The sequence below is a fragment of the Daucus carota genome, chromosome 8, assembly GCF_001625215.2.
Source record: "Daucus carota subsp. sativus chromosome 8, DH1 v3.0, whole genome shotgun sequence".
Lineage (NCBI taxonomy): Eukaryota > Viridiplantae > Streptophyta > Magnoliopsida > Apiales > Apiaceae > Daucus > Daucus carota.
The window spans coordinates 25103913-25220110 of record NC_030388.2 but is presented as its reverse complement, the minus strand read 5'-3'; the positions used below and the strand labels follow the sequence as shown (position 1 = coordinate 25220110).

General features: G+C 35.6%; 16 protein-coding genes and 1 long non-coding RNA gene across 55 annotated transcripts; 8 read left to right on the top strand and 9 right to left on the bottom strand.

Moving 5' to 3' along the window:
- Positions 1–308: 308 nt before the first annotated feature.
- Positions 309–5612, bottom strand: LOC108200126 (2-oxoadipate dioxygenase/decarboxylase, chloroplastic). The gene is made up of 7 exons (XM_017368205.2): positions 5162–5612; positions 3564–3713; positions 3096–3311; positions 2134–2255; positions 1754–1917; positions 1480–1634; positions 309–626 (listed from the first exon to the last, which is right to left on the bottom strand). Exons 1-7 carry the CDS (start codon positions 5390–5392, stop codon positions 528–530), a joined length of 1137 nt encoding a protein of 378 aa, XP_017223694.1. The 5' UTR covers positions 5393–5612; the 3' UTR covers positions 309–527.
- A 1385-nt stretch (positions 5613–6997) lies between these two features.
- LOC108198647 (mitochondrial outer membrane protein porin of 36 kDa) lies at positions 6998–9642 on the bottom strand. Its single transcript, XM_017366421.2, has 6 exons — positions 9491–9642; positions 9321–9388; positions 8914–9024; positions 8345–8431; positions 7937–8145; positions 6998–7496 (listed from the first exon to the last, which is right to left on the bottom strand). The coding sequence occupies exons 1-6, from the start codon at positions 9537–9539 to the stop codon at positions 7190–7192; spliced, it is 831 nt and encodes a 276-aa protein (XP_017221910.1). The 5' UTR covers positions 9540–9642; the 3' UTR covers positions 6998–7189.
- Positions 9643–10893: 1251 nt separating this feature from the next.
- On the top strand, positions 10894–19955 carry LOC108199437 (alpha-amylase 3, chloroplastic). 3 transcript variants are annotated; one of them, XM_017367244.2, is made up of 13 exons: positions 10894–11224; positions 12016–12146; positions 12466–12520; positions 12593–12715; positions 12825–12897; positions 13448–13800; positions 13881–14572; positions 15465–15654; positions 15847–15953; positions 16594–16843; positions 17463–17585; positions 18446–18613; positions 19370–19955. In XM_017367244.2, exons 1-13 carry the CDS (start codon positions 10952–10954, stop codon positions 19532–19534), a joined length of 2703 nt encoding a protein of 900 aa, XP_017222733.1. In that variant the 5' UTR covers positions 10894–10951; the 3' UTR covers positions 19535–19955. The 3 variants fall into 3 exon arrangements, with proteins under 3 accessions (XP_017222733.1, XP_017222732.1, XP_017222730.1); XM_017367243.2 differs by having other exon boundaries at positions 12825–12927; XM_017367241.2 differs by having other exon boundaries at positions 12825–12945.
- A 280-nt stretch (positions 19956–20235) lies between these two features.
- Positions 20236–21136, bottom strand: LOC108198421 (uncharacterized). Its single transcript, XM_017366176.2, has 3 exons — positions 20746–21136; positions 20589–20659; positions 20236–20513 (listed from the first exon to the last, which is right to left on the bottom strand). The coding sequence occupies exons 1-3, from the start codon at positions 21005–21007 to the stop codon at positions 20361–20363; spliced, it is 486 nt and encodes a 161-aa protein (XP_017221665.1). The 5' UTR covers positions 21008–21136; the 3' UTR covers positions 20236–20360.
- A 2408-nt stretch (positions 21137–23544) lies between these two features.
- On the top strand, positions 23545–25502 carry LOC108198420 (pectate lyase). The gene is made up of 4 exons (XM_017366174.2): positions 23545–23796; positions 23889–24534; positions 24614–24856; positions 25021–25502. Exons 1-4 carry the CDS (start codon positions 23594–23596, stop codon positions 25237–25239), a joined length of 1311 nt encoding a protein of 436 aa, XP_017221663.1. The 5' UTR covers positions 23545–23593; the 3' UTR covers positions 25240–25502.
- Positions 25503–26292: 790 nt separating this feature from the next.
- LOC108198803 (SNF1-related protein kinase regulatory subunit gamma-1-like) lies at positions 26293–30257 on the top strand. Its single transcript, XM_017366580.2, has 6 exons — positions 26293–26403; positions 26687–26895; positions 27531–27973; positions 28995–29261; positions 29371–29543; positions 29829–30257. Exons 2-6 carry the CDS (start codon positions 26703–26705, stop codon positions 30112–30114), a joined length of 1362 nt encoding a protein of 453 aa, XP_017222069.1. The 5' UTR covers positions 26293–26403; positions 26687–26702; the 3' UTR covers positions 30115–30257.
- Positions 30258–31921: 1664 nt separating this feature from the next.
- LOC108199902 (ubiquitin-conjugating enzyme E2 2) lies at positions 31922–36755 on the top strand. The gene is made up of 6 exons (XM_017367927.2): positions 31922–32063; positions 32709–32842; positions 32952–32977; positions 34351–34440; positions 35931–36019; positions 36460–36755. The coding sequence occupies exons 2-6, from the start codon at positions 32718–32720 to the stop codon at positions 36586–36588; spliced, it is 459 nt and encodes a 152-aa protein (XP_017223416.1). The 5' UTR covers positions 31922–32063; positions 32709–32717; the 3' UTR covers positions 36589–36755.
- Positions 36756–38605: 1850 nt separating this feature from the next.
- Positions 38606–43098, bottom strand: LOC108197847 (thymidylate kinase). 2 transcript variants are annotated; one of them, XM_017365564.2, is made up of 6 exons: positions 42943–43098; positions 42470–42802; positions 41381–41492; positions 41219–41278; positions 39138–39242; positions 38606–38852 (listed from the first exon to the last, which is right to left on the bottom strand). In XM_017365564.2, the coding sequence occupies exons 1-6, from the start codon at positions 42972–42974 to the stop codon at positions 38736–38738; spliced, it is 759 nt and encodes a 252-aa protein (XP_017221053.1). In that variant the 5' UTR covers positions 42975–43098; the 3' UTR covers positions 38606–38735. The 2 variants fall into 2 exon arrangements, with proteins under 2 accessions (XP_017221053.1, XP_017221055.1); XM_017365566.2 differs by lacking the exon at positions 38606–38852 and adding an exon at positions 38882–39027.
- A 423-nt stretch (positions 43099–43521) lies between these two features.
- LOC108197435 (probable LRR receptor-like serine/threonine-protein kinase At1g14390) lies at positions 43522–46853 on the bottom strand. The gene is made up of 6 exons (XM_017365054.2): positions 45355–46853; positions 45123–45259; positions 44757–44997; positions 44483–44676; positions 43999–44205; positions 43522–43912 (listed from the first exon to the last, which is right to left on the bottom strand). Exons 1-6 carry the CDS (start codon positions 46592–46594, stop codon positions 43667–43669), a joined length of 2265 nt encoding a protein of 754 aa, XP_017220543.1. The 5' UTR covers positions 46595–46853; the 3' UTR covers positions 43522–43666.
- Positions 46854–63311: 16458 nt separating this feature from the next.
- Positions 63312–67409, bottom strand: LOC108200046 (probable serine/threonine-protein kinase PBL3). Its single transcript, XM_017368105.2, has 6 exons — positions 67212–67409; positions 65493–65836; positions 65270–65405; positions 64348–64484; positions 64119–64242; positions 63312–64019 (listed from the first exon to the last, which is right to left on the bottom strand). Exons 1-6 carry the CDS (start codon positions 67279–67281, stop codon positions 63559–63561), a joined length of 1272 nt encoding a protein of 423 aa, XP_017223594.1. The 5' UTR covers positions 67282–67409; the 3' UTR covers positions 63312–63558.
- An 8860-nt stretch (positions 67410–76269) lies between these two features.
- Positions 76270–84125, top strand: LOC108199605 (hypothetical protein). Of its 33 annotated transcripts, none has more exons than XR_010286299.1 (11): positions 76270–76532; positions 78683–78774; positions 78865–79020; positions 79124–79966; positions 80231–80796; positions 80872–80997; positions 81292–81351; positions 82135–82196; positions 82505–82579; positions 82684–82756; positions 83544–84125. XR_010286299.1 is itself a non-coding variant. In XM_064082796.1 (10 exons), exons 5-9 carry the CDS (start codon positions 80784–80786, stop codon positions 82729–82731), a joined length of 309 nt encoding a protein of 102 aa, XP_063938866.1. In that variant the 5' UTR covers positions 76270–76532; positions 78683–78774; positions 78865–79020; positions 79124–79966; positions 80231–80783; the 3' UTR covers positions 82732–82756; positions 82843–83537. The 33 variants fall into 33 exon arrangements, 22 of the variants coding, with proteins under 22 accessions (XP_063938866.1, XP_063938865.1, XP_063938852.1 ...); XR_010286300.1 differs by having other exon boundaries at positions 82496–82579; XR_010286307.1 differs by lacking the exon at positions 82505–82579 and adding an exon at positions 81710–81787 and having other exon boundaries at positions 76273–76532; positions 80231–80373.
- Positions 76532–78003, top strand: LOC108199604 (F-box protein At5g07610-like). Its single transcript, XM_017367505.2, has one exon. The coding sequence runs from the start codon at positions 76605–76607 to the stop codon at positions 77877–77879; it is 1275 nt and encodes a 424-aa protein (XP_017222994.1). The 5' UTR covers positions 76532–76604; the 3' UTR covers positions 77880–78003.
- A 1003-nt stretch (positions 84126–85128) lies between the features above and the next one.
- On the top strand, positions 85129–87873 carry LOC108197238 (UDP-galactose/UDP-glucose transporter 3). The gene is made up of 7 exons (XM_017364798.2): positions 85129–85413; positions 85556–85653; positions 85744–85874; positions 86538–86568; positions 86757–86860; positions 86945–87066; positions 87237–87873. Exons 1-7 carry the CDS (start codon positions 85310–85312, stop codon positions 87643–87645), a joined length of 999 nt encoding a protein of 332 aa, XP_017220287.1. The 5' UTR covers positions 85129–85309; the 3' UTR covers positions 87646–87873.
- A 2809-nt stretch (positions 87874–90682) lies between these two features.
- LOC108199931 (transcription factor MYB124) lies at positions 90683–96668 on the bottom strand. Of its 2 annotated transcripts, none has more exons than XM_017367957.2 (13): positions 96509–96668; positions 95901–96172; positions 95758–95804; positions 95570–95626; positions 95368–95440; positions 95011–95066; positions 94745–94924; positions 94470–94648; positions 94189–94340; positions 93711–93853; positions 93408–93631; positions 93159–93307; positions 90683–91371 (listed from the first exon to the last, which is right to left on the bottom strand). In XM_017367957.2, exons 2-13 carry the CDS (start codon positions 95982–95984, stop codon positions 91261–91263), a joined length of 1455 nt encoding a protein of 484 aa, XP_017223446.1. In that variant the 5' UTR covers positions 95985–96172; positions 96509–96668; the 3' UTR covers positions 90683–91260. The 2 variants fall into 2 exon arrangements, with proteins under 2 accessions (XP_017223446.1, XP_017223447.1); XM_017367958.2 differs by having other exon boundaries at positions 95901–96187; positions 96509–96644.
- Positions 91370–93716, top strand: LOC135148343 (uncharacterized). 2 transcript variants are annotated; one of them, XR_010286417.1, is made up of 5 exons: positions 91370–91562; positions 91734–93079; positions 93182–93295; positions 93438–93492; positions 93574–93716. It is a non-coding gene; the product is annotated as an uncharacterized LOC135148343 (long non-coding RNA). The 2 variants fall into 2 exon arrangements; XR_010286416.1 differs by lacking the exon at positions 91734–93079.
- A 10758-nt stretch (positions 96669–107426) lies between the features above and the next one.
- Positions 107427–108863, bottom strand: LOC108197582 (homeobox-leucine zipper protein ATHB-13). Of its 2 annotated transcripts, XM_017365235.2 has the most exons (3): positions 108630–108800; positions 108118–108551; positions 107427–108034 (listed from the first exon to the last, which is right to left on the bottom strand). In XM_017365235.2, the coding sequence occupies exons 1-3, from the start codon at positions 108778–108780 to the stop codon at positions 107771–107773; spliced, it is 849 nt and encodes a 282-aa protein (XP_017220724.1). In that variant the 5' UTR covers positions 108781–108800; the 3' UTR covers positions 107427–107770. The 2 variants fall into 2 exon arrangements, with proteins under 2 accessions (XP_017220724.1, XP_017220723.1); XM_017365234.2 differs by having other exon boundaries at positions 107558–108034; positions 108118–108863.
- Positions 108864–114708: 5845 nt separating this feature from the next.
- LOC108198950 (transcription factor PRE6) lies at positions 114709–115689 on the bottom strand. Its single transcript, XM_017366724.2, has 2 exons — positions 115283–115689; positions 114709–115174 (listed from the first exon to the last, which is right to left on the bottom strand). Exons 1-2 carry the CDS (start codon positions 115409–115411, stop codon positions 115022–115024), a joined length of 282 nt encoding a protein of 93 aa, XP_017222213.1. The 5' UTR covers positions 115412–115689; the 3' UTR covers positions 114709–115021.
- Positions 115690–116198: the final 509 nt, after the last annotated feature.

Sequence of the window (116198 nt, the reverse complement as noted above, 5' to 3'; positions counted from 1 at the left end):
ATATTGTAGATGATTTGTGAGTTACTAAAATAATAATATAATAGATTATTTATTTTAGTATTGAAATTGATTTTTCTTATAAAAATCATAAAATAAATTGATCAAAAAAGTGCATCCCAGATAATTTTTGGATTTAAATTAGTTTGCGGTTTATTTCTAATTTTTTCCCAAATTTTTGCTGGTTTTTGACTTCATACAATTTTTTTCTAACTTTTTACCAATCTTTTGCCAATTTTTGATGTATCACTAAAAGATAATTTTTAATTTAAATGAAAATGGTTCCATAAAACCCCGGACAAACACACCCATAGTCTTTGTAACCATTCTGATTAAAAACTGAGACATATATTCAACTGTTTACACCAAATGCTCATAGATAGAGAAACACTGTAATGACAAGAAACAACTAGGCGCACACAGCCCTCTGGTTCAAGGCATATTAATTCACCAGCACAGAAAGCACTTCATGGATATACATCCTTGAAAAGTCGAATATGATGGAATGCAGAAGCTGATGCTTCTATCCCTCATCCAGTTCTCCTTGTTAATTGATCCATAGATGTGCTCTCGAAAATCTTGTCAGCATTACCAACTTCGAATCCCTCACGCCTGTGATACTCCTTGATCTTTGCATGTTCACCGCATAAATTGTTAGTAACAAAGCAACTTTGCAAAAACATGCAATACATGACTCTGATAGCAATGTATAGAATTAGGGCTGAGCATTCGGTTCGGTTAACCGAATAGCGAACCGAAATTACCGAAATATTTCGGTTCGGTTAACCGAACCGAAATATTTCGGTTCTTAATTCGGTTATGGTTTTCTGGCTATTTCGGTATTTCGGTTTTTTCGGTTTTTTTACCGAATTAACCGAAAAAACCGAATAACCAAAATATTTAAAATAAAAAATATTTATATTATATTATATACATAAAAGTTTGTTTTTTTAATAAATCTTGACATCTTATATGATATATATATCATATTATGTGCTCATTAACTCAGTATTTTACATCAAAGATGCATCGACTCTAACTGGAAGTCTGTTTTCAGATCTTCTTGCTCGTAATCTCTGATTTTTGCTGATCAGTTTTACAATCTGTCTTCCATGTTCCATTACAGGGGATTCAAGTAATACGGAGCTAAGCTTAAGCTTTTTTCCCGATGTTTTTTTCATTATTTTTGTGAATTTTTTTCATTATTTTTGTGATTTTTGTTCACTATTATAAAATTTCGGTTTTTTATTTCGGTATTCGGTTTTAACCGAAATAAAAAGTTCGGTTCGGTAAAATAACCGAATTAAATTCGGTTTACTATTCGGTTATGGTTTTCGAGCTTATTCGGTATTTCGGTTATTTCGGTATTCGGTAATTCGGTTCGGTTTTTACCGAATACTCAGCCCTATATAGAATTACAAACAAACAACAAACAATTTTTTTCAGAAAGAAGATGCGGGGAAGAAGAAATAAATTTCTAACCTCTTTTTCAGGCATATCTTTGTATTGTGGCAAAACAGTGCGTTCAGCAAATTCTATGTAGGAGCAAGGTACTGAATCTGTGACACCATCAGAGAACTCAAACGAGAATGAGTCTGCCACAGTTGAACTTTGTAGCAGAAGACCATCAGGGCTTACTGAAATTGTTAGAAACAGTTACAACCATCTTTTCCAATAATAATGAGATAACTGGACACTTAGAAGCATAGAAATACAAATAAATTAACTGCATGCCAGGAAGTTATTTAATTCAAACCTTTCAGAACTCCCCCTTCAGAGTTCAACTTGAAACTATTTTCCTCGATGAATCGATTGAAGCTTTCGATATTCTTTAACTGTGATGTTAGACGGTGAACAGATATTGTGACATGATTTAATGCATATCCATTAACTAGAGTCCAAGCAGCATATTCGCTCTCTCTGAAATGCATTGAATTATCATAAGAGACGAATACTCGACGAACACTGAGATATGACAACTAACAATTTGTAGAACTAATAAACTTCTTACTAATATAATAAATCAATATATTGCCAAGAAAATAAGCTCATCAAGTTAATAAAACATAGAAGATATGATGAGCAATGATCTGCAGATTTCCTACTATATCGTTGCACTAAACTAAACATTCATACCTAGCCAATCTCTGGAATTCAGAATGCAATGGCTTCTCCCATGTTAAGGATCCGAGTGCACTCGCAAGTGCTGCGTGATTACAAGCCCTATCTGATATGTTGGTATACTTTCTAATTATATCCTGCATGGAAGAAGGAACCCTCTTGAACACATGGAGATATTTTCGGTGCAAGCAGATAAATATAACTGAAATCAATCAGTATTAGAGCATAAAAAGAAAAAGAAAAAGAAACAGGTTAAAGAAGGCAGCAAGACGAAATCAAAGTTTCTTCTGATTTCCCCACAAGCTGACAAGTATGACAGCATAGATTAGGACCAAAAACATTTGAGACAGGTTAGAATTGAACAAATGTCAAGAAAATGTTGTCCTCTGAAACCTAACATGCACAACTGCCTTTGTTGAAACAAAAGCCTGTCAAGGGTTTCGGCAAAATTTCAACCTAAGCGAGCTTGTCTCATACTACAACTCGATAAGAGAAATACTGAAGAATATATGCATTTTCGTTTTTGTCTACCCTATATTGAAGAAAATCGTTCTTTTACAGCACGTCCAAAGGTAGTTTTGAAATCACAATAACTACAGCTAGTCAGCTATCTTTAATACCAAAAAGTGACTAAGTGCTAAAACAGAACTTCATCTCCAATTCTTGATTCTAGAACCAGATTTATGTCCGACTATTTTTTCCCACCTTTGTCTCTCAATTTTCAGTATATGGATGTTCTGCAGATATTGCTAGAGCTATCCGTGACGCTCTTTCCCATTCAATTATAGCTATGCACTTGATTGATCAGTTTTTAAACATAGATCTGTATTCTAGCAATTGCACAAATTATAGATGCACACCGGACTTGCTCTTATGCAAGGAAATCAGACAAACATCCTCTCTGTCTTTGTTATGATCCCGTAAAATGGCTTTAGTTCTACAGAGCTTGACATCAATTATATAACAAATTAACAAACCTGAGCTTGTGAACTCATTTGATCCACAAGAAGTTCTGATATAAATACTCTGGGCAAGGGACCATTAATACCACTCCCGCCTTCAGGAATTGGAAGACTAGGCGGAGAAAACCAGAAAGCTTTTAACTTTTTTGCTGGAAAGCATAATTCATCTCTTTGAGAATAACCGAAGTCTAGGAAAAATTTAGCCAAAGCATCGATTCCATGACCGTTTACCTGAATAGTAAACCAAAAGTAAGATGTTGAATCAACCGAATGTTTCTTCACATGTCAAAAACTTTGAAACATTAATATAAAAGGCACTAAATTGCGTAGATCTTAAAGGTAAAAAGTTTTATACTTGTCTCGTTATGTAATATGCTCTGGTAAGAAGAATTAATAACATTAACACAAAAAGGAATCTGTCTTTAGCAAAATAATGATCACTTCGAAAGGAACCAATAAACTTAAGCAATAACAAGATTATACCCCAAATGTCCGAAAAGCAATATGATCATAGCATATATGATCATTGTCAGTTGAATGAACAAGCTCCAAAATGGCTTTGGCAGTGGGGTTCCTATTCAGATAAACAGCCTCCATACTTCCCAGTACACTTCTAAGGAATGATACACCTCCCTGCTTTTAACATCAACATCAGCCACAAGACAAAGATATCACATTAAAAAGAAAATTTCATGTCACACACACGCGATACTTTTACTTGAAACACCTTATAATTTTAAAGAGGAAAAAAACCTTAAAACTTAGACATCTTATATTCTACTAAAAGAACATGGACTCCTTGTAATGATGCATAGTTGTGTGTAACTGAGGTCAAGCTTTCCTTTTCTTCAACTTGACACATCAAATTTCTTAATATTGCATTTGGGAACATGTATTTCATTTCAAATGACATAATTTGAGGTGTTATTTCAAATTCTCAAATTTATATTTAGTATTTGAATGTCATGGATTTCAATGAAATCCAAATCCAACTTATTTTATGATCCAAACATGTCATCTGGTCAAATCCAGAATTTCAAATTAGATTCATGTTCCCAAACACCGCATAAATATTACTTGACCAGTTTGCACAACTCGAATACACTTTATATGGCTGTTAACGTATTTGAGGTTTGAAATCATGAACCAACTCCACAAAACTATGATATTATATTTCATCCTCTCTTTCTTGATAAAGATCCACAAGACTGGACCACAATAAAGAAATTTCAGCCTCCCCCTTCAACCACAAATTCTAGCTCAATTATGGAAGGTCATACAACTATTCTACTATCTACTTATAATTTCTGAAATTGAGTTTGCCAGTTTGATCTCTCGTACTATTTTTAGTCCAACAAAAAGTGTCACCTCACAGGAGCTTTGTAGCTGATCCTAGATATACTTGCAATCATTAAGCTGTCATTCTCATATACAGCCAATACTCTTAATATATCAATTAACTTGAAAGCAAGATACATATACAAAATGAATCAGCATAATCACTTAATCCGTTAAACTAAGCAAGCGACTCATGACTGCGAGGAGTTTTATATTTCATTCTTAATTTGAATATTGTCCAAGTTCATGTAAAAAAGTTATTTTGTTGATCCTAAAGAAACGAACGAAATATGTCCAAACCTCTTTCACAGAACTGAGTTGTTTAAAGGGCTTTTTTCAAAAATACTCAAGTTGCAAAAAATATGTTAAAAACTATGGTGCAACCTCATCCTCATTTGCACCGCCAATAACCTGAAAATCAACCGTGTTGCAACCTCGACCTAATTTTGAAAATAAGTTAAGAAACATGGCTATTTTTACAAATTTCCCTTGTTTTTTGGGCAAATTCCTAGTTTGATTCAAAAAGCAGATGATCATCTCCACCAAAATTGATTGTTTTGCGATGACTTTCTCTTTTTTCATTTCTCATATAAAACTTTATACAATCAAACCACACACCTATGCAATCATATATACATGCCTAAGCAGTGCAACAAATAATCACAATAACTTTCAAAACTTTAAAAAAATAAAAAATTGCAGCGATATAAAAGAAGAAAAAAGAAAAAAAAAAAAAAAGGTACCTTGTAATCAGAATCATGAGTCCCATTTCCGTTGTTTGAGTAAGCAGCAGAAACGCCAGCCATAGAGAAACTCCGACAGCCCCCGGGGATCGATTTTGCAGAAAAAACAAGTTTGGTGGGAGAAAAATTATTATGATGATTGTACTTGGGGAAAGAAGAAGAAGAGTTTGGCAAGTAATTAAAATTAGCAGTGTTTGAGATAGAAGAGAGTCTCATCATCATCTTTTTCATCTGAATGATCAGTTTTGTATGTTATTCGAAACTAGTCCACAGCATGGAGGGTTTACGTAACGTCCACTGAGACCAAAAACCCTGTTCAAAAACGACGATACGATTCCTTGCAATCCTATTCTCCTCGAATTTATAAATGGAAAACACTGATTATCATGATATTGTTACCAATTTTTTTTCCCAAATCCTACATGGCAATAGTCGTTGACGTAGTCCGTTCAATTAAAATTATCTATTGAATGAAAACTTTTGAAATAAAATTTGGGAAATATGTTCCAATACTCATCTGAGCAAAATGAGGATGGGATCCTTTATCAAATTTTCAATAATAATATTTTTAAAACTAACTTTGAAAAATGTGAATATAATTTCAAATATTATTTTATAATATTATATTGTTGAGTGTTTAAAATATTTCTTAAGAAACGAAAATTTTATATCATGAAACATTTATCATTTATTTTAAAAAAAATATCTGCAAATCCTAAAAGGTTGTAACATTATGAATTAACGTTATTTTATGTGACGCCGAAAATTGCATCTCACAAAAATATTTCTTAAATGCCGTTACATCGTGTGGTATTTCATCGTTATAAATCTAACAATACATGTTCGATGTTTTAATGCGGTACGGATATTTATATATTTAGGATATAATATAAAAGGATATTTCACCTCTAAATTGTAATACTATATTGACTTCTTCTCACAAAATAATAATAGATATACTATTAATTTATAGCAAGTTTTATTCTACTAGACCCCACAAGCACAAGTTTTAGGTATGACAGCAACAATAGAGTTTTGATTCTTTAGCTAACCTTTGTTCCTTGTCAGTTCCTAAAATTCTCATCTTCTTCGGCCAGCTGAGCTGTGGTGCATGCACTCTCCTGATGCTTATCTGAATCATCCATTTAAGAAATGGAAGATAACTTTGAATTGGAGGAGATATATATATTATCGATAATCTTATCTGAATTAATAAATGAATATATATCGTATCTTTCACGCGTAAATTGGAGTATTTCGCAAGCAATAATCGGTTGGAGTCGAATCAAGTTGGAATATTGAAAAAATAAATTTTTGCGTTAAATTAACTAAAAAATTTGTGTCAACATTTGAGTAAGAAACAATTGAAGCTACAGATGTGCTATGAAATCACGAAAATGACACCCCTGATTCGACAACCAAGTGCAGAGTATGTTTTATCCAATATATTTAGATAAATATCCCGCAATCAGGAATATTTTTTTACCGGCAGACAATATATATCCGGTGTTTTTTAATTGTTTACCGGATAAAATATTCATTTCAATCATCTAGCTATAATAAAAAATAATCACTGAACTGATAAATAATCATCTTACTCGACGGTTAAAAAAAATATTAGAATCTCACCGGGAATATTCTAATTTTGTCCTAATACTTTTTCTTGACAACTGACAAATGATTTATTTTAATTTGTTACGGGTTTCATGTTATTAAAAGTGTTACCGTCTATCCGATCACAAGGAGTGTTTGGGACAACTCTGGGGAAATTTTTCTGGGTAGATCATAAGTAATGGGTGAGGTATCTGCTTATGAAGCTTTAAACACATGGAAATTATGAATCTGGCTCCTGCCTACAACTGTAATTTATCATTAACATTGACGCCAAGGTACTTGAAAACACAATGCCATCAAACTAACAAAACAAAAGTTCTCTTGACAGATGACTTATCCTGTACTATGAATGCCATTTAAGCTACTTATTTTTCTGCACCATACAAGAATTAAGGTGAAACCTCAGCACCGATTTCATGGCATCAGGATCAAACAGAGTCCTACTTTAGCACTCTTGTCAATTGCCATGACATCCACTTCACCTGAAATTGTAACAATGGCCTTTTGACGCCATATATGCTGGATTGCACCGCTTGCTTTTCCATAGTTGTTCACTTTGGCCTTCACGGTGGTGAGTGGATCTAATGCATGCTGCGTGCCAATGGTGAGAGTGTTTTCGTTGCTTGAGAAGCAATGGCTGAATTCTGCCCCGGCAGCTGTGTTGGTCAATGGGCTTACTGTGTGGATGTAGGAACCGGTGAGAGTGTCACCTTTGTCGTTCCTGCAATATTCAGTAACAATAGGATTCAATGCTCACTCCAATACTGGAAAGCAATTAGAATTCAATGAGATTAAAAGAAAGTTTTCGGGTACTCTGTATTGCAATGAAATGTTATATATATTGTCAAACTTTACTGGATCCTCTCAAGCTACCAAAACTGAATAAGATATGCAATATGATCAAAAGAGAGAAGCTAATATATAGTAAAAAAGAAAATGCTTTGCTTGAGAGATGCTCAGTATAATGCCTCAAGTGTTTGTGTATTCCAGTGTTAGAAGGTTCATTAATAGAAGGGAAGTTGAGATTTCCTTGCTTCGTATATCACAATTTAGTTACAATTGCTAGTTTTATCTTTGCCCTCCTAAGTCCTAACTGAAGGGGCTTATGCACTGTACTCATTGTCTACGGGTAAAGCCTGATTATACAAATAATTTACTTACAGTGACAAAGAAGCAATGAGGTCGGATGAGGAGAAATTTAATCCGGCATTGCATTTGACAAATTTTCTCGTGGCAGTGTCAAATGAAATATCAGTTCCAAGTGTAAGTCTGTCGTCCCCGGCTACACCAGAAAAACTGATAACTGGAACAGCTTTCAGCCCAATGCTGGTACTTATTCCAGCATTCTCATGGAAATACTGGAGTTCCACCTGTTAAAAATTCTTCTGAAGTCAGAAATTCAAAGATGTCAAATTTGCAGACTGCTTGATGTGCTCGGAAACGAAAAAAAATGAATTTACTAACTTTGACACCATGTTGTCTAGTGATACACATCCCTGGAAAACATTGCTATTACTGGATTAGTCATGGATGATGGAACACATATTATGATGGACATAATGGCATTACCTTTCCAGAACTTTGATCAGGAACTGCAAAAGTGAATATTGACTTGATTCCAGGAGCAGGTTCATCAATAGTAATGGTTGTCATTATCTGCATACAAGGAGATTCATTATCAGGAAATCGATCAATTCAAATATGTAGTGGAGCTTTTGGTCTTAAGAACGAGGAAAATTCAGATTCTGCTCCATAAAATAGCAACAAAGTATATTAAATTGCAGCTGATATCTTCAACATTAAGTAGTTAAGTAAATTATAAGTGAGCCAATTATCTTCTGTCATTTCCTTTTAAGTTTTATTCAAGTTAGTAGTAGTAGTATAACCACCAGAGTAGTTTAGAATTATTAAGTTAGCATAATCATTCATGTTTCAGTACTTGACACCTTGAGCCTTGAGGTTTCATGAGAGGTTAATTCACATGGAACATAGCAATTGTCAAAGAGAGGCTACAGGTTTGAGCCTTATAATTTGGTTCAACCTAGAGTTCACTAATAGGTAAGATTATTGACCGCAAAGATGCCCAGACAGAACATTGTAACATGTTGCAGGAAATCAAATTAGGCTCCCCGACTTACATTAGAGGCGGTGTCCACTTTTAAATCAGTTAAAACATTTTTGCTCTTTATCTGGGTACTCAAGTCCGCCAGAAGCAAGTCACCTGTTTTCAGTGCTGATGGAGTGATTATCTGAAAACACAAATTCCAAGACACAAAGTTTAGAACAAAGCAAAACAATCAATTGATTGTGTTCCACACCCGCGCTTCCCAGAAATTATCAGAACAACATATGACATTACAACAACTATCACCTGCTAAATTCATAAAGGCATAGAAATTCTTCCTGCTTAATTGGAAGGACCATAGTTATTATTAATTCATCAGCAATGCAAACAGTACTAATTGAACAAATCTAACCAAATTTTATCATCGAATAATGATTCAATAATTAAATCTTTATATATATATATATAGATGATGCTAACCATTCCATTTTGAGTGCTGGTAGTGAGAGCGAACATATGATCACTCTGGAAATCCCTATACAGAAGATCTGCATTATCACAATCCACACAAAAATTATAATAATAATAATAATAATGAGCATGCATGTTTGACATGCAAATGCGTAGAGACATATATGGATGGGAATTACCTCTGGCCTTCTTGCCGATATCTGAGTAGAGACCAGGGCCTTTTGCCATCTTCGATTATCTTTTTTCCCCTACTGGTGCAAGTATAGACTGAAAATGAATGAAATCAAAAATGTGATGCCAGACCATTTTAAGATCCGTTGTTGTAGTTTATAGTCAGTGTTGTATTTTATTTAAATGTTTTTTAAAACAATATTTCAGACTAGTTCTAAAATTTATCAAGTATGTAGGGACATGTATTCTTCCGTCCCACCCGATTCGATCCTGGTTTCACTCGGATTCCAAATCTGAAAATCGAGAAAATTTTCATGATATGAGATGAGAAACAGGAAAAGTTCTATAATAAAATTCCGAAATTGGTCGGGTTTAGAGAATAGTGTCTCCCCATTCTCTCGCTGAACTCCCCAATTCATAATAAACCACGATTTTTATTTGTAGATTATTTTGATTTTATAACCTTTGACCAGAAAACTGATCACTGAAAAAAGTTTGATCATATTCAGTAAAAAAGATTGATCACATTCTAAGTGATTAATATAAATTATAAATATTTAAAAAATAATTTTAAATTATACATAAATATAACTTAGCTATTAATTTAATATATAAAATATTAAACATGTGATTTAACTTAGAAAAATTTGACCGACCACCATATAAATTATGAACGATTTAAATGTATGATTACTGTAAAAATATGAATATGATATATTTGAATAATACTTAAATTTATATTCTAAAATATTTTTAAAAATTAATGAAAGATTTTTTAATAAATTGAGAAATTTTAAAACACAAATCTTAAGACATAAAACGAATTTTGAATTTGAAAATAAAAACGCCCTGTTTGGGAATTAGCCGTTAACGGTTAGTTGTTAGCGGATTGAATGTGATGTTTTGACTAGTTGTTTGGGAATTAGCTGTTAGCGGTTAGCTGTTAGCGGATTGAATTGGATGTTTTGACTAGCTGATTGATGTTTTGATTAGCGAATTGAATTAGCGGTTTCTCGTAAAACTGTTTGATTAGTTTTTCATGACACATACCAAAACCTCTAACCCAAAAAACTATTCAAACTAGCTTTTTGATTTGAAAATTAGCTTTTTGATCTCAAACCTCTATTTCAATCCGCTAACTACCAAACACTAACATTACCAAACACTAACATTAGCGGATTGAAATAATCAAACCTCTTAAACATCCCAAACCTCTAATTTTAGCTCAAACTTCTAACTTTCAAACACCGATTGAAACTATCGTGTATTTTTGTGTATACTATACGGTATAAATATCACGTGAGATAGCGTAGCACAACAAAATGTTTCGATGGACGCGGGAGGCCATGTGTGGGGTTAACTGCTGTCCTCCAATCAAAAACTCGAAAATATAAATAAATAAAAAATATAAAAAAAATCAAACTTCTTCTCCTTCACCACTCCTCTGGTCCAGAGAAATAAATAAACACATGTCGACCATGGTCGCTCTCGGACCTCTCGTCCACCATCAAATCCCCAGCCTCCCTACATTATTTACCAAAACGCCCCTCACATCTTCTCTGAATTACCCTCACAGGGCCCCGCTCTCCGTTCCCACCACTTCCGTTAGTTTCAAATCTTCTTCTTACAGGCCTGTCGTAACCGCACGAGCTACGGAAACCGATGCAACAACACGAACTCAAACTGATCAGCTTGCTGACGTTGTTTTTACGGATACTTTTCCGGTTAGGCGAGCTCAAAAGGTGACACTCTCGTAATCTCGGCGTGTTAAAATGAGAACAGAGAACCGGTGGATTCTTTATAGTTGGAACTCACTTTATTTAAGTGATGATTTGGATGCGAATCATTAATTTGATGATTCGCATCCAAATCACCGGTTCTCGTTCTCATTTTATATGTTTTTTAAGTAGTTTTGATTAAGCAGAAAGTTATTTATTATGCTTGTTGTCAACAGATCAAGTAGTTAATATTTGTTTATATGAAGTAGTTACTTGTAAACACACTCTAAACGGGAAGATTATGATAGTTTTTTAGGAAAGAATTTTGTTAGAATATAATATGATCTTGGTAAGCCCTCCTCCTAGCACCTCGAGGTTTTAGGAGAACTGGTCACTTAAAATGGTATCGGAGCTCAGTCTTGATAATATATAGATGTTATAGTGGGAGAGCGTTAGCTTCGTTGAATTAGGTTTAATCTACAGTTCTCTGACATTCTTTTGTTTTCTATATGTTCTCTGGATCAGTTGCCTATATATGTTTATGTATGTGTTTGAAATGAGACCAAGTAGGAAGTTGGTATTTATCATAGAGTGATATTTAGTTGGTAACTATCATAATGTTATAAAGTATTAAAGATAGAAAGTTGAATATTTGTCATTTGTATTGAAAGTAGATTACTAGCTGTCTACAAGTTATTAACTGTTAAGATCGAGTTACAGATAGTTTTGATTTTAAATCTGGTTGATGTCCAAAGAGCAGTATTGTACCCTTGAAATGGTAGTGTTTTGCTAATGATACGGTATTGGAGTGGCAGGTAGAAGGAAAGTTAATAATCAAACTAGATAAAGGCAACAGTGAAGGGAAATGGGAGCTTATGGTAGGATGTACTCTTCCAGGAAAATGGATTCTTCATTGGGGAGTTAATTATGTGGATGACACGGGCAGGTTTGCCGTTTTGACCTTATTGATTAAGTTTGTTAGTTATTTTTATTCGATTCAACTTAAGAAATGATAATTATAGAATGATGGATCTGAGTTTGATTAGTATGAGAGACTTTTTTTTAGGTATATTGTTTTAGAAAACGTATTTGATCGTGTGGTTTCTATTACTATTTACGAATTTTTTTATGCGAAATTCTCTGTAAATCTTTCACTTTCACTATGAGGAATTGTAATATTAATTATTTGCTGATATAGTCTGATTAACTGTGATTCTTTACAGTTTTTTATTAAATTTTCTTTAATCTATTCATTGTTATTGCAGTGAGTGGGATCAACCTCCCATTGAGATGAGACCCCCGGATTCCATTCCTGTCAAGGTACCTATTATGGTATATTTAGAGTTTCGTAGTACTTTGTATCATTACAAATGATGGCGTATATGTTATCAGGACTATGCCATTGAGACACCTTTGAAGATATCGTCCAAGGAAAAGGAAGTAGAAAATCTACAAACGGTGAAGATTGGATTTGATAGTAAGAGTTTAATTGCAGCTATAAATTTTGTGCTAAAGGTATAAGTTTTACTGCTTAGTTTGCCCAAAATTTTGAATTCCATGCTGGTATCGTCCTATTTAAGGAAATTTTTAGCATTATTTTTTCTTTCTTTGACGCATATTGCAGGATGAGGAAACTGGAGCTTGGTATCAGCACAAAGGAAGAGACTTTAAGATCTCTGTTATTGACTGCCTTCCGGGTAACAGAGAAACTATAGGATCTAAAAAAGGTTCCAAAAAATGGCCAGGTTATTTATTATATCTGTATTGTGGCTTGTGCGGTGTTTTGGTATCTGAAATCTTGTACCTCTGTGGCTCTGTGTTAGTCAGATTCACTTCTTCTCATCAGTCACGAATTGGTGACATTTGTAGGCATGATATTCTACAATTTTGATAGGTTATATAGTTAGCTTTACAATAGATTGGAGTGTCAATAACTTTATAATGTGCCCATTGTGTTGACATTAACGTTGCTGATGCACCCATTATCATGGTTGTTGGTAAAAGACTGTTGACTTGTTTTTTTGTTGCTATATTCAATCAAATTTCACCAATTTTGGATAATGTCAGGGAAAGCTCTGTTTGTTTGTGTATATTCTAAGCATTTTGTAATTATAATTTTTTGGAGTTCCTTTTTTAGATAATTAAAGTTATGCAGTTTTAAATAAATTGTTCCAATGTTCACGATTTCATCTGAATAGGTTGTAACATATCTGATGAAGAGGCATAATGTGTTCAATATAATTTTAGGGGCATTGGGCCAGCTCTCTAGCATGATCCTACAATCGGAAGGAGTTGATTCCGATGGTGTAAAGAGCTCTAATGACCCGAAGGGAACTAGTCCGAGGAGTTCCCTTAAAAGTTTCTGCGAAGAACATCCAATTGTTAAAGAAACATTATTTGATAATGCGGTGAAAGTTTCTGTCAGTACATGTCCAGAGACAGCCAAGAAACTTCTTTACATGGAAACGGATCTCCCAGGTGATATTGTTGTTCACTGGGGAGTTTGCAAAGATGAGAGTAAAAAATGGGAAATCCCAGCTGAGCCACATCCAGTCAAAACAACAAATTTCAAGAACAAGGCCCTTCGGACTATCTTGCAGGTATATTGAAGTGTTCTTATTTCTCTTAGAGTCTACATTAACTTGCCTGGAAGTTATTCTGTATATTGTCTGCATTACAGCGAAAAGGCGAGGAAGGTGCTGGCGGCTTATTTACTATGGAACAAGGATTAGTAGGATTTCTTTTTGTCTTGAAGTTAAATGATGACACATGGTTAAACTGTATGGGAAACGACTTCTATGTACCCCTTTCAACTTCAAGTGACCTGGAGAAACTCTCTGTAAAGAATCAATCCGAAGATTCAATCCAAAAGGTTTTAACTGAAACTGTAGAATCAGACTCTTCACCCATATCTAAAAAAGATGGATTGTCTGATCCGACAATCTCAGAATACACTGATGAAATCATAAATGAAATCAGAAGTTTGGTTACTGGAATTTCTTCCGAAAAGAAACGGAAAACTAAAAGCAAAGAAACTCAAGAAACCATTCTTCAAGAAATCGAAAAGCTGGCTGCAGAAGCTTACAGTATATTCAGAAGTCCTATTCCAGCTTTTACAGAGAGTGATGTCATCGAGAAAATAGAACCAGAAGCACCTGTAAAAATATGTTCAGGAACTGGTTCAGGTTTCGAAATTTTATGTCAGGGATTCAACTGGGAGTCCAACAAATCTGGAAGATGGTACATGGAACTACAAGAAAAAGCTGCCGAATTAGCATCCCTCGGCTTTACAGTTGTTTGGTTACCACCGCCAACAGAGTCCATCTCACCTGAAGGCTACATGCCGAAAGATTTATACAACTTAAATTCCAGGTATAATCTTACTATATTGGCTTTTTGATCGATATTTATTGACATATTTGAGGTACATGGTTATTTAAGTCATATAATCAGGAAGCATGTGGAAAATACTAATACTATATCTAGTGATCCACATATTTTATTGTTATATTGCCAATAATTGGACTTAAGTTCACCATGCATAATTTATAATGACTTTCTGTCTTCTGAATCATATTTTTTTATGCTATTATTTGAGGTACATGGTTATTTGACATATTTGAGGTACATGGTTATTTAAGTCATATAATCAGGAAGCATGTGGAAAATACTAATACTATATCTAGTGATCCACATATTTTATTGTTATATTGCCAATAATTGGACTTAAGTTCACCATGCATAATTTATAATGATTGTGCTAAACTTTCAGCTTTTCCCCGTGATACTGTTTCCAGCCTTGTTTTCTAATAGGTGAACATATATGTTCTCTCTAATTAAGTAATCATTTGACCTGCATTTGGTAGAACTTTGCTTTGTGGTATTAATCTACTTTTTATGTAATGCATAATATACTAATTACAATTTACAGCGGTTGGTGGCAGATTCATTTCTGATGCTCTTTTAGTGTTTCTTTCAAAAAAGATAGTTATGCCTTTGCAATCCCTTCTCTCCATTGCTGATATCTTGACTGAAATTTTTGGACTGCTTTGATATTCTTACTTTCCTCTACTTATACTTTCACTTTTCATTTATCTGATCTGAAATTTTTACCGTGCTTTAGTTGTTGGATTTCTTCAACCATAACTTGGCTATATCACCTATTTCAAATATTGAATTTTTCTCTTATATGTTAAAAGAACTGTCCTCCAAGGTATTAAATGTATTTATGGATTTTGCTAAACAAGTGATATATTTGTAATAGGTATGGTACTGTTGATGAATTGAAGATTCTTATTGAAAAATTTCATGAATTTGACATCAAAGTTCTTGGGGACGCTGTTTTAAATCACCGTTGTGCACATCATCAGAATCAGAATGGAGTTTGGAATATATTTGGTGGGCGTTTAAATTGGGATGATCGGGCTGTTGTTGCTGATGATCCACATTTCCAGGTATAAGGTTTATAGAATCTCTTTCATCATAAGGCTTTAGAAAGGTGCTGTACGATTTTGGACTATCTTACAACATTATAGGATATGGTAATATTGTTACCCAGGATAGACACTAAATAATTCAAGATATCATTATATATTAACCACTCTGCTATAAGTATAAGCAATGTATTTTCTTCTTTTTTTATGCAGGGAAGGGGAAACAAAAGTAGTGGGGATAACTTCCACGCTGCTCCAAATATCGACCACTCACAAGATTTTGTGAGAAAGGATCTCAAAGAGTGGTTGTGTTGGCTCAGGTTACATTATATGAACCTTCTACAAAGTTTCTATTAATTTCTTATAGTTAAAGCAAGTTTTTAAGCAATTTCTCCATCTCATCTGCTTGGGTAAAAGTTCTTTGCTTTCTTGTAAACTAATCGGGGGTTTGTTATTTGTCCAGAGGAACACAAACCATGAGAATTTTTTGTTTGAATAGGATAACACGGGCTTGAATGCATTCTGAAGTTGTTACTTTTTAACATCTCTGTTAATCTTTTTCCTCTGACTACAATATAATCGAATCATGGTAATTATAATGGCAACAGGGTTGTGTAAATTATCAGGTCAATTGCATATGTTGTTTATTGTGGATTCTATCTATTATTTCGTATAAGTTTCAAACAATCACAAGCTATAGTTAATTTTTTATATGAATTTCACTGTCAATAGTCATATAAAGGTGATAATAGTGAACCATCAGTGAGCAATAAAGTTTTAAACTCACTTTCAGAAGTGATAAAAACCAATTATCTTGGAAGGGATGGACTAGGTTAGTTGACATTTAGCTTAAGTGTTTGATTGCACCTTAATTTTTGGTAGATGCTTTATTTTCTGGAATATATATACTCATATTTGCTCAAATGGTAACTGTTTTGATCAGGTTATATTTACTTGCAGGAAAGACATAGGATATGATGGATGGAGACTTGACTATGTTAGGGGATTTTGGGGTGGATATGTGAAAGACTACATGGAGGTTACTGAGCCATACTTTGCTGTAGGTGAGTATTGGGATTCACTAAGTTACTCATATGGTGAGATGGATCACAACCAAGATGCACACCGGCAGAGAATTATTGACTGGATTAATGCTACAAGTGGGACTGCTGGTGCATTTGATGTTACGACAAAAGGAATTCTTCATGCTGTAAGTTTACTTTAGAACTATTCCCTTTTAGATTTATATGATTGTCAAATTATTTGAAGCTTAAAAATGAATATCCTCAACTACTTATCATTCTGTTCTACTACTTCCGTGTCTGGAGCCAGTTTATGGTTAACTTGTTAAACTATGATATTATACAAGTGCATAATATTCTGATTGCTTGTTCTTTACTGAAATTGAGCAACACTCCACGTTTTAAAATTTGCTTTAGCATTCAATTTTCTTTCAATAAAAATGTGAACTCGAGTTTTTCTTTAGGCAACTAGGAGCTTGATTTCTAGGTGCCACATTTAAATCCATAAAATGTGGCCTGTGGATGTGATATATTTGACTTAATGTGTTTTGGTATGTACTCCGTGAAGGAAAAATTATTCTTTGTATCATCTTATTCAACAATCAATTCATCAGTCTCTATTTTTCTGCTTATTATTTTTTTTTTTAAATCACTGTACTTGAGGGTCCTTTTGGTAGCTGTATTATGTCATTGTTTGTGGTTGATTCTTCCTTGCATCAGACTACCAGAGAATACATATAGAGAAAGTTCAGTATAACTGTCAATATTGTAATCTACTCATATATGCCATTTTATCCTTCAAAACAGGCACTTGAAAGATGTGAGTACTGGCGGTTATCTGACGAGAAGGGAAAACCTCCAGGGGTTGTTGGCTGGTGGCCTTCTCGTGCAGTTACTTTTATAGAGAATCATGATACTGGTTCCACACAGGTATGCACTTATATTAATTTATCTCTGAATATACTTTATGACACTTAAGCAATGCAAGATTTCTCTATTCCTAAATCCTAATTCTGGTGGCATGGAAAATACTGAAAGGAAAAAAGTAAAGTCACATGCTGTGATGAAGTCAAGAGGGGACATATATAGATGTATTTCATGCTACAGTATTATCACTCAAGTCCATGGTAGGTAGATGCATAATTGTGGGGGTTGGGTTCAGCTTTAATTTGGTTTGGCAGAGGTCAAAACGGACACATTTCTTCAGTTATTTGGTTTCCCCGTTGACTTCTTGGTCATTCATCACTTTCTTCCAAGGTCTCTCATTGCTGGAATTTTGATGCATGTGTGTCAAGTGTCTAACTTCAAATCTTTTTTTACCACGAGCTGCTGCAATTTCGTACGTACTATACGAATCATTTATGGGACAAGATATTGAACGGAGAATTACCTCGGAGCCCCTTGGTTGCAATAAACTCTTTCCAAGTCACGAATATGCTCTGAATTAGAATTTGATAAGTCTTTGTGTGGTCTAAAACGTTCTTATCACTATGATGTTGCTGATAGAAAGTCACCATCCTCATTTTTGTTATAGTTTGTTAAATTATTCTTTCAAGCTTTTGTTATGTTTATTTTCTTTGGAAGTGCTTTCGTGTACTTATTGCTCCCTGTTAATAAGAACGTTATTAATAAGAACGTTATTTGTTGATTAGATGAACTTAATAAGCAAACTAGAAAGTGTATTTTCTCTTTGAAACAATATATTTCCTCTTCTTGCATCGACTATGGTAGTTATCCTTCTTGCCCCATATCTTGACAGTAAATTGAATTCTTTCCTTTATGTTATGAAGGGTCATTGGAGATTTCCAGGTGGAAGAGAGATGCAAGGTTACGCTTACATATTGACTCACCCTGGGACACCATCAGTTTTCTATGATCACATTTTTTCTCACCTTAACTCGGAAATATCAGCACTCATTTCGATCAGAACTAGAAATAAGATCAACTGCCGAAGTACAGTAAGTATTGCAAAATGTTAACTGTAGCACTTTCAGAAGTCTTACTTGAGCACTTGTAACTGTAGTAGTTAACATTTGTTGTTATAATTACATTTTTCCTGAATAAATAATAAGTTGAAAGTTGTGTAGGCAAATGATATAAGATAATGTCTTGATTGTTCACTAGAGTATGGGCTAAAAATTAGCTAGTTTTCTGAGGTATAATGGGCAGATCCATGTGTGCAAGAGTAGGTGAATGGCCTGCCCTTAATATTTTTGGGATCCACTACTGGTGGTACACATAAATGTTCTTTATGCATCACACCATAGACTTGCATCATATCTCTATATGGTAAATGTTTTGCCTAACTTACTGGCTAGCTGCATGTTATTTGTGATCATCCACTACTAGTATATTATAGTGCCATATCTGCAGTTAATTGCTCATATGTATTGTACTGTGGGATATTTGTATGTCACATGAAATGTTTAATTGAAAAACGGGAAGTATCTTCTGATTCTGTCTACATGTTTGTATAGGTCCATTTGAAGTCATTGCCTTCTTTCCTAATTGACTAGTATCATTCTGCAGATCACGTCATGTTATATTACAAACAATTTCAAAGTTGTGGTTATATATTTATATTTATACAAGTAAAAATCAACTCACAGAGTATCCAGGACCAATATGTTTCCCAGTGATTTTGTCCTCCCAGTCTATAAACTCTGTCTTAACCTCACTGGCTTCCTCACTCGCACATGTTGTATATGGTTCAGGTTAACATCACCAAAGCAGAAAGGGATGTTTATGCAGCAATAATTGATGAGAAAGTGGCCGTGAAGATTGGACCAGGTCATTATGAGCCTCAACATCAACATGGGAACCAGAACTGGTCTTTAGCCAGGGAAGGAAGAGATTACAAGGTCTGGGAAGCATCATAAACTATATACAGCATTATTTTGCCTTTGAACCATATAAAGTTTATGGATGACAATTTGCATTTGGAGATACCAAATTATCAACAATACTGAATATAAATTCTTGAAGAGGAATTCAAGAATTTACTTCAAGAATTTAGCGCAACTTATTTCAAGCCTTGCCAGCTACTGGTGCTCGTATTATATAGCCACTGAGGAGTCAATCAAAATTTTCTTTAATTAAGATAGAGTTGATGAATATAAATAAAACACAGGTCTTGTATTGTGTGAACTTGCGTCCGTGCATCTATGTAGAACTTGTATTCTTGTTACACATAGAAGTACAGTTTACGAAAAGACATGTAAACCTAGAAATAATTCCTGCTAGTCCAGTGCATCAAGCAATGTAAAACTGTAAATTACTAAAGGCGAGGCTTTCATTTTACCTGTCTTGTTGGTTTCTGGTACAGTTAATAGATTTATGGTCATTTTAGGATAATTGAGGTCCTTTGGTGTCAATTTCTTCCCTGCAGGACATCTAGCATCACCTCCAGCTATAATTCTAATTTTAGATTTATCATAGCACATACCACACCATAACAGTAGTCATAGAGATGGAATGGCTTAATCATAACTTCAAAATTCATTCCTGTTTTCAGCATACAAACAGAAAAAAATTATTTGTAGTCACTTTATTTAGACACTACATAATTTAATTCATGTACTGCATGTACATTACCTTCACGTCTTGGAGGAACTACTTCAACATGATTAGTATCAAATAAGGATACATATATTTTACGCCTACCATCATAGGTTAGTACCATCATGTCAAAATAAGAAAGATCAACTACGCCATATCTTTTGCAAATTTCACCAAATCCTCTAAGCTTATTTTGTTAAAATCATAGAAACCATGGACCTCATCTCCATTGATCAGACAGTATGTAAGATCATGTCTTAGTACAGAACCAAAGGCATCCGCAAATGTTTCAGGAGGCTCCTGTGATTAACCCAAATCCGTTAGACTTACTTTATATATACGAGGTTCCTAAATATATTACTTAAGAATACGTACAATTGTGTCCACCACTTTCTTCATGCAGGTCATGAATTTAACAAACTTCAAACCCCATTTACAAGCACGATCTGTAAATTACAAAATTCGAAGTACAATGTCAACACTCTATCATAATAGTCATGTCAAGACAAATGGAACCCAACAAATTTCATACCTAAAGGACACAGAACAGAACCATTGGGAAAAATCAGTTTGGGGTAAAATACTTCCATTTCATTTGTGTCGATGATATATATGAAAGAAGAGAAGTCGAAAATCAGAGTTTCTCCGCCTTTAAGCTTGAATGTCTCATACACTCTCTTCATTCCAAGCAACACCTCCGACTGCCGATTGAACTTGATACTCGCCTCAAAGATATCACCCACACTCAATTTCAAACCTTCATACAGCTTATGCCCGTACTCTGTACAGAACATTGGAGGAATTTCCTGTGAAACAAGGTTAAAATTACAGGCGATTCGGACATCAGTTTATACATGCAAAATCGAAATTGTGGATGACTTGCCAGCGAGTCCAGAACACTTTCACCCCGACTCAGCACTTTGATAAATTTCATTTGGGAAGCAGAGAATCGAGCCATTCGTGGTGAAGAAGAATATTCAGAGATAAACTGTAGATGAACTCTCCCTTTCAGTTTTGGTTTTTCAAGCTGGGAGCAAATAGCACTTAGGTACAATAACCTTTATTACAGACAGTAAGTGATGACAGAAAGAAGGAATTAACTCTCTTCTTTTTAACTGCCCAAGGAGTTGACTCCCATCTCAACATTAACTCTTAATTTTATCAGTAAAATACGTTAGAAAAGGTTGCTGTGAAAAAAAGTTTTATTGGTAAAATAAAAAATGTATTTTTATACTACTCTATTTTTAATAAGTATTAAAATTGTGGATGGTGCTACATGCACCTCCTACATTTTTAAATGAATTTTGTAATCATAAAAAAGAAATGTCTTTAGAAAAGAGACATAAAGATAAAAATTAAATTTATTAATTTTAAATAAAAGATTTTATTATTATTTACTATATGTTTTTTTTTCATACTAATATATCTTTAATACATATTAATATTAGGATGCTGCTACATGCACATTTTAAATTTATTTATTCACTGAAGTTGTAGAATAACTCTCCCTTTCAGTTTTGCAATTTTAACATGGGGCAAATAGCAATTAACTGCAATAGCATTTATTAGAGACAACAAGGGAGCAGAAACGGAGTTTACTCCATCTCAAATCAACTCTAAACCTTTTATAAAAAAAAAGTTTTAGTAGTAAAATAAAAAATTTAAATCAAACAATTAATTCGATAATTTAGTCACAATTAATTTTGCGAAAAAATTCATCTCTCTAACCATGCGTAGCGGGCAAAAAATCCTAGTTTTGATATAGTCATCTTCAGATGTCTCATATACTAAACCAGGATTGCAGCATGTACTGGTACAAGATACCCTGCTCCATAAACAAATTTCGTGTCTGGATTCTTGAAAGCATCCATTTTCCTAGCTACAAATGCAGAATCCACATCAGAACAACTTTATTGATGATTTCTCGATCAGTGGTGCTGGCTGCAACAGCAAATATCCAAGGGGCAACACCTTCTACAGTTCCTGCTGCATTACCATCATTTCCTGCAGAGTTAACAGTTAGAATGTTCCTTTCCTTTGCATGAAAAGCTCCTATTGCAATCGAGTCGTTTACAAGGTTTATAAGGTCCTATCGAAATTGTAATCGACTATTGCATCATCAAAAGCTGCCAATATAGCTTCATCAGTGCATCCAAAGATGGGCATGCAGACGCTGTATGCAGCAATAGTAGCGTCGCCACCTCTTGCCGTTCCTTGTGCCAAACCATAAAAACTAGCACTTTAACTTGGTTCCCACCTGCAATCGAGGCTGTATGGCTTACATGGCCAACATAGTCTCTCGAAGAGTAAATTAGATAATATCGAGCTCCGAATAACTTGTTGTACAGAAACACCAAGATATTAGCCTAATAAATTTAACATAATCAAACATGTCTTCGTTAATTACTTGTAAATAAACCATATATGCATAAGACAGAGAAAACACCTCTAAAATCAGCCGTTGTTGATCAGTGGCAAAATACACAGCAGAGTTCATATATATGTATTTGCATTCTAAATAACTTGCTAATCATTAATCATTATTGAAAGTTTATTACTCCCTCTGTCCCATTTAATTTTATACGTTTCTTTTTCACTGCTCGACACGCATTTCAATGCTCTTATAAAATATAGTTCTATAACTTATTTTTGAAATTTTCTTTTTCTAAATAAAAATATAACATTCAATTTTTTATTCAGAAAAGAAAAATCTTAAAAATAAGTTACAAAACTATACTTTACAGGAGCATTAAAGTCCGTGCCGCGTCTCCGTCCCCCAATATATATATAACTCAGGGGACGGAGGGAGTATCAGTCATTTGTATGTGTAGTTAACTTAAATGACGCGCGTATCAATTTTTATCTGGTTTTTGAAGAAGACCTGCATCTTTTCTCGTCTGCCGTTATATATTGTGGTCCGACGGAAAATTGCTTTATTCTAAGATTTTTATCTTTCAGAGTTTTTTTCCAGTCGGATGTATGTTAGTAACAAAAAACATTGTAATAGTATTCTGGTCAGCGGAAAAATATTTATCCATTACAGGTAAATGGAAAAGAATAGAGAGTGACTAACAGATTCTATTAGCAGTAAGGTTAAATCTCAAGTTAAGAGATGCATGGATGAGTGGCCTAGCAGCTTTCTCGCTTTCATCCTGTGGCTTCACCTTTTGCTGTGACATTCTAATTTTGCCATCTATATCTCATGTATCCAAATTTTTCCTAACCTTCCATTATATCAAACTCTGTTTTTGTTATATTAGCAAATAACAAGTGAATCACCGCGAATAGCTTAGGCTATATGAATACAGGTTGGCAGTAATATTCGAAGAATGCAGCTACTAAGTACCTAACAATAACAAAATAAGACATAATCAACAACAATGCCAATTCTTCGACGCAAAAAATTGGCCTTCTTCGTTTTTTTCTTTTCTTTAGCAATTGTTCTCCCCTGTATGCATGCTGGTATTGCAGAAGTTGATGATTTTCTGCTCGCTCGTGCCAAGAAAGCTAAGGAAAATGCAGAAAAGTCATATGATCCTCATCCTGAGGAAACTACTGATAACGTGAACAAGCAAGTTGGCGAGTGAGTACTTGTTCTGAATTTTTTTAAACCTTGATTTTGATTTTAGTATACTATTTTTCAGTACCTACGTGTTCTTATATTAATGTTGGCAGAATCCTAAAACGAAACAAGACAAGGAGACTATTAGGAGAATCAGATGACTGCACAGCGACAAATCCAATTGACAGATGCTGGAGGTGTCGAGCTGACTGGGAAACTGACAGAAAGAGACTGGCAGAATGTGCCAGGGGGTTCGGAAGCAGAACAACTGGGGGAAAAGACGGAGAATTCTATGTTGTAACTGATGAATCTGACAATGATGTTGAGAATCCAGCACCAGGAACACTTCGACATGCAGTGATTCAAGAAGTACCATTGTGGATTATATTTTCAAAATCTATGGTCATTAGGCTGCAGCAAGAACTTATAATAACGAGTAACAAGACAATTGATGGCAGAGGAAAAACTGTACATATTGCTTATGGAGCCGGGCTTACATTACAGTTTGTCGAAAATGTGATTGTACATGGGATTAGGATTCATCACATTATAGTCACCCCAGGAGGAATTGTGAGGGATTCTGTTTTTCACCTAGGACTTAGAACAATAAGTGATGGTGATGGGATTAATATTTATGGTTCAAGTAACATTTGGGTTGATCATAATTCTTTCGGAAAATGTTCTGATGGCCAGGTTGATGCCATCCAGGGATCAACAGCCATTACAATCTCAAATAACAAGTTCAATAATCATGATCATGTATGTAATAACAAGTAACATTTGGATTGATCATGATTCTTTCGGAAAATGCTGGTTTACTCAAGTTGTTGCATTGCAGGTTATGTTGTTAGGTGGAAGTGATTCATGTGAGGCCGATAAGATAATGCAAGTGACTGTTGCGTTTAACAGATTTGGCAAGGGACTGGTGCAGAGAATGCCTAGGGTTCGTTTCGGGTTTGTTCACGTAATAAACAATGATTACAATCGATGGGAAATGTATGCCATCGGTGGGAGCTCTGCTCCAACCATCATTTGCCAGGGCAACCGATTCAAGGGCCCTGATAACGGCCATGCAAAGGAGGTACTTGCTCAAATCTCATGATTCTGCATGATTTTATTATTACCGCTTTGTTTTTGTTCTGGTGAAAAGACGTATTACAAGACACCCTAGCCTGCCTAGGATCGCTTTGTTTTTGCTTTCACTAGTAGGTGTCAAGTTTTAGTTTTTTTTTTATTGTTGTCAAGGTGACAAAGAGGGAGGCGACGCCAGAGGTATGGAAGCATTGGCAGTGGAGATCCGAAGGCGATAAGTTCACTAACGGAGCATATTTCGTGGAGTCCGGGCCGCCATTTTCTAGTGAGGCTGTTAAGATGAATCTGATCAAAGCAAAGCCTGGTAGTTTTGCAGGGAGGCTGACAAGATATGCAGGTGCTCTCAAATGCAAACCAGGCCACCCTTGTTAGTGAAAGCATGCATGAATAATCAAGCAAAGCTTCAAGTTGTGATATGTGCATTAACAACCTCTTGTTGATTTGTTTTTCTCGAGTTTGTGAAATTTTTCATGCTAAAGTGTGTAAATACTCACATTTAACTAGATGCTCTTAGATACATGCTTAGATTAGCTCTCTGGTCTCATATTTGGAACCCAACTCGGATTGTTATACTACTTGTATCACTCAAATTAACTTTTAACACAGAATTGTCTTATACTTATATTTACATATGCACTTATCATGTTATCAGGAAGATATTTAGCTCCACAATCTTAAAAGAAACCTAACATTGATATATTTTACTTTCATAATCAAACATCAACTGGGAAGACTTTAGTTACAGAGTGATCTACATAGTGTACAATATGAAATACTCTCCCTCTGTCCCGGTATCCCCTTGTCATTCCTTCTTAAAAGAGTTTGATATTTAAAAAATAAATTTTCATAAATTTTATAAAAATATTTAGAAAAAAATTCATATTTAATTTTTTTTTAAGAAAAGAAAGCTTTCTTTTTTAGAAAATTTTTAAAACATGAATAGGAGAAGATTTTATAAATTTCTCTCTTTTCTTCCAAATTTCCTAATTGAGTTCACAATATTATTAATCCCATTTAATAAATGCTTTTTTAAAATATCATTCAGTTAATCTAAATATTTTCTTTTCAGAGAAAAGAGAAAAATTATTCACTTTTTAGTTAAAATTTTATGGATCTTTGGTATGTGCCCATGAGCATATATTAATAATTATTTTTTTTAGAAGAAGATTTTGATAGATTATTATAATCAGTGAAACTGAAGCCAATACAATTCTTATCACCTACCTGAAAAAATGGTTGGCAGGATATGCAGATCATTGTTGCTATATGCAGATGACATACTAGAAAAACTAATTTTTAATTTACTGCTATCTGAATTAAGTCCCGCTTTCCATAAAAGGAAAAATTTAAGTGCCCCTGAGAAAAGAATAAAAAAAAAAGTTTACCTCTTTTGGGTCAATTTTATGTTTACACCTGTCTCACACGTGTCAGGTCTTCACCCCTCACACAAAACAAGTACTACTACCCAGTTGTTGTTTCCCAATCTTCTAATCTCATCTTCCTGCAGGGACACATTAATCCAAAGGTCCCCCAGAGGTATTTATTAACACCATTGTCTTCTACAATATTCCTTAAATCTATTGCATGTTTTTTATAAGCCCTTGTTTTGTTACAATATTAAACTGATTAAGATTTTAATTCATCACATGATTCTGTTAAAATGTTTTTGTTCATATTAACAAGTGATGTGTGTATGCTTATATCTGAGAATGTCTAGGTGTGATATGTGATTGTATTCTTGATCAAAGTTCTTGTTGTTAAAAAGGGTGGCAGTAATAATGTCAAGGTGTAAGCTATTATTTGTTTAATTTATGATCAGGGCAGAACATTTGGATATGGCAGAGACAGAAGATTTGGATATGGCAGGGCCAGAAGGGCCAAAAGATATACTAATGGATCCAAGCTATAGTTCTTACTTTGATATGGTTCAGAGCAGAAAGAAATTGCCAATGTCATTGCAGGAGACCTTAACCGATGCCTTCGCAAGAATACCTGTTTCCTCATTCCCGCAAGTCCCTAGAGGCAAAGGTCATAACTTGTTTACCTTTCTTTTTTTTTCTAATTTTGTTTCACCACTCGTATATGTGCATTGTGAAGGACTAGCGAGAATATAAGAAGAGGTAGGTTTTAGCTAAAATTTTATGATTCTCGGAAGAAGAATGTAACTTGAGCAAGATTTTAGATCAAACCTGTACACTGATTTTTCTGATTGAGTTAAGGTATAACATTGAATGTCAAAGAGTTACAATATTAGGGAAGACACAAATTTAGCAGAATGTGTAGAATTCCGATGTCGACCAACCTTATATTTGACTTTTTTGGAACTGTAAGCTAGATATGGAATTGTTAGAGACTGTATTGTGAAATTTATTTGGGTCTTATAGTCCACGAGTAGTGCTAGGTGCACATAATTGTGTACAGAAAATTTGTACATAATGATGTGGCAAGTGATGTGGCGGGTTTTAATTGGGGTGGTTGGTGTAAATGCAGGGGGGGCATCCAATTAAAATCCACCACATGTCATTATGTACATGTTTTTGTACACAGTTATGTGCACCAAGCATTTTCCTATAGTCCACTTACGTTATAAACTTGGTCCGCCTCTGCACATAGATATCGAAATTATTTAGTTGTGTGAGTTTGCATTTTTTTTTTTTTTGTAGTGATTGAAATTCAAGCAGACCAATCTGTTGGTGAGGCAATTAAGATTCTATCAGATGCCAATATCTTGTCAGCACCTGTAAAAGTGACTGATGAAGTTAAAACCGTAGACTGGAGAGAGAGGTATTTGGGAATTTTAGATTACTCTGCAATTGTTCTGTGGGTATTAGAGGGTGCGGAATTTGCTGCAGCTGTCTTAGCAACCGGTTCGGCCACAGCTGCTGGAGTAGGTGCAGGTGCTGCTGGTGCTCTTGGAGCATTAGCAGTGGGTGCAACAGGTCCTGTGGCAGCTGCAGGAATAACTGCTGCTGCAGTTGGAGCTGCTGTCGTTAGTGGAGTTGCTGCGGGCAAGGGGATGTCAAAAGATGCTGCCTCTGCTGCTGATAAAATGGGCGAGGATTTCTACAAAGTCCTTCTTGAAGAAGAGCCTTTTACATCTACCACGGTAAGCATATTTGTGATCTATGATGCTTTATAAACAAGATAATGGCACTGTCAAATGTGATACCACTTTCCAATGTTGTATCCAACTGGATGAAAGGAATGTGGCAAGTGAATGGAATTGGAACTACATTTGTGAACATATATGCATTAAGTCATTCCCTCCATCATATTTCCCACTTTACAATTGAATGCTCATTCGTATCTCTGAGTATATCCTTCATAAAACTCATCATAACAGAAAGTTTTCGCACTATCATATTTTTCACTCGCGCCTAATCTATCCTCATCTTCCACCTCTAAATTTTCTCACACTTGACTCACCTCATTAGATTCATCCTACCAAACAAAACATAAAATTAGGTGCGGTAATCTCTGTGAATTTTAAAAGGAAACTTATACAAGGACATCATTTTTCTTCACTATAGATATTGCTAGAAAAAATTATCTATCTAACAATGATGTAAGACGTCAATTTATCCCGAGTAGTAGATATACTTGGGCCATGTTTGTTTGAAGGGATTAAAATCCCCAAACAACTACAATAATCTCTTTAAATTTAAAGTATTATAATCTCATGGTATTGATTGCAATCACCTTTTTGGTTCATTTTTGTCGATTATAATACCTTTTCTCACAAGGTAGATAGTCCTATGGAAATGAACTAAAACAATGATTAAAATATGAATCCTTTACAATTGAGATAAGTAAGGTAGTAATCCGAGGATTATAATCCCTTCAAACAAACATGGCCATGGATTTATGCCAATTTGCTCCACTTCAAACTTTTAATAGAGCAAATTTCTAACATTACTTGCTGTGTTTTGCTCCCCATCATAAATATGAAATGATGAGCTTCATTTTACGTGTATGTATACATTGAGGGGTGTGACAAAGAGTGAGATATAATTTAGCTTACAAGCTTGGGTACATAATTTTAATAAGCGGCCAGAGAAGTTCCCTCAATTTTTTTGCTTGTTGAGAAACAATATAAGTTTGATGTAGTTATTATTTACACTTTACAGGTGAGATCTGTCGTGAAATCTTATCGTTGGGCACCATTTATTCCAGTATCAGCAGATAGCTCGATGTTGTGTGTGTTATTGCTGCTTTCCAAGTACAGGTTGAGGAATGTACCTGTAGTTGAAAGAGGAGAACCATGCATAACAAACTACATAACTCAGTCTGCAGTTATAAAGGGTCTTGAGAGATGCAAAGGAAGAGACTGGTTTGATAGTATTTCTGCTCATCCAATTACTGAACTAGGTCTTCCGTTTATGTCAAGTGATGAGGTGACATATCCCTGGAAACTTCAGATTTATGTTTTGATTGCAACTTCATATTTATGTTTTGATTGCTTAAGATGGGAGTTTTGAATATTTTTCCTCTAACTTTGTTCAGGTTATTTCCATCGAAAATACTGAACTAGTATTAGAAGCTTTCAAGAAAATGAAGGATAACCAAATTGGGGGTCTACCTGTAGTCGGGGGACCAGAGAAGAAAATTGTGGGCAGCTTAAGCATACGAGATATTAGATACTTGTTACTCAACCACGACCTTTTCTCCAACTTCAGGTACTTAATTAGATGTGACAATTCTAAATTTGTTTAGCAGACTGAAGATAGGTCTTATTAACAACATTTTGGGTCACATTGTCTAATATATCAATGCTTATTTAATCGATGAACACCGTTCTAGTTGAGGACAACATAGAGGTGCTGCTTTTTTTTTTGGAAAATGAGAAGCTCATTAATCGAGAACTAATAACTACTCAAGGTTTATATACTATTAATTAGTATCTTACCCTGTTAATCAATGATCAATGATCGATGATCCACACTTCCAATTCATCCTTTCAGGCAAGTTACTGTTGGTGATTTCATCAATACCGTTGCTGGGGGACTTCATACTACCCAGAAGGTAGGTGTGGCAGTCACATGTAGTCTTGATTCAACTCTCGAGGAGGTCATACATATTCTTGCTTCAAAGTCGGTTCATAGGATTTACGTGGTAGCAGGCGATGGTAAAGAAATAGTTGGTGTAATTACACTCCGTGACGTTATATCTTGCTTCATATACGAACCCGCCAACTTCTTTGACAACTACTTTGCGGCAGATTCCGCCGAAGTAGTGGTGAGCAACTGATTTAAATTTTGTAGTAACTAGCACCAGATGTTATTAGTGGGAAAACCACCAGTTTCATTTTTCTTGTTGGGATGGAGTGCTATTCATCTCACTCGCTCACTCTTGTAAACAATGATGTTGCATAGTATTCTCCATTTCTGCTTAGTCTGTGGTTATCTAGTATATTACTCCCACTGTCCCATTTTAACTGATGTTTGACTTTTTAACACGTACATTGAGGTGTAAAAAAACAATATCTACACTCAATAAAATAATTCAATACTTATATCAAATAAAAGTTTAGATTCTGAACTTTTATTTGATATAAATTTTATAAAAAAATATTATGTTTAGATGTGATTTTTTTAACATCTTAAAATACGTATAAAAAAGTCAAAAGCAGTTAAAATGGGACGAGAGTAGTATATTGAGGGAGTATATTAGAGGTGTATTGGAATATTGCCTTTAATATGTGAGTAGTGGTGCAACTATAACAACTTAATCGTGTGGTCATATAAATATTCTTCAGTATTGTGACATATGCTGAGGTATCCTTTTAATGTTGGAAAATGGGGGTTTTAAATCCGTATTTTTTTGAGGTTTGATTTGAATAGGTTTTGGCCACATTTTGTTAACAAGTTGTGATTAAGTTTGTAACAAATTAGGTTTGGAGTCCTTAGAAGTTAAGTTAGGTTGTATGACATATGATGATCAAAGGTAGTTTTGTGTTCTGAAAATTGGTCCATGCAACTCCCTAAACATCACCGAACCCGAAACGATCTTGCTCAGTTTAAGATTCTTTTTATACATAAATCGTCGTTTGGTTCATGCTTTTCCGTATTAGGTATGGGTTGTGTTTGGTTGAATTTTTTTTCAAGGGAGGAGGTGGGTATGAAACATGGGTTTGAGGGATCAACTTTTTTCTTTTATTTTCACTTTTATTTATATCTTTAAATTCAAATTATTGGTAACAGATGAAATTGAGGACTCAAAAATATATAAAAAAATTATTTCAAAATTTTTTAAATTAATTATAGTTAATCACTTAAAAATATTTCAAATCAGATATGTTTATTCCAGAACTCAACCAAACATATGATATCAAAAATGACACCTCAATCCCATACCATCTCAACCCGATTCCTTATTCCAACCCTATATCCTGATTTCTTAACCCTGTACCCTTTCTTCAATCAAATGACCACTTAAAACGATCTTGCTCATTTTAAGATATTTTTATACATAGATCGGTTAAAATAAGTTTACATGATTACTGGGGAATATCGCGGAAAGGTTCTTATTTTGTTTAGAGTTTTTTATACATATATCAGTCGATCTTACTCAATTTAAAATTTTTTATAAATGAAATAAGTTTGACGTGGTTACTATCCCACCTAAACTCGTCTAGACGGTTATAATAAAATATATTTAATAAATAAATTTTAAGATAATAATAATAATTAGGAAAAAAAATTAAATGATTATTTGTACTTAATTTAATGACCTATATTTAAAATAAAATAATTATTTTTTTATTTTTTTTCTTTACATTTTGTGTAAGATACGTCTATTTAATCATTAATCTTGCATTAAATGTATTAAGTATTTATTTAATATAAGATAAGATATTATATAATATTTACTAGTTAAATACTCTATTAAAATGAAATATAGAAAAAGTAAACCATACCGACAAAGAAAACATGGAAAATCGACAAAAAAGAAAGTCATGATTCATGAATATTTTTATTCTCTCCGAATAAAAATAATTTAGTTTCTCCACCCCACTTGATGAAAATCCTAGCCCTCTGATCCATTTTATTATATTCATAACCATGGATGTTATATTTGTGTGATACATAAAATACACACAATATTTATATCTATTGATTCTCTTCTTTTCACTTTTACTTGTCGCATCACCTCAATTATCATCACTATTTTCCGATCTTCTCCGGTGCTCCTTACGAGTAAGACTGCTTTTCTTTACATATATTAATGGGTTTGTTTTATTTATGCTGGAGCTTCTTTGTTTTTGGATCTAGGGTTTCTTGTTTTCTTGTGAAAGTTTTGATTTTTGAGCTGTGGGTTACTTAAAGTTTCGATCTTTAGGGTTTTTATTACTCTTTTTTGTTGTTTAATCTTGTAATCTGATGCTAGTGTTAGCTGATTAAATAAATTAGGGTTCACTTGGAAAAATTTAATTTTGTTTATTTAGGGTTTTTTAAGTGATGGTTGAAGCTTTATTTGGCTTTTTTAAGAATAAATACTAACATGTTAGGTGAATCGATTTAGTTCAGCCCGAAATTCGAGATTTTTTTAGTGGAATTTGTGATGGAGATCAATTAAAATTTGGTTTATGATATTTGATGCTTGAAATTAGGTATCGTTATGTTTCTGATGAAATTTGTCAAAGGCTTATAGTCTTGTGGATTGATTGCAAACCCTGGATTATGTGTATACTTTTGGGCTTGACGGGTTTTTAATTATGTCGTGCAATTGCATATTTGTATGTGAGGGAGTAAGGTCTCTTTATGAGCATGGTTCTTATGTGTAATAAGTCTTTATGAAATTCTGGAGTTAGTGGTGTTATGTGTCTTCAATATGATTATTAGGGGGGAAGGATGTCAACACCTTCGAGGAAAAGACTTATGAGGGATTTCAAGAGGCTGCAACAAGATCCACCTGCGGGCATCAGTGGCGCTCCTCAAGACAACAATATCATGTTGTGGAATGCTGTTATATTTGGGTAGGTCATGCTCATTATAGTTAATTTCTGTGTATTAGTTACTGTTTACTTTGATGAATTACAAAATATTTTTCATTTTAAGTAACTAATCCATTATATTGGCTTGCAGTCCTGATGACACTCCATGGGACGGAGGTACGTAAAGACGACATTGTTTCTTATATTGCATGGCAGTTTAGGTTTCATTTATCTGGATTATATTTCTCAAAGGATTTTGCAAAGATATTGAGTTTTTTATGTATAAAAAGTCGTCCCCAGCATGGTTAAAAAGAGTGCTTATGTGTGAAGCAACGACAAAGCGCATCGTTATGGTGAATCAATGTAATACTACTTGAATTGCATAAGCACTGTGTGTTGTGCACACGTGTGCGTCATTGGTAATTGGATGATTTTGAAAAAGCAAAACGGCCAGCAATCAGAATTAGATCTTAAAGTCGGAACTCGGATGACCCCAAATGTCTGTGTAATGCAAATAAACTCAAGCAGCTAATAGAAAAGAAAAGATCGGTATAATGAAATAGACATATGCACTAACAAATAAGATTAAATTTAAAAAAGAAGAATTAAGGGTGTTGAAAACCCTAATGATGATCTTGATGAGGTTTTAAGAATCTTGATAAATTATTAAAGTCGATTTGTTTGTCGTAAGTATTAAAACATTTTAGTCACTAGTGAAATCAGTTATTAATATCTTTTGTTACTATAATAGCAAGATGTATATCGATTATTGTCATGTAAATATTAATGTGACCTGTTTTTTAATTTTATTGTTATTATTGTCTGTCCTTGGTATGTTTTAGCATCTACATATGTGTGTGTGTATATGGAGTTTTTATGTGTTGTGAGCTTTAAGTGTGGATTGCGCTTAAAGAGGATCCCATCTGATGCAACCCTTACCTTATTTTTCTTAAAGAGGATGTTTTAGGGTAATATAACGTTTGTGGTGTGTAAAGGATATTTTATCTTTGTTGGTGATGAGATATCCTTCATACGTGTCATTACAATATTGGTTTATAATGTGTAATCCTGTCGGCATAAGCTTATCCTTTGTTTTAAATTATCCTCACACGTGTCTTGATTATATTGGTCTGTGATCTATCACCCTATCTAATTGTGCGGAAATAGCATTTGAAGCAATGACCTAGCAGTATCAGATATCAACTTGACACTCGACTGTCGTGCCAAGCTGACCATCATCTATGGTGCACTTTAATTAATTTTAGTCTGATTCTTGCAATATGCAAATTAAGTACAGAGAAAGAGAATTAGTTATTATCTATGGGACACATTTCCTTAAAAAAAATATGGGACACATTGCAGAATTGTTGGTGTAGTATTTTAATGTTCTGTTGCACATAAAGGAATATAAGATGCTAAGCAAGTCATATCATCATTTACTCCATATTTCTTTTTTTACGTCAAGCTAATGAATGATCTGCTCCGATGTTAGAATCTGTTTTATCAACCATCCTAAATTTATTTTATTTGTTTTTTTCTTTATTCATCAGGTACGTTTAAGTTGACACTTCAATTCTCGGAGGATTATCCAAATAAGCCACCAACTGTGCGTTTTGTTTCTCGGATGTTCCATCCAAACAGTAAGTTGGAACTTTAACATAGGACATACATAAAGTTCGTATCTGCAGCTTTGAGCGCTTTTAATTATTGGAGTTGTGCCCTTTAAATACAACTTACTTTTGCCAACAGTTGGCCTTGTCATATAATAAAGTTAAGTAATGAAACTTGGTCTTATTGGTTCTTTGTTTGGTTTCTGCGGCTTTTATCAAACTCTTGTCCAGTGGTATACTTGATTAACTCTGCATATACCTGTGTCTTCATTTTACTTGAGGAACTTTTAGCTACCTACTATATTTTAGCTAGATTTGCTTTTGCTCTTTGAGCTGGTCTGCTCAGCCAATTTATGATTTGAATTAAATATTTGAACAACAGTAATATGATAATTAAGTTTGTTTTGGAAATGATAATCCAGTACAGATTTTATGGAGATAGGACTAATAAGCCATCTGGGCTAAACTGATAGATGAAGCTCGATTCTCATTTCCAGCAAATTTGTTTGATTATTTATATCATTAATGTACTTTTTCCTTTGGGTCAGAAGTTGCGGCATCTTGTCTAGCTTTTCTCCATGCTCCTGTACCAAGTCTTGTCAACCAAATTCAGTATTAAGATTACAAACACTACTTTTGGTAGTTGACCTCTGTTTGACAGTAATTACTCTATATATGATCGAGAAAGGACTATAAACAGTAGCTATCTGAGACAAATTTATAATTGGATGTAGTTATCTCGAGTCACGTAGTTTTTTTGATCATTTCATGCCACCTAAATGGATGTCATCAAGTGTCAAAGATGGAGTTTTGGATGGTACCTGGTGGATTTTCAATGTATGGAACTTAGAATTGGTGTTGAGCTAGAAGCACAGCTGTATCATGTATGATGTATGCAAAGATGAATCTGAGATTTTTTTTTGAATTTGAGTTTCTAGAATTTTTGTTTACCATATAAACCTAGAGCCTCTTTGTGTGGGTTTTAAGTCTGGGCTTTAAGCTGGAAAATGTCTATTTGTCTAATAAGTCAGAAACCGGCTTAAAGTTGAAATTATTACATTTTTAATAACCCACAAGTATTAAGTCGAAATTACCCCAATAGACATTTTAAAATCTTTGCTTATCACATAAAGTCATGTTAAGTCATAAGTCACAATTTTAAGCCCAACCAAATGGGCTCCTAATGGTTCTTCATGTGTAATGCCTTTGCATACCCACTTATCAGAGTCACCACTTGTCAGAAAATATTAAGAGGCTAAAGTTGTACTTCTTGGACCCGTTTCCTCTTCTCTTTGAAGATTTGAGTAGTTTGTAGATATTTTGTTCTTCCATTTAACTTAGTATTTTTTGTTTGACTTTGAGAACAAAAGCTACCTTCACCACAACAAAGCTAGTAACATTTATACTCTTGAATCTGAACATAGCTTAAATGATGGTTTCGGATTAAAATTGAGAAGAGGTTATCAACTTGCTTACATTTGTTATATGGGGCCTAACTTTCTGTCTTATATTTTGCCCAGTTTACGCTGATGGAAGCATATGCTTGGACATTCTGCAAAATCAGTGGAGTCCTATTTATGATGTGGCTGCTATTCTTACCTCCATTCAGGTATCCATCTGCCCACTACATTGTGCCTCTGTTTTGGTCTTCTAAGCATGACCTGTCAATCTAGTTGACATATGATTATGTACAGTCCAGATTATGGCTGGATGTTAAATTTTTTACTTATAAGTTGCAATTTTTCTTGTATCCCAAGATGATTAAGCTAGTTGTCACCTCTTGTAACAATTGTTACTGTGGCTGCATTCATATATGTGTTATGGGTGCTCACAGATTTAGATGAGATGAATTATATAGTTTTGTTCTATTCATGGCAATTACCCTGAAGTAGTTGTTATAGGTTCTTCGTCTGTCTGACTTGTTATCTATTCTTAGATCATCAATATAATTATTTCCTTTGCTTTTAAAATAAAAAGTTTAAAAATAACAAGTTTTGTTTGTGATGTGGTGCTGACCCACACTTGCTTTTGTAAATATATCTCTTGCAGTCATTGCTCTGTGACCCAAATCCAAATTCACCCGCTAATTCGGAAGCTGCAAGAATGTTCAGCGAGAACAAACGCGAGTACAACAGAAGAGTGAGAGAGGTTGTAGAGCAGAGTTGGACAGCTGATTAATATGGCCAAATGGCAAGCTCTGGAATTCAAAAGTTGTTCAATGGCGTGTTGGAAATTGGAATAATATTAGTGGTTTGAAACTATTATGTTGCAAAACTCTTGAATTTCTGCTTGTACAACATATCTGATTACATTTTGCAGTTGTATCTTAAAACTCGTTTATCATATTACTTGCTGTCTTGTTTGTTTTTAAGGACCATATGACTTGTCTATATGGTCTCTGAGGAAGTTGAAAGAGGTGGGGAAATTTATGTGCTGTGTAGCCCTAAAAATGTGTGTGTGGGTAACAAGCCAGTGTCAATTAAACCTGCTTATGAGTCTCAAGAATGTTTCGGGGTTAACAAGGGACAGCCAGATACTTGTCACATTCATTGTTGGAGTTCAAACTATAAATGCCCTTTAAAGGATATTTGACAGTAATATCAAGTCAAATTATCATGTACTCTTAGAATGGTTGGTTGGACACCAAACAAATAAATTTATGTTACGTTTAGTCAAGGAATTCGGAAGGAATGAAATAAAATTTGAACTATATTATGAATAATTGTTTTAATATGTCATTTGTTCCCCCGTTCCATTTCTTATCCCTATACTAGAATTCAAACCCCTCTCATTTCTCCACAGTCAATTTTCTCTCAAATTACATCACAATTTTACACTTATTTATTTATTCTCAAAACTCTTTCAAACCTCTTTTATTTTCTTTTATATTTGCTCATTTCATCCCATTGTCTCTAACCAAATACAACATCAGAGATCGGAAATTTAACCCATGTATGGTAGTACACAATGCAGCCTATGCCCCGGTAACAAGACCACGAAGAAAACAAGTAGAGAAGCTATAGAATGCTGAGAAAATCTAAAAGTTCAGAGTCCATCACTGCAAATGTTTAAATGTGTAACCAACCCGTGCTAAGCTATGGGCGTGAGCAGATTTAACACTTGACGAGTTAAAATGAGCAGTGTATTTAATAGTGGTTCACCATCAACTGGTTGTAGGCAGCGTCACTTTTCATATACAGCTTCAACACACCTCATGACTTCTCTCGTTCTTTTGGCAACGGTTCTTCAGGTTTGACTTGTACGAACTGAGCCTGCTGATGTTCCTTAGCATCCTCGCATGGTTTTGCTTATTGTGGCTGCAGTTCCTTTCCAAGATAATGAGTAAAGAAACATGAATGATGAAACACATCATTGCCAATTTTAGCTACCTAATCAATTTTAGCCACAATTTGGAAAGGACAATATAATTTCATTGCCAACTTCTGGGTCCTTCGCAATTGCACATAAGCTTGCCTATAGGGATGTAACTTCAGCCAGACCCAAGCACCAATGTCAAAGCTTCCGCCAGACCCAAGCACCAATGCCCTTAACAAATGACCTTTGGAAGTTGGAATCATCTGTTCTCTTCTAACTTCTAAGTATACTTCTATCTACATCCACATTTGCTGATTCTTTCGCCAAACAAGGGAGCAAGGGAAATGCAGAGGTGGAGACTGATTACAGACTAGAGACTACCACATAAGGAGTCATTTGATTTGTAAAGTGAAAGTGTATGTTGTACCAACACTCTGTAGGTGGTAACTATTTACACCAGTCTTTTTCATTTCCCCCACGCATACATCTCAAATAGGTCTCAGGACACTTGTTAACAATCTCTGTTTAGCCATCTGTCTCAAGATGATATACTTATGATAGTAACAAATGCGTGCCATGCAAATAAACTAAACCTTGCAAGAAAGAACTTAGAAAAAAAAACTGTCACTAACAACACTTCTGGGCCATTCATGTAGCTTAAACACAACATTCAGGTAAGGTAAAGCCACAATAATAGCAGTGGAAGGATGAAGGATGGAATTCGTAAAGGCTGTAAGTTCAGCCACAGTTTCAGATTTTGCAGCTTGACAAACTTTACACTCTCTAACATACCTTCTCACATCTTAATTCAAAAGAGAAGAATGTTGTCGATGCAGAAACCATTAGGATTAGCCAATTAATTAGGATATCTAACCAAAAACATTCAGTAATGCAACTCGAATCCTCGAAAAGTATAGAGTGTATTGCAGGTAAAAATCGAATCCTCGAGAAGTATGGAGTGTATCACAGGTGGAAATCGATTTTATGCGTATCTGAGCTTCCCAGTGGATTTACTTTAACCAAAGTTGGGATAGAGATTTTCCATTTCTGCATGTCTTCACATAATCCAATACAATGTCCCTTATCTGCTCCTGGACATCTTCTACAGTACGGTTAGCATCTATAATCTGCAGTAATTAAACATGATGTCATTGCAAATTGTAACGAAGGGCTTGTACTTTTAATGTCATATGCCAAACACCAAATTAACTTAGATCCTTCCTGTGGGTTTTGTAGTCATATCAGAGAGGAAATGGTCTTTACTTCTCACAAATTATCAAAAATAACTTCTAGTATATAGTACTGCAGGAAATAGAGTATGTTCAATAATAAGATAAAGTTGTATATTACAGGAAAACAGAAGACACGATACAATGAACATAAGAACCACAGCTTTTGATCCAACTAATTACCTTCCACGAGGCATCACGAAGAATCTCGTATGACTTGGCAACTTTCTTCTGGAACTCAAGCTGTTCATATCGCTCACCACCATAGCCTCCTCTTTCAGAAGCTTTCTGATTATTTCAATAAGCTTTTACTAGTCAGCCAACAGATTGAACTATGGGATAAGATCAAGGAGATGCAAAAGCAGGCTAAACACAGTAAACTATAATCTACTATAATGCTAAATGTTGTGCCAACAATTTTGTCCTAGAATACTTAACCTTGGATCAGTCTATAGTTTCCTGCATATCACATCTCTGAAAATTGGTTATTTCTTACAGAATCCCATTACAACTTTTCCCCATGCCGGTAAGGTTCATAACTAAGCAAAGCCCTTCTGAACCATACAAGTATAATGCAAGCTCGTTTTTTGTGACTAGTAAATTCACTTATCTATACTTAATTTATAAAGGCAAACAAACTATGATAAGGAAACATGGTTACAATTTGTAGTTTGGTTAACCCTTTGTTTTTGGTTATCCCTTTTAAGTTAACCCTAAGATCTTCCAAAACAAACTAATAAGAACATCTATATTCAATAACAAAAATTTATTTAACATGAAGGTCTAAGATTTCTCATGAACAAAAATTCAAATTAAACATTTTTTTTATTAATTTAAAGATATAAACATGAGTTTGGTCAACCACATATTATTACATTCAATTTTATTTTAACTAGAGACTGAATACTCTCAAAATAAAATTATAACTGTATCCGAACAATTTTTTTTTTTTAATTTCAGTACCTATTGAAATTAAAATCTATTATTTACATTTAAATTTTGACTTGAATTAAAATTTATTATTTACAGCAGAATATTATTAAAAAGTTACATCTATACTACACTATTAAAGACAAAACATTAAAAGCTTGGTCAGTTGTTGATATTTGGGCCTCCTCAATTTTTAACATGTTCAAATAGATCCTTTTATTAGTTATTAAAACCAAAACTTTAAGAGTTTGGTTTGTATTTGGGCCTAACAGGCCTCTTTAATTTCCAAAATGTTCTAATAAACCTTTTTACTATAATTAAAACATATTTAAACATTCTCCTTGAAACATATCTCTTCGGACCAATTCTTAATTAGTTTTTTGGTGGACTAAAATATTAAAAACTTATTCAACATCCTTAAATAAAAACTTATTTCACACACCCAATAAAAAATATATTAACTCGGACACATTTATTAATAATTTAAAAATCTATTTTAATTAATACACATATTATTCTAACATAATTTTATCTTCGCAGTGAAATTAAATATTAAAATACATACGATAAAATAACAAATTTGTAAGTCTCCCGTGCAGGGCACAGGATAAGCTAGTATAATCATAGAAACATTAATAAAATAATAGAGCATGCTCGCGCAACACATTGTTTATAAGCTAGTTTGAAATAATAAACAAACTTGCTAATGAATCATTATTTGGTATATTCAGTTACCGCTTTAAAGGGTCCCAAACTCTCAATAAATGTAAATCAATAAGTAAAACAACCTCCTAGCCACAATTATTAAACGGAAAAGAAAATGGTAATATATAGAAAGTTAGAATGCAAGACACGTCTACATCCATTGAGGTTGCAATTTGATAGCTCTACATGCAAAGGGTAGACAAAAAGTAATACGGTTCTTTCCAGAACATCTGAATCTGGGTATTCCCACCTAAGATTCTATTTTCTACACCCCAGTTCATGTTTTGAAAAAAAACTTCAGCCAAAGCTCAATGACCATAGTCATTGAGACATCTCAGAAATAAGCTACAGTTAAAGCATCTATCACCGGCTTGCCCTATAGTAAAGTAAGAGCACCTGGCTCTGCTTAAACACAAGGACTCAATTCTATGTCCAATCCCTACACATTAGCAAATGTGATGACCATAGTAAGTACTCAAGAGATATGTATGGAGAGGTGGACAGATAGTACTGCTGGTGCTAACTAAAATAGAACTTCTAAGCACACTAGAGAAACAAGCAAGCAGCAATAATTTATAAAAATTACATCCTAAAATCTCCCAATTTAGGCAGAGACATTGCAGTAGTACCTCTGGAGATATGTCAAGGTACAACACCAAATCAGGAGCCAACAACCCCATGTCTGGAGCCTGAACAAAGACATTTGGGTTTTATCATACACAAAAAAGAAAAAAAAAAAGGAAAAGAAATTTAAACCCCATATCAACAAAATAAAAAATAAAAAATTTCACCTTGCACCATTCAATATCAAGTCCTTTGGCTGATGAAAATGCCACCCCTGAATATGCATACCGATCAACGATAAGAGTTATTCCATTCCGCAACTTAGATTCCATGAGCGATCTGCAAAATTTCCCCTTAATAAAGTACTCTTCTGGCCTACAAAACTAAGAGTTCAGATGAACTCTTATTCTAGCAAAGCATCATCTAAGCAGAACATCGAATGTGTCCAAATGCAAGGTATGGTGATAAATATATTATTGCATAAGTTACAAGAGTTGTGTAGTAAACATTTGGGAATCACATAAGGCAGGCCAATTTGATCAGTCAAATCAACAATCAGTAAACAAATTAGACAACAAATGTTTACTAGGTGATTTTTTTTTCATGATAATGGCATTAATTTATTCCGCCTTTTCTATTAATTGTGATAAATGTCTTTAATAGATAACTACGCAGTAATTAGTAGGAACAACCTTGAACCAGAAAATATCGCAATCATAAATCACTTAAAACATACTCCCTCCGTCCCCCTGAGTAGTATACATTGGGGGACGGGGACGCGGCACGGACTTTAATGCTCTTGTAAAGTGTAGTTGTGTAATTTATTTTTAAAATTTTCTTTTTTTGAATTAAAATTTGGATGTTCTATTTTTATTCAGAAAAAGAAAATCACAAAAATAAGTTACAGAACTATATTTTATAAGAGCATTGAAATGCGTGTCGAGCAGTTGAAAAGAAACGTATACAATTAAATGGGACAGAGGGAGTATAAACTAAACTTCCAATTTCTGGTCATATAATTAACAACAAAACTATAGTCCTAACCATATTCTAAGAATCCCTAATATATTAAAAATCCCTAATTAATCCTTAAAAAAACGTTCACCAATTTATCAATTACAATCCAATTTAACTAAAAATCTCCGATTTATCCAAAAAAACAACAACAAATCTCCTGTAAATCCTGAATCGGTAGGTCAACTGATTAGTTTTGATTCCCGATTTCTACAACCATGGTCCTAACATGTAATATTAGACAATAAGAAGACTATTTAAAAATATCCGAAAATAACACGAGACAAGACACCGAAACAAACCTCTTCTCCCAACGGTTTGCACTAAAAAGCAGGTGAATCGTTCGATCATCCAGCTGCGAATCAGAATTGAGATACGACGAAATCATTTGTCCAATAACAGTATTTCTATCGGGGAACCTGAACAATTCAGCCGGGTAGCCTAACTCATCTAGATTCTTAACAAGTCTAGCCGACTGTGAAGTCTTACCACATCGATCCAAGCCTTCTAAAACAACCAAAGCACCTCTACAACCGCTTTTACAATTATCGTCCATGTGAATATGACTTATTGAGCACCGTAATTTCGAACTCAAATACGAACTAAATGAGCGGCGTGCTATTGTGCCGAAGTTACTAGAAATACAATCAGAAAAATAGATCAGGTTAATGGCGGGAAAAATGAAAAAAATTGAATTACTGGCGCGCGAATTGAAGTAATTGAATTGTTATAAAATATATAAAAAATTAAATCAACGAGGGAAAGAAAAACTGACATGGACTTGCAGAGCGAGGAGGCGCTAAGCATTTGAATTTGGGAATGACGAAGTGTTCTCCGCACTATTCGCCTTTTGTTTTATGGGCCAGAAGGCCCAGAACGTAAACCATATATACAGCCTTGTATCGGTGATTTTCGATGGATTATGATTGTCAAATACTACTCGAATTGATGATTTAAATGGGCTCTTTGTGGAAAACACAAACTTGTTTATGTCGTACCATCTCGACAACCGAAAACCTCTAGCTAAAATTTTTTTGACATATTAAAAATAAAACAATTTAATTAATAATTTGAAAAACTCATACTCCAATCATACTTTGTCCCTCTTATGGATGGCTAAATTTGTCGAATCTCTACGGGTCTGTAAGAAATCTGTAGAGAGATTGCACATCATTTATTCCAGAAAAGTATAAAAAATTGATGTGTATCAAAAGAATCGTATATCAAGGTTTAAAAATATCGAAATTTATTAAAGAAATTTTATAAATTTATTTTTTTGAGCAAATTTTATAAATTTATTAAACAGAGTTTCACATACTGCATCATTCCATGGAAACTTTTTCTCCCCCAAAAATCTAACAAAAGAACCGAGCACATTTTTAGTTATTTAGCTGTTCCACTTTGTTGCCCAATTAGGCAAGTTCAGTGTTATGAAATGTCACTAATTATAAAAACAATCTTGTTACACTCAAAATCATTCCAAAGATTTTATATACACATCATACTCTGGTGTCCAGGTTTCCACTACTGTTCCATCCTTCTTGAACCTGGATTGAATACTGCAGGTGCCAAACAACATCATCTATCGATGGTCTTGAGCTCGAATCGTCCTCGAGACAATGGACAGTAATCTCAACCGCAGCTTTTAACGATCCGTATGCAAATGTTCCTCGTAGAGAAGGATCTGCTAAGTCACTCATTTTTGGTGATGAGTCTGGCATGACATCTGTTAAGTTTGTCTCCAGCTGCAAAAGATGTTTATTGTGCTTGTTTAAGTACAACTGGGAGATGTAACATAGTGAATAAAAGAAAATGAGATCATTACATGTACCTGTAGCTTCATTTCAGCTATTTCAGACCTGGAGTTGAATAGTTTGCCAGTAATAACTTGTAGGAGAATTACACCGAGTTGGTAAATATCATCTTTTTCGGGATTTTCACAGGCGTATAATGAGCTTTCACGGGCCGTCTCAGAATTCTTTACATCCCTGTTAAGAGGGCTCCTTACATCCCTGTTAAGAGGGCTTTCAAGACCAACCTGAAACATGGAACAATTGAATATTGAATAAGTAGTTCGACGCTATATATAAAAGGGTCTTTCTGCTGTGTGCTCATGACACACACTAACTACTTTTTACTTAGGCAGAAGATTTTGATTGGTGGACATTTTTGTGCATACAGGGAGCCATCATTACTAATAGAATTGGAGCCAATAAAAATCTGTCACCTAACCAGAAAGTGGTTGTTAGTGTGTGCCCATGGGCACACATTAGAAAATCCGCTTATTAAAATCTACTTTTGTTGTGTTAACAGACCTTAGAAGGAACAGGCAATGTGTAACTACTGATTTTTGGATTGAGATTTTCGTCCAACATTATGTTCTTCATCTTGATATTGTTCCCAAAATGTCCCGGGGCTACCCCTCTGTGCAGGAATTCGATGCCCTTTGCAACACCAATTATGATGCCCATTCTCTGTGGCCACTTGAGAACTTCTCGCTTTCTCCAGTCTACATAGAGGATGCATCATAAACAGATTCAAATTTAGAAAAATCTTAACTTAAAAGGAATACATGGTGATAACTGATACCTTTGAAATGATCCCTCAGTGATCCATTGATACTGAATTCTTGAACAACATAAATAGTGGTCAAATTGGGATTGCCTACGTTATTAGCAATGCAGTGTCCAAGAACACTGACTAGATTCTGGTGCCTTAGCTTCGATAGACTTTCTTTATACTGTTTCATTATCTGAGGTGAATGCTTATGTTTCACGTTCATACGTTTCAGCAGTACTGGAGATCCGTCCCTAAGCCAAGCATTATAGACCTGTGAAAATTCTATAAATTAAGCAAGTCTGTGCAACAAGAATAGAATTAACGGATACAGAATCTCCAAAATACTAAAATTGCAGGAAGAAACAAGGTACGGAACCGAGGTTGAAAAGTTTTTACCTGCCCTTGAGAGTCTTCCCCTACTAAGTTCGAATAGTCAAAGTTGTTGCTTGCATCATGTATTTCCTCCCAAGTAAAGATTTGATAAGGCGGGAGACCAAAGGTTGCCATTCTTCTCATTGTTTGTGGTCTATGCCCTTTGCAAACGCGTAAAATTAAGCCAGATCAGAAAGTATGATGTTTGAACAAGCTAAGAATTAAGTTTATATCATATAAAAAGGAAATGCCTTACTGCTATCCACAATAGGAGAGCCCCGGGCTGGGTTTTGGTCGAAGATAAAGCCATTATCTTTGTGATGTCTAGCTTTTGCAGCTGCTTTTCTTCTGTAAATGATGAAAACAAGTATCCCAATTGTGCACACAATTCCCACAGTTGCTCCAATAATACCAAGAACAATCCCAAGTTTCATGGTTGTTCGCTTCTTTTGATTCATAGCTGGAGGCTTGACAGCCAAGGCCTCTTTCTGGCAAAATGAGTATCTGTGCTGATATTTTGAGCTTGAATTAGACAGGCAATTCCACCAACTAATTACTGTCCGGTTCTGAGAATTTGATTGGATGCAAACAGGCAACTTTCCGATCAAAAAATTATTAGAAATGTCCACGTACTTAAGATTTTTGTTGCAGGATACATTTTTGGCAAGTTCACCACTGAGATGATTCCTGGACAGACTGAGGTACTGAATTGATTGAAGAGAAAACAGAAAGGAAGGAATCGGACCACTTAGTTTGTTGGCAGAGAGATCAAGTCTTTCAAGTCTGTCATAACTTTGAAGAGCAGAAGGAATTTCAAATTTCAGAGAATTGTTTTTTAAAGTGACACTAACCACATTGCCACTTAAAGATGGTAATCTAGGCCCCAAGTGATTGTTACTCAAGTCAAGTTCTTCAAGATTTTGTAAACCTTTTAGATTCGGAATTCTCCCATACAAGACATTATCAGCCAAAACAAGATTTTTAAGATTCTTGATTGTGGCAATGGATGCAGGAATGTTTCCATAGATTTGATTTGAACTAATGTTCAATACTTCAAGAGACCCTAAAAGATCGATGTCACGAGGTAATGGACCCCATAGTCCTAACGAAACAAGTGACAGAACTTTCAAATTTGAAAGGTTTGTTAGTGTAGAGAAGAATGAATGAATAGAGAAATTTTTGGACAGACTTCGCGGATTTGTGATATTTCCAACGACACTCAATTCTGTTATATGATTACCTGAGCAAACGACAGCTAGAGATTGCGAGGGAGGAAGACTGCAAAAATTTGTCCAGTTATTCCAACCTTGGAGCACTTGTGGATATTCAAGAAGTTGTTGGACTTGGAGAAGAACATTTGTCTCCGAAGCAGCTATCTGTGCATTAGAGGACCGAAGAAACAGAAGAGAAAGTAAACCAAGAAACAATGCTTTCATCATTCCGGTTGACATTAAAATGGATTCAGAGTGTAAATTCTGTGTAAAACAAGGCTGCATTCGCTAAGGCATGACTTTGAACTCAGAAAATATGGTTTGGAACAATGTCGGGTTTTGATTATTCAAGTATCAGACACGGGTACAATTACGGTTGTTCTAGGTAGTGAAGAGCACAGAGTACGACCTTGTTGACGAATATAAGAATTGAATCCTTGAAGATTATTAGGATCCATAATTTCAAAATCCACGGCTCCTAGTAAAGTAACCAATGATAAAAGTAACAATGATGAACAGATGAAGCACAAGTTTGGCCTGTTTTAAGTTGCATCCAGCAGTTTTGAGTTATACAAAGAGTGCTGCAGTCTTTATTGTTTTTGGCGTTTTTAATGACTTTGGTTTTTTTCACCCTGTGACATTAAGATATTTATAAGTGGAAGTATGAACTATTTTAGAGACGAGTTCTGAATTATTTATATAGCCAGATTTATATTATTTATCTACTGTCTTTCAGCATGTTTATACAAACTGCAATAACCTGAATGCAGATCTACAGAGTATTCCGTTATTGTAGCTGATTTGCGTTTTCATTTAATTAACACACTCAGCTTATTTTTGACAAGATTCAAACCCGCACAGAATGTCTTCAACGAATTCGAACTCGTGACCTACTCTGATACCACTTTTTAGGATCAAGCGCGTATTAGTATACCAAAAAAGCTACTATAACCTTTATAATGTAGAAGTCGGAGCCAACATTTCGATTTAAGAAGATGCTGGACAACTCCAACAGTATGTTGATTAAGAAAGAGTGTTATCTTATGATTCTGTATCTAGTCGTCGATATGAGCAGAAGATGATTTGTACTGATATACAATAGTACTGAACCTAGTCACAAATATGACTAGATTAACTTTGGAGAATCATTGTAAAGCTGTTGGCATTATGGTATATCCTCTCCTACTACTACTTGTACTTTGTTCTTTGATCCTCTGTTCTCAATCTTTTCTCATCGTCCGAATCTATCACAGTACATTAGAGTCTGGTCCTGACCTTTTCGCCTTTACATTCATGCAGTGGCACTTTCTAGAATTGCATTTTCATTTTAGTAACAAATATGTAAGTCTTCAACATTTTGCTAATAAGCTGCTTAAGTCGGAGACTAGTTAATAATCACTCCTTAAAGCCACTGTTCTCCCCTACATAAATGTTGTCCTTTTGCTTAGGCCTGGCTAATAAATTTAGGATAACAAGATCGTGTCAGACCTAATGAAGTGTGATAACGCCAGTCTCCGATCCCGGTCCTTCCTCCGCCGTGACTGGTGGTTCCGTGGTGTAGCTACTGGATGGGAGCCTACAAAACAACGCCGGCGGGGGGGTTTGGCCCCAAAGCGCCTCCGGCGTGAGAGTAAGCGTAGGTTTCGGAAGGATAAAGATAAGAGAAAGTGTTATCTATGTGTGGTGGGTGAAGGTGTTTGGCTGGAGGTTGCTGGTGGCTGAGAGTGTTTGAGTATATGCTGAGTGTAAGTGTGTGAGAGAATGAGTGTAAAGAGAAGTTACCCTTGAACTCCTGATCTTGGTCCTATTTATAGGCCAAGGATTAGGGTTCAAGGGTGCGTACCTGGATCCTGGTCCTACACGTGTAGGGGTTTGATCCCCTACACGTGTCCAGGTGTCAGCGTAGGAGTAGTATTTTGGAATGTTCCTTGGCTTGTCTCTATCGCCAGTAGTTGACCGTTATGTTTGTCTTTATCGTGTCAGTCTGCGCCTTGTGCAGCAAGTGTCGGCTGGTACATGTGTATCCGGGTGAGTAGTAAGTTTCATGTGCCCGGGTAAGCAATCATGTCCGGGTTGTTTTCACCTGTCAAGGCTGGGGGTGCCCTGTGGTGTTGGTGGCTACCCGGGGTGGAGGTTCCTCTGAAGGACCCGGGTGCTGCTTCTGAAGGACCCGGGTGTTGGTTAACCGGGTTATACCCTATCATTTGCCCCCCACTCCCTTATATAGATTTTCTATGTGAGGGAGTAAAGTGTAGTTTCAGTGCTGATTCCCCGGTCGAGTGGATCCGGATGAGAGTACAAGCTTATTGTTGCCCCCCGGCCCGGGTAGATATATGAGTTGTTCGCTTTTCATTCTGAGTAGATCCGGGTGGGGGTAGGGGTGTTGCGCTTTCGCCATCCTGCCCGGGTTGAGTGGGCCTCATCGGTCAGCTGTTCTTCCGCGTTTCTGGATCCGGGTAAGGCTATAGCCCGGGTCAAGGGATGGTGAAACGGTCGAGATGTGCGGAATTCAGACGGGTGGCGTGTCTTGGGAGTTGCACCGACGCGTCTTTTGAGGAGAAGTAAATTAGAAACGGCTGTAATAATTGCTATGTGGCCAATGGGGAATTGCCACGTGGCCTATCAGTACGTTTATGTATATAAATACACGCATCTCTGCTTCACTTCTCCATTTTCACTTCAGTTTTTACTTGTTTTCTCTGCCCTTTCTTCAAAAACCGCTCGTTCGTGCACTTCTTTTCGTCGGAGTTTTTGCCGATTGTTGCCTGCGGCTTCGCTCTTTTTCCTCGTCTTTGTACCAAGTAAGTGATTCACTTCGCTTCTTCCTTTTATATTGTTTCGTCTGATATGTGCTTGATGCTGTCTTGGTAATCTTTGAATGTTGCTGGTGCCCTGTTTGCATTTTTGTTTTGATATTGCATGTGTTCGTCGCGGGTTTGCAAGACTAGTTTGTGGTTTCGTGTTTTGATTTGAGATGGCTTGATGTTTGGGGTTTTGGTTTTTGAAAATCTGGGTTTTGGTTTGGAATTTCTCGAGTGTATATGTATGTATATGTGTATAGTGAGTGTATAACGGCTGGGGGTTTGAGTTTTGATTCTTGATTTTGTTTTGAAATTTCTGTGGAAATGTTTGTGGCGTTTGGGATTCTTCGGTGATTTGAACTGGACCCGGGTTATATAGTTATACCCGGGTTGGGTAGATTTAGGAAATGGTTGTTTTAGGTGTTTGTAAGTCGTGAGAGTATTTGCCCGGTTATGTATTTTAGGTCCGGGTAGGGGTTTCGGGTTGCTTTGTTTTCGTACTTGGAGGAATTTTGTTGCGTTGTAGTGTGTATGCGGGACCCGGGTAGCTTTCTTGTATGTAGTACTCTTCTCCCAACGAAAACCCGGGGAAAGGAGAGGACCCGGGTAGAGTAGGGTGAGTTGTTGTAGTTGGTATCCGGGTAGTGTTGCTTGTACTTGGTCGTTTCTCTTTTCTTGATGTTTTTCTACATAGGATTAGGATGGGATCCGGACCCAACTAAAATCTGTAAACCATATGTGAATTCTAAAACTGACCCGGGTTGCCTTTTTTATTTAGGTTTATGGTCCGGATCCCTAGGCCGCCAAGGAAAGAGATCGTTGCTTACTCAGCTGTACCCGGGGAGTTTTCTAGTGACACCGAGTGCGACGAGGTCCATACTCTGGCTCACCGTGCTCGGGTAAAGATGGCTGAAAGAGAAGTTTCTTCCTCGGGAGTGGTGTCCGAGTTCCAAAAAGTGACAAAGACGATCGGGAAGCAGGTTATTATGTCCCCGGAAGGTATCTGGTGTGACTCTAAGTCTTACTTTGTTACCAAGGCTCCCCTGGTCGAGGAGAAGGGGTTTTACACCAACATGTCCGGATTCTACAGGCGTAAGCACCCAAACGGGATGTTGGGACCTTACAGTAAGGAGGAGTTTGATGAAAAGTTCCGGGAGCTGATTGGGATCCGGGCTCCGTTCCCGCTGAAGAGCCATATCAGGGAAATGTCTCCGGACGCGGCCGATCGAATGATCCGGGCCGCTTTCCAATTGCCTCCGGAAGTCGAGTGGAGGTGGCCTGTGCCCGGGGAAATGATTTACCACCGGCCCGCAGATGGTTTCGTCCCGGTGTGGATGGAACATCTTCGATCCGGGTGGAATCCCCGATGGCATATTTTCTTCAAGCACCTATGTAAATATGAGTGGAAGGTGTCTCCGATGCAGCTGACTCCGAACGCGGTCAAGTGGATGACCTGGTTTCTGTGGGCTTGCAATAAGATGAATTGCTATCCCACTTTGAGGCTGTTCCGCATGCTGTTTCAGTTTAAGAAGTCCGGGGTGAAGCCCCTATATGAACTGCGCTTTCGCTCAAAGGAGTGTGGTCTGGGAACCGGGTTTGTGAGCCCGGTTATGCATCAAAGTTCACTGAAGGGCTGGAACGGCGAGGTCCTCATGCTGAAGGGCCTAGACCTGGGTTTCATGCCTTATATAGAGGTAGATGATAAGGAGGTGAAGACGGACTCTGGGGCGCCCGGAGCTACTGGGGAGTTCCGGGCTCAGTTGGTCGAGTTTTGTAATTGTCTCGGGTTTCAGCTGACCCGGGATACGTTTATGCAGCACAACAAATTGCATGAGGGCGGTTGTGAGTTGCATCTCTTCCTTAGTCTTTTATTTCACTTTTGTAGTCTTGTCCGGGTCTTCTTCGTCTTACGTCTGCTCCTGTTTTGTCCGGGTCTTCTAGTTGGTAATCTTGTGTTGCTGTATTGTCCGGGTCTCTTTGTTTGTGATGTGTATGTCCCTTAGATAATTTTTGTTGCCATATTTCTTTGTATTGACCCGGGTTCTTTGGTTCTTTGGCAGGTCTTCCCTACTTCGACCCGGATCTCTGGAAAGATATGTCTGCTAACGACTCCTTTGCTGCCGCTTTGAGGAACTTGGGGGGAGTTCATACCCTTCCCAAGCCTCAGCCGAAGGATAAGTCGGCAAAAAAGAAGAAGAGGGCTGTGAAGAGGGGGGAGTCCGGGTCCTCTCGTCAGGAGACGGAGGGGACTGGCAACTCGAGTGCAACTCCGGATCCAGAGCTGCAGGTGAGGGACCCGGAGTTGGATTCTGAAGCCCTGGAGGTGGAGAGTCCGGTCCTGGAGCCAAAGAGGAAGAAGAAGAAGATTGATTCTTCTCAGAAGCAAGTGATTGATATGACGGGAGGGGATCCGGGAAAGTCTGCGATGGAGGTGGTGGACTTGGGGGTCGAACTCGAGGGTGGTTCCCGCCCTGCGCCCAAGTTTGGGAAATATCCGGTCAAGAAAGTGATTGGATTGATGTCCGAGCTCCCCTCTGACCAGGATTGGGAGATGATGGAAGATCAGGGTCTGGTCGAGAATTTCAAGGAAATCGGGGACCTGTGGGGCCAGGTAATTTTCCTATCCGGGTTCAGTTTCCTTTCGTACTTTGCTTTGTCTTCCTTGTTTTTTATAATTCTGGTTTTGCTGACCCGGGTCCGATGTTTCTCTGCTAGCTCGGTGGTCGCTTGGCCGGGTTTAACACCCATGCTTTGGCAAACTTGAAGAAGGAGAGAGATTTCTCTATTGCTAACCACGCCAAAGCAGTGAAGTTGGAGAAAGACCTTGACATTGAGAGGTCGGCCCGGGAGGCGTTGGAATCGAGTTTGGCTACCAAAGTCAAGGAGGCTGAAGTTCGTAAGGAAGCTGAGCTCGGGCAGAGAGTCAAAGACGCTGAGACCCGGGCGGATGCGGCTGACAAAAAGGTGTCCGGGTTGGAGAAGGAGATTGCGGATCTGAAGTTGCAGCTGGAGACCCGGAAGGCTCCTGAAGAGGTCATTGCCGAGTTTCAGGAATCCACAGCCTATGCAGATGCTTTGGCGAAGGCTGCAGCCGCCGAAGTCATGCGCTGTTGGACTGTGGCTGAAAAGCATATCAAGACCGACCCGGGTGCCAATGCCCAGAGTTTCATCGACCTTTACATCGCTGCGAAGAATAAGATTTCTGCAGGCGGGGGGGAGCCCGAACCCTATGTGGACCCGGATCAGGAGGTGGACTCTGATTCCTCTGCCGACTCGGAACCCCTGGCCGATGAGACTCCTGCCAATGACCCTCCTGCTGATGATGTTCCTTCGGCTTAATTTCTTTTTTCTTGTTTTGAAGTACAATCATTTGTAAGGCTGAATTTGTTTCTGTTTGGATTTGGATATTTGTCCGGGGCCTATGTAGACCCGGGTTTATGGATGGTTGCTTTTGCTGTTTCCTAACAAATATTTCCTCGTCATATTTGTTTATGGATGGTTGCTTTTGCTGTTTCCTAACAAATATTTCCTCGTCATATTTGCCTGTGAATGCTTTCGTTTGCTTTACATGATTGCTGGGATATGTTTGCACTTAGAAAATTTCTCTAAGTAAATAAAAGTGGGTGGACCCGGGTAGCATCTATCCGGGTTGACTGCTTTAACATGTTTGCAGTTAGGAATTTTTTCTAAGTAAATAAAAGTGGTTGGACTCGGGTAGCTTCTACCCGGGTTGAGTGCCTAGATGTGTTTGCACTTAGAAAATTTTCCAAGTAAATAAAAATAGATGGACCCGGGCAACATCTACCCGGGTTGATTGCTTTAACATGTTTGCACTTGAAAATTTTCTAAGTGAAATGAAATGGATGGACCCGGGCTATATTTACCCGGGTTGACTGCTTTATACATGTTTGCACTTAGGAATTTTTCTAAGTGAAATGTAATGGGTGGACCCGGGCAATGTTTACCCGGGTTGACTGCTTTATACATGTTTGCACTTAGAATTTTTTCCAAGTGAAATGAAATGGATGGACCCGGGTAGACTTTTCCCGGGGTGATTGCTTGAATATGTTTGTACTTAGAAAATTTTTCCAAGTAAATGAAATAGATAGACCCGGGTAGATCTTCCCCGGGTTGATTGCTTTCTTTAGCTTTTATACTTGGAAATTTTCCAAGTTAGATTGTTGCATGGATGGATCCGGGTAGATCCTTCCTGGGTTGGTTATTGATATTGTTTGGTTGCCTTAGAAATTTTCTAAGTAAATAACAATATGGATTCATAAGTAGCAAAAGACTTCATTGATATTCAGATGATTACACAGCTTTGATAATCAAAAATACATGGTTGCTTTTTAGGAATATGTAGCTGTCTTCTGAGGTCTTTTCTTCCTGTTGGCTTTACTGATAGAATTTCCTTAACCTGAGGCCGTGCCAGGTGTTAGATACCTCTGACCCGTCCATGTGTTCTAGTTTGTAGGTACCCGGCCTTAGGACTTCTTTCACTTTATAAGGGCCTTCCCACTTAGGCATTAGCTTGCCAGTGTTTGTGGGATCAGAGGCCTCGGTGTCTCGTAGGACCAGGTCTCCTGCTTGGAAATTTCTGACCCGGGATTTTTTGCTGAAGTGATCCCGGGTCTTTTCCTTGTATTTTTCCATTTTCGCGATTGCCTGATCTCGAACTTCATCTACCAAGTCCAAGTTGACCCGGAGTCCTTCTTCATTGGCGATTTCATCAAAGTTGATTGCTCTATAGGAGGGTGACCCGACTTCTATTGGAAGCATTGCTTCGGTTCCATAGGCTAACTTGAACGGGGTTTCGCCGGTGCTTGTCCGGGGACTGGTTCGGTATGACCAGAGAACATGGGGTAGTTCTTCCGGCCATTTGCTCTTGCTTTCTTCTAGCCTTTTTTCAATTCCTCTCAGGAGGATCCGGTTGGTGACCTCTACCTGGCCATTTCCTTGAGGATAGGCGACTGAAGACTTCTTGTGCTTGATGCCACTTTCAGCCAGGTAGCTTTCAAAATCCGACCCTATGAATTGGGGTCCATTGTCTGATACCAGGACTCTTGGTAGCCCGAATCTCATTAAGATGTTATCCATGAACCGGATGACATCTTGTTGATTGATTGTTCTCATTGCCTTGGCCTCGACCCACTTGGTCATATAATCAATGGAGACAAGCAGGTATCTGAGGTCTCCTTTAGTCCGGGGAAAAGGTCCCATGATGTCTATCCCCCATACGGCAAACGGGATTGGGGATAAAACTGAAGAAGGTAGGACAGGGCTTACCCGGGGCACGTTGCTGAACAGTTGACAGTTCTTGCATCTTTTCACAAATTCCATTGCATCCTGGTGGATAGTCGGCCAGTAGTACCCCTGTCTGATGATTTTGTAGGCTAAGCTTTTGGCCGACATGTGGTCTCCACATATTCCTTCGTGGACTTCTCTTAGACAGTACTCGGATTCTTCTGGACCGATACATTTCAGGATCGGGGCTGAGTAAGTTCGTCGGAATAGGATCCCGCCCTCAACAAAAAATTTGGCTGCCTTGGCCTTCAGTCTTTGAGCTTTTCCTTTGTCTCCGGGTAACTCTCCCTTTTCTATGTAGTTGATCAGGGGAGTCATCCAGGTAGGGTCGTTGTTGATTTCAAAGATTTCTTCATGATCTATTGTTGGCTTGTGCAATTCCTCGAAATAGACTGAGCTATCCAGGTCTGCTGAATTTTGGACCAACCTGGAGAGGTTGTCTGCTTCAGCATTTTCTTCCCTGTTTACTTGCAAGATCTTGCACCCGGGGATCAGGGTAAGGTAGCTTTTCACCAAGGCTTGATACTTGGTCAGGATCGGGTCTTTGGCGAGGTATTCCCCATTTGTCTGCCTGACCACGATTTGTGAGTCGCTGTAGATGATAAGGTTCCGGATTGACAGTGTCCGGACCAACTTTAACCCCGCCAACAGGGCTTCGTACTCCGCTTGGTTGTTGGTTGCTGCGAAGTTGAAAGAGATTGCTGTCTTGATTACGAACCCATCCGGGCTTTTCAGGATTATCCCGGCTCCTGATCTTTCGGTTGTTGAGGAACCGTCGACATGAAGTATCCAAGCCTCCGGGTTGAGTTCTCCCGGGGCTTCCGGGTCAGTTTCCATGGGGGTTGTCTGGTTCTCTGGAAAGTTGCATTCCACTACGAAGTCTGCTAGGACCTGGGCTTTGACTGCTGTCCGTGGTAGGAATGTTAGGCTGAATTGGCTAAGTTCGATTGCCCAATTCACTAGTCTCCCGGAGATGTCAGGCTTGTGAATGATTTTCCTTAGAGGTTGGTCTGTGACGATCCTGATCTCTCTTCCCTGAAAGTAGTGTCTGAGTTTCCTGGAGGCGGTGATCAGCGCGAAAGCAAATTTTTCTAAGTTAGGGTATCTGGTCTCTGCATCTTTGAGGACCTGGCTGACATAGTAGACAGGCTTCTGCTGCCCGGCTTCTTCCCTGATCAGGGCTGCCCCAACGGCCAAAGGTCCGGCTGACAGGTATAGATAGAGAGGTTCTCCGGGTAGGGCTTTTGTCAGGATCGGGGGTTTGGACAAGTATGCTTTTATTTCGTCAAGAGCTTTTTGGCAATCCGGGCTCCATTCTACCAACTTCTGATTTTTCGCCCCTTTTAACAACTCAAAGAACGGTAGACATCTTTCAGCGAGTTTGGAGACAAACCTTCGAAGCGCTGCTAAGGACCCTGCTAGCTTTTGGACTTCTCTCTGAGTCCGAGGTGGTTGCATCTCTTGTACAGCTTTGATCTTCTCCGGGTTAGCCTCGATACCCCGGTTGCTTACCATGAAACCCAAAAACTTTCCAGCCTCTACCCCGAATGTGCACTTGTCTGGATTGAGCTTTAGCTTAGTTCTTCTCATGTTCTCAAAACATTCTCTGAGATCTGAAATGTGACCCGGGACTGATGTAGATTTGGAGATGATGTCGTCGACGTAGCATTCCAAATTTCTTCCAAGTTGGTCTTTGAAAATTTCATTCATTGCCTTCTGGTATGTAGACCCGGCGTTCCTTAACCCGAAAGGCATCAGTTTGTAGGCATATACTGCTCTGTGGGTTATGAAGGCTGTTTTGGCTATGTCTGCTGGGTTCATCTTAACCTGGTTGTACCCGGAGAAGGCATCCATAAAGCTTAACATCAGGTGTCCTGATGTGGCATCAATAAGCTGGTCTATGCTTGGTAAAGGATAAGGGTCCTTCGGGCATGCCGCATTCAGATCTGTGTAGTCAACACACATCCTCCACTTTCCGTTTGCTTTCTTTACCATGACTACATTAGCTAGCCACTCCGGGTATTTGATCTCGCAGATGATATCCGCCTTCATCAATTTGCCAACTTCCTCATCTATTGCTTTCTGCCTTTCTGGTGCGAAATTTCTTCGTTTTTGTTTAACAGGCTTCTTTTTGGGATCGACGTCGAGGCTGTGCATTGCCAATGATTCATCCAACCCGGGCATGTCGTCCGGGCTCCAGGCAAAGACATCTGCATAGCTCCGGAGTAGTTGGATGAGTTCCTCTTTAAAAACGGTATTCAGGCCTTTTCCAATTTTGACTTTCCTTGCCGGGTTGTCTTTCTCGATCAGGACAGACTCGGTTTCGACCGCAGCTTCGACCTTAGTCAATTCTTGTGCCGAGATCATTTGTTGGATCCGGGCATCGGTGTTCTTTTCAACAAAATTTTGAGCTGGGCTCATGGTTGCTTTCTGGTTGCTTTGTCCAGGACCAGGGTTGGTTGCTCCCGGGTTCTGACTGCCCGGGTCTAGGTCGATGACCTGGACTTCACCCTTAGGGTTTGTTCTCGGGTAAGGCCGATGCTTCTTGTTACTTCTCTGTTTTTGGAAGACGGTAGCCTTTCTCTTATTGTCCAGGTGCGTTTCTGCCATGATCAAGGCTTGGCTATAACACATCCCGGCTGTCGCCGAATCTCCTCTGACTTCCCCTACCCCGAACGGGGTTGGGAACTTGAACTTTAGGTGTGGGATGGAAGTAATAGCTTCGATCTTGTTCAGACCTGGGCGGCCGATGATCACGTTGTAAGGGGAGGGTGTATCCGTCACATAGAATTTGATGGTATGAGTGACTTGGTTCGGAAGAGTTCCGAATCGGACTGGGAGATAAAGTGTGCCAAGGACCGGGACAATGCTGTTCCCGAATCCATATAAAGGATCCTCCCTGTAGTCGTTCATCCGGATGCTTCCTAGTTCCATTCGATCCATGGTGTGTTTGAACAGAATGTTGGCTGAAGAGCCGTTGTCCACCAGGATCCTCCTCACTTCATTTTCGGCCATGTCAAGGGTTACCACTAGGGCTTGATTGTGACCCCGGGTAACACCCTCGAAGTCCTTGCTGCTGAAGGAAATGACTTGTTCAGGGAAGGCTTGGATGGACATGACTTCTTGACAGGAGTCCGGGCTGGGAGGAGGGGAACAGGATCCCCCCAAGACCACATTGACTATGTTTTTTTGTTTCCCCGAACCATCTCCTTTGTTTGCTGGGTTCCGGGCTATGTATTGCCCCATGTTGCCTTTGCTGATTTGTTCTTCAATGAAATACTTGAGGGATATGCAGTTTTCGGTTTTATGACCATGGGTACCATGGTAGTCACAGTGTCTGTTGGTAGGTCTGCTTTCAGGAGGAGTTTGCATGGGTTTTGGTGGGTAGTAGAAGGGTTTGTCCCGGACCTCCTTGAGTATGTCCTCGCGGGATCTGTTTAGAGGAGTCCATTCGGGCTCTGGTTTTGGTTCCCTGGTTGCTTTGTTTGGACCGGGGTCACTTCTGGACCCGGATCCCTGTTGGCTGGTCCTCTTGGAACCTGATTGCTGGATGAAATTTGTCTGTCTGTCCGGTTTGAATTTCTTATCCTGGTGATATTCTTTCCGGGGTCTATCCTCGACCTGTTTTCCTCTTGAGCTGCCCTGTCTGGTCATTCTCATGGCTTGAAGTACGTCGGTTTCTTTGATGAATTTTGCAGCCATGGCATAAGCGGCCGCCAGGCTCTGGGGTTCTTTGTTGATCAACTCGACAACATATCTCTCATTTTGTTCCGGGTCTAGGTTTCTTCTGAAAATGCTCAAAGCCTCACGCTCGTCGAGATTGGAGATTTTGTTGATTGCTTCCTGGAAACGTCTCATGTAATCTGAGAGTGCCTCATTGTCATACTGACGAACCGTTTCCAGGTGACACATATGAAGTTCATGTGTCTTGTTTGCTCGGAACCTTCTGAGGAAGGCTTCCCTGAAGTCTTTCCAGGATCCGATGCTCCGGGAGGGGATCCGGCTGAACCATCTCTGGGCCCCTCCCTTGAATGTGGATGCGAAGAAGCGGCATTTGGTCAGATCATTGTAGTAGTAGATCAAGGCTATCTGTTCAAAGTAGTGCAGGTGTTCCTCCGGGTCTCCCAGTCCATTGAAAGATTCAAAGTTGTAGTGTTTCATACCCTTTTGTCGGGGTATGGATTCCAAGGAGTGGCTGAAGGGAGTCAGGGTTCCCCCAATTTCAAGCCCGGAATCATTTCCGATTTTCCGGTTGAGTTCATTGATCATGTCTCTGAGGTTGGTTTGCCCCGGTCTCTCATCCTCGTCATCAGAGATGAGTTCGGGTGTTGTTTCCTTCCGGTAGCGCTTGGACCGGGATCCTTTTGTCAACTTTTCCTCTTCGAGTTGAATCCGAAGGGCGATTTTTTGCTCAAGTTTTTCTTCTTCCTCTTTCCGGATCTGTTCTTTCCTTTCAGCCAAGATTTTCAGCCGGGTTTCCTCACTTTCCTTTTGTTTCTTTTTCTTTGCTTTGTCTCCGATCCGGTCAAAGACGGAACCCCGGGATTGACGGCTGTTCCCGGAGTCCTCGGATTCGCCGATGTCCTCAAGTCTGCGGTTGCTTTCCCGGCGATCATGGTACTGCCGGATGGCTTCAGCCAACTCTACATTGGTGAGTTGGGACAGGTGGAGGGTGGTGACCGGGACATCGGTGTACTTGTACTGGTTTGCTTCGATCGTGACTCGTGCATCATTGGGGTTGATTGTTTGGTTCTCTTCCGGGTTCACATGTGTGAAAAGAGGTCCTGAGGCATGATCCTGGTTCGGGTTGTCCTGGTCTGTCTGAGGGTTGTCCGGGTTCTGGGGAAGACCCAGGTGGGAGCGTGTTCTTTTTGTCATGGTTTCGAGAACTCACACAGGGTGTATGGTTGCTGTTTTGGTGACAATGCTGTTTTGGTGACAATGCTCGCAAATAGTATAGATAGTGACAGGGTGACAGAAATAGTGTGTACAGGTAGTCAACTTACTATTTTCAGAAATACTATAAGTAGTTAAGTGACAAAATGTGACCAGGTGTGAGACAAAAGATTTTATGTGCTACAGACAAGATTAGGGTTTTGCTCAGGCAGGGTTTGCTATCATGCACACATCAAGAAAAACCATGGCTGAAGGTTTTGAGGAGCTGGGTGTTTTACGAAAGCTTACTGGTGTGATTTGGACCCCCGTTTCGGGGGTTTGTTGAAGAAGATGAGTCCAGTGGCACCGTGACCACAGGACAGAGGACACCTTCCCCTCCTTCTAGCGCCAAATGATAACGCCAGTCTCCGATCCCGGTCCTTCCTCCGCCGTGACTGGTGGTTCCGTGGTGTAGCTACTGGATGGGAGCCTACAAAACAACGCCGGCGGGGGGGTTTGGCCCCAAAGCGCCTCCGGCGTGAGAGTAAGCGTAGGTTTCGGAAGGATAAAGATAAGAGAAAGTGTTATCTATGTGTGGTGGGTGAAGGTGTTTGGCTGGAGGTTGCTGGTGGCTGAGAGTGTTTGAGTATATGCTGAGTGTAAGTGTGTGAGAGAATGAGTGTAAAGAGAAGTTACCCTTGAACTCCTGATCTTGGTCCTATTTATAGGCCAAGGATTAGGGTTCAAGGGTGCGTACCTGGATCCTGGTCCTACACGTGTAGGGGTTTGATCCCCTACACGTGTCCAGGTGTCAGCGTAGGAGTAGTATTTTGGAATGTTCCTTGGCTTGTCTCTATCGCCAGTAGTTGACCGTTATGTTTGTCTTTATCGTGTCAGTCTGCGCCTTGTGCAGCAAGTGTCGGCTGGTACATGTGTATCCGGGTGAGTAGTAAGTTTCATGTGCCCGGGTAAGCAATCATGTCCGGGTTGTTTTCACCTGTCAAGGCTGGGGGTGCCCTGTGGTGTTGGTGGCTACCCGGGGTGGAGGTTCCTCTGAAGGACCCGGGTGCTGCTTCTGAAGGACCCGGGTGTTGGTTAACCGGGTTATACCCTATCAAAGTGCTTGCTATCCGTCGGATCACGTATATATGCCTCAGTAATTTGCACTTTTTGTGATTGGTTTATAACATTATTACTTAGCGAAAAAAAAAAATAATTCATTGCGCTCTGGTCAAACGAATGTCACCAAAGACCACTATAGCCGCAACCTAAAATGTCAAACCCTCAGTGTATACTTGTGATTAGGCTTCTTTCTTAGTTTCCCAGCCTGAAGATGATTTAAGCTTCTGTTGACAGTCAGAATCTGAGATGGTGCATGCATGCAATTAGATTCTCTAAATTAAGTTCCCTGAATATTTGAAAACCGTCTTTGCTTCATTCTACTGATCCTAGAACAGGTAAGTCTATATATTTTTAACCTGATTTGCAGCAAGCAGGAAGTTTATCACTCTGAGCTGCTGCAAAGTGTGACCAAACGATGCATCTCAGAGTGTCCGTACAAGTGGAGATGCCAGTGATGTGGGCAAAGGGTGTTAAATTAAAGGTGGACAGTGTTGAATTAATGGTTACTTGCAAAGAGGATCATTATCCATCTCTGGTGCAGCGCAGGTGAGTTCTTTGATGCAGTTTTCAGTGCTTGAAGCTGTTCTAGTGTGGCTAAACTTCTGACATTCGTGATTTTGGCCTCACTTTGGGCGCGGAACTCAGGCACTGTAAGGCAAGGGTAGCAGCAGGGTGTGCTGCTTTACGAGGGTACTGCCCTCCACTTTCATATCCAGTATCTGAAGCAATATCCTTTTATCGCCTGCAGAATGCTCCACACCAGGCTTTGTCTCACTTTTTAATGTCAGTCTATGTCTACCTGTATATCCAAGGAATCTGTAATAAATGCAATACCAGAGCTACATTTGTATAATCTCCATACTTCAAGTATTAACATAATACTTAGCAAAAAAAGAAAAAGTATCAACGTAATACTGTCACTTTGTCAGGCTACAAACCTGTAGCAACATACTCAGGTGCAGCAAAGCCACGACACGAGTACCCTTTACTTAAATGGATAGCTGATTCATATTACTGGTTCGTCCAGCCTAAGCCAAACGAAAATCAGATTACTTGGCAGTTGGCATTCATCTCCTTCATTATTCCAGTATACAGTATTAAGTAGGAGTTGAAAATGGCAGATATAGTAATTTGCAATGTAAATTTTGCAGTGAAGGCACCTACGAGGATATTGGCCTGCCCTAGCAGCACCAGTAGCCGCTTCAGTTCTTGTAGAATGTAGCCCGAAAGAGTGGTTAGGCCCCTCTATCAAATGACCCCTGGAGTTCCCCCAAACACTTCAGTGGGAACAAATAGAAGTAATTCCCAATGAAGTGTTTGGAGAACCTCTGGGGGTAATCTGATTATCATAAACCTTAACATCTGCAACATGCATATCTCAACTGTTTTCCTTGCATGCTTATCATATTTTCATGTCTTAATAGTATATATAGCAATTTTTACGTAGTGCACGAGAAGACAGACTACTGTCACAACTACTGGGATGTTGATTCATCAAGAATGTTATCTTATCATTCTGTACCTAGTCGTCGATATGAGCTGAAGATCATGCCTAATGATATACAACAGTACTGAACCTAGTCATATATATGGCTAGATTAACTTCAGAGAATCATTGGCATCATGGTATATACTCTCCTACTAGTACCTGTATTTTATTCTACTCTGATCTTCTGTTCTAGTTCCTTTCTCATCGTCGGAATCTCCCTCAATACATTAGAGTTTGATACTGAGCGTTAACCTTTACATCTAGTAGCATTTTTTCAAATTACATATTCATCAAAGTGGGAAAATGTATCCAACATCTTTCTTACTAAGAGTTGCATCAGTCAGTGACTAGTTAGTAATCACTTTTTAAAGCCATTATATCTCCACTTAATTAATACTGTAATTGTTATTTAGGCCTAGCTAATAATTTTTTGCATAAGATTGTGATAGACGTGATAAAAAGAAAGAAGGATAGATCACTTATACTTTAGTACTTTTTCCGACTCTCCTGATGCGAGAGCTTTGTGCACTGGTACATCCTCAGTGGTAAGTGTCAAGATCTCATTTTATTCTTTTCTCATGTGGACAGACTAAAGTCGGAGATCAAGAAATGGGGCTAAAAAATCTGAGCATATATGTTCAATATCCATACCCTCAACAAAAATCATGTCCAGGTTCATAAATAAATGTGTGTTCTCAGATTTTCTTCTTAATAGGCACCAAGTGAGGTACTATATATCCTAAACAACCACATAAATCCTCTGTACAAATTGACTGAGTTCTGAAAATGTCATTGTTCCTTTGGAGTTCCCTTGACCACTTCATTGGCTAGCTTGAGCTCTAAAGATGTATTGCTCGTCTTTAAAGAGCTCGAAGTATCATCTAAGCTACTGAAGTGTTTGGGGGAACTCTAATGGTGCCGTGACAATACCAATTTAAGAACATCGACTAACCCCTCCAGAGTCCAGCTCCCTTGTTGCAGAACTGGAGATTAAGCGATGCATTGAGAGGCCTCCGGTCTGCAATTCGGTAATTCTTATTGTAGAGCTACCTTTCAAGCAGTTTAGGCAATCCAGAATACACTGTCACTTGGACCTGGAAATCGTGTAGTGTTTTCATGTACTTTCACGCATCAAAAATGAAAACCCAACCCGACACTAAATCTTTCGTGTACTTTCTTATTCCGATATTCAAAAGTCAAACACCATTTTGTATGGCGTGTCCGATTCATGTTTTCATGTCGTGTACCCGATTAACAAATCTAGTCATCCATGCTACTATTCTGCACATCCCCAATAGTCACATTTCTCACATCCATATAAAGACGCTCCCACTAGAACATGATTCAAGCTTCAGTGGATAGTGAGAGTGTAAGATGATGCATGCATGCTATATATTATGTAAAAACATGAGAAGTGAGAACTGGACCATAAAATTGTGACCAAATATTACAAGTATACAACTACATATACACAGCAGAGATACAGACAATCAGGATACAGAAATCTTACAACAAAATTCCCACAAATTTTGATAACCTTCTATGCTTCATTCTACTCCCGACAGCAGCTAATTCCCTTGTGCAATTTTTCACCTGATTTGCCCAAGCAGCAAGTAAATCACTATGAGGTGCTTCAGTGGGTGACCAAATGATGCATCTCAGTGTCTCCGTACATGTGGAGATTTCCGGTGATGTTGCAAAGGAGAGGCAGAGGGTGTCAAATTTAGAGGTGAACGGTGTTGATTCATTGGTGACCTGCGAAGAGGATCAGTAACTGTCTGATGCACCGCGGAGGAGTTCTGTGATGCAGTTTTTGGTGCTTGAATCTGTTCCAGCGTCGTTAGAACTTCTGACATACGTGGCCTTGCTTTAGGCTCAGACCTCAGGCAGTGTAAAGCAAGGGTAGCAGCAGAGTGTGCTGCTTTTTGAGGGTACTGACCCTCCAATTTGATGTCCATTATTCGAAACAGTTTCCTTTTATCGCCCAAATACGGTTTGGCCCATTCCACAAGACTCTGCTCCACACCAGGCTTTGTCTTATCAACAGCACGACGACCAGACAATAGCTCAAGCATAACTACGCCAAAGCTGTATACATCACTTTTTGATGTCAGGCGACCTGCTTATCCAAGGAAATTTTAAAATATGCATCACTGAAAACCGCATTCTATAAAATCCACAGTTGAAAATATCAACTCAATACTGTTAGGCTACAAACCTGTAGCAACATACTCAGGTGCAGCATAGCCATGAGTACCCATTACTTGAGTAGACACATGAGTCTTATCACCAGTTGGTCCTGCCTTAGCCAAACCAAAATCAGATAACTTGGCATTGAACTCCTGCGTGGCAAACAAAAACAAACAACGGTGATCAATATGACCATATTACAGCATACAGTATTATGAGGGAGTCAAAAATAGTAGAAAAATTAGGTTTGCAGTTACCGCATCCAGAAGGATATTGGCAGCCTTAAAATCACGGTAAATAACTTGCTCTTCAGCATCATGCAGGAAAGAAAGGCCTCTAGCTGCACCAATGGCCACTTTGATTCTTGTAGCCCAAGAGAGTGGTTGGGCTCCTCCTGGGAACAAAATGTAGCTTTTATACTTTAGGAGATGTTGTGCAATCGAAAGATTAAATCAGAAGTGTAGATTTGTGGTCTAGAACTTATACTTAAATCTGGAAGGTCAAAGGTGGAAGATTATAGAAGGGTAAATTGTCCCAATTCCCAAGTACTAAAACATACACAAATAACTTAAAACTGTTCACATAACTGGTAGAATCTAGATTTAAGTACTTCGAACACCAATTAATTTGTGTGTCCTGACTCAGAGTAAAGTTTGAACTACTAAGAATCTCACATACTACTCCCTAACAAATATAAACTAGCCTACAACACAGAAGAAGAATAATCCAAATGCATAGATCCATAGAATCATCTCTTTAGCTTGGTAAAGTAACAGCTGCATGTGTAACACTACTGTTTTGTCTAAAGACTAATCCTACTTGAGAGAAATTGAAGTTGTGTCCTGGCAGCACTCCTATGGGAATAATCTACATAGTTAGTAGTTACTCAATCTTGTCCTACCAGAGAAAGAGAGGGAGGGGGGGGGTGAAAAAGTATATTTTCTCAACTTGATTTAAAAAAAAAAAAAATACTAAACAAGAGAAAAATCACCTTCCTAATAAATATGTATTATACGGGGGGGTGGGGGTGGGGGGGTGTTGAAAAAGTATATCTTCTTCAAAAGATTGGATAAACAAGAGCAGAATCTTCTGCTATATTGATAAAATGTCTTATACATTAAAAAAAAAAATTAAAAGACATTTCGAACAAACAAAAGTTAATTAACTAGGAGTACTTACTTCTAAATAAATGATTTTCTAAGCTCCCCTTAGGCAAGAACTCGTATACCAAAAGTCGATTATCACCATCAGAACAATATCCAATAAGTTTAACAAGATTTGGATGATGCAGTTGTCCAAGATAGTTAACCTCTGTCTGCAAGAAATTATGCAATTGTTTATCAGCCAAGAAGGTAAGAAAAAACTGCTATTTATAGAGTAAAAGAATAAGTAAAGAACATACCAACCACTCCTTGTGCCCTTGAAAACCTTCAGGTTTAAGCTTCTTTACAGCAACGACCATTCCAGAACCAGGCTTTGCAGCAGAAAGCGAGTGTTGATCAATCCATCCTTTGAAGACATAACCGAACCCACCTTCACCAAGAAGGCTGTCAGGCCGGAAATTTCTGGTTGCATTTTTCAACTCCGTAAAGGAAAAGGCTTTCACATGGGGAGATGACAAAATTTCACTCTCAGATCTTGGAGTTGGAAGGCTTTCAGCACTGCTTCGCCAGCTGTAGGATGGAATGGTCACGCTAGAACGAGCTGAAGGAGTGGTTTTGCTGGCGGTTTTTAAGGATTCAGAGGCTGGAAAGAAATAAAAAACTGAACAGTGAAAATGATGCACTATGAGGAGTATACTGCTCTGAATCTCCGATACTATCATAATCCATAATAAATCAATTTCATATTACTTAATTTCAGTATAGTAAAAAGAATCATTACTTTCATTCTAAACCAACTGTCAATTAATCAAGCTTACTCATTCTTTCATATTTTAAAGCAGTAATAGAGCAGCCAATACCAGCATATGAACAAAGAGCTTGAAACTAGTGCAGAAGCTGTAAGAAGTGACATGTTTGCAGAATGTGATGGCGCTCTTAAACTTTATATCACTGCTGAAAAGTTTTGCAATATCGATAATGGAGATCAAGTGCAGTGAGTTTACTTCTATCACAATTTTCATGTTTATACTGAAACTAAGTCTCCCATAAACAGGACTCCTGCCTGAACATAAACATAATAAATCCTAGGGCGAAGTTTTGTAGCCACATAATTGTTACTGTAAAACTTACTTCATACAACTGCAGTTAAATATTAATTGCGTTTACATGTTTCTCTCCAAACAACTGTACTAAGGATAGTTTCCGCAACTAGTTCAAGATACAACATTTTTTACCCTGTTACTGAAAGCCTGACTTAATTTCTAAACATGAATGTTCACAGCTTAACATTACAGCAGGTAAATCGAAAGCAGTAAAAACATGACTTCCTGATTAATATCCGAAACAGACTGGTAGGCCATTAGCAATTATGTTTTTCAGAATACGACTGATAATGTCATTCATATCTTTATCTGAGCCCACATAAAAATACAGAAACCTTGCAGAACGCATTTAATTATCGAACCCCATAAAAAAGTTAGATACTGCATAGAATTGGGGAAGATACTATGGCATACTACTCAATTACTGACTCATTTTATTAAGGCTCACAAAACACAGTTAGCTAAGTAAAAGCTCTCTCTCTCTCTCTCTCTCCCTCCCTCCCTCTCTCTCTGTGTGTGTTAATTAAAAGGTCTGATTTTTACATTGCATTGCATAAAAAGATAGGAAAAGCAAAACTGGAACAGCAACAAAAATGAAAAAAGAATCTCAGAATATCAAAGAATGATATGAGCAAGCAGGTCAATTATGTTCACACCCACAAAGCTTCTTCTATTACCCTGTGAACCCCTATGAAGATTCTTTAATCAAGAACCTCAACTGCAAGATATAAGAACCTTAAATCCAGAAATGAAACGGATTACAAAATACAAACACCACAAAAAAATATTTCTATTACTATTTATGAAATCATAACAAAATAATGGAGTAACTCACACACACAAACAGAGAGAGAGAGAGAGAGAGAGAGAGAGAGAGAGAGAGAGAGAGAGAGATTTTTATGGAGGAAGAGTTACCAGGATGGGAGGTGTGTGTAGCATCAACTTTCGCAGAAGAAGAAGCAGGAGCAGCAAAGCAATTACCCATTTTTAGTAGCTGGCCTAAAATGAGAGAGAGAGAGAGAGAGAGAGAGAGAGAGAGAGAGAGAGAGAGAGGTGACTATTAGAAGAGATAACAGAACAAGGTATGTATGTACATTAGTTATCAAGTAGTAGAAGCCGAAGGCAAGTGTAGTAAGTTGGTAAATGAAGTCAAAACTCAAAACACATATACACTGCTATCTTTATCAATACAACGTGCAGAAATTATTATTTATTTATTTCTTACAAATATACCTGGCATGGAAAAATAGTACAGAAGCACAATTTCTTTTAGTAACTTTGTTTTCATTATCTATATTCGATAAAATTGTTAAATCCTGTCCATTTTTACTCTTAAGGATTGTTCTTCACTTTCTTTTTCGAAATATACCTCTCAAATTTTATATTTTAAAAATTTTCAAACAGTAAATTTTTACAAAGAAAAATACTACACTCTTCCATTTCTTCCCGCTCAATCAGAGCAAGTCCAATTATGATATGAAAATACATATACATATTGTAATGAAATAGTAATAGGTTCTGTTTGAGAATTAGCTTTTAACGGATTGAATTATATGTTTTGATTAGCAATTAGCGGTTGAAGGTGGGGAGTTCTAATGATTTTTCATATTTATAAAAAGATGATATTTGAAATTAAAATCTATACTTTAATATAATTTTAAAATAGCATGTAGTATCTAATTTTCTCAATTTTTAAATTTATCTGGCAGTATTATTTTAAATATCGATATTTATGTCTGTATGTATGACAACTACATCAAAATCCCTCCTTTATTCTATATCTTAGGGCTGCTCATGGGTTGTCCAACCCGTTCAAACCAACCCAACCCAACCTTGAACTAGGCCGACTAACCCGACCCATTCCAAACCGTGGGTTAATTGGGTTGATTTTTGGTTGAGCCGTTTATAATGGGTTGGGTCGAAATATGACTTTTAAAAACCCTAAACCAACCCAACCCGGTCAAAATATCTTTAACACTCTAATACTCCCTCCGTTTCTTTATTCTTTTCTCGTTTGATATGTCGGGACTGTTCATAACATGAGACTAATTACTAATTTACGTCTAATTTATAAGACTAAATATAGTCGTAAGTGATCTTGTTGGATTCGTATTCACAAGTACTTTAATACAATGAAGTTTTTATATTTAATACTAATACAAAATTAATGATATTAAGGATCAAAAGTGTGTATTGACAAACGTGCTAGAGAGAAACAGGAAAAGTAATAAGAGACGGAGGGAGTAGAATATTTTTGGTTGCTTACGGAACTATATTTACTTATTTGATGATAGAATGTGCAGTGAGTGTAGTGCAGTGTGCAGAAACAATTAGAAATAAAGCTTTATAGTTCAAATCAAACGACTCACATTGCTAGTTCTTATGATTATATATCATGGCGGAAACATGATTTTTAATAGTTATTAGTGTATTAAGATTCAGCTGTCCACCTTAGTATGAAGAGAATATCTACACTCTAAAAGCACCTGATATTTTGTATCGGTGCAGTGTCCTATGTTATTGCTAATTGTATACAACAAAATGGTGCAAAACATATTTTGGATTATGCTTATCTTGCAAATTTTTCAACCCGATCAACCCTACCCTAACCAACCCAACCCGTCATACAATTAGTAGGGTTGGGTTTCTAATTCTTTTTATGATTAATGGGTTAAATTTTTCTAACCCGTACTAAATGGGTTGGGTCGCTTGAATGGTCGAAACCGGCCCAACCCAGCCCATGTGCAGCCCTACTATATCTAAAATCAAGTATATCATTTTACCATCTATGTTTATTATTCATGGGAGTGAGTTTTTTGTTTATCAATGTAACACAACTTTTAAGACTTGCTCTTGATAATCTCACCACTTTATATGCTTTCTTTTATAATTTCATATTAATTTATATATTTTTCTTGACCTCGTCCAACTCAAACTCGGCGGAAGGAGGAAGAAGATCTTAGTTAATATTATTATTGTCTAAATTTCTAGGATCCATAAATAAATTTATTTTTTAATATAATTTCTCTAAAACATTAAAAGTTAAGAGTACTGATTCCGTCAGAGGAAATTTTGGTTTTTCGGGTTCGAGTATTCTTATATTCCGGTTGCCTAAAGCAAGTCGAACTTGTGATTGTGAAGCGGTCCCTCGTCCCTACTTCAAATATATATTCGGTGTTTGATAGCGATATTATAATATGCTCCCTCCGTCCCGGTGAGTAGTATACGTATGGGGAGTGGCACGGAGGTTAAGAAAAAGTGTAATTTAGTGATAAAAAGTAAGAAAACTGGGTGAAATGATGGGACTGATTAATATTTAATGTGTAAAATGAGTGTTGTGGGAATAAAGTGGTGGGATTCTACTAATATTTAAGTTATAAAGTAGGTGTAGTGAAAGAAAGTAGTGGGTGTAGTTGAGTTTTTATATTATAAAAACTTACTATTTTTGATATGTACTATACAATTGATGGAACGTCTCAAAAAAAACTGTATACAATCTAATGGGACAGAGGAGTATCATTTTATGAATTAGTAAGTTGTCACTGACGTAGTCACGTTTCAGACCTGACACCCAACGCCTGCTATGGTTCAAATATTAAATATTATCTTATTACTTAAAATTTATATAATCATTCTTAAATAATTAGTAGAGGTTAAAGTCACTTATTTTATAATATTTATTTCAAAATGTAGAGAAAAGAAAATTATTATTGTTGCGATGATGTGGTTTATTATTACGAGTTGTAAGTTTAATAATATTTAATTAAATCATGAATTATGCAGCAAGAAAAAAAAATGATGGGTCTAGTGACAAAGAAAAGAGAGAAGTAGCATGGAAATGAGAACTCTCCCTGGTCAGAACTTTGTTTTTCGCTTCTTAATTGTAAACGGGGTTTGATTTGGTATGAAAGTTTGTATGGAATCGCAGTTTTGGTCGATAGCTCAAACGATAATTCTATCGGGGCATGATGAAGAGGGTACCAGTAATTCAACGAGAATGCATGAAACGAGTACTTGTATTTGTACATAAATTTTCTTAAAAATATCGTTTAACTGTCTTTTTGTGACAACAGGCGATTGCAATTTACTGTTTGTTCGACCCGATCATTGGTGTAGATGCCGTATAGTTTTTTATTATTAAATTAACACTTTTGTTAAAAAAAAAAAGCATGGAAATGAGAAAGAACCTTTTGTGGAAGAAAAATCCAAAGACCGAAAGAAAAGTAGGGAGTTTCAATACGACTTTGAGGGAAAATCAAGGGAGTGAGCGAAGAAAAGGGGCCATTTCATTGCAAACTATGAGATCAGTCGCTACGTTATCACTTATCTCTATCTTTCTTTCTCTCTTTTTATTCCATCAACTTCATAATATTATCCTTTCACACTACCTCGTCGCCGGATGGACAAAGGAAGGTTGCATATATTTCTTGGACAGAGGGTCTTGAAAACGTGAGTGAAAATATGAAATAAATATTAATTAATTAATAATTGAATTTATCAGAGATAATCAAATAAGTAATCGAATAATCAGAAATTCAATCAATTTGACAAGTTATGAATATGATTTAATTGATAATTAATCACGATTAATGACCGACTTTTGAACTACGTATATTACATTTTTTCTTTATTAATATTAAATTAGAATTTAGAGCCAATGTGTCCCGTAAATTTTATTTATTGTAACTGAAATTTACTCGTCCTTTTAAAGTACATAATATATTTCATTTTATATGACACTCTGAGTTTTCACATACCACAAATTTAACGTACATATGAAAATATTGCGAAGTATCTATACGAGCAATATCATATAATTTGCACGAAATTTTTAATTATTGTTTTAAGATCAATTGTGTGTTTTATGTTAGATAAGCAATTTCACATACTACTACGATCTAAAAGTGTGTCGCACAATTTTGTGCTATCTCAAATTTCTTGCTACTTACTAATATTTACGTAATTTTCCTATTTGTGTATGGATTTGAAAGTGTTTGTGTAAATAAAATTCTAAAAGACAAATATAATCTCTTTATCAATGTATTAAATATTATTTATATACAATAAATATAAAACATATATATTTTATCTCACTAAAATATAAATACGTCGCCCATAAAGTGTGTGTGTGTGTATATATATATATATTATACAATATTACAAAATCTCTCACACGCGTGTATATGTAACTCGATTGCTATTCATTCATCTCATTGAACAAGTGAGATATTAATATAACTAAGTTAAATTGACAATTATCGTAATTAATATTTATTTCATAAATTATTATTTAAATATAATGTAGTATAATTAATTGTTAGAGGTTGCATGCTTGATATACAATATACGATTTTTGGAGCATATACAAGTAGTAACTACAATCAAGTCCATCGGTTATGTTTTGTATTTCATGTATATTCTTTTATTTCTTTTAGTTGTTTTGCACATCTCCGTTCGTTACTCATCACCAAACACTGTTTTTCTTCTCCATATTGAAGTCAACAAATTCCTTCGTGCTACATCTCTATTTGTTTTCAAACAGTGATATACTGAGATTCAATTCTAGTTTTTCAAAAATAAATCTAATTATTAAGTTCATGTTTAATTTGATGTAGGCATGTAGCACATACGAATAGAGTGAAAAAGTCAAAAATCGAAAAAAATAAAAACAAAGATATGTTATACAACTAACTCTAAACATGACTCATGTTTGAAGAAAAGCCCACCCAAAACTTCTATGTACAAGATGATTATCTCGCAGTGTTGTGCTCTTTAAAGTGATAAACTTGATATATAACTGCTGATTGTTTGGAGAGATACGTGGATAATGCGTGATGACGCTACAGAAATATATGATTGTTGAATGGGTTTTGCTACGTTCCCCAAAATTTTTTACCAAAAATCTTTACCAAATGACATGACTAACAAGTGGCGAAATCTGATTAGATGATTGATGAATCTGCAAGGGGTCTCATTATTATGGGAATGAATGTGACCAATAAGATTTCGCCACGTCATTTGGAGAAATTTTTTGAGATATATTGTTGGGGTCCCCTAACATTTTTCTTGTTGAATATATACTCTTAAAATAACGTATACGAGATTGTAGTAAATTAAAAAATAAAAACTATTTTATGCCTTAATTACTCTCGGTCATTCATTACTTTTCTAATTAGATAGATTCATTGTTATACTGAGACTACAAAAAAAAATACAATACTGAGCCGAACTATATAATTTTTAACTATTTATTAAAGAATAAAATTAAGCAATTCGTAATTATTTATGATAAGAAAATGATAATATAAACTCGCTAATTTCTATTTTTCTTATCATTTTTATTTGGTTTCTTTTCTTTTTTTTTTTGCTAATTCATTTTTATTTGATTTTGTAAAACACATTTCGCAGCCCTCTCTTCTGCATATTTGTTAGTAGTTGTGACTCGGACGTAGAACATCTTTTACACCTATTTTTTGATTGCCCTTTTGCTACAAGCTGCTGGCAGTATGTTGGGATTTCTTATGACATGAATTTGGTAGAGTACGCGCCTGATTGGCTTCTCCAGAAACTGAATGAAGCAAACCCGGAAGAAGTCACCTTAATAGCTAGGGTATTGTGGGGTATTTGGTTTTTCCGCAACAAGAGAGTGTGGGAGAATAAGATAGTGAATGACAGAATTGTGATGGAATGGAGTGCAAGCTATTTTGCGGAATGGAGGAAGGCGAAGGAGTCCAAAACTGTATTGTTGAACAATGGCAGGTCTAATGCGCCAACTGGTACTCATAAATGGAAGGCCCCAACAGTAGATTATCTCAAGCTCAACACTGATGCAGCAATCAAACTGGGAGAAAATTCATTCTCGGTGGGACTTGTGCTGCGTGATCATAGAGGTGAGTTCATTGGTGGCAAAGTTAAGAGGTTGCAGATGGCTAACTCAGTGCTTGAAGCAGAAGTTATTGCCATCAAAGAGGGTCTTCACTGGTTGTCTACTCTTCCGCATCAGTTTGTTGAAATTGAGTCTGATTCTCTGCTTTCAGTCAAAGCTCTTAATCACACTCACAACAACGCTCTAGAAGTGGGATTTATGCTAGATGAGTGTCGTGATATCATCCGCTCTAGACCATGTTTTTCAATCACTTTTGCTAAAAGGCAAGCAAACAAAGCAGCCCACTTGATGGCTAGATTACCTTGTTTGCTAGATTGCCAAAGCATTTTTACGTCTCTTCCTAGCATATTTCCTAGCATGTTGGTTGAGACTTTGCTGTATGATATTTCTTCTTAATGGATACTCCCTCTGTCCCTCTCATTTCTTTACAGTTACTATTTTGGGATGTCCCTCTCATTTCTTTACGTTACTATAAATAGTAAGTTTTTCTCATCATTACACCCACTATCCTCCCCCACTATCTCATATTTAACAATAAAAACTACTATTACACCCACTACTTTCCTCCACTATCTTAAATCTATTACTGTATTAAATATTGATGGGTCCCACCACTTTACCCACTTTTCATCCAACTTTACTCATTTTTCATACATTGTCTTGGTCTCCGTGTCCCCCTCCAATGTAAACAATTGAGAGGGACGGAGGGAGTATCATTTTTCCTAAAAAAAAAAAATAGCGTGAACACTGACCAGCAGGTGATTGGGCCCGTATAAATTGAAATGGGCCGACCCGAGAAACCTGACATGTAACTTGCAGAAGCTCCTAAATTGCACTCTGCGTCAAACCATCCAATAGGAAAGAAGCTCAAGTCATCCAACCAATCAGACCCATCCACGTGGACACCAAAAACGTAGCTTACATTGGAATTGGAATTTGCTAGAGCAAGTACAATGGTGATTCTAAAATGTGTGTAGCTATTGCTATAATTTGAAACCAAAAAATGATTTTTGGAGTTAAAATCTATACTATACTATCTATACTATACTATAAAAAGCCAACATGGGTATAATTTGTAGTCGTACAAAATTTTGGTTTGGTACACTCCTATAAAACTAAAAGTCTGCAACATGTAGATATATATTAAACAGTTTCATATACTAAAAACACTCCTGATGTATATTAATATCTTTTAAATATAATTTATAATTAGTTGAAAAAAGGTGAAACTATTGTTAATAACATATATTAATATTAAAAAATATTTATAAATAAATGTATAACTAATTATAAATATACAATTTTGAATATTTTTTTTCTAAAATACATATAAATAATTGGAAACGCTACTTTTTAATTATAACGTATTCTACTCGAAATTTAACTCTAACATGTTATATTTCATTACAAATACGAACCATTACGTAACATATGAAGATATATGAAATATGAAATTTTTGATTTAAAATTAATTGAATAGTAAACTGTCACATATTAATATCAGAAAAATATTTATAGATAGATAATAAATTGCGAAAGCTAAATTTCCGTTAGAAGATACAATGAGTTGGTTAATATAATTTAATTAAAATCCAATTCATTAATACTAAAATACTAATAAAATGACGTTACGATTTAAATTATAATTAATAATTTACGAATTATATACCCGCCCGTGCTTTGCACGGGTTAAAGGCTAGTATTATAAAAAACCAACATGGGTATAATTTGTAGTCGTACAAAATTTTGGTTTGGTATTCTCGGTTTAGTACTCTCCTGTAAAACTAAAAGTCTATAACACGTAGATATCTATTAAACAGTTTCATACACTAAAAACACTCCTTATATATATATTAATATCTTTTTAAATATAATTTATAATTAGTTGAAAAAGGTGAAACTACTGTTAATAACATATATTAATATTAAAAAAATACTAATAGATAAATGTATAACTAATTATAAATATACAATTTTGAATATCTTTTGTCTAAAATATATATAAATAATTAGAGACGCTACTTTTTAATTATAACGCATCCTACTCGAAATTTAACTCTGACGTGTTCTATTTTATTACAAATACGAACCATTACGTAACATATGAAGATATATGAAATATGAAAATTTTGATTTAAAATTAATTGAATAATAACTGTCACATATTAATATCAGAAAAATATTTATAGATAGATAATAAATTGTGAAAGCTAAATTTCCGTTAGAAGATATAATCAGTTGGTTGATATAATTTAACTAAAATCCAATTCATTAATACTAAAATACTAATAAAATGGTGTTAAGATTTAAATTATAATTAATAAATTACGAATTATATAACCGCCCGTGCTTTGCACGGGTTAAAGGCTAGTAGAATTAATAGTCCAATGGTGAGATTTAAAATAGAACCAATTAGATGTATATTTAACTAACATTCAATTTGGGTGCTACTCCCTCCGTTTCTTTTTTCTTTTCTTGTTTGTAATGTCGGTACTGTTCATAACATGAGACAAATTATTAATTTACATCTAATTTATAACACTAAATATATTCATGAGTGATCTTGTTGGATTCGTATTCACAAGTACTTTAATACAGTGAAATTTTTATATTTAATGCTAATACGAAATGAAAGATATTAACGATCAAAAGTGTGTGTTGGCAAACGTAAAATACACAAACATGAAAAGTATTTAGAGACAGAGAGAGTATATTATAGCAATAGCATTCCATTGGAGTTGATTAGCAACATCTATACTTTGGTTATATATTTTTTTTACTTGAGTGCTATATTATGTCAATAGCACCCACTTTAGCATTGCACTTACTCTTAGAGCAAGTCCAATGCAATGTTATAAGTGGTGTCATTTCTATAATTTGAAATCAAATGCTAAAAATCTCAACTCCAATGAGGTTCTATATTTGGATGCAAATATGCATATATGCATCCTTGGTTCTAAATTTAAAACCAAGGATGCATTTATGCATCCATGCCACATCATCAACTAATGATAATTGGTATGTATAGTGGTCAACTTTAAACAAAGTTTAGGAGAGAGGGACTAAAGTTACTTAATTTTGGAATTATTTGGATGCAAAATGCATCTAGCATTGGAGTTGAAGTTCTATTTTAGCAACAAAAAACACTTTTTAGTGCTAAATTATAACAATAGTTATAGCAATAGTTATAGCTATTTTGCTCTTGCATTGGACTTGCTCTTAGTTCTCACCCTTTAGCAACACCCAAAAAGTATATGGGTTTTGAGCGAAACCGGAATAAAGACTCAATAATGAAGAAGAAGAAGAAACGGATCGGAGATGGAGGATGGAGAATCCTAATCCGTTTGGAGGTACAGTACAGAACCAATCCTAGTTTGATTATAAGTTGGAATTGTTTTGATTATAAGTTGGAATTGTGAGTTATGATGAATATGAATATGACCATGTGGCTTAGCAGCAGATGCACTCAATTCAAATTATCCTCGGAAGAAATAGTTTTAAACGACGAGGATCTGTTAACTCTCATTTTGTGTCGTCTTCCCTATCGAAAAATCAAGTGTTTTAAGTGTGTTTCGAAAAAATGGTTGTATCTCATGACTAGTCCACAATTTAGTCGTCTCTTGTGTAATTTGCTCCCTCCTCTTCGTACTTGTGGAATATTTATTCAAGGCCCTATTGACCTGCGTCGTCAACCTTGTCCTAATGAGGTTTATTTCGTTCCTTTCGATGATCCAAACACCCCTTCGCCATTTAAAACGACTGCTTTTGCTCACGACCCGTTTGATCCTGAACGTATTCGTATTCTCGCATCCTGTAATGGCCTTTTATTGTGCTCTACTTGCATCATAGCTTCTCTCACAGCTTATCGGGAACAGATCACTACTTATGTGTATAACCCCTCTACCAATAAATTGGATGTCATTCCTAGACATCTTCCTTCCAAAGAGGTCAATTATCGCAACTTAGCTTTTGATCCTTCAAACTCACCTCATTACAAAGTTATTGCTTTTGTTACCACATCTCGATCAGATTCCTTTTCCATTGGTGACTTTCATGTTTATTCCTCTCAAATCGGGACTTGGACCTTGTCTGTCCAGTCTTTTTGTTGTCCTAAGGGTATGTACTTGGACCGTGGTGTCTACTGGCATGGCTGTATTTATTATTTAAGTGAGTTCGATTTCACGGGATCCACTGTTTTTGATGGTCTGTACTTTAATGTGGATGAGGGTAGGCTGGGAACATTTCCCAGGCCTCCTATTGACGCCAATTTGCCTTTAACCGGTTCGTATTTTGGGCAGTCTGAAGACCATTTGCATTTTGTTGGGTTTTTTCCTAGTACAACTTCTCTTGGCGTCTATGAGTTGAAGAGTGATTGCTCGGAGTGGTTTATCAAGTATTTGGTCGATCTTGCTCCAATTTCTAAAGCTTTCCCTCAGATGACTAAACACAAAGCTTGTTATTTTGGTGGATTTACTTTTGCATTCGATGTGCTTGCACTTATTAGAAGAGAAAATTTCCAGGAGGATTCGTTCTTGGTATTGGAAATACCTGGTAAGGTTATACGTTACAACCTTGTGGATGCAAGCTTGAAAGAGATATGGGACTTTGCTGTAGACTTTGGTGTGGAAAAAGTTGATAGTTGGGGTTTTGGAAGGTTTGATGTTTGGCAGTACATTGAAGCTTTGTCATGCGTGTAGTTAGTGCTACAACTTTAGGCTGATAGATTTCGTAATGTACTATTTATTCATGCAATTCGTCAATTTCAAGGTTTATGCTAAAGCACATTGTTTTTTTAAAAAAAAATTTGTGTGGTTGATTTTCTACTTGTACCAGCCTAGCTTATAGACTGTAGTGTTTTCTTCTGTTAATTCGTTTCTTTAACAACTGCTCTTCATAATACCGTATATCTACTTCAGCCTATTCAGTTTTAGGTTAAAGTGGAAGATTCTAGTTTGACAATCAGAGATCAAATTTGAGGCAGTATACACATTATTTTCATCACATACTTTTTCTAATAAACATTTAAATGCTAGAAAATCATTCTTACACATTTATTATATTAAGAACACGGAGTGTGTAAAATGTAACTGATTACACAAATTACTTAATAATTAAATGAAAAAGAAATGAAGAATAAAATGACCTGAAGAGGGTCAAGGTACATCTGCTCTTAGGGGGAGAGATGGTAGATCAAAGATTGATTTACCATATGATGCAGTTTAAAGAGCTCCTCAATGTTAATCACATTATTGTGAGTCAAGCCAATCCTTATATTGCTCCTTTAATTAGGGTGAAGGAAATTGTGAGAGCATATGGAGACAACTTTATTGCTAAGGTATTTCAGTATGATGTTTAACATTGATTGATCACATGAAAATTTAATCACTTCTGATAAAAAACATGCAGTAAGTTTAGCTTTGAAATTTTAATTTAAGACCTGATTTTGCAAGTTTGTATAATTCATATGTTTCATCATAATTTTTGATGTGTTCTTATGCAGGCATTAGTCCTTATGCTAATCTTGGTCACTATGATCTTTCACAAACTCTTCAAATGAGGTTCAATGGATGGTTAAGACACAAAGTACGTAACGTAAGTATTGCAACAGTCTGTTATCGGTCTTATATCATTTTTGCTTTTCATAAAAATATGTGAAGTTTTCTCTGTGTTGTTTTCTTCAAGGTTTCTGACCAGATAAATAGCAAACATTTTTGTGTATTTACTCCTTCCGAACATGCAATCCAGCTAGACGTAATTGGTGAAGGTCATGAACTTCAGGTGCAGACTTCATGAGCTTGATTAAGATTAAGCAGGATAGAGAAGAGAGATAAACTGCAGGTGAATACAGATCCAGTAAGAGATAAGTTGCTCATTTGCCTTTTCACTTCTCAAAGTGAATCTATTTCCGAGGCTTTAATATCATTTATTTCACTTTGTTCAGATCTGATAGATGGGCTGTACTCCAGGGGTGGGTAGAAGGCTCTCCTCTGCTGAATATATTTGTTTTGAGGTAAAAAACTAAAGAATAGGAATCATGATAGGAAGTTATATGATAAAGATCAGTCCGGTTGACATTATATTGATTAAAATCTGATTTGAATTTACTAAATCCTAAAGCAGCAAAACTCCCAATAGATTAGCCACTAGAACAACGCAAACACTGTAAACAAATAAGAAGCTGGAATTATCTGGTGGCTAAAGTTTTACGAGGTTTGTTGACGCTATATGTGTGTAAGAGGTTGAAGATGCGAGAGCTCATGGTAATAATCAGCTTCCTTTTTATAGTCAGAATCATAGTAATACTTGAGTTATTGTATCAAACGTTTTTATTAGAATATAGCATTTTTTATTTCTTTTTGGTTCCAGTAGTTAAAAACAAGTTTTTCCCCTTCATTTGTTCTGCCATATAAATTAATAGTATGCAACTTATGACAATACATAAAACTTATGCTTTTACAGAAGTAGACCGGGATTTAAGCAATTAAATGAAAGTTTTCACTTCCGTCTGTCAATACATAAAACACAATAATATTAGGTCTGGTGTTCAGGTTTTGTATTTGGTTGTAAAGAGAACCGTGGGAGCTTGCACGAATTTAGGAACTTTGTACAACAACCTTTTGGTTTACTCAAAACATTTATTAATGTTTTTCTTTTGTGTGGCGTGATAGGTTTTTCTGCAGAGTAACAACCATACCAAGTTTACTCCCACGCCTTTCTTAAGAATAATGCATGGGATTGCCAGTCCAGCTTTTCCTTCTGCAATTTGGTCTAGGACTCATTACTGGTATATTTTAAATATCGAAAAATTTGTATTAGTACCTGTCTTAAATTTTTTAAGATCATTCGACCAATGCTCGACTCTTAGCATTCTTTTTCCTATACATTTTTTTTTCGCCATACCTATACATTTTTTTAGTAGAGATGATTACTATTGGGTCATTGGGTTTTACCCGATTCTCTGCAATTACATGGGTTACACCCGCACAAAGTTTTGAATTGTGATGTAGCGGGCACCATTATCGTCTGAAACTACTCTCCGTGATTACAGCCAACATACTTGCTGCCATTCTCCTTCAGTCTGCAAGTTTGAGTTTCTAATTTCATTCCGCTCAAATCAGTGTCCGTTGTTTCTATCAAGAGGTTCCTGATCGCCGTTATCTCAATTTTAGGGTTTCATCACTCGAGATTAAGGTAATTGTAACAGAGTTATCTATAATATTTAATAGTTGTTTTTGCAATCAGATGGATACGATGTCGTTTGTGTTTAGTGGTCACGTGCTTTCAGTGGGCAGCTGGCTATATAGCATTTAGCATAACAGAATAGAGGCAGGCTTGAGCATGTTTTATCTCCTGTAATTTCTTCTTTCTTGTCCAGCACTTTACCTTCTCGCTAGTAATGTCAGTTATCCTTGCTCCTGTTCATTATTTGTTCTCTCATTATAATTAAGTTCATTACAGTAATTGATCATGTTCTTTTCTATTTTGAAATTTGAGATTAAGGTGGATTTTGTATATTTCGTGATTCATATACAGTCCAATCGGTTTTCTTTGTCCTTCAAGCAACTTCTACAGTCGGTGTTCATTGCAAGAAATCCTCTTTTATGGATACGTTTGGTACGTGAGATGATATACACTCTGACGAGGGTGTTTGGTTATTGACCGTTCAGTGTGTCTTTGCTCATTTTTCAGGACAGAAGATAAGTACCAAAAATAACTCATCTTTGCATGCTAATAATTATGATCCTCAAACAACTGCTTCTTATTCGGGTGAAAACAGTGATCCCATCACCATTCAGTTTTCCGGTGGACGCACTGGTATGTTCCATTTGTATCATGTTTTATTGCTTTATTTATTGATACTACAGACTACTAAACACACTACTCTATATACTATGTATATGTAGGTTTATACATATAACACTTTATTATGATGTTTCTTCAAAGAATGACAACACATGTTCCAGTATACGTAAAAAATTAAGTCTGCTTCCGATGATTACTCTCAATCCCAAACTTTTTATATAGATACAGGTGTAAATAGTTGTGCTTTCATAATCGACAATTACACATCGTGTATTTGATTGATCGGCTCATTACAATCTAAAACAGGTCATAAGTGGGGGTTCTACGGTGTCGGTGCTTTCGTTACACACTTTTTATATGTAAAAGGTACATGCTTTGTTGGTTTTTGGTAGAATGTATTTGACAAAAATTGGCAAGTTTGTATCAAGTTATATTAATACATATTTAGGCTCTTGATTCATATATAAGAATTTGTGGCATTGACCAAAATCACTAATTAATTTAAGAAGACATTACAAAAATATAACATTCTGTCTGCTATACATGCAACTCTTATTGGAGTTGGGTTTTTTTTGTTCTACTCGCACAAAAATATATTAAGTCGATTGTAGTTCCAAATTTATTATGTTATATCTGTTTAGTTCCCCTAAACCTCTTTTCCGTAGTAATATTATCTTGGACCATCCCAAAGGAGATTAGAATGTGTTTTCCGAACTTGATGTAGGTTGTTCAAGTCCAATTATTGCTGATCAAAGTTCTGTTACGCCATTCCAATCAATGCTAAATGGCATATAACTCACAGGTCAATAATTTTACTGATTTTTTTTCCTTTAGGTTCTGCCAACTAAGCAGTTTAAATCTATCGTGTATTTTTATCAAACATACAATTTCAGTTTCTTGAATATTATAGATAGATTACTTAATTGTCATGTTAGGTGGTCATCGGTTAATGCTGCTTTAAATGCTGCTTTATTTATGATCCTGGCTTCCTGAATTTCTAATTTTGGGTAGGAGGATGTTCTTTTCTAAGAAACGTGTTTGATTATGGAACTTTTTAAGACTACAAGCTTGAGACAGTACCTTTGTTAACTTTTTCCCATAAAATCAAGTTTTCTATGTGCTTACATCGTTCATTTTGTGGATATCCAGGGCATAACATCACCAAGGAGGCTCCAATTAAGAAAGCTCTTCTTAATATCATGCAAGACAAGGTAAATTTTATTTAGATATTTAGGTATGCCATTTCTTGTCGATGTTTTCAGCTTCTGCATCCAGAGGGTTTATTTCTCCATGTTATAGAATCCCTCAACCAACATCTAATACAACTCAAATAATATCTCTTCTATATAACTTGAATAAAGCGTTAATAATTGAAACCTTAATTTTGCCAGGGTGAAAGTTATATTAATGAGTTTAGATATTTTTCCAAACTGTGATAAATGTTGGGACTCTATATAAATACTGTTCAAATCAGCTGCAGGCTATCTTAGTCTCTGCATAATGTTTTCAGCTTTTGTAGGGGTTTGCTTTGCAGTAAGCAAATAGCAAAATGCTAGATAAACCAAAAATACCATGGATCCACGCGGACCTTAATGTAACATATCTATGTTCAATCATTTTTTGTCCATATATTAATTCTATTTGTTTGTTAACTTAAAAAATATAAATCCCGTTACATGGTGCAATTATATTCTGCAGTCTAGTACTCTTTGGTGGTGGGACAGTCACATAAGCCCCAAAAACTAAAGATGGCTTGAAGAAAATATCAGAGGTAGAACAACTCATGAATTATTACTCATTCTACGTGCTTACATCGTTTAAGTAGAATATGACGACTAAAAGAGACCATCGTTGCAGGCCTCTGACTTGATCAATGTTCTTTCTATAAATTTCCTTATCAAGCTAAGTTGCTGATGTTCCCTCCCCCAGGGAGAATATGATATCTCACCATCATATAGTTAATTTTTTTAAACTTTGATCGCGACTTTTTTAATGACAAAGTCCTATATGATGCATTATACTATGTGATGTAATGCATGTTAACCGAGATTGGAACTTTAAGGCTGATAATCTTACAAACGAAGGGAGAGAAAGAATCAAATTTATTTTGAGTTGGCTCTTATACACATTCCCAGAGAGATCTGTGTGCCGTCTTAGCTAGGCACATCAATGAAAGATGAGTATTAGCCTTATTATGTCATTTGTATGTTTGAAAGAAGGTTATCTCTTAACCTCAGGTCGTTCAAGAGTGAAGGCAATAATGATTGTGGCTAGCTGTTTTTGTTCCCTGGTAGCTATGACTTATGAGTATTAATTTTATATAGGAAAGGAAACTTGGTGCATGCGTATACTTTTCTCTGGATATATATTCTGCTCAGATTCTAGAGTGTGCTGCAGCTTTTATATTATGTTTCCAAGTCCCAGTGTTGTTGTTTTGTTTGATTTACGGATCGTTTTCTTTTAAAGCATTTTACAGTCAGTGAGTATGATCATGTACCTGTATTGATGCAAGCATGCATTTGTAATATTTTATTATATTAATATATTAATGGTTGCAGCTTGAAGATGGCCATACTCTCGCCAATTACAACATCCAGAAAGAGTCGATGCTTCATTTGGTTTCGAGGCTTCGTGGTGGTATAATTGAGCATTCTTTGATGGCTTTCGCAAGAAAGTATAACCAAGAAAAGATGATTTGCCACAAATGAAGTGCCCGCCTGCGTCCCCGTGTTGTAAACTGCAAATAATCACCCAAAGTTGAAGCTCTGCTACAAGTACATGAAAGAAGCTGTCTTCATTCTGTATGAGCCGTATCTGGATAAATAATATGCCACTGATGTGTGATGATGCTTAATGCATAGAAGCAGTATCAAAGTATCGCTTACCAAATACCAGGGATTGAGACAAGGATGCTTGCATGGAAACTAAGTAGCAATTAATTAAAAGGAAACCAATTATTGTCCTCTTGAAAAAAAAAATGTTTTTGTAGCAAAAGTGGATTTGTATCACCTCCCGGTTTTAGAGATACTTTTAAATGGAGCATGCAACTATAATGTAACTATAGATATGGATAATTATAATGATTTTGCACTGTAAGAATGAATACTATGTCTCTTCACTGAAACTTGATCATGCTATCATCAATCATATTTATGTATTTTTCATAATTGCTTTAAATTATTTTTAAGCTATATAACGAGCAAAATGTTAAATTGACAAAAATATTTATGTATTTTTCATAATTGCTATAAATTACAAAAAATTAACTTTATTTTTTTAATTGTATTTGTAGTTTTTTTATAAAAAATCTTAATATATAACTTTAAAAAATATATATTAAAGATTTCATTTTTTTAAAATTAATTAAATAAATCAAGAAACTATTATAGTGTAGTTTAACTTAATTTTACTAAAAATATTAAAATCAATCACTTATTAACGAAGATGATATTATCATAAATATAATATTTTTTGTCGCATGTGATGCAAATTGGAGATATAAGTAATAACTTTTTGTTATATTCTAAGATATTCTTCCTCTTAAACTTCTGTTATCTTTTTTCCTCAAGCATTTCTACGTCATATATAATTTGTTTTCCTTTAGAGAACTCAAGTGGTAAGACTATAAGAATAATACAATGTTTGAGTATGTTATTATAATAATTTATAATTTATATGAAAAAAGGACACGCTACAAAATTCAGAAAGAAAACACAAATACAAAAAATAAATAAATTTAATGATATGACAAATAAATAAAATAACATTCCCGTGTGCGAAGCACGGACAAAATTACTAATAAATAGGTAATGGATAAGAGATTTGAGATTGTGCTAGTGATTACTAATAAATAGGTAATGGATAAGAGATTTGAGATTGTGCTAGTGATTTAAGTGTTCGGAGTTCATTTTTATAATTTTATTTGATTTCGTAAAACACATTTCGCACCCCTCTCCTCTCCATATTTGTTAGTTTTAAAATTAGCGTGAACACTGACCAGCAAGTGATTGGGCCCGTATAAATTGAAATGGGCCGACCCGAGAAGCCTGACATGTAACTTGTAGAAGCTCCTAAATTGCACTCTGCGTCAAACCATCCAATAGGAAAGAAGCTCAAGTCACCCAACCAATCAAACCCTTCCACGTGGACACCAAAAACGTAGCTTCCATTCTTCTCAACCATCTCCCTCTACACAAGTTGAATATATACACACAATAACTGTATCTTCACATTCATAGCAAATCACAAGAAATTAGCTTTCAATTCAGACACTGTTGGTTTTAAATTCATCGGAGTAGTCGCCGGATCTGCAATTCCGGCGAAAATGGAGTCTCACGCCACCGGACTCCGACGAATTCTCGTTCTCGCCTTCTGCGTCGCCGGCATTTGGTCTGCTTATATATATCAAGGCATTCTTCAAGAGACCGTGTAAGTATTTTTATATTTGATTATATAAGCAATGAGATCATACATTTATTTAATTAAATTTGTGATCTTTTTTTTTTTTTTTTAAATTTGGATTGATTTGTGTTAAATGTATATTTAAAATGTTGTTATTGTTGATTTATAGGTCAACGAAGAAGTTTGGGGCGGAAAAGAAGAGATTTGAGCACCTGGCATTTTTGAATTTAGCTCAAAATGTTGTGTGTTTGATATGGTCTTTTATAAGTATGTTTGCTTGTTTCGCTATTTAATTGTTAGGTATGTTTGTTTCGTTGTGGAATTTGTGTGATTGAGTGAGTGAAATTGTGTAAACAGTGATAAGATTATGGTCGAGTGGAAGTTCGGGTGGTGCTCCGTGGTGGAGTTACTGGAGTGCTGGCATTACGAATACCATTGGGCCTGCTATGGGTATTGAAGCTTTGAAGTATATCAGTTACCCTGCTCAGGTGTGTCACTAGTTGTTCTCGTCTTTTAATACACTCCTTCATATTTTGTTATTGGTGATTGTTTAATTGTGTTTGTACTGACTACAATTGGTTATGTGTTTGTATTAACTCGGGTATGTGAGGATACAATTGAAGAATTAGTACATTCTCTTAAGCGAGCATGTCTAATATCTAGGAAGGAATCCTCGGTCTTTTCTTGCTAGTAGTGATTAAGAAATTTAATTGTAAAATGAGATCATATTAAGGCTAGAACCGAGCAGGTATAAGTTATTATTGGCATGACAGTTTCCGGCGCTAGGTAGTACACCCATAATCGTTATGATTTAGAAGAATCTCTGTAACCTATAATGAAGTTATTTATCTGCCAGGTGCTATTAATAATTCAAAGCCGCTATTTCTAATGTTCAATCTCTCTTGTGCTACTAAATAAATGTTAATCAATTAAATTTGGCATTAGTTTCAAACCTAACGTTAGTGTTAATATGTGAACTTAGCTAGTTAGAACCTTCAACAATTTTCGTTTCTCGTCTCCTATTCTTTCCCGTATTAAGATCATGATTTACTTGCATAAAAGTTATATAAAACTTATGCTTTTGTAAAAATAACGCTTTATAATTGAATTTTTTTAGCACTAATCAATTGTGCTATAACTGTCTATTGCAGGTGCTGGCAAAATCCTCTAAAATGATTCCAGGTCAGTAAGATGATATAGGGCTTATATAATAACTAAATTATATCTAAATATTCATGCTCCCATGAGTTATATTTACTACTACTCTTTTCGTAATAATTCAATCAAAAATTTAGCCTCCTGCTGGAACCACGGTGTTTAAATTTGAGGTCTTTTTAGAATTATAGGTTTAAGTTAAATATTTTATGCAGTGATGTTGATGGGTACATTGGTTTATGGTATCCGATATACGATTCCGGAGTATGTTTGTACTCTTCTTGTTGCTGGCGGAGTATCAGCATTTGCACTTTTGAAGGTGAGTACATTTAATTATTAGTTTCCTACTTCCGCATTATATTTGCCTTGCAATAAATTCCAATAACGATATTTCTGTTTTCAGACTAGCTCAAAAACTATTAAAAAGCTGGCTAACCCTAATGCTCCACTGGGTTATGGGCTGTGTTTTCTGAACCTGGCTTTTGACGGTTTCACCAATGCAACTCAGGATTCAATTTCTACAAGGTATTTCCTTGACAGATTCTCTCATTCTCCACATTTCTAATAATTATTAAAAACCAACATGAGGGAGAGATAAAAGACTATTAAAGGGTACTGATAATATCACGTGCTTCTTTACTTAACATAATTGATAGAAATGTAAAATAGCAATTTTTAATATCGTTCATGTATAGGTACCCCAAAACAAGTGCCTGGGATATCATGCTAGGAATGAATTTGTGGGGAACCATTTATAACATGGCCTTCATGTTTGGCTGGCCTAGTGCCAGTGGGTATGAGGCCGTTGCATTTTGCAAGCAGCATCCAGAAGCAGCTTGGGACATTTTCCTCTACTGTCTTTGTGGGGCAGTCGGACAAAATTTTATATTTTTAACCATTAGCCGGTTTGGGTCACTGGCTAACACAACTATCACCACCACCCGAAAGTTTGTCAGCATAGTGGTATCATCTGTGCTGAGTGGCAACCCTCTGTCTTCAAAGCAATGGGGGTGTGTCGGCATGGTCTTTTGGGGGCTGTCATACCAGATTTACCTCAAGTGGCAAAAATTGCAAAGATCGCAAAAGAAGAGGAAGGCCATGTAGGAGCTCGATGTATGGGCTATAGATGTTTTGGAACATATCAGTCACCATATACTATAACATAGATATGTATCTAGAGAGTTTCAACTATCTATTGTTTTGGCATGATAGCATTGTAATTTGAACCCCAAGGTTCAAAGTGTTAAACTTGAATGTAGGTTATATACTGGAATTGTAGGTCATATAATGGGCTTCTATATGTGAATTTGCTAGGAATTTATTCTTGTTTAATTGTTGAAGTAAATGCCCAGTTATTTGTGGTGTTTCACATAAAACATGTGTTGCAGAATCATAATTGTTCGCTAGATTTTCCGATAGTTCACCAGTTTCTTTTGGAGAGCTCTCCTAGGGCTCTCTTTCTTTAATGTGATCCCCCGTCCCTGGCACATTAATCTTCTTTTAGTGATCCCCAGTATGTTAATCTTCTTTTAACAATAGACGGAGAGAATTTGTGTTGTATCTCTTTATGAGAAATTTGTTCTTATGAATGAATTTGGGGGCTAGTTTCCCCACCTCTTTTTGCTATGAAAGTTTTGCTAGATTTTGGTACAGCCTCAAGGTACCACTCGCATTGTTTAAATATTGTGGGTGTTTGGTTACTACTTTTAAGCACGGCTTCTCGATTTATAAGTTAAAAGCACTTATTCGTATCGTTTGTGTAAAAATTCAAGAAGTACTTAAAAGAAGTTGAGTAGACGCTTTTGTTTCATGACTTCTGCTTCTTTACCAAACACTTTAATTACTTATAAGTCTTAACTAACTTCTAACTTTTACTTCACTTCTTTATTTTATGTAAAAAACACTTATCTTGTTTTCAAAATTGACACTTCATTTTCATTACCCGCAGGTTGTCCATAGTTCTCTTCATAACAATACATGCAATAGAATACATTTTTAAGGCATGACTTTCAAAGAATTAAAGTTTGCTGTTTACAATTTGCCATCGTTTTATTGTTCATAGTTTGAGTTTTCGAAGGCTCTCATCCCTCGTTTTAAACTATTCACATGTCTTTGAAGAATGAGTCTCAAAATGACGTTTATCCAGTCATATTTTTCTTCTTGTTATATATCAGGTGGATGACTCCAGATTTTTTAGCTTCCTTCATTATTATATACATAGCTTTTGAGTTGTCTCCATTATTATATATACCTCTTGGCCTTTCATTTACTTGTAACTCACAAGTTATGACTCTATATAAATCTTGTAATATAAATCTTGTAATATGTGGTTGGATGAACATAGAAAAGTGTGATGATCTCTCTGTAACTCTTCTCTTCTTAAGTTTATCTCTATAATTATATATTATCTATAACACTTCTTCAATTTTTTTTTATTCATCAAAATTGAACTTATACAGTTTATAACTTGTCATCATTTATTACTCATACTTAAAGAGCATTTCTAAAGGCTTTCGCCCCTTGTTTAGAATTATTCACATATCTGTATTTAGAGAATGAATTCTAAAATTGCGTCCTCTGGGTACATGTAATTTCTTTCCCAAAATTTTTAGACAAAATAATGCTCCTTATTTATGAATTAGAAAAAGAAAATTCGTGTTCAGTCTCGCATCTCTCATTTCCCTCGCATCTCCCATTTCCCTTCTTTTCCTGACTCTCCTAAAAAAAATATTAATAAAATACTATTATTCAATATAGGAGACAATTATAAAAATGATGGGGGAGTTGAGCTCATGGATAGACAATTTTCTATCTGGTGACCCGTTCACAACTTTTTCATGAATGTTCATTAGTTGCTTAGGTCATTTTCCATCGCAATTTAATAAATAGAGCAACTTCTTCTTCATCTTTCACCTCTTTCATATTATATCATGATTTCATCTTTCACCTCTTTCAAATGTTACTCTATATGCTAATTCAAACATACAAAAACTATTAGATTATGAGGCTGTTTGGATTTAAAAGAAGTGACTTATTGCTTAAACTAAAAAAGTGGAGAGGATGCGGACTGCTTAGTTGTTCCGTGAGTGCGGACTGCTTAGTTGTTCCGTTTCTGACGAAAAAGAAAGTGATAAGCACCAAAGAGAAGTAAGGAAATGAAGCTTCTCACTTCCGGTTCTGGAATTCAGGAAAAAGCGCTCCGACTTTTTTTTCCCAAACCAACCTCAGACTTTAGCAGACTTATCTTAAAAGAAGTGGTTACTTCTTCAATCCAAACACCCGCTATATTTGTGTGATCTTATCATATCTCTTTGTATTGTGCTTTTAATTTATTATTATTAAATATAATATCCCTCCAATTTTATTCACTTCTCTCCAATTTTATCTGCAACTTCCCCTCTATAATTATATATAATTATGGTACTACTCGTAGTGTTAGAGTTGTCACAATTTTTAATACATTAATTTGAAATCATATAGTATATTATTTTTTAAAGAATGACATAGTAACCGCATAAATTGGAGATACTCCGAGCTAGTAAAATTAAATAACACATATAAACCAGTACAATGAAAGGTGCAATTTGGTTGCAGTAAAGCAACTCCTGGACTCCAAGTCTTTTGCTCTTTTTCTAAATTTTCTAAAGCAACGAGACATTAAGGACAATCTAATTGTTTTAACAAAGTGGTTGACAGTGAGAACATGCTTTATTTTGTACAGAATTCCCTCCCATCTTTTTACCAAATAGCTTTTTTATAGTTGCAATCACCTTGTCTCCCCACCCAACCACCTGTTACTTGACCAGTTTCAAATTCTACCAACAGATTTTCTCATACCCCAACTTCTTTCCTGCATCATTTAGTCTCCCTTTCATGCTGTAGATTACAAGAGCCAAGAAGAGAGTCCAACGAAAAACAGTATGAACTCAGAGCAAACGAGCTGCCATTGTCAAAAACCGACAGTGTTTTACCTTCCACAAGTAAGCAGTTTCTTCCTTCACTCCTTAATCGCTAGGTTTTGTAGTTCTTTCTTTTCCAGCCAGCACATTTTGAGATTGTATGCCGCTCTTTTTTCTAACTATAGTCTACACATTGTTCGTAGTTCTAGCTAATGCAAGTTATGAAACGAGAAAGAAAACAATTCTGCAAATGAATCATATATGTAAATCACAGTTTCTACTCAAATCAATGTATGTTATTTCACATAGGAAAACAAGCCCAGTTATACCATAACTCTCTGCACACCCAAGACACAATTTACTATCAACTCTCTATATTTTACTATCTCCCCTTATTTCATCCTTTTTCTATAAGGGCAAGTATTGGCGATGTGCCAATGTATAGTTACACTCTTAAGAAGACTACGAAATTATTTGCAGGTTCTGTACATGTAGGAAATCAAGGCCAATAAATTTGGGACTGAATACCGAATTCATATCCCAGACAAAGATAAACAAAAGAATGACACTAACAAAGCACACCGGATATCAATGTGGGTATTAGGGTTGGTAGTTTAAACAAGAACGCAGAAGGCACAACGAGATCTTTCAATTGACGCTAGTATGCACCATTGCATGCTAGGGTCATGTCCAAATCTTTAGGAGACCACTCTGTAAAAAGTTCAGACTGGAATGACTGCGATCCAAGGAAAAAGGACAAACTCTACACAATTGCTGTAAATTCCATAATTTTCTGCAGGTAAATTGGTTCAGGGGTTGTTCAGAGACTTTGGAGTAGCGCCCTTTTGCAAGGTGGAGATTGTATGGCTTTAGCGCCTGTATTCAGCAACGGGGAATCTACGCCCAGTGTTTTTAGTAGGAAGTGCCTCTCCTGCAAAAATAATACAAACTGTCAGCCTTGCTCATGCTTATATCAAAATCTTATTAGCTTAGAGAGAGCATATATTGAAAGTAACTTTGTCCACAAATTCTGACACCATCACATACGAGGATACAGTATAAAGAACTGCCAGGTGGAATCAACAATGGAGGAGAAGCAGACAGGTGAACTGGAAAGATCAAGTAAGTATGTCATAGCTATATATTTAACATAATTAGTTGTTCAATATCTCATAAGGACCCTTCTGCTTAACTAGTCAATGCTATAAGACATAAAAATAAATGTTTATGTTATTATTTAACATAATTATCATAGGGAACAAAATGAAGAACATGCAGTCTGTTATTTCACAGATCCATCATCTGGACCAAGAGACCATGGTGGGATATTCTCGTGGAAACAGTGTTGCATTCTATACTCAACACATACTATCATGATAGACTTTTTGTATACAAGATCAGAGGAAAAGAAAATTAAGTCTTTTGGATAGCATTTTCATAAGACAGAGAAACAGTATAATCAATTTTTGTTAAGGCAGGCACATATCACCAATCTATAATAAGGTAATAATTATAAAACTGGAGCTTCTATACAAGCACGTAAAACTTTCTAAGATATAATATTATCTACCTGACCTAAATTTGTTTTCTAAAATGGCTTTGGATTCTGGCAAATAGAACTTGTCAGAGTCTAAAAGCAAGTGAGGGAGAATGTATGTACTCTGCAGGCCTAAATATTTAAAGCTCCATGTATACTAATCCATGCAGATTCTAGATTATAGGCAAAGTGTTTGGTGAAAATAGACTGTAGCTAGGAGGATCATGGCCTTAAAAGCGCTATAACACACTTTAAGTACAAGCTAAGAGGCAATGAGGTCCATGGGTGCATAGCTTGCCACAGTGTAAAAGCAAATCAGCATGAATGCTTGTAGGCCCAGTGGCCCATATTTATAAAGGTCCATGGTCAATAGTCAGTGCAGAACCTAGATTACAGAAAAGAATGAATTTTGTGGAAATAGCTTGTAGCTGTAAGGACCATGACCTTATAGCCCCGCATACTTAAGTACAAGCCAGGAGGCATGGTTGCATAGTATGAAGCCGCCGTGCACTATATCAAATGGGCTTAAGAGATAAACAGTATGGTTTCAGCTTACACAAGAATATATGTCTGAACTAGGTGAAAAGATCAATTGTCACTAATGGTTACCAAACACTTTAACAGATAATACTGTGGTTATAATATACAGGACCAACGCTAATCACTGATCAAGTGACTTTAATCTCCTAACCATCAACCCAGATTCAGTGTACCAAAAAATATTTTAAACAAAGACTTAAAAGTTTAAACCTATATCTGTTAGTTCTCATTTATTTTAGCAGCCACTGAAGATAGACAGTAATTGCAGTATAATACTGGAGCCTCTTTACTTATTCCTATTTCATCAAGTTGGCAATCTCAAATGTAGAGAGAAGCAATTATAATCTCACACTTCCAGTGCCAACAAAAATATGAGGTTGCATTCAAAAGTCAGTTAAGCAGATATAGTGTAAATGTCAACATATCAATAGCTCTTTTCATAGACATCTGATTCATTTCCAAGCCTATGCACGAACTGATAGCTGAAGTAGCTATGCACACTGCCAATACGAGACTCAGAAGGTGGTAATGTAAATCTAATTCAGTAGCAAGATTATGCCAGGTAGTAACAATATACCTACTAGTTTTTTGTAATTAAATGACCTAAATGAAAGTAGTAAATAAAAAGCTAATTAACTTACACTTTCTGAAAACTGTGGGCTAGGAATCCCTGATGCCAATGAATTGAACAACGGAGTTATCTGGATCGGAGAACTGAACTGGGAATTTGAGATGGCACAAATAACTTCATCATCAGTTTCTGGATTACTACAAGATGGTAAAGTATCTGCTGCAATATCACAAGAAATTTCCTCAGTAAAATTTATCATCATAATCCACAAAAATGTGATAAGAATTTTTATCTACAATCTACCAAGTTCTCTTCTTACGCTTTAATATTTTTTCACTTTGATTGGAAGGTGCAACACAGATAACTTCTTTAGCAACATCAGCAAGGATTTTGTGATCTCCTATGTAAGTTGGTTGTGGTTCAGCTACTAAACTATGTACAGCTTCACTGCATGATATTTTTTCACCTGCTACATGGTTCAACAGAGTTGATCCAGTACTATACTCGGAGCTATCGGGAGAGTCTACATATAAATCTGATAGCCTGCAAGAGCCATTAGTTAGTCTAATGAGCTGTAAATATCCTGCTGAAGCCCATTCCAGTTCTGGAAAAATGTAATTACCTCCAAGATAGAGGACTGTCTTCTTTACCACTCTTCAAATCCTCGGTTAAGACTTTAGAGTTTGCTAGTTCATAATCCATATCAGATATTCTTAATCTGATCATATCCCCATCTTTGCTTTGATTCAGAAAATCTTGAAGAATCTGAATAAAATATGTGATGCAACGTCAGTAAATATGGAAAGACATCTGCATGATGATAATACTCATGATAGCATCCATATTCAATTATACAGCACTAAACTCTATTAAGCAAAAGCTTATGACTAGTGAGAAATATAAGAAGAATGTTTTTATGTCCGGAGCATGACAGTTTGCTGAAATATTTCCTTTTTTTTATATTACAATTTTTTTTTGGAATGGATCAAAATTGTTATATGTACTGTCTTTATTGTTACAGGGTGCAAGCTGTTTAGCTCTATCGTACTACCACCAAATTGATTTTTAATAAAAATATTTCAAGATACTAATTTCTTCACCTTCCAAGCATTTTCAAGACTCTGGTCTGTGTTCTCTGTGTTTACTTTGACAGCAAGTGAACTTAGCAGCTGCGCCTGTTGCAACAATGCAATAAGCTTTGGGTCATCCTTCTTGAGATACATTCCTTGAGTTAAGTCATTATTCACTGCACCTGGATAACGAAGGATAATAACTTGATCATACGTACCCAATTACTGGAACTCGCAGCTATTTTGAGATGGCTGTATAATTACTAGAGTGGGCAACACTATTCGATTTTTTTTTAAATGGAGATCCTTACCATCTTTGATATCCTTGGTGATTTTGGAGCAATTTTGAGTTGGCAAGGCCCTCACTGTTTCGAAGTTTTGAGCCAGTTCCGCTAACGGAGGTCTTACTTGGGGATTCACTTTTGCACATTCCACTTCTAGTCTTATATTAGGATTGCAATTCTCTGTCAAATTCAATATGTGGTCCCGCCTATTACAAATAAAAAAGAAAAGAGAAATAAGGTTATTACTGAAAAGGTCAATATTAGAAATGTTTCTATATGTGAAGCTCAAACATCACCAATACCTTATTTTTCTCAAAGGCGCTCCATTTTCTGATAATCCATCTGCACTAGACACATCTTGAAATATAACCCTCTTGTTATTTAGATTTATGTAAGAAGGGTTGTTTTCTTTTGCCAAGGCTTCAGCTTTTGCTCTCTTCTTACATAAGGTAGAGAATCGATTTTTTACAGCATTATCAGTTCTGTGAGCAAAACAACAGAAAAGAGGTGACTACTTTTCATTCTCATTCGGAAAGGTAAAATTATCTGAATTTAACACTTTACTTACCTGCCGGAAACAACTTTTGCTATTTCAGTCCATCTGTTGCCAAATATTTTTTGAGCCTGCATACAATCTAAATATCAGATTGCAACATCTAAAGACCAATAAACTGCCTATGGATTGCATACAAATCAGTAATCTCTTTGGCTTTACATAAGCCTAAGAAGTAGCAATATGTTTATGGTGACCTTGAAATGAGATGTATGGTTTCTTGCAAAGTTAATTCAAATATATAATTAACATAATCCGTACCTCATTTAAATGTAAATAATGATAATTGCTGAATGCTTTAAGCCAATATCAAGCTGATAACTCAGAAGTCACACAAGAAGAAAATACAGGAGAATAAGAAAACTGATTTACCTCACACAGAAGCATGTCTTCCTCTGGTGACCAACCTCCTTTTTTAAAATCAGAATTCAAATAAGTGTACCACCTGCAATTGTATTCCTTCGTCAGTGTGCCCGAAAAACAATACTGCGAAAATATAGAGAGAAGAAAAGGACTTGCTGGGTAGAAACAGAGAGCAAATGAAATAATTCACTTCTTCTTTGAAAAAGCTCACCTTCTTCTGCACTGTCTAGTTGTCTTATCTTTAAACTTTGAAGCAATAATTGCCCAACTGCAATAAACAGATAACAATTAAAACAAGAAAGTGTACCACTACCATTACATGAAGAAATTAAGCCTGCATAATCAACTAAAAAGTTAATAGAATTGAAATGAAGCCCAATAATCTGAGAAAATACTTACTTGTCAGTTCCATGATTTCTGATTTGTTCCCGTAATATATCATCTTCCTGAAACACAAAAAAATTCAACATCAATCTTATCCAAAACCAAACCAAACTAAACGAAACAAAATCATAAACATCAACACTTATTGATTCCAGTACCTCCGGAGACCAACTGACGATATGCCTAGTCTGCTTGGGAACTTCGATATCAGAAAGAGGCTTCTTCATATTGGTGTTATGCATTGCTTAGACAATTTATTTCCTCAAAAGCTATCCTCAGACTTTTTTTTTCGAACCCGAGCTCTTGCATACTAAAGTACAATCACTTTCAATTGGTCTTATATAAGACAATTGAAACACTACAGTTTCTACAAACCGAAAGCAATTCGCCTCGGATTCGACCTTTACAAACACCTCTGATCCCTCAATATCTACACAATCCAACACTACAATTCAAAAATTCACCCCTATTCAACAAAACCATTAATCATTGAAAAAACACAATCCAAAACTCAAATTCACAATTTCGCAAATTAAACAAATTCTTCAATCATCACAAGTAAACAATACAACTAAACACATGTACACACAAACACATACATGGGTTCATTTATATACACGTAAAAACAGATTTCTTGATTGAAAGAGTGAAAAAAGAGAGAAATTTCTCGAAATTAGCAAAAGGGTTTTTGAGGGTATGTATATATGTACACAAAAAATGAATCAAGAAATACAAGATCTGAATAAAGATTGGATTTTTAGCTTACAGTGAGTAGCAATTTGAAGCTTCTTGAAAAGATTTCACTTTCTCACTCTAGAAAGTGGAATTCATGGGTTCTCTCTCTAGAAAAAGGGGTGAAAATAAACGGATAGTCCTGTTATAATATGCTTATAATGTGGTGACACATGAGGGTTGTGTGTAGGGTACATGTCACGGCAGTTCTCACTGGCATGCCTGTAGGCATGTATTTTACAAAAAGGCATGCCCAAATGACATGCCATTTTCCATTAAATATAGCAAAAACTGCTGCATCATTACAGGATTGATACTAAAGTGCACTTACAAATATAACAAAAGTTAGTAAATATTAAGAACCGAACTTAGTACAATACTAACTTATATTAATAGTTTATCTAATATTTAACTATGAAGTTGGACTATATTTAAAATTTTCAATATTTATAAGATATAATATTTATATAAATTTTATTATTTATATAAAAAATTAGTAAAAAAGCATGCCAAATGGATAAAAGGCATACCTAGGGCATGCCCAGTCTGGCATGCCCAATCTGGCATGCCCGTGCCGCTGTGACATGAACCCTAGTTGTGTGTGTATGTCTGAGCGCGGGTTTGTAAGAGAATTTGAAAAATAAGAAAAAAGAAAAGGAAAAAGAAATGAGAAAATGTAAGCACTGAAATCTAGGGAGATAATAATGAGTAGAATAGAGTTGTGTGAATAATCCACTAGCATAAACTCACAGCACAGGAAACAAAAGAATGGTTGGTGTTGGGGGAATAGTACACACACTAACCCCACCTAACTGTGAGTATTTCCCATGGAAAATTAATAAAATAAAGTGATTTATGTGGGCTGTTTTTTTAAGCTTACCGTTTATCAGCTTAATCGGAGTGTTTGTAAAAAAAAATTATAAATCAATCGGATTTCACGGACATAATTACATAAATTAAAAATTATTTTTTAATTGAATGATAGATTTTTATTGAAATCTTATTAATGATGCCTTCCTTCTTATACAAAAATCTTTACAAATAAAATTCTTCCGTCTGATAAAAAATAATTATAAATAGTTGTTAGTGTGCGTCTAACACCCATTAAAAAGATCTTAAATCAATTTGTAACTCTCAAACTTTTAGGGAGTAAGTTGTTGATTCATAGCCTTGATTACATGTTTCTAAATTGTTGACTATATAATTTGAAATTATTATTTTTAAAACTTCTTTTCTAGAAAAAAATATATGAATAATATCATAATTTGGAAAAGAAAATTATAAAGATAACAATTTAACTTATACAATTAAAATATTTAAAATTATATATCAAAAATCAAGCGATCTATACTTCAAATTAAAGGATGTACATGATAATTTGACTTGTCATGGAATGAAATTCATGTACATTGATGTGTCGTCATATAAATCTTTTTAATTATTCATGTTACTCAAATCATATATGCATCTGTCAAAAAAAATTCATATATGCAGGAACTCTATTTTGTTTCTAAATGTGACATACAGCCAGAATTTAGCTTTTCCAGGAAAAATAATTATATTATATTTATTAAGTACGAAGACAAAGACATTTTCTATGCTAATGTAATCATGTTCGTCCACCCTCTAAAACCCAAAAAAAGAATGATATAAAATTAATACTACGAGTATTAGAGTTTGAATAAAATAGTGGGTAATCTAGATTCTATTGTAGCTAGCGCCTAGCCAGTGCCCAGTAGAGTAGCAGTGGTGTAGTGGCGTTTATTAACGTAACGTTACGAACGTATGATGTTGTTCGTGACTCAACCAACTGAAAACAATAATTTACCTCATGCAAAATCAGTTATTTGATGTAAATAATAGTATGTGTTTCATGTTTCAAATACTCGTGTAATGTATTGTGTGAATCATTTATTTTTTGCCTCGTCTTTTACGCTCCTCCTCTGCCTATATAGCATCATAATATGCCTTGTGTGATATTCGTAAATGTTGTGATTATGGAACTTTCTTCAATTCCTCTTCTTTTCAAATTTCGTGGAATTTCCCCCTCTATTTTACTCCGGGGTGAAATCATAAGTCCCGTAATCAGAATTTCTACTTTTTAATATCTAAAAGTTTCAGAGTAATTCTCAAAATATCAAAATAGTTCCCAAAAAATAGATAGTATATCTACAAAGATTGAACCATATAAAAATCGTCTTTTTGCAAAACTTTTTCGAGAAGTCTAACATTTCTCATATTAATACGCAATGTAAATACATGTCTCATGTTCGTTACATAAACGGTACAAATAAGTTGCTTCTTACTTATAAGCTTACAATGGATTTATATGCCCAACCAGTGGCGGAACCAGGACTTAAGTTTAGGGGGCTCAAACAGTATTGTTCATGGGTCGTTCGGGTATAAACTATGAGATCGGGTACATAAAACTCTAGTTCTTATGAATCGGGTACGATGACCCGCGAATCCGGTTCGCGGTTTGATATCTTGATCCTTTTACTGATTTTTCACTAAACAATATATAGTCCACTTATGATTTTCTTGATTAAAATATTTATTTTACCCGAAAATAAAGAAGTGAGTGTGAATAAAAAAATGAATTTTGAGGTTATTTAATATATGGTAAGGGCCTTTAATACGTATTTAATTATAAGGGGATCTAAATCTATTTTGTAAAAAGGCATGTCTCGATCGTGTGTCTTTTCTTTCATCTGTATCATCTTCCCAACTTCTTTCTTTTCTTATTTCTTTTACTAAAGTATGTTTTTAAAAACAATTTCAATCAAGATAGTGTGAACTTATCTTCCTTTCTTATATCGCTTAAATTAAAGGTGAACCATCACAATTCATAAGAACAAATGTAAAATCTTAAACTGCAATACATCATTCGTTTTCTTCCAAAATAATGAACCAATATGATGCGTTTAACAATCACAAACCCTAACATCAAATTATGTTCATCAAACAGCGGAACCCCACATTATGTTCATCAAGCAGCAGTTCAATAAATTATATACCACTCAATTGTTCAAAGTTCAAACTCTAATTCTTAACAACTCTTTATACAAAATCACAGCAGATACAAAAATATTAAAGAATAGCAATTTATATCAGAATCAATTAAAATTCATATCTTGAAATTTGGAAAGCATGTCCCTCTCTATGATGTTTATAATTCAGCGAAGCTAAAAAATTATATTGACATCAATAATTCAGCGGAGGCTGGAAAAAAAATATACACTGTTTTTTCGAGTTTATGGGGGCTCTAGCAGCCACTAGTCCCCTCTGGTTCCGCTACTGTGCCCAACCAAACATCCTAAATATGGGTTTTGACTTATAAGTTGATAAAATCAATTTTTTAATTTGCTAATATACATATATTAACTCACGTATAAACTCTGGTTTTTACATGAAATCTAATGAAGCTTGCTGGCCGCTATCTACTGCGTACCGGAAGGTCGGTGTTGTTTGTCCCACAATTCATAGCTTGTCTCGCTCAAAAAGACTTCATCAGAAGATTCAAGTTCTTTTAAATGGTACCCTATGCAACAGATGAACTTTTTACACTCCCCCGCTCCTTGCTTTTTTATTGTTATATAAATTTAAACCAAATAGTTAACACATGCACACAGATAAATATTAAATTCATCAAATGAGATAGCTAAAAAAAAATCAAAACAAAATAATTTAATTACTTCCCTTTCAAGAAAGTGCTTGCTTATTTTCATGAGAGATAAATATAAATATCTATATTGAATTCTCTAATAAACCAAAACCCTTGATATTATGTGCCTGGAAAATTGCCATATTTCTTTACACAGAATCCATTCGGTTGTAAATCTGGTCCTAGTCTTGTCATAAAAGAACTTAATGTCTAGCACATCACCTTTTAGTATCAAAATCAAACTTTTAAGTCGAAAAATATGTACTATATTTTAGCATCATGTAAGCATAGCCAGCTTAGGGAAGTTGGATTCTGGCAAAGAGCATGTGATGAGAAGATAGGATGCTCGGCACTTTTCAAAGTCCTAAAAAAGGAGAGGAGCCATTGTTTCATAAAGTTATTAGAATAGCAAAAATGCATATAGATAAATAATGGTGCGTTTTACCACATTTAATCATCCAACATATCTGAGCTGAATGTCTGAATGATGACCCAACGACATCATCAAACTCGATTTTTTACTCATTTCTAGGCTCTCACTTTTGTAAGTGAGAGGCAACATAGAAGCTTAATTAAGATGCTCTAAGTTTAATGAGTCATCTATAAAGCTAGAAATTTGTTGAATTTTATAAATATTATATTTGTAAATGGAAATTTTTGTACATACTGACAAGTTTAATGAGTCATCTATAAAGCTAGTAATTTATTGAATTTTATAAATATTATTTTTGTAAGTGGAAATTTTTGTACATGCTGACACCAAATGAGATTTGAATTTTGACGTGCCAAGTGTCTATATAACTAAAATTATGAGCCGGTTGCAGCCTTGCAGGGACATAAATGATATGAAAAAAGATTACTTATTTTGTTTAACCACAATAATAATCCTAATATATTAATCAATACCCTTAATTAGGAGGTTCAAATTTTAAACCGCAAGGCTTAAAACTTGCTAAAAACACCTCAGTGCAATATATACAAATTCCCTAGCTTGAGATTCAAGTTAAAATGATGATAAGCGCATGAATACGATTCTTCTAGCAGAAAACATGGGGACATGAAATGAGCTCCATCCCCGCACGTCCCCATCTCGCATTCTAGCTGTGCTTCTGAGAAAAACAATAAGGCGATTAATTTACTAATTACCACTACATAAACTTGTGATTAGATTAATAATCATGGGTTTACTATAGTGGAGTTTGGTAAAGAGGACCAAGTTCCCAAGGAGATTGGATTCAAGTGGGGTAAGTTGGTAAAAAAATATGATAAGTGCATATAGAGACCGTTTGGATAAGCATTAAAAAATGCTTATTGTTTAAAATAAATAAGTAAATCAAAAGTGAGAAGTAAATTAAAATTTATAAATGATGAAACTGTTTGGAAAATAAGTAGAAGTAATTATACAAAAGCTAGCATTTTCCACTTTTTATAAGTGATTCTAACTTTTTACACAAATGGGTAAAAAAGGAAACCTGCTTCTTATCGAAAAGAAGCCACAAGCAGCGTTCCCAAACAGCCACTTAGAATATCTTCAATGGTGTTGGTTATAATCGTTGGCTAAATTGGACCTGTAAAATATTATGGTTATAACCGTTGGCTAAATTGGACCTGTAAAATATTATGTAAAATTTGCTGAACCTGTAAGACATTGAACTTCAATGGTATTGGTTATATTGGTTGGCTATAATTTAAAAATATTATATTATTAATATTTAGATTGTTATAAATTGAACATATCAGTTTAATTTGGTGATAAATAATATGTAATCAGCGGGAAGGAAGAAAATAAATTGCAGGAGATGATATGGAATTCACTACAGATCTGTAGTGGTTCGACAAATATAGTCATCCATAGGAGGATGGCTATAATTATAGACAATAGCTTGCTATATATGGTTGGAGTGATATTCTTTGTAAATATTGGCTATAACTTTTAATTTTGTTAAGAGCTTCTCATGGTTGGAGATGCTCATAATATCTCGAAAGCTCTCATTATCCTACAAGCAATATAGCCATATCACCAATCTCCCATCAACAGACGCTCCTCTCATGCTTCGCTTTTGATCCACTGGTAATGTCCAACAATGCCTAATTATAATTAAAATTTAATAAGTTGATTACTAAACTTTGTATAATAATCACGCACCTCCTGCACGTTAAGGGTATACTTAAAACTTCAAATTCTCGTCATAAGGAATCTGTGAAGGTTAAAAAGAAAGAAAAATATATAGAATCAGTGACATGTCTAAAAGAAATTTAACTTCGTAATTCTATATTTTACAAACCGTTTTCAAGCTTACTTTCAGAAGATAATAATGGTAATTAAGTACCATATTTTCTGAGTTATACTTGATCATTTGATACCTCTTCTTTAAATTCTTTATTTTGACTAAAAGGTGAACTATCCAATTCAAATCACAGACACGCTCCGAATTAATCATAACATTCTTGCACAAAGATGGGAAAGAGTATTTTCTATAAGCATATTTGTAGTAGTAGAATATTAGTCTCGATGTAATTTGTAATATCGATAAACTTGGAGAATCCAAGACTAATGTGACGCCCTCCTGCTAAAATCACGACATTGACAAAATTAAAGTTACCCTAAAATCTTTAACAAAAAGAGTTGTGGTCAAAACAAGCCTTAGTTGTGATCTTTGTGTTCCTCCGAAAGCAAACAAATTGTCTGGACGCTAAGGGATACAATGTTGCATGCTTATTATTCTTTTTCGTATCTTTCGCCTTTCTTCTTTCTCGTGAACAATTCAATGTCAACAACATACAAATATCAAAAATTGAATGCAAGCTGAAAGAAATAATGAATTTAATATTTCAAATATAATATAAAACTGCGGGCGAAAGACAAAATTATCATTTTTTATATCATTTTCTTTTACAAGAATATCATCTTTGTGGAAATTATCGAAAATACCAATATGATACGTATTTTTAATATAGACATCTCGAAATATAAAATGGTGTCACATATATAATAATGAGTCTAATCTTGAAGATGCATATATACTATGAAATATTGTTTCCGTGGTTTATAATGTGAAAAGAAATTATTAAGCCTAATCACTTTTTTTCGAAATCAAAATGTCCCCATTAATACACCGCTCCTCCTACCCCAGACTTTTCTAGTGGCAAATCAAGTTAGACTTTACTAATTACAGAAAGGAAATTATTTTCTTTAATAAAATAACAAAAAGGGCGAATAATATATCCCACAACTGAAGTTCAATCCATGAGGTTGAAGAAAAAAACAAAGACTACAAACCACTTCTTCTCAAATGTGTAGTCTAAAAATCTAGCGCTTTTCTTTTCTTTTGCTTTTGCATCTGTGAACAACGGTCCCGTGAACGGAAATAAAGCTAATATACAGTGGTCATATATGGGACTTAATCCTCACCATGCAAAGCGATTAGTTAAAATAGGAGTTGACATAACAAAAATAAAAAAATTAGCTAACCTCTCCAAAAACTCGCACTCCAACCATACATATATGTGTCTATTGTTGTAATTTTAGCAAACTTCCTATATGAATGATTATATTTGTCGAACCCCTGTAGGTCTGTAAGAAATCTGCAGTAAGATTGCAAATCATTTATTATCATATTGAACTGATATGCTCACCATCGGAGATGCTCTTAGTCGAATATTTTTGTTAAATATTATATAAGCAATTTTCAGTAGTTGACATGTAAAAATCGTAAAACTATTATTGAATATGTGACTTCAACTATATTGTATAACAGAGTAACAGACCCATATATATGCAGTATTGAAGAGATAAGTGAATCATGCTGCATGCATGCATTTGCCTTTTAATATATTTGAAGAAACAAATGGCCGGGTCTCAAGCTAATTAAAAGAGAGGAAAGGAACTAACATGTGTGCTTCTGAGTTTTCAAAGAGAACGAAATCAAGTAAAAATAAATATAAATTAAGTGTAATTGTGCTTCAAAACTTTATTACTCTTTTACATGTTTTCCTTTGCTAAAACTCGATGTATGCTAAAAATCTTACCTAATTTCCTTAAATTCTCAAATGATTAGAAATTGAAGCAAAAGATGATACTGTACTACTGTTATATAGGGTTTGTCTAGTGTGTTTTTATAGACACATGCTAAGTACGGAATTTTATATATTTGAGAGATGTTGATTGATGTAGTGGTGGGCTTCCACCACTATTAAGACATGGGAATCAATAAAAATCAGTCAAACTTACTTATAAAATTTCGAGTTTAGCATGTGTCATGGACATACCATACCATCGACGTGGGTGTAATGTTGTGTGTGTATAGTTTTGATTGCCTGGGATTCTTTCATTCGTGCATGTGGGAACCATTTTTCTGGTGGGCACCCAAGAGACGAGCTTAGAGGCTCTCTATCCACCTTTTTAACGGGGCTACATTTTACGATTTCATTCGCTTTCTCTTGTCAACTTTTTTACAAGCCGCGCCCACTCCACTTCTCTCTCCCTCTCCCATGTCAAATAAAAATCTAAAGTAAAAAGATCTTCTTCTTGTTTTTTTTTCCGGAATCCGATGCTGTTATATCTTGAAGTCTTCTCTCTATCCTCATGTTAATCATCCTCTTGTTATTGTTATATTCCTTCATCGAGATGACATTAGATTCTGCTCATGAATCGACTGTTCTTTTCTTCCTTTTAGTATCAAGCGATGTTATCTATCTTTATTTATACCTTTGATCAGGTTATAGAATTTTAATACTAGTTCTAAAATAACTCCAAAACGAGGTTCTCGATTCGATTCCCGGCTTTAACAATGAGATACCGAAATATGATAACAGTGTTTTTGTGAAGTTACATATCTGCGCTGCTTCATACGTTAACGTTGGTGTTGTCTGTTGATCGGTGATGACCCGGTTCTAATTTAAGCATCTCATGATTCGATAAATGCCGAGTGAGTAATCGTTTCTTATCTAAGAGCATCTCCAACGGGATTGGCTATAATCGTTGGCTAAATTGGACCTGTAAAACATTATGTAAAATTTGGTGAACCTGTAAGACATTGTGCTTCAATGGTATTGGCTATATTGGTTGGATATAATATAAAAATAAAATGTTATTAATATTTAGATTGGTATAAATAGCATATATCAGTTTAATATAGTAATAAATGATGTGTAATCTCCCTACAGATTTCTTACAAGTCTGTAGAGGTTCGACAAATTTAGCCATCCATAAGAGGTTGGCTAAAATTATAGACAACAGGTCACCATGGTTGGAGTGTGATTTTTTAAGAGGTTGGCTATATTTTTTAATTTTGGTATGACAACTCAACTTTTAGCCAAGGGTCTTCGTGGTTGGAGATGCTCTAAGATTGTTCACGTCCGTGTAATAAATCCGAGCACGAGTCCGACACCGGTACATCACTATTGTATGAGACTCACATGTTTGTCACAAGGCTAGAATAATAGTAATAGTAGTTGTTTACAACAGAAATAGGTGGGGTTAAAAATGTATTTTTTATTTAATAATATATATAAAGAGGATAATATTTTATGACAAATGGATAGGGATAAGAATGTATTTTAAAAATAAATAAATGACAACACAAAAACTACTAATAAACAAATTAATAAAATAGATTACGAAGAAAATACTATATCATATGATGTCGGATGGATATTGGTTAGGCATCAATCTGAGGCAATAAAACTGCAAAGGCGTAAATCCATGACCCAAACCAATAGTGTTCTAAAAGGACGCAAGATGAATATACTGTAGTAGATAAATTTTAAGACAGAGGAACGCAAGAATTAAAGTTTACTGTTGAGTGATAAACTCAAGTCTTTTCAGCAGCCCACTTCCAATATTGGTAAGGCCCATTGTTAAGAGAGAGCTAACCACATCGTGCGAGAAGATTCTGAGCTCAGGCCCCGGACTCGGAGCATGCTTGTTAAGGGATGGACATTCTCCTGTCCTGGTTTGATCCGATCCGATTCCCGTCCCGTTCAGATAAAAAAAGTTAGGAGTTTTTTCTGGTACTGAATGAGTATGGGGAATGTTTGATGAAAAATTTGAAAATTAGGGCGGGCTGAACTATTATAATACTTGTACCATTTGTGAGTTTTTTACGAGATTGCAGATATGACCCTATCATTGCAACTCCTTATGTTGTAATTATGTACTCCCTCCGTCCCTTTTTAGTTGTCACATTTCTATTTTTGTTGGTCAAATTGACTAAGTTTTGACCCAAGATTATAAGTCACTCTTTTATTATTTTAAAAAATTGAAAATTACATCTTAAAGTAGATTAAAAGTTATTTCTGGTGACATATTTTTTTTTACTTTTTCAATTGATCAAATATTAATAAACTTATGTCAAACTTTGGTCAATTTGACCGGCACAAAGCCAAATGTGACAACTAAAAAGGGACGGAGGGAGTACTAATATTAGGATGAAAACAAGTATAGTATGCTTGTGCACATAATTGTATATATAATGACATGTGGTGGGTTATAATTGGAATGAGTCCCTGTATTTACACCAACCACCTTAAATCCCATCACATCATTATCTACAAATTTTATGCATATAGCACTACTCTTCTCCCATATGCTAATTTTGTCGTTAATAAACCTCTAAATCACGAAATTTAATATTAATCGTGTTATTTTACCAGTCTCTGGATGTTACCTCACAGTCAAAACTGGGAGCAGTGTGTTGGCGTGGCTCCGAGGGTAAGTGCCAAAACTGGGGTGGGTTCGTTTTTGTTGAAAACCATGCCCCCCCTATTCACTTGTTAGCACAACGTCTCTTTTAACAGAAAGAGATGGTCGTCATAGACCCACTTCCATCTCTACTTGTCTCCTCTCTTCTTCCCCACCTTCCCATCTCTTTCCTTTTGTCTTCTTCTCTTGAAATGTGTGCTTCATCCTCTCCCTGGCCCCTGCCCCCTCCAGCATACATACATACATGTCTGCATAATCTATTTCTGGCAATTTTATCAAGTTAGGTCATTATTCTATCAGATTTGCATGGCTTTGTTAAGTAGACATTCTATTTTTTGTGTTCCAACTATCTCTACATATCAATGAAACATGGTATTTTTCGCTTGGCACTACAACAAAAACAGCTAGCATCAGACAACACTGAAGGTTTAGCCTAGCATCAAAAGACTTTCATTCGATAATAAAAGTGCTTGTGAGTATTTAAATTTCTGTTATTGTTGTACAGGAAAAACCATAATAAATCTCAAGAATTGATTAAAATGACATTAGCTAAAATAAAGTACTACTAGTACTGTAGCAATTAAATGACAGAAAAAGAATCTCCTTTATTTCAGCGCCTGGCTTTAGCTACTGACTGAGATCAGTCACTGTTCTGGCCTTATATTGAATGTAGTAAGACTACATGTCTATGAGTATTTGACCTCTTAATTCAATCCTGAGATTTTCATAAACATTAATAATTTATCTCTTAAGGTCTGTAACAATTATTATTCGATTTGCAACTGCAATAGATCACACACACCATATCAGCTCAATCTCTTAGTTCTTTTGGCTTGCCACATTATCCATGGATATTCGTTTCCAAGTGAAGTAGTGGATCTGCTGCTAGGTGCCAGTAGTGCGCGAAACGACTCATTCAATCTTCATTGTCATTCTAACCATGGCCAGAATTCGGCTTGATCGTCGATGCCACATAACAGGTTGCTAAAACCTTCTTCTTTCACTGTTTGAGGTTGATGGTGGTGATAATGATCAACTTCTTGAGGTCGGATCTGAGGTCTTGCTGGTGCTGTCCTCCTTGAGATATCTAAATTTATGTCCGAGCTGTTTTCACTCGTGTTGCTGCACGATCCGTCTGTCTTCTTATTTAAATTTATTAACTCTGCCGGATCCAATTTTTTCAGTGCCAGTATCTGCAACAAATTAATTAACTAATCAACAACGTGGCATGATTACAATGAAGTCTTTGCACATAGAAGTTTCTTTGTACGTCTACCTGGTCATGAAGTCTTTGGTTCTGGGATTGAAGGGTAGAGTTTTCGGCTTTGATGGCATCAATTCGTCGCTTGAGAAGTTGGTAGTCGTTTTCTAATTGCTTGGTTTTCCAACGAACCCTCCTGTTCTGGAACCAAATGGCAATCTGTCTCGGCGGTAGGCCAAGTAACTTAGCTAGATGCAATTTTCTGTCAGGCTCAAGCTTATTCCCCAACTCAAAGTTTTTCTCCAGCATCTTCACTTGTTCCGAGTTGAGCCTTCTCTTCTTTTCTCCTCCTGCTGGAGACAATCCATCTTCATCATCTGACAAATCTTCGGTGTGATTCCCGCTATTCATAATTCTGTTCCTTTCGGATTCTTCGTGACAATCTGCCTCATGTTGAGGAACACGTCCTCCAAAGGACAAAGATCTCTTACCCAGGAAAGAACCAATACCTGCACCAATATCAAATATATAATGGGTAAATAAAAGCGGATAAACTTCGGAAACGATTAGATACAAACGGAGAGAACCATGGAACTCTTGAGGACTGAGAAGATTTTGATTGAGAGAGGGTTGATGAGGTTGATTGTGATCATCTTGATGACTAGTGGCGGTTTGTAGCTTAAAATTGGAAGAGAAAAATGAGATATCCTTGTTGCAACTATTCATGTCTGGAAACATCTATTTGTTGATACTAATTCAGGAGAGGCTAAGGTTACATATACTCAACTTCTGTACTCACTTGCCTATAAATGTCTTCCTCGTGAATGTCCATGTTGAAGAGAGAAAAAACCATTTTACTGCCCAAGATAGGATGTATTATCAAATTAAATTATTTTATTCATCTCGTATTTGAAAAAAAATTATATATATATATATATATATATATGAGTCACAGCACTCTATGCAGAAGACAAATTTAGTACATACCACTTATATATACATAAAATTCTCATGTATCAATCTCATATTCATCAAATATATAATTGGTTGTTAATTAAGTATAGCACACTACAGAATAAATATGAATTGTGAGATGCTATTATTTGATATATAAACGACGATTAAAATTACGTACTAATAAAAAATGTGTGTATATATCGATGTTCTAAATCTAATAAAAGTGAGTTTTATAAATTATTCTTTTCATGTTCGTAACAAAATAGAAAGAGGTTTTTAAATCAAATAAAAGTACATTGTATAATAAGTATACGACTTTTAATCTTTTTTATACAAAATCAAATGAAAAGTGTTTTGCAAATAAAATATAGTTCTTATTATAAAACTCATAATTATATTTTTTATTTCCTATTTTCTAATCTAATTGAAATATAATTGTTAAATCATCTATAAATACTTTTATTTTTGCTAAAACAGAAAATTTGACTTCAGTCGTACCAATCAGCATATAAAATATCAATACGATAATTTATAATATAAATCAAATAATAACATATATTATATATATATATATATATATATATATTAATAAACTATATTTTCAGAATATATGTACATCGTACAAATTACTAAAATAAACATATATTTTGAAAAAATATTCATGTATGAAATAGCTTATAAGTTAGTTTTAACTAATAGAAAGATAGATTAAGTAGAAACTGGACCAAAAGGAATGTCGAAACATATTATTATGAATTTTTTAAAATTTTTTAAGTTTGTTTTTAAAAATATGGTGCGAATTGTATATGAAGTTACAACAGTGGTCGGAAATGATTATTTTTTCATATTATCAGAGTTGTAAATGACGTTGCATATGTATTTACATCCTATTTTTGATTATTTTTTTTTACAGTTTGAACATTTTTGGGAAAAAAAATTCTTTAAAATATTATGTAATAAAATGTACCGACTCATATGACAAAAAAAATAAAGAAGAAGAAATGTACCGACTCCAAACTAATTAAATGCGTTATTCCTGTTTATAAAATGTCGAAAGTTGATTCAGCATTAAAAAGGGGTTAAATATCAAAATGGTCAATGAAGTAAAGGTCATATATCATTTTGCTCACTCATTTTAACGGAGTCTCATTTCAATCATTAAAATCACAATAAATATCAATCAAGTACCTCCAAATCATAGTTCAACGAATAAAAAGTTATTTATAGATTTTGACACATTATTTTTGATACCAACACAACCAAGTAAAATGTTATGACTTCTAGTATTTATAATAATATATTTAGATTTTATAAAGTCTATTTATTTTTTAATGGGGTTAAATATCAAAGTGGTCACTTAAGTGTAGGTCATATATCACTTTGCTCACTAATTTTAACAGGGTCTCATTTTAATCATTAAAGTCATAATAAATATCAATCACGTACCTCCAAATTTCAGTTCAAGGAGTGAAAATATTATTTATAGAGTTTGACACATTATTTTTGATAACTACCACAACCAATTAAAAGGTCATGACTTATAGTATTTATGCCAATGTATTTAGATTTATTATTTTTCTATTTACTTGATAAATTCTGTGTTGAAGTTTTTATCGGAACAACCAACAAAGTTTTTATTAAATACAGCTTTATTAGTTTTTTTTACCTATTATGTTATAATTCATGAATTAATATAGCTAGAAAATATTATTTTTTTCTGTATGAAAGTTAAAACATTATTCATGGTGAAAAAATATATTTCATAATTTTTAGCGAATCGGGGCTTCGATCCGATCATCCATGATCCGAATGGATCGGATATGGATTGACTTGTAAAATATCCGACCCCTGATCCGATCTGAATCCGATAAATTTAAAAGGTTTAGGATATGGATTTAGTCAGATCCGATCCAAATCTGATGTGTTTACAGGCCTACGTCGATTGACTCGTTCAGTTGCCCTAGCGCTATCTCAAAAAACACGTGGCCTGGTCGAAACACCAGGTCAGCACTCATGCTCGACTAGCCAGTGTACGTCCAAGTAACCTCCAAAGACAGCAGTGAAGATTAGTAGATACAAGTACACCTGACCGCTGACCGGTTCTAGCAGAGGAATTAATCGAATTTTACCGTCCGTCGATGATTATAGAATTCGGTTTCTATCAGATAAATAATTTTGAATTTCAAACTTCGCCTCATAAACGATAGGTGGACCGACATGTATTGTGAAGCAGGGCGAGCCCATCTAAAGATCACTCACCCTACGCAAAGTCTCAAAACGTTAGCTTTCTTGTCGTACTTCTTGGCTTGCTAGCTTATAAGATTTTTTACTAATATAAAAATATTGCAAGCTATCGTCTTAGCATTAGGTAGAAGACCGACTTAATTACGAACCTAAACCAAATCAAGTCTAAATATTTTGTGACCCACCGCTCGGAGGGTGAGATGTACAACTCTAATCTCTCTTCAACAAATTCTCCAGCTTCACCGTATTGTAGTGAAGTTGGGTATTTATCACAGAAATTTGACATTAAATTTGATATAATTAATTGGAACACTATGATCATCTCTCTCTCGTCATTTTGCTCGCCTGGAATTCAAAATTGAAATTAGAAATTTCTTTCTTTTTGTGTCATTATTATTATCGTACAAAGGTTTACTTAAGCATGCATTTGTTATAAGCGAGACCGTAACTCATATCGATAATCCATAATAGTAATGTACGTACGAAGTATCTAGATGTACATAAGGTCAAGTTATTGTAATAACAGAGGGAGGAGGTATTGATAAAAATATAATATAAATACATATAATAGTCGAGTAGAGCCAAGTCCACTTAAACAAATTCGAGCCGGACAAGCTCGCGAGCTGCCGAACTCGAATTACAGCTCTAATCAGAGAAATACAAGTAAAACCTTGGCTTGACTTGTAATCCACATGCATGTCCTGAGTCTCGGCAGCTGATTATTCAGCTGAGCACCTGATCCCCATGTGCGTTTTGTTCCTAAACGGACGCCACTATCTTTTTCATATTGATAGTGATTTGTCAACCACATCTTCTCCAATCTTCTTTTTCATCCTGCTACCGTGCTACGTACTCAGACTCTACTATATTTTTCTATTTTCGTAGGCCATATCTGTTTACTTCTCAATCTCTTGTCTTTATGTGAAGCCACTGTGTCCCGGATAAACATCGAAACTAAACAATCATTTTATGTACTGGATCAACAAATTATACTCCCTCCGTCCCGGTAAATTATATACGTTTGGTTTGGACACGAAGACTAAGAAAAAATGTAAAAAGTGAGTAAATTGAGATGAAAAGTGAGTAAAATGGTGGGGCCGTTTATATTTAATGATAGATTTGAGATAGTGAGGGAAAATAGTGGGTGTAATATTGTTTATATTATTATAGAATGGAGATAGTGGAAGAATGTAGTGGGTGTAGTAGTGTTTTATATTATAAAAAGTTACTATATTTGGAATGTATAGAAATGACGGGACGTCCCAAAAAGGAAACTGTATATAAATGAGTGGGACGGAGGGAGTACAATGTTAGAGCATCTCCAGCAGTGTCTTAGTGTCTTCCTTATAAATATTATAAAATATTGAATCCTAGTGATTTAGGACAAGATTTTGTATTTCAACTCCAACAATGATCCTTATAATTCATTCCTTATTATTATTATAATAATAAATTTGGAAAGAGATTGATAAAAGATGGAAGGAAGAGAGAGAAAATAAGTTACAATAAAAGAGAGAAATGATTTTTTTATTAAAGAAATCAAATAAGGCATGGCTAGTGGTGTCTTATTAATAAGGCATGGAAGGAGGATCCTAGTGATTTAAGGCACTCTAAGACACTGCTGGAGCACTAATTTATATCACATTCCTTATAATTGGATTTAGGACATGAAATAAGGAAGCTGCTGGAGTTGCTCTTATATATCCATTGTGCATGTTATTTTTCAGAACGTGTGTATATACTGTATATGTTATGCGAATCCGCGCGCAGAATGAGTACTGTGGGTTGGGCTTTTTATTGGACTTTTATTTGTACATATATTTATCTTCCAAATTTGGGTTGCAGTTATTTTATTGGACTGGGCTATTTTTGTAGCTGAATTTTATTTTGAGTACAGCGAGAACTATACCAAAACTCAAACATTAAAACTTTGGTCGGTTAGTACTGTGATAAATTATAAATCTACTTATACAATCAATTTTCTTCTTTAACTAAAATTATTATTTTTATTAAATTTCCAAACTAAATAACTCAATTTTCTAAAAAAACAGTGGACAACATAATAATTACCTCCTTTTTAACTAAAATACATTATCTTTTTCAGATTGCTAACTAAAAAATCGATTTTTTAAAAATAATACATGCAACATACATATAAAAAAATAATATTATTATATATTATTATTATACATCCGATGATATATTTCAACTAAATACATTAATATATTTTTAATTATTTCATATTATCACTTTAAAAATAATTTCATAGATCAATACTATCTATTTATACTATATTATATTATATATTATATATTATTATTATTATTATTATTATTATTATTATTATTCTATTAATAATTTTATTAGCCGATCGGTATTATTCTACGGGTCTCCTTAATATGTAATGTGTTAATAAACTTTTTTATTATCAATTAAATCAAATATTTTAAAAAACCAGTCAGTATGATCTGTTCATACATCAATTAAATTTAAAATATAAATAATAAAAAATATATATATATATTATAAATCACACGTAGCATGTGTTATAACTTATAAGATATATATATATATATATATATATATATATATATATATATATATATATATATATATATATATATATATATAGGGCATTGCTCAAAACAGAACACCCTTAAAAGAAGAACAAAAAAGAACACTTTGGAATCGAATATGGAATCTCATCTAAAACTTGAATTAAATTCCAACTTTAAGCTAATTAACCATTTATTATGAATAATAATAGTATCTAGCATGTTTAACAATAATTATGGATTAGAAATAACATGATTCTATGTGATATTAACCATGTAAAGAATATATACATGATTCTATTCTGGATTCTGTATTGGATTCTGTTCTGGATTCTATAATATTTCATATTAATAATTTGGATAGATTTGGATGTTAGATTTCATATATTATGTTTAGTTAGTGCTTAACTATGTAATTATAATCATAACAAATCATTTTTTATGAAAAAAAAAGTGTTATGATAGTGTTCTGTGTTGTTCTTTTTTTAAAGTGTTCTGTGTGAAGTGCAACCCTATATATATATATATATATATTAATATATATATTTGCCCCGACGAAAGCATTCTTATTCTAAAACTAAAAACTATATAGCTACTAAGGCATCCTCGTCCTTTCACTTAGAGCATTGGATAACTAACAACTTTATACGTGAAATGTTGAAGATGCAGTGTATCGAAGAGTACCAATTAAACATTGGTGAAAGCATGAAGTACCCTAGCACTGTAATGCAGTAAAACTACTCAACTTACAAGTAAAGAACGATATTTTGAGCATTCCAATTCTGGCGAGTACATGTGGTAACGTTATTGAGAATAATATGAATCATAGTACATGTAGTATATAATATATATATATATATATATATATATATATATATATATATATATATATATATATAGATCCACATTCAACTTACATATAACCGGGATATAGGGAAGATATACATAATAATATGCATGGGACAAAAGCTCGTCAAGGAATTCCACACCAATCAAAGTTGGCAACTCCGTAATTCATTAATGCATTATATATACTACACAAGAATGCCCTAGCTCAAGCTGGCCACCAAATCGTCTTATAATGTAATATAACAGTTCGATGCATATAGAATTCAATCTATCAAATCTTTGAAATAAAGTATATAGGGAATGCTAAATATCAGGAAACTCATGATTTTATTATGGAGGCTAAGCAGTTGAATCCTTATACATAATCGAGTCGATCACATGAGTAGGCTTCTTATAATCGCAGCTTGAGCACTATCGGTGTCTGTGGACTCCAGAAGCTCAGACAATCGGTCGCTTAAGTCATCCACTTCTCTGTGCAAGTTTCGAATGTAGTTGCAAGTCTCCTGGAGTACTTTTGAAGCTGAAACCTACATAAGTTTCGATGTATTATTAGAATACTGTGTTTCATTATCCAATGTGAGGGATACGAGAATGCAACAAGTTGAAAGTGTGAGTAGAGGGCAAGGGGTGATTACCTTGTCGGAACGTCTGCTTTGAATTTCGGGAATGAGTTGCTGCAGCTTGGAGACCAGATCAGCAATCTGATCATCAGTTATCCTGGAAGTTCCGGTTGATTGTCTTGAACGGGACCTTCGGCTCGACATTGTAAGGAGATAATGAGGTAAGTTAATGTTCAAAGTTCGAAGAAGTGTCAGTCAGATATTAGAGCACTGGTAGTCAATGAACTTCAACCTGATAGTTGAACTAGTGTTTAAATTGTCAGAGAAATTTATATAGTGAAGGATGAACCCCCTGAGACAACTCCCAAGCTACGCATGCAATAAAATGGAGAGAGAGGGGGGGGGGGGGGGGAGAGAAGGAGAGGGAGAGAGACAGGAGGGAGAGAGACAGGAGAGAGAGAGAGAGAGAGAGAGAGAGAGAGAGAGAGGGAGGGAGGGAGGGAGGGAGGGAGGGAGGGGGAGAGAGAGAGAGAGAGAGAGAGAGAGAGAGAGAGAGAGAGAGAGCGAGAGAGAGAGAGAGAGAGAGGGAGGGAGGGAGGGGGAGGGGGAGGGAGGGAGAGAGAGACTTGTGAAGAGTAGTGTTTGAGACAAGCTAGTTACAAAGGTCAGAAGATAAGAAAAAAAGATGAAGGAAGGTGCAGCTAGAAATATGAAGGCAGAGAAGTAAATTACAGAGGGGGATGAGAACTAATAGAAAACAAGTGCATGGGAGAAAGAAGTGGGCTAGTAGTATATTTAAATAGTTGAAGACTTGAAGTGAGGAGATCTAGAACAACTATATTTTATACAATGAACATAAACAATAATTCAAAAATAATGAAGTGATAGTGTGTGACTGTGAGAGAGATACTCCATACTGTCTGGCTGCCCCCCTCTGTGTTCGAACCGGGTAATTTAGTTTCAAGTGGGAGGGTTTGGGAGAAATGTCGAC

Excerpts from the sequence above, each read along its gene's own strand:
- LOC108199605 (XM_064082782.1), top strand. Across the intron at positions 80,998-81,291 it reads GTTTTCCGGTGGACGCACTG|GTCATAAGTGGGGGTTCTAC; the intron begins GTATGTTCCATT and ends AATCTAAAACAG. Across the intron at positions 81,352-82,134 it reads ACACTTTTTATATGTAAAAG|GGCATAACATCACCAAGGAG; the intron begins GTACATGCTTTG and ends GTGGATATCCAG.
- LOC108198950 (XM_017366724.2), bottom strand. The coding sequence starts at position 115,411 with ATGTCGAGCCGAAGGTCCCGTTCAAGACAATCAACCGGAACTTCCAGG. Across the intron at positions 115,175-115,282 it reads AAAGCAGACGTTCCGACAAG|GTTTCAGCTTCAAAAGTACT; the intron begins GTAATCACCCCT and ends AAACTTATGTAG.
- LOC108199931 (XM_017367957.2), bottom strand. The coding sequence starts at position 95,984 with ATGCATAACACCAATATGAAGAAGCCTCTTTCTGATATCGAAGTTCCC. Across the intron at positions 95,805-95,900 it reads TCGTCAGTTGGTCTCCGGAG|GAAGATGATATATTACGGGA; the intron begins GTACTGGAATCA and ends TTTGTGTTTCAG. Across the intron at positions 95,441-95,569 it reads ACTAGACAGTGCAGAAGAAG|GTGGTACACTTATTTGAATT; the intron begins GTGAGCTTTTTC and ends ATACAATTGCAG.
- LOC108199437 (XM_017367241.2), top strand. The coding sequence starts at position 10,952 with ATGTCGACCATGGTCGCTCTCGGACCTCTCGTCCACCATCAAATCCCC. Across the intron at positions 14,573-15,464 it reads TTATACAACTTAAATTCCAG|GTATGGTACTGTTGATGAAT; the intron begins GTATAATCTTAC and ends TATTTGTAATAG. Across the intron at positions 15,954-16,593 it reads GAGTGGTTGTGTTGGCTCAG|GAAAGACATAGGATATGATG; the intron begins GTTACATTATAT and ends ATTTACTTGCAG.
- LOC108198647 (XM_017366421.2), bottom strand. The coding sequence starts at position 9,539 with ATGGCAAAAGGCCCTGGTCTCTACTCAGATATCGGCAAGAAGGCCAGA. Across the intron at positions 8,146-8,344 it reads CTGATCAAAGTTCTGGAAAG|GTGGAACTCCAGTATTTCCA; the intron begins GTAATGCCATTA and ends AATTTTTAACAG. Across the intron at positions 7,497-7,936 it reads CTCATTGCTTCTTTGTCACT|GAACGACAAAGGTGACACTC; the intron begins GTAAGTAAATTA and ends TGAATATTGCAG.
- LOC108200046 (XM_017368105.2), bottom strand. The coding sequence starts at position 67,281 with ATGGGTAATTGCTTTGCTGCTCCTGCTTCTTCTTCTGCGAAAGTTGAT. Across the intron at positions 64,485-65,269 it reads AGAAAATCATTTATTTAGAA|GAGGAGCCCAACCACTCTCT; the intron begins GTAAGTACTCCT and ends TTTTGTTCCCAG. Across the intron at positions 64,020-64,118 it reads ACCTGAGTATGTTGCTACAG|GTCGCCTGACATCAAAAAGT; the intron begins GTTTGTAGCCTA and ends TTGGATAAGCAG.
- LOC108198420 (XM_017366174.2), top strand. The coding sequence starts at position 23,594 with ATGCCAATTCTTCGACGCAAAAAATTGGCCTTCTTCGTTTTTTTCTTT. Across the intron at positions 23,797-23,888 it reads GTGAACAAGCAAGTTGGCGA|AATCCTAAAACGAAACAAGA; the intron begins GTGAGTACTTGT and ends TAATGTTGGCAG. Across the intron at positions 24,535-24,613 it reads AGTTCAATAATCATGATCAT|GTTATGTTGTTAGGTGGAAG; the intron begins GTATGTAATAAC and ends GTTGCATTGCAG.
- LOC108200126 (XM_017368205.2), bottom strand. The coding sequence starts at position 5,392 with ATGAAAAAGATGATGATGAGACTCTCTTCTATCTCAAACACTGCTAAT. Across the intron at positions 3,312-3,563 it reads TTGCTTTTCGGACATTTGGG|GTAAACGGTCATGGAATCGA; the intron begins GTATAATCTTGT and ends TTTACTATTCAG. Across the intron at positions 1,918-2,133 it reads GAATTCCAGAGATTGGCTAG|AGAGAGCGAATATGCTGCTT; the intron begins GTATGAATGTTT and ends AATGCATTTCAG.
- LOC108197847 (XM_017365564.2), bottom strand. The coding sequence starts at position 42,974 with ATGCTTAGCGCCTCCTCGCTCTGCAAGTCCAT. Across the intron at positions 41,493-42,469 it reads GCAAACCGTTGGGAGAAGAG|ATCGCTCATGGAATCTAAGT; the intron begins GTTTGTTTCGGT and ends GAAATTTTGCAG. Across the intron at positions 39,243-41,218 it reads ACCTTGACATATCTCCAGAG|AAAGCTTCTGAAAGAGGAGG; the intron begins GTACTACTGCAA and ends TGAAATAATCAG.
- LOC108197435 (XM_017365054.2), bottom strand. The coding sequence starts at position 46,594 with ATGCAGCCTTGTTTTACACAGAATTTACACTCTGAATCCATTTTAATG. Across the intron at positions 45,260-45,354 it reads CTCTCCTATTGTGGATAGCA|GGCATAGACCACAAACAATG; the intron begins GTAAGGCATTTC and ends GCGTTTGCAAAG. Across the intron at positions 44,206-44,482 it reads CATTGCCTGTTCCTTCTAAG|GTTGGTCTTGAAAGCCCTCT; the intron begins GTCTGTTAACAC and ends TCCATGTTTCAG.
- LOC108199604 (XM_017367505.2), top strand. The coding sequence starts at position 76,605 with ATGATGAATATGAATATGACCATGTGGCTTAGCAGCAGATGCACTCAA.
- LOC108198803 (XM_017366580.2), top strand. The coding sequence starts at position 26,703 with ATGGCAGAGACAGAAGATTTGGATATGGCAGGGCCAGAAGGGCCAAAA. Across the intron at positions 26,896-27,530 it reads GCAAGTCCCTAGAGGCAAAG|TGATTGAAATTCAAGCAGAC; the intron begins GTCATAACTTGT and ends TTTTTTTTGTAG. Across the intron at positions 29,262-29,370 it reads CGTTTATGTCAAGTGATGAG|GTTATTTCCATCGAAAATAC; the intron begins GTGACATATCCC and ends AACTTTGTTCAG.
- LOC108197238 (XM_017364798.2), top strand. The coding sequence starts at position 85,310 with ATGGAGTCTCACGCCACCGGACTCCGACGAATTCTCGTTCTCGCCTTC. Across the intron at positions 86,569-86,756 it reads ATCCTCTAAAATGATTCCAG|TGATGTTGATGGGTACATTG; the intron begins GTCAGTAAGATG and ends TATTTTATGCAG. Across the intron at positions 86,861-86,944 it reads CAGCATTTGCACTTTTGAAG|ACTAGCTCAAAAACTATTAA; the intron begins GTGAGTACATTT and ends TTCTGTTTTCAG.
- LOC108199902 (XM_017367927.2), top strand. The coding sequence starts at position 32,718 with ATGTCAACACCTTCGAGGAAAAGACTTATGAGGGATTTCAAGAGGCTG. Across the intron at positions 34,441-35,930 it reads TCGGATGTTCCATCCAAACA|TTTACGCTGATGGAAGCATA; the intron begins GTAAGTTGGAAC and ends TATTTTGCCCAG. Across the intron at positions 36,020-36,459 it reads CTATTCTTACCTCCATTCAG|TCATTGCTCTGTGACCCAAA; the intron begins GTATCCATCTGC and ends TATCTCTTGCAG.
- LOC108197582 (XM_017365234.2), bottom strand. The coding sequence starts at position 108,780 with ATGTTTCCAGACATGAATAGTTGCAACAAGGATATCTCATTTTTCTCT. Across the intron at positions 108,035-108,117 it reads ACCAAAGACTTCATGACCAG|ATACTGGCACTGAAAAAATT; the intron begins GTAGACGTACAA and ends AATTTGTTGCAG.
- LOC108198421 (XM_017366176.2), bottom strand. The coding sequence starts at position 21,007 with ATGTTCTGTACAGAGTACGGGCATAAGCTGTATGAAGGTTTGAAATTG. Across the intron at positions 20,660-20,745 it reads TTCTGTTCTGTGTCCTTTAG|ATCGTGCTTGTAAATGGGGT; the intron begins GTATGAAATTTG and ends TGTAATTTACAG. Across the intron at positions 20,514-20,588 it reads AGAAAGTGGTGGACACAATT|GAGCCTCCTGAAACATTTGC; the intron begins GTACGTATTCTT and ends GGTTAATCACAG.